At 42.7% G+C, this 115,920-nt stretch overlaps 6 protein-coding genes and 1 long non-coding RNA gene across 13 annotated transcripts; 5 read left to right on the top strand and 2 right to left on the bottom strand.

Moving 5' to 3' along the window:
• The first annotated feature begins 5,172 nt into the window (after nt 1-5,172).
• Nucleotides 5,173-9,035, top strand: LOC119028910 (dynein light chain 4, axonemal). Of its 3 annotated transcripts, none has more exons than XM_037115358.1 (4): nt 5,173-5,300; nt 5,819-5,898; nt 7,671-7,754; nt 7,942-9,035. In XM_037115358.1, the coding sequence occupies exons 2-4, from the start codon at nt 5,827-5,829 to the stop codon at nt 8,104-8,106; spliced, it is 321 nt and encodes a 106-aa protein (XP_036971253.1). In that variant the 5' UTR covers nt 5,173-5,300; nt 5,819-5,826; the 3' UTR covers nt 8,107-9,035. The 3 variants fall into 3 exon arrangements, with proteins under 3 accessions (XP_036971253.1, XP_036971268.1, XP_036971260.1); XM_037115373.1 differs by having other exon boundaries at nt 5,206-5,300; nt 5,793-5,898; XM_037115365.1 differs by having other exon boundaries at nt 5,223-5,366.
• Nucleotides 9,036-9,740: 705 nt separating this feature from the next.
• On the bottom strand, nt 9,741-26,516 carry LOC119021352. Of its 2 annotated transcripts, XR_005075662.1 has the most exons (5): nt 26,314-26,516; nt 25,111-25,197; nt 22,254-22,330; nt 13,946-13,981; nt 9,741-10,561 (listed from the first exon to the last, which is right to left on the bottom strand). It is a non-coding gene; the product is annotated as an uncharacterized LOC119021352 (long non-coding RNA). The 2 variants fall into 2 exon arrangements; XR_005075754.1 differs by lacking the exons at nt 9,741-10,561; nt 13,946-13,981; nt 22,254-22,330 and adding an exon at nt 22,342-23,593.
• LOC119018780 (extracellular serine/threonine protein kinase FAM20C-like) lies at nt 19,118-52,628 on the top strand. The gene is made up of 10 exons (XM_037097130.1): nt 19,118-19,886; nt 21,267-21,442; nt 23,434-23,512; nt 23,841-23,933; nt 24,121-24,236; nt 24,471-24,651; nt 24,904-25,013; nt 51,135-51,216; nt 51,309-51,368; nt 51,674-52,628. The coding sequence occupies exons 1-10, from the start codon at nt 19,285-19,287 to the stop codon at nt 51,927-51,929; spliced, it is 1,755 nt and encodes a 584-aa protein (XP_036953025.1). The 5' UTR covers nt 19,118-19,284; the 3' UTR covers nt 51,930-52,628.
• Nucleotides 26,558-50,686, top strand: LOC119016893 (dynein heavy chain domain-containing protein 1-like). 4 transcript variants are annotated; one of them, XM_037095931.1, is made up of 45 exons: nt 26,558-26,576; nt 27,890-28,290; nt 28,592-28,801; nt 28,886-29,089; nt 29,778-29,888; nt 29,963-30,119; nt 30,377-30,631; nt 30,840-30,983; nt 31,387-31,498; nt 31,606-31,838; nt 31,931-32,174; nt 32,395-32,552; nt 33,387-33,512; nt 33,680-33,956; nt 34,169-34,296; nt 34,662-34,860; nt 34,941-35,032; nt 35,221-35,440; nt 35,584-35,709; nt 35,824-35,918; nt 36,038-36,223; nt 37,211-39,197; nt 39,297-39,387; nt 39,603-39,759; nt 39,871-40,153; nt 40,261-41,812; nt 42,144-42,249; nt 42,464-42,578; nt 42,672-42,858; nt 43,120-43,222; nt 43,605-43,733; nt 43,858-44,049; nt 44,164-44,583; nt 44,696-45,107; nt 45,197-45,265; nt 45,413-45,589; nt 45,899-46,077; nt 46,637-47,635; nt 47,721-47,895; nt 48,011-48,085; nt 48,269-48,494; nt 48,710-48,801; nt 48,907-49,056; nt 49,335-49,960; nt 50,084-50,686. In XM_037095931.1, exons 2-45 carry the CDS (start codon nt 27,977-27,979, stop codon nt 50,474-50,476), a joined length of 12,486 nt encoding a protein of 4,161 aa, XP_036951826.1. In that variant the 5' UTR covers nt 26,558-26,576; nt 27,890-27,976; the 3' UTR covers nt 50,477-50,686. The 4 variants fall into 4 exon arrangements, with proteins under 4 accessions (XP_036951826.1, XP_036951049.1, XP_036950223.1 ...); XM_037095154.1 differs by having other exon boundaries at nt 28,604-28,801; nt 36,038-39,197; XM_037094328.1 differs by having other exon boundaries at nt 36,038-39,197; nt 39,300-39,387.
• Nucleotides 52,629-52,767: 139 nt separating the features above from the next.
• On the top strand, nt 52,768-62,445 carry baiap2l2b (BAR/IMD domain containing adaptor protein 2 like 2b). Its single transcript, XM_037098345.1, has 14 exons — nt 52,768-53,764; nt 53,878-53,953; nt 54,864-54,950; nt 55,890-55,951; nt 56,878-56,949; nt 57,310-57,399; nt 57,528-57,659; nt 58,538-58,642; nt 59,194-59,296; nt 59,434-59,641; nt 59,770-59,835; nt 60,030-60,375; nt 60,469-60,512; nt 61,044-62,445. Exons 1-14 carry the CDS (start codon nt 53,711-53,713, stop codon nt 61,117-61,119), a joined length of 1,521 nt encoding a protein of 506 aa, XP_036954240.1. The 5' UTR covers nt 52,768-53,710; the 3' UTR covers nt 61,120-62,445.
• pvalb7 (parvalbumin 7) lies at nt 62,010-98,220 on the bottom strand. The gene is made up of 5 exons (XM_037100754.1): nt 98,154-98,220; nt 64,142-64,210; nt 63,743-63,872; nt 63,491-63,600; nt 62,010-62,702 (listed from the first exon to the last, which is right to left on the bottom strand). The coding sequence occupies exons 2-5, from the start codon at nt 64,200-64,202 to the stop codon at nt 62,677-62,679; spliced, it is 327 nt and encodes a 108-aa protein (XP_036956649.1). The 5' UTR covers nt 64,203-64,210; nt 98,154-98,220; the 3' UTR covers nt 62,010-62,676.
• ncf4 (neutrophil cytosolic factor 4) lies at nt 75,454-107,567 on the top strand. Its single transcript, XM_037099544.1, has 10 exons — nt 75,454-75,752; nt 76,738-76,822; nt 76,913-77,072; nt 84,590-84,660; nt 85,422-85,549; nt 88,739-88,787; nt 98,303-98,401; nt 102,862-103,013; nt 104,180-104,245; nt 107,174-107,567. Exons 1-10 carry the CDS (start codon nt 75,721-75,723, stop codon nt 107,379-107,381), a joined length of 1,050 nt encoding a protein of 349 aa, XP_036955439.1. The 5' UTR covers nt 75,454-75,720; the 3' UTR covers nt 107,382-107,567.
• The last annotated feature ends 8,353 nt before the right edge of the window (nt 107,568-115,920 follow it).

Here is a 115,920-nt window from a genome sequence, read left to right as displayed (position 1 = left end):
AGTCCAAGTTTTTTTTTTCTAAACCCACTTGAAGAAATCCCACCAATCATGACAACCACGACAACTGCTGCTGCAAAAAAAGCAAATACTACAACCAGTGGAATTAACTTAACATTTCTGTAGTAATCACTCAGAAAAATGATAGATTTCTGCACTCATCATGCTAAAATAATAGCTACCCATTACTAAAAGGTGCAATATGTAAGAATTTGTATTTGAAACTTTCAAAAATGAACTAAAACTGACAACAGAACATGAAGAAATAAGAGTTGTGATGTTATGGCGCTGCATTAATGAGTCCTAAGACTCAGAAATCCATTTGTTTATGAACCTCTGCTTCCCTCGTCTGACACTCAAGGTTTTATGTTTATTGGTTTTCCTTTAAATGCTTGAATAAGGTGTGTGGTTTCCACAGGCTTAAGATATAAACAAGTTCTGTCTGACAACATAAAAAACTGAATTATAAAGTGTTTTGAAACGTGGCTAAATGAGACTTCAGGAGTTTTCAGGGACATTAAACATCATCATGCCGAACACAGAGACTCCTCTCCTCTCTAGTTCGCTTTTACAGGCCGGCTTCAGATGCAAACTATTCTAATTCCAACTTCACAACTTGTAGGTTGATCAGTTCTGATGTTTAAATCATGCAACCACAGCGTAGCCTGTTTATAGCCTAACTTTAGCTTTTTAACACTAGAGATTTACTCGACATTTGAAAACCCTGAAATTGGTGTTCGTCTATCTTGCTGAAAAAAACCTGTAAGTATCACAAAGTTGTGTTACTTATTTTAGGCAACAATCCGAAGTCCAGTGATGCTAACTTTTGCGTTAGCCTACAAAAATACGTCATCCGTGCAGTTCTCCATGTCAACACGGTCCATAATTATGAAGTGAGCATGCTAACTAGCCTGCTGTATGCATATTCATCAGTCTTATAGAGCTCTATTTGAACCAGGAAATATTACATTTTTTGTTATAAATGTACAGTCTGGGACTCCAGCTTTTGTGCAATTTGCATAACTAGCATTATTAGCAAAGATTTTGAACGCGGCTGCTGCTGCCATATCTCAACAACACTGGGTGGCCCATTGATCAGTTACAAGTCAAATCAATCAATGAGTGCATGAGTAAGTGAGTCATCAAACGCTGCAAGTCAGTGAGGTAATGATAATCAGTCAGGCCTACAGTCGGTGAGTCAGCCGGCGAGGGAACATTTTTGTCTGATTCTCGGCTCCATCTCCCTGCTGATCTCTGTCACAGCTTGTTAGCAGCGTCACATGGGGTCTTCTTACTCTCCCCTCCCCAACAATCTGCTTCCTCCGCTTGTTGAATTATAGATACACATTAATTACGTCTCTCTGAGGCGGGCAGAATTTATGGAAATCCTTATGTGACCCACCACCACCCTCGCCCCCGCTGCCGCCCACCACCGCTCTCTCTCTCTCTCTCTCTCTCTCGCACATACTCGAGTACAAATATTAATTTCTCCATCGAATCTTCATCCCTTTCATAATATCTCTCCACTGTTCTCATCCCCTGCAGAACAGATGCTGGCAGCGCGTGTCAGCCTTCCTCTCGACTACACAAACAGATTACCAGCGTTTGTTTCTTTGTTTTTTTTTTCATTCTCTCTGCGCAGCATCGCTTCTTTTTCCGCGAGCTCTCCAGTCAAGCACTTCTTACACGTCCCCTCATATCTGCTCTGTGATTTCGCTGCTGATCGCTCCTTCACCTTGAGCTGCTTCGCCCTCAAACCCTCCCTTCCATTATCCAAACATTCCTACCTTGAATGTCTTCCCACGTGTGCGGCAGCGTGCTCGCTCAAGACTCATCTTCTATTTACCACAAAATGTTTCTTAGAATATTTCCCCCCCCCGTCCTGATGAATTCTCTCCTCAAGGTCTTCATGCCGCCACTCTTCTCCTCTTCTGTTTTTTTTTTTTTTTTTCAACCTCTTGTCAGCAGTTGGGAACTTTTCACCGCGCCGTCTGTCAGAAACACCTCCATCTCCGTTTCTACCGGCCTTCTGCTTTGTTTTGACATTCGTTATTTCTGCTTAGCTTCCAGCCCTCTGGCACTTCTCTTCTTCTCTTTGCAAGCCTCTCACCTGGGTATCATACGCCTTCTCGCTCACTGTCTTTCAATGTATTTCAAGATGTTTCACGCTTGATTGGAGTTGGCTGCAGACACCCACATATACAAGTCGCTATAAATCACATAGAGTCAGTTCTCTTGTCGTAAGATGTAACAAACTAATAAAACCATTTTGTTGAGAATAGAGAGATATTTTCCCTCAAAAACACATTAAAGCAGTACAGATGCCGTTATGAACCCCCGTTTTACTTTTCCTACTGTGCACTCTGATTACGACTCACGTGTTAAAGGGACCCTGCGGAGCCCCCGTGTTGTTGCAGGAGGCTCGTTGTTAATTTGTGTTTGCGGAATCCAATTTCCAATCCAATTAGCTTAACGTTAGTTGCTCTCTGTCGGCGGAGCAGGGACGAGGAACTGAGACGAGGCTCCGGTGAAGATTCATGAAGTCGCGTCCAGTCGATTGTCGCAGAAAATCCGCATTAAACAACTTAAACAAAATGTCCGCGGGCTTGTATACGGGATCGAGACAGAAGGGGAGGGTCTGATCTTTCACAATCGGCTGACATGTAACGATATAAAAATGTGTTAAAAATGTGTTCACACAGAGATGAAATGAAACACGTATGTATATTCAGTGACATTCTACAATTCTCTTCTCTGTGTGTTTGACTTCTCGCTCCCCTTTTGTTACTCAGTCTCTTTCAAAAACAGCCTTTTTCTCTTCGTGGCGTTTTAGTGGCGTCCTTCACGTCACGTAGACATAATTCACTTGTCAAAACATACTCAGAACAGGACAAAGAGAAAAGCAAAACTTAGGCAGAACAAAAAAACCCCGCTGATTCATTCATGAGGCGTAGACGGGCTACACAAATTCCAGCTCAAGGTCCACGATGAAGATGATGAGGATGATGAAGGTGGTGAAGGCCATGTGATACAGTGTGAATACTAGAGTGTCAAAATACCATTGTTGACTATTTCTAAGGTTGCCCTGGTAGCCTGTTATGTTCACACCTCGAGTGTCAAGGTAATCGGCCAGCTTCCACTGATGACGACCTGCAGCCTGTTGCCTCGACACCTGCAGGCTGAACACATAAAACATGACATAACTGCAACGTCCGACCCGTCCGTCCTCCTGTGCTTCCTGTGCTTCTCTACAATATTTCAGGCCAACGTAAAGACGACCTTTTACAGGGAAACTTCACACACAGATGAATATTCCATCCTTATCTACTGAACAAGCTAATGGAGAGTTGGGTGTAGTCCACAAAACACGTCTTGTCAACAACTGAAGTAGCCTTATTTTAATACATAAAAACAAAACTGAAACGGCTTCACGCAGCTTGTCCACCGTAATCCAAGATCCCAGACTGATTGAAAAAAAAACATTATTGACACCCATTTCCAACAACCAGAAACTTGTGGTATATGAAACTTTTGAAACACCTGATTTTCCACTGTCAGTGAGGTGCTTAGATACCAAAAAACCCAACCAAAAAAATGACAAAAGTCAATTTTTTGGCAATTTCTTCCTTTAAAATTCTTTACGTCTATGTCAAAACATTGTCTAGGGAAACAGGAGCCATAGGAAGACAGACAGCTGATGAGCTGAAGAGCAAGTGGACCTTGAATCTGGACTGTTGTGTCAAACTGTATTTACTTGGCTCGCGTACCAACGTTACCAAACCAAATTGGGCCAAAACATTTCATAACATAATCTGCCCGCTGTGCAATCAGTTAATGGCTCCCTGTTCCTCTGTGCTAACACACTCCTGAGAGGAGGGAGGCAGTAGAGGTGAGGGACGCGGTTTAAATTTAGCCGCATCCTTCTCGCGGTTGCATAAAGAGAGTTTAGAGACAAGGACAGAGGAGAGAGAGGAAGAAGAAGAGAAAGATTATCATGTGATCTGTCCGACTCTCCAGTGTTAGACAATCAATTCCAATCCAGAGGAGAGTCATTGTTTCTAATTAATCCAGAGGCTTCAGACCGGCGTTATGACAGCAGGCGTGTGAGGCTAAATGCACTCGACCCAGGTGAACGGACATGAGCCTCACCTGGACTGAGCGTGGTATTGGGTGTGTTGTCTGTGACTTTGCGTGCGGAGCTGACTGACAGTTCTGGGTCAAAACGCTCCACCTGGGGATTCCACCCAGATGTTTCCAGCTGAATGTGGGTCAGATTTAGTAAGAGGGATGAAAAAGGGAAGGATAGAAAAAGAGGTTTTACTCACATGCAGAGCGAAAGACAGCGGTTTAATTTTAGAACAGATGGACAGATGCACAGTGGTGCACAGTTACTGAGTATACTCAGTCAACAATGGTGCACAGATTATGATTTCTTTACTCAAATAAACTTCAATTTTATTCTTTTTTACCTCTACTCTCACATATTTCTGGAACAAAATCTTTTAAATTTACAGACTAAGATTTTACACACAAAAAACTTTATGTTTAATAACTAACAATTAATGCTCTAATCCTGTTTTTTTGTACTTGTATTTTTATTTATTTTAGTGACAGGTGTGTGTGTGTGTGTCTGTGAAATCTATTGATTTAAGACACTGCACAGCAAACAGTGACAATAAAGGCATTCTATTCTATTCTATTCTATTCTATTCTGTGCTATTCTTGTTTGCTCTTTTTACTGATAATGGTGCCTTGTGAGGCTGTTCAGGCAGGGCACACTATTTATATATGATACAATAATAACATATCAATCAAAACAATCTATTCTGTTCTATTCTATATCAAATACACTGCATCCTTATAGAATGAAATTGCACCAGTTTAGCTCCACTTCCATCAACAAGATTTAGGTACACTTTTTGTTTATACATCAGATATAATGATCCATAGCCTAAACAATAAAACACAATATTATATAATGAAAGTACTTCAGAATCAGATAAAAGCAATTTGCCTTGGTATTAATAATAAATAAAATGCATAAATAAAAACAGTACGAGAAAGGAAAAAAGAAAAAACTATGGAAATGGAAAGATTTATATATATAAAAAATGTATATTAAAAAAAAAAATGCCAGATGGATATATAGGGGTCTTTTCTTTTGATTGACAGACTCTGAACCAATAGGATTGAAGCTGGGCTGTAGTGGGCGGGGCTTCCCTTGTACATCAGTTGTTTAAAATGTCTCCCTAACAACCGAACTGGGAGCCCAACAGCAGAAGTTTTCGCTGGACAAAGGCCTCGTAAGTAACTCCCGTCTGTGTGTCCGCCTCCGTCACTCCGTCTTTATGATCTACCGACGACACGCTGTAAGTCGTAACACTGCGACCAACGATTTAAAGAAGCCGCTTTTGTAGAATAGGAGACATCAACCGGTAGCATCAGCTGTTTGCTATCAAACAAGCTAAGCTAATTAGCCAGCTAGTAAAAACCCGGTTCGCTGGTAACGGTTGCTAACCTGGCGGAGCCTGGTCACGTCAACCAACCGACCGTCACACGCGATATCTGTCGAAGCTGACTGAAGGAGACTCGGCTTATTTTTACGGAAACTACTAACAGATACTTGTTGTAGCTAGTTAGCATTGGCTAAGTGTTTTTTTTAAGCTAGCTGGGTCATGTTACAAGAGTGTTTAGCCGCAGATGTGAAAGTCTGTCCGCGCTCCTTGATGAAATGCTTTACGTTGTCACGCTGTTTGTTGACTTTCTTACTACGTGGGCTCTTTTTTAACATGTAGAAATGGTCCTTTCCTCCCCCCCTCAGGAGTCGGAATGGCTGGGACTGGCGAGGGAAAGAAAGAGGAGGCCGACTACAAGAGACTGCACAGCTTCCCTCTCATCAGGGTAGGACAGAAACGGGACAGTCCTTCCTGATACAGGACAAGAACATCCTGACTGGTGTTGAGAGCAGCTTGTTCTGCAGTGACAACAGCCAGATCACATTGTGATTGTTGTCTTGTGCTGTGTAGGCTCCAAATTCTAGGCTGCTGGGTTTGAGTATTTATAGTAAAGATGTATTTGTTTCACAGGGACGTGAAATGTACCTACAAAAATAAGTATCAGCTCTCTAAAATTGCCTTTTGGAAATGAGTGACAACTTCCCAGTGCATGAGAGTCTGTGTTTTTTTTTTTTTTTTTTAAATATGTTTTACAGAATATGTAACCAGTGGATATTAGAAACCATGCCTTGTCGTAAAAGACAGGAAAACTTTGGGTACTTTGACAACATCCTTACACATTAAATGATGGAAGATCCTTAAAAGTTATATAGCCAGGAAACAAGACAACACATACTTAACAATGTGAGATGCAACATGGATTTTTGTCAGCCGATACTGATAATTACCTGCTTCTCATGGCTGAAATTTGATAATTATCATACAGTTTTTGTATTTTTTAAAATAAGTTCAGAACCTGCAGTTGATGCACCCCTGAGGGTAAAAAGGCGAAGCTGTGGCAGGCAAAGATGGATGATTTATGATTTATTATTCATAGCTCTAATAAAATTTATTGTGATAAACTCGCATCCTCTCCAAAAACTTGCTGAACATGTATTGCAAGGTGCAAATTATCTTCTTCTGAACTTGAAAAACAGTATGTGGGTCCTGTCTACATTACGTAGCTCTACACCGGTGCGACAACAGCATGTTGTTGTTTGTGTAATTCTGCCGTGGCCCTAATTTGTAAAATAAAGATTTCAACACAAATTACCTCCAATATGTCACCGAAGTCAAAAGTCCTTTGAGAATCGGCATGTCTGTGATTTGGCGTATTTAATTTTTTTTACTGAACAAGTATGAAAATGTTGATATTTTGAGGGAAGTACTTCATCTAAATGTGCTTCAAATACATATTTATACTTATGTCACATTGTTGATAATCACTCACAATTTTTTGACGCAAGTTTATAGTTTTTCAGACATGTTGAGCAGCAATGTCGGGATCTAAAGGTGTGTTTTTTTTTTTTTTTTTTAATTCTGAACAAGCACACTACAAGTAGAAGAGAGGAGATGTTTAAATATGGCTATAACTGCACGCAACATCAGACATTTTCTCCTGGAAGATATTTGTCGTGTTGCTCATATGTTGTTCATACGAAGAGCAACGTAAATAGTTGTGTTCGAGTTATGTCGAGAATAAAAAATGAGATGGCAAGAGAAGTTCAGACCCTGGCTCCTCTCCTGCCTCTGCACAGCTGGTCAGTCATGTCGTGAAGCGAGTGTGGATGTCAGATTGTCCGTTTCGGAAAGTTACAGAAATGTTTGCGAACACATCTGTGGGTGGACGAGGTTTATTTTACCATCAGAAGACTCAGTTGGATGTCAGACAGTTATGACCTCTCTGACTGAGTCTTGAGGGCGACACACACCTATGTTGTCTGGATGTGCATCATCACCATGGTGACACACGCCAGCTTGTATGAATACACCACTGTCCTATTTCCAAGCACCAACATGAGTCAGAAAAGCAGCAGTTTCATTATCTGCCTCCTGGATGAGAACATGCCAGCTACTGCAGTGTGCTTGTATGACATGCTCAGTGTGTGCTACGGCCTTATATTTAGATTTTTGTTTTTATTTTTGAGTCTAACATTTAACATATGTGTTTGTCTCCAGCACACGGACATGCCGGAGGAAATGAGGGTTGAGACCATGGAGCTTTGTGTCACAGCCTGTGAGAAGTTTGCCACCAACAATGAGGTGAGTGAACATATTGTGTGGTCGGAAATTGTTTTCCTGCCACGCTGTGCCTGTAGTTAATGGCTTTTGCAAGGAAATTAAATCACGCGCTGTCAGCGGTGCTGTGTCTAGACTTTTTGTCTGCACTGCAAGGCTTCATTCTCTACACATAAAGCTTTTCCCTTTTTGTCCTCGCTGTCTTTCTCAGAGTGCAGCGAAGATGATCAAGGAGTCAATGGACAAGAAATTCGGCAGTTCGTGGCACGTGGTGATCGGTGAAGGCTTCGGCTTCGAGGTCACACACGAAGTGAAGAACCTGCTGTACATGTTCTTTGGAGGGAGTCTGGCTGTGTGTGTGTGGAAGTGCTCGTAGCACCTCCTCGCGGTCCCTCCTCCCCTCTGACCTGGTCACTGGGCTGGGAATGAACACCAGCTGCCAGCCAAGATGCTGATCACACTTCTGTCGCGGCGGGTTAGTTTGTCCACACCGCCAGCCACTGTGGCAGATAATAAACCATCAGTTGGAAATCTTGTCCAGTTCGAAAGTGTAGTTGGAAGGTAAACTTTGAGTGCAGCAGTCACTTTGGCTGGTAGGCATTAAAAATAGCTTCCTGCCTTGTCCGTCACTTTTCCTTTTCCCTCTTTGTTTTCGACTCTCCGTCCGTCTCTGAAGCCGCGCCCGTGGTCCTGAACGTTTGTGAGCGTGCATGTGCAAGAACGTGAGCTCAACTTTTACAAACAATACAGCCAGCCAGGGTCTCCAAAGTCCTTTATCCTCATTCCTCTTCAGGGAGCGTGTGTGTGTGCGAGTGAGTTTATATGTTCGTGTGTGCTGGACACACACTGTTTTTTGAAAATTACATCTCATCGTCACCTCCCTCAGCAGTTTGTGCAACAGTAAACTGTCCACATCATCTGTGACTTTTCACACGTGTCTTTCTCTCTTTCTCTCTCTCTCTCTCTCTCTCCAACCGCACTAGTCTTTCAATAAAATTTTTAATATTTTTTATGTGTACATATTTTGATGCGACTTGAAAAACTTCTTTTTAAAGACCAGTGTCATCTTCTTACAACTGAAAGGCTCAAGAGTCTCCTGAGCCGAACGAACACTACACCTGATCCACCTTTTCTCCCTGTAAAGGTGTTTGTAATAATCCCTATTAATATCCCCCCTCGCTGGGTGATATTAGCAATGTGATTGTTTTCATGTTGATGCCAGTTTTTAATGATCCAGTGCAATGGATCATTTTGTGTGACTTGACCTGATTGTACAATAAACTCTGAAATGTGGTGAAATATGAACCGTAATTGGTGCCTGTGTTCTTCATAATACTTAATGTTTGCTAAAGGTGTTCACTTACATTCATTATGTTTTTGACGCAGCATTTTATGTCAAATTTATCATAAGATAATGTAATTTTTGGAGCCCCAGCAGGGAAAGAATAATTGCTACTGAGGTGTGAAAAAGATTTCTGGTAATTTCTAAGAGCAAATTTGGTTTGATGCGTTTTATTTTTATTTATTTTGAAAAACAATTATGTAGTTACATTTATTAGAGACTGCACCAACACAGCCAAAAGTGAAATGATGATATATTTCTTATTTGAATGCCTCATTTTAAAACGGTAGAATGGAGTAAAAGTCAGGGAACGAAGAATGCTCAGACTGCTGTCGGCCTCTCGGCAAACAAGATGTAATCACATCCACCGATGGGTTTTGAGTCCCACCTGCAGTATTCTTTGTAATTGTTTCATGACATCCCCGGCATCAGTTTGTAAGGCTGTCTGGAAAAGTTCTTCTCAACCAGTCGATAGTTGTGTCGCAGGCTCAGAAGCCTTTAGAGGAGGTTACCGAAACGAGGTCAGATTAAAGGTCGTTTCATCACTTCTGCAATCGAAGTTGTGTTCTGTCAAAGAAACACACCGGGCTGAACGACTTTGAAACCGTTTCCCCGGAACGTAAGGTGGAGTGAAAGAAAACGAAAACAACAACATCCATTGTTCAATATGTTATTGTAAGCATCAGTATCTGCCCAAAGTTTATTTGTATAACACAATCCAGACACAAGGCAACTCAAAGTGCTTTTAAGGGGCATAAAATTACACTGAAAGAGTAAAAACAAGTAAAAAGACTTAAAGATGAGACAATAAAGGTCAGAGTGCATTTTAAGATAGTGATCTCAGCCTTGCTTCAGTTAAAAGGCAGCTTTGTATTAAAAGAGGTGAGCGATGGAGCTGACCTGCAGTTCTCTGCGAGTTTGTTCCAGATATGTGGTGCGTAATCACTGAACCGAGCGTCCCTAATGAAAATATTTAAATTTTTTTCTGCTCAGAGGAACAACATGCCGGCAGCTGCTTTTAAACAGCTCTTTATAAATAAGAAATACACAGAGGAGAGGACTAACAAAGACGCTTCCATAAATACCTCAGAAGGGGCTTATGTTCACAAGGAACGAGATGTAAATGCTGAAGTGTTTGGATAGTTTGGGACTTGTCAGGTTGAAGATCGAACGGGGCAGGGTTTTTTTTTTCCCCGAGAAACCGGAGAAAGTTGCATTGAAAAGATGCAGCTTTAAAGTTCAAATGCAATCCTCTGAAGGCAATTTACTTTTTAAATTTTTTTTTGTGAGAAAGTTTCTCAAACTGACAGTTTTGCTTAAACAATCTTTGTGGAGTTTTCCTCGTTGAAAGGCAGCGGTAACCTCAGTCGGCTGCGCTCTGTGTGGTTCCAGGGAGAGTTGCTCCAGTTCATGAGATCCATTTTAAAAGCATCAGCAGCAGTTTGGAAGAATCCGTCAGTGAAACGTGATCCCGACACGCCCGGCAGAACTGCATGGAGAGAGAGAGAGAGAGGGAGAAGGGGAACAAGACGATGAGCAAAATAACCTGCTTCTGTTCTTTAATGCTTAAATTAAAAAAACTCCTGCAGGAATTTCAAGGTCACTACAACCAGGAAATTAAAGATTAGTATCGTGATGAGATGCAGTAATCAAGTGAGTGACTCATCAGTCTGCTCAAAAGGATGAAAAGAAGTTCAAGGATGTTGATGAAGGTTAGATGCTGTATCAGAGGCAACTGGACTTCAGTCCCTTGAAGACGTTGGTTGTTGGTCAAACCGACCTTCATGTGGGCTGCAAGGACCAGGTGAGCCCAGGTGTGACTTGTTGTTAAGTGCTGCATTGTAGGTGGGTGATAGGTGATGTATAAAGCCTGAAACACATCGTGTGGAGAGACTCGGACGAGTTCGGGAACAAATCTGTTCAGCTGCGTTGGAAGCTTTTGCGACTGCATGGACAGAGTCTGCTCCGATTCAACATGCGAAGTCTGAGAACGTTGGCTGTTGCCCGTCTGAGCCATCGGATGCTCTGATTGGTTGTGTGCTAGCTGTATGACCATTCTGATTGGCGGTGTGCTAGCGAATCAGCGCAGTGTGTGGGAGGGGCGGAATACTGTGTGGGATTTGTTTTTCTAAGCACTCTGTTCCGTCATTTCCTGTTTTCAGTTTTTTTGGTTACTGGCACGAGACTAGTGCCACCCGATGTTAAGGAGACTTATTGCATCTCGCACAAGTGCAGAAGACGTTTACATAAGGCAGCTGGGCAGCAACCTGACAATTTGGCCGTCCTTTTAGCGGCTAGTTCCACGAATTTAGACAGAAGGCGATATACTGGGGGTCTGTTCTGGTCCACCAATATGACGCCTCAGAGGGTACACTTATTTCCGCCTCCATTTCTGTGTAAATCCAAGTCGTCGATGTGCCGCCAATTGCATGAGATGGGCGGAGGTGAGTTTTAAAACCAGGAAACAGCTGATCACAGCAGTTAGTCCATCACTTTATCCGTAGATGTCAAGATGGGCAACTGGACAGCCGCTGAGATCCGGCAGATGCTAGCCATCACAGCCGAGAGAATCGTCAATAACCAGATCTCAGGGACTGTGAAAGATGGTATTTTTGTTTGAAAAGGTCGCTGAGGAGCTTAGCCAACATGTTGTTTGAAACTGACACAGGGCTGAATATTCTTCCGACGCATATGTTGTACGTCGCTGCCGATCCCAGTGGCGGCTTTTTTTTTTTAAAAAAAGAAGGAATATTACACCTCCCTTTCACATAAACAAAAGGCAATTTGCAGCCTTTAGCTGGCTAGTTTTTCAAGGATATCTGCACTCACACCTAATCCGTATCAGTTCCCCTCATCGTTAACCACGCAGCACGTCTCAAGGAGTATTGAGCAGGCTGAGTAGATGCATTCACAACCTGCCTGCTGCTCACATGAAACATGAAACTCCTTTATGTCCTTGACGACAAGGCTCCAGACTCTCTCTCTCTCAGCTGCACCGGCACATCATTTGTGTGCTCCTAATACGTCTTCATTTACTTTCTGGCTGGCAGCAATGTTGAGTCACACCTGATGGATTTTTGAGAGCGTGTGCGACCAAAACAGTGGCACCCTGCAGCCTTGTGTCATTATCACCTGACTAATTGCTGCATTTGTATGTGTTGTGTCATCATCACTTATTATTGCTACATTTATATGTGTCAACATGTTTGTGTATTTCTATCTGTACTGGGTTTGTGTGCGTTTGTATCCCTGACGTGAAATCAACCCCGATTCTAATCCTGATTTCTGTCTTAACCTCAAACAAATCTGACTTCTAGCATTAAAATCAACCATTTAAGTGATGAAAACACACAGAAGTTTGACTGTGTGATGTGATGTGTCATCTTGTCGCCTCTGAACCAGTAAAAACAGCTGACAGCAATAAGTAACCTGAAAAAATAAACTTACTTTTAAAGCACATGTGCAGGAGTAAAGTATCAACACAGTGTAGTATATAAAAGGAATAAGAGGACCTGAGGAATATATTGATACAAAAATAAATATTTGACTTAACTTTTTACAGGAGAGAACTGTAATGTGACGCAATGAAGTGCCTGCTTTGCACCGCGGCAGTGTGGAGGGCATTTTAACCCGGCGGTGGAGGGCGAGAGGCCGCCATTATTGACAAATCAACAGAATCTGGCGACGTCCGCTTCGATGTTTGTGTATCCAAAACGCCGTGACCCTGCTTCAGGTCAGCCTGCTCTCCGGCCTCAGAAGTGAGATTTCTCTCTCGTCAGCTCCCTTTCACTTCATTTCTCTTCTGTTCACACTCACGTTGCGCCAATTTGTCAGAAGGAATTTCTCTTCCTGTGCAGGAAATAGCCAGTGATGATCTGTCTGTCACAAAGCAAGCATGTGTTCTGCTCATTATTTTTTTTACTGTGTGTGAATATTACATGGACCGTTTACAGGCAAGCGTCTGTGAGTCTCTGTAGAGTCCCGAAACTGCATGAAAAAGTGAGTTTGCTCTTGTAAACTGTGGCTTTCTTTGAATAAAATTAGAAAAGGAAACCATGAAGTGAAATTGAGGTGAACATTTGGGCCCTGTTAAAGATTTTGTTGCAAAGTGCCAAAGTCTCTTTTACATCTCTGCGCTGTATTTAAGTTTAATTGTTCAGTAATTTAAAAGCAGGATTTGGTAGTGATGTCTCATAAGTGAACGTGACCCTCAGTGGGCTATTTCTGTGTAATTAGACTGGTTATTCTTAATGGCTGCCACCTGGTCGTATTCCTTCATATCCAGGCTGGTTAAGTCGACAAATTAAGATTGATTTTAGTGCTGAGGATGAATTAGGTCACTAACAACAGCTGCTCTGTAGTCTGGTGCTTCAGTACAGCACGAATACAAAGTTAACGACAGGTCTTTGTCATAGCTTTAACGAAATAACACGTGAAATTCCTGTTTTGAAAATTCTAAATTGACCCGAGCGTGTCGAGTTGTGTCCTTCCATCATCCCAAATGTTTCCTACAATGATTGAACTGAGAGAAATCTGTACGCTGCGTTTCAATTTGGCCGCCTGTTAATATAACGAGCGTCAGAGAGTGAGTAAAACTTTAAAACATCACCTCCTCTGTGACAATAACTCCCATGATCCCGCAGTACTGACGTCTTTCTTAATGTTTTGATTGAGACACCTCTAGCAACAGTAATTAGCCTTTAAGTCGTCATTGTGGGACCAGTGTTTCTTGTCAGTGTTTGAACAGTAGAAAACAATCTTCTGTCCTCATTTTTTGTCACTGCAGCCTCCTAATCCGGGGCAACAATACAAACCACTGTGAACTAACGTCTCTGGACCACGAGGATCAGAGCTGTTCTTCACTTGTTCTCACCTGATGTTGCTAAACGTCAGGGCGAAGGTGCCAAATCTGAAAACCCCCCCCAAAAAAATGTAAACAACCACAACAATTTTAATTCCCTCGAAGGAAGATTAATTCTTCGGAGCCTGGATCGTGTTTGTCAGAGACGGTAACAGGAGAGTCAACTTGTGACTGGTTGACAAACAGACACACACACACACACACACACACACGCACACACACCTGAGCACTCGTACACTCACACACACAAACTGCATAAGTCACATTCACACCAGCACATTAGCTACAGATTGCACCGTCATGATTGCCGCCTCATCCTGTATATTTATACCTCATACTGCACACTTATACAGTATAATCTGTCTTCTTTGTATATTTATATGTTTTTTTCTCCGTTGCACTGGTATTTGGGATACGGAGACATGATGTTTCACACCTCTCTGTGTTTTTAACATATTTCTGGAAGCGACACTGCAGCTGACCTTGAACCTCGATTCATGAGATTTGAGATCTTCCTCTAAATTTCTCTTGAAGGTAATTTCATCCAGTTTGTTGTGTCGCTGCCGAAGTTGATTGTTAGTTTGGCTGCAGCGCTGACGGGTGCTACAGTCCCTGCTTGTGATGTTGCCAGTTCTCGACAGGGGATTTGGCAGGAATCTCCTGTCTGAACAGCAGAAATGCATTCATAACGTTTCGGTGTTGAGAAGCAGCGCAGGCCCGAGAAACCACTGGCTTACAAATCCCTTTGACATTTCTCCGTCCTGTAAACATCTACCCACACGACTGCCATGGATTTGACCAGGATGCATCCGGATTTGTGTGGATTTAACTCACTGATTTAACTTTCACCTGGTTTCACCTGGTCGACCTGTTTCATGTGAAGCATGTTCTGCAAATTACTGTAACAGCCGCCTGATGAATCCGGTGGGTCCTGTGTCGGTAAACATGGCTCCACCCTGTGATGGGTCTCATTCATTATTCACCTCAGACACTCTTTATATATCTCCTCCCTCTCCCTGTGTCTCCTTGGTGTTGTTAAATATTCATACAAGGAGCCGCAGAGTCACACCAAAGTCTCTGTTTGCTCAGTCTCAACACAGATTCACTCTCCCCAGTGTGCAGAGAGGAGGCTTATTGTGCTGCTGGAGGCTCAACATGAACTTGAGGTGAAGTTCCAGACATCATTAACATCAGAGGAAACTATTAAACACCACGCTCACATCTCTCTTCTTATGTATTTCTTTGTTTTTACTGAACCGTTGTGTGTTGAGTTGTTATGTTTCTGCATATTGTGCTGCACGTTTCTTGTTGACATTTAGTTTTTTGTGCACTTTCTGAAAATCACGTTGTGTTATAACACTGTTTGGCGTTTTCAAATCGTGGCGCTCGCATCCAACCAGGAAACTAGTCTGCAGCCGCGGTTGATGTGAGCTGCAATAGCTCGATAATAAAGTATGGCTGAGCAGCACCTAGCACCAGCTCCTTTGTGCATAATTTAATTACCGGTTTCTCAAGTTTTATTCATTGTAAATAAATCACCATTACTGCTGTGAGCAAAGGCTTTAGCAGTGAGGACACACGTCTTTTCTGGGAATTGTGGGACCTTAACTACAGTTTACATTTTATAAGTTTAAGTTGAATTAAAGGTCGTACAAGTAATGAGTTTCCAAGAAAGGACACTGGTTTCAGACTCCTCAGAATCTTTACAGTCTAACCCGCAGGAGTGTTTTCATATAGCTGTGTTGCATCAACAGGCAGTGGAGAAAAAATATCTTTTTTTAATAAAAATGTGGAAAAAAACCACTGATTAGTGCTTCAGCTGTTGATGTTGAACTTCAAACACAGTTTCTGTGCCGTCACACTGTGTCCTCATTCGAAGCATCTCTGTTATGTTGGAAAAGCTCAGTGCCGTATCTTAGCAACCTCCTTACCACCTGCAATGATGTGTGGAGGGAAGGTTGGAGCCTCCGTGTGTGTGTGCGTGTGTGTGTGTGTGTGCGTGTGTGTGTATGTGAAAAGACACAGGAAGTAAAACGGAGAAGACATCTGTAGGGGGTTTAAGATGTGGTGACTGACAGCTCTCAGGATTCAGTATCTGGTGTTGAAATAGAGCCTTCGTGATGGAGAGAAAAGTGAGTTATTTTTTTTAGTTTTTTTTTTTTTGGAGAGTTTAGCGACTGAAAAATTCAGATTGCAACAGTCGCTGACGGAGCCAGAGAGTTAGAGAGGAGTGGAGCGAGATGAGAGCGTGACAATAGTTAAGAGACGGAGGACAGCGAGCGTCAGGGATGCATTTTTCATCCCAACACCGCTGGTGGGCTTTTTATATTGAGAGATGAGAAAAAAAAACAAAAAAAACAATCCAGTTTTAATAAAAGCGTGTGCTCGAGTGGCTTTTTTTTTCCCAGCGAGTGTGTGACCACCAGCTCCTGTGGCTCTGTGTCCCACCAGCTCATTTTGACTGGAATAAAAGGGCCGCCTTTTATTAAGTTTTGGGAAAAGTGGAGGAGGATGGTGAAACGTAGCGAGAGACGACTGGTGTGTGTGTGTGGATCAGGCCAGAAACAAGCTTGTTTATAATACATCATTGAGGGACGGAGAGAGAGACAGCGACAGACAACAACAGAGACACTTGGCAATAAAAGTAAACTGGCCACAGGGCTGGTAGGTGAGCTGAAGTGACGGAAAACAAATCACGAGATTCGAGGGAGAGAAAACGGAGGTGTCCTCGCGTTCTCTCCCTCCTGATTGATTCCTCTCATCGCCCCGCTGAAAGGCTGGAGGTATCCTTGCGAGCTTTTTGCTTCACTTGCAGTAAGAAATTGAAATAAAAACCCACAAACTGCATCCTGGTGGCGGCTGAAAGAGATGACTGCACCGGTGTTGACAACCCTGAAAGTGATTTCAATTTAAAATAAAAAAAAACAGTTCCACCATCCACCATCCAAGGCTGCCACCACGACGAGGCCGAACAAGAACGCGAACCAAAATGAAATAAGCAGGACGGCCAAAGAGTTCAAGCACACGCTGATTTCAGTTCAAACACGACACAGTTCCATGATTCAGTGAAGCACAAATTAATCATCATGTCAGAGTCTTAGTCTTTGCTTCCCCCAGTGAAAGATAAGAAAGTGGACTCTCTGCTTTCTTTCTTTTTCTGAAGCATCCTCAGGCTTCATGAAACGCACTTCGAGTCTAATTTATTATCACTGTCGTAACTCTACAGACTCCTGGTGTTCAGTCACAGCTCATCGTCGATGGGGGAAGAAAAGGAATGTGCTGAGACCGTGGAAGAGCGTAATGACTCCCAGCGTATCTGTTCACTGCAAAGTGGCCACTGAAGGGTTTGACAAGAATGGAGAGGACAGGAGACAAATTAAACCACAAAATGACACACTTGCCTTTCCGACATGAGTTAATTTGTCTGTTGAAAACACCTCCTGACACACAGCTTCATGAGACCGTAACGCCACAAATGTTCATCTAAAACCGCTTACAAATGTTTAGCTTCTTCTGAGTCACATATATTCTGATGTGCCACTGAACGTAGCTTTTTTTAGTAGACAGCTAAAACCCACTGAGATGTGTCCTAATCTTTGCATTTAAATAATTCAGACCCGCTGAGACACCCTGGCCTCCAAACTAAAGGACCCCACACGCTGCCCAGACTCAAACCAACAGCCAGCTGCCTTGGAACTTGGACAATACTGTGCGCGCCAATGTGGGACGTGGTTTGTTCCGCCCCTCCAACATACCGCGATGATTCTCTAGCACATCGCCAAACATAATGTTCATTGAACAGACAACCAATCAGAGTATCCGATGGCGTCCAATCCTCCGACTGCCGACACTCTCTCAGACTTTGCAAGTTGAATCTGACCAAAAACCGTCCGTATAGTTCCAAAAGCTTCCAACGCAGCTGAACACACCGGGCAGATTTGTTCCCGAACTCGTCCGAGTCTCCCCAAACGTTTCAGACGTCCAAAGTTTTGAGCCCGTGTTTGCCCACGAGGACAGTCGTGACCCTTCTGCATAATAAAAATTACAGACATGCAACGATGGCTTTGGTTTTACATCACGTTAATCCCGCTCGCTTTTCATTTGCATGTAGCTCCTGCTGTGATCCAGGAGATCAATGTTTTATGAGCGCTGATGAATAATAAATGAATCTGACCACCTGCGTGACTACAGGAGGAGGCTCGCGCTAAAATCTGCTCAATGCACTTTGTTAAGCTGATGGAGGTGAGTCATTTTTTTAAGGTAGGGGATCCCTTTTTTCTCTGCGCCGTCAATACACTGTATTCAGACAGTCATGAGGGCTATGAGGCGTGCAATTTGTGAAACTCTCTCAGATCTGCGTATGAGACACACATAAAGCCTTACAACATGTAGATAACACGCACACGCCCAGACTTTAAAGAGCCCGTACTTCACAGGAACGGTGCATCCTGTGGGAATCTCCATGAAGTCTGAGGTGCCTGAATCAAAGTCTCAGAGCAGATACGCTCACAGAATATAAACTATCTGCTCTCATACCGCCTGGTTATTAAAGCCCACATTGTTGGAGCCTCGAACAGACTGCAGATAACTCACTGTTTGTGTACATGCTGAAATCAAAATGGGATACAGTAGAACAACATATGTCGCTTTTTTTTTTTTTTTAATAATTTTATACTTTTCAAAGAAGCACCCACATTACCCACAATGCACCAAGAGACATCCCTGGAGGCAGTCTAGCAGCTGTAGGAGTAATACTATAAATATCTATAAATATGATCTTGATTGTCTTTGAATGTTCCTTTAAAAAATCTCAAACCATCAGTGTTAATCCAGTGTATGTTGGAGTGTGTGTGTGTGTGTGTGTGTGTGTGTGTGTGTGTGTGTGTGTGTGTGCTGAAGTAGCTCCTGATTGGACGGTCCTGGCTGTCATGAACAATCAAGGAGTTTGCCCTTCCAACACGGCCTGTTAAGCATGAAACGCACCTCTAGATTCAGAGTTTTTTAATTAAAAAAAAAGCTACACTCTTTTGTGAAGTAACTTTCGGAGACTTTGTAGAATGAGATCAATCCGCGCCGCACCTGAACTAAGTTTTTCAAAGGTCTGACTGTAAAGCTGCCTGGATACTGGACAGAGTCAGCAGCAGCAGCGAGGCGACAGCAGGGATTTTAAAAGGAAGGAAACTGTGTGTAAGTTGCCTTTTGTTTTTTTCTCTTTACGGAAACCGACTTCAGAAAGGTCAGAAAGTCAAAGTATGCTGGGAGTGACTTTCTTCGATGTATAAGCGTGTTGTTATATACAGACTGCATGATGCTCTGACTTCGTTTTTTTTTTTTTTTTAACGCTGTGCCATATGGCTTCCCTCATATCATCAGAGCGTCTTTTGCACAGATTTTTCTTCCTCCCTCCTTCCCTCCATGTGTTCACCTCTCCTCGCCCTCTCTCAGCTCCTCTCGGTGGGATGATGAGGCGTATGCGCAGTCGCTCCAGGACAATCTGTCTGTCCTTGGCCTTCGTCGCCGTTTTCCTCTACCTCCTGCTGGCGCTTGTCTCTCTTCCCATTCACCACCAGCCCTGCGACCCCCTACTGCCGCCGAGGACACATGTCCTGCGAGACCTGACGCGCGCCAGCTACACTTCTGTGGGGCTGAGTGGTCCGACCGATGCCACACATGGAGATTCTTCCAATAAGGGTGCCAACAAGGGTGCCAAAGGCCATGTGCGAGCACTCTCGGACGGGCTCTTATCAGCGACAGAGGGTAAAATGAACATGCCGGGCGGTGAGCATCGTCACGGCACCGACCGGGCAGAATCTGTGGCGTCTGGGCAGTCGAAGCTGGAAGCGTTGTTTGACCATCCTCTTTACAACATGCCCAGCCCTCCTATCCCAGAGGAAGACTGGCTGCTGAAAGTGAAACCGAAGATCAAGGCGAGCGAGAAGAGCTCCCAGATGTGGTCAGTATATACAATACTACAGTTTCATGTGCAAAAAGGACTCTTTGTGTGTGAGAGATTTCTCCTCTCACATAGTGTTACAATAAAACAAAAAAAAAACCATACCTTCCTATAATCCCTTTTACCTCAAGCAAACACTATCGTATTTGCTTCATCTAAAGTCTTTCAGCATTTCAGTTCCTCTCACTTGCTGCAGTCGAGTCAATAAAACGTTTTGCCTGCGAGGGTTATTATATTTGACACCTCGCTACCCAGACACAACACATCCACTCAATATGAATCTGAAGCAAATAAAAGCCAAAGGCGAAAAAGCTTTAATGGACGACTGTACGTAGAATTCTGCTCGTATTACACTTGTGAAGATTTTCAGCAGATGGGTCACACAGCAGGGAGCAGACGTGATCTCCTGTTTGTATTCGTCACAACGCTTGTTACTATAGGTTTCTGTTGTGTCTCTGCAAGTATGCTCGGAGCTTCTGTATGTTTGTCGGTCGATGTGTTTCTGTGCAGCATTTGCAGATGCTAGAAAATATGAGCAGCCTCGCAGGAATGCTCCGTGGCATCTTTCTCCGCTGGCCTTCCCGTCCCGAGTGCGGTTCATATACCCGACCCGACGACCAATCTGCAGCTCCGGTTGAAAGTAGAAAATGTTAGATTCCTGCATCGGTCTTGATCTTTGTACTTACATTATCTGAAAAGTTTCCAACAATGTTCAAACCCAGAGAGATCGGTGAGTTTACTCAAGGTGACGGCGCGTTTCATTTAGTCGTCTGTCGCTAAAACTTGTGGAAGAAACATCAGATGGTTTGTGAGACAGCGAGCGACTAAACACAAAGTGAATAAAACTTTAAGAAGTATCTCGTCTTTTTTTTTTTTTACATTTCTGTGTGAGTCACATAGATTTTCATCAATAGTGGTTATTTAATAATGAAGACAACAAATCCCATGAAGCTACTGGTATCTTAAGTTTTAACAGAGAGACTCCTCAAGGCAGAAATGACACACTGTGCATTTGAAGCTGAAACTAACTTTCTGAAGCTATTTCTTATTGTTTTGTCTATAAATTTTCAAAGCACAGTAAAAAATATCGCCATCAAGAAACTAAGATGGCGTTTCCAAATGACCGGCAGTCCAAAACCCAAAGAGATGCGGCGAGTTTCACACTTAGAAGCTTCAGAAAGCGAGTTTACTGGATACGTGACTCAACCAAAGTTGTTTCTGATTCTTTTTTTCTGTCTTTATATGGATGTGATGCTGCTGAACAAATCATCAGTTATTTGTTTAGCGTGTCTGGTGCCGGTGTCTGTCTCTCAATTAAATCAGAGAGAAGAACATAATGCCGACACACTCCCTCGCCTCCGTCTCTCTCTGTCTCTCCAGGGTGAGTGCTAGCAAGGAAGGCTACGAGGATGTCCAGTGGAACAGCAGCAGTACCAGCCACCCTCCCTGGCTGCGCTTCCACCTGGGCATCTCCCGCTGGCAGCTGTACCCCCGTCGTGACCCCAACATGGCGCCGCTGACCGAGCAGCTCGCCACGCAACGCATCGTCAGCGCAGGTGTGACACGAGATCTCTGAGCCGGGGGCCGCTGATGCGACGTGTGCTCCTGCAGAGTCTTCTCTCTCAGAGCACAGAGCCGGAGGCTCGCCTTACAGAAGGAGGTGTCAGACGATCAAACCAGAGATGTTTTTTCAAGGGGTGGACGGGGAGGATCTGAGTCAGCTTCGAGGGTGACTCAGTACACCTCTTGATATAATAAGTGAGAGACTCCGGTCGGCTCAAAAACAAGATGTGGTGAAAAGCAGTAGATCTGCCAGAACTGGGACTAATTTTTTGCCTCCAGGGTGAAACCTCTTAGTGGAGAAGGTGGGCCGGCTTCAGGGAGAGAGAGGGCAGATGAAGGGAAAGCTTGTTAAGATCGTGTGGCACCTGAGGTTTAGGGTTCGACTTTCAAATGTAGATTCGCTTCTTACTTCTCTTGAAATGAAAGCTACTGCGAACCTTTGAAGGGCCTCGGGGGCTCAGCGGAGGATGGAGATGAATATACTATATGAATCACTGGCCAGGGAGCAAACACCCCAGTGTCAGTCAATCAGCTACGTCTCTCCACACTAACTTTTTTTTCCACTGTTTGTGTATTTGGTCTGGTTTAATTAAAGCTGCGACGAGGAACTGATTCTGCCAGCCCTCAAGGACAAAAAGTATGGTGTTATGGTACGAACATATCACTGCGTCCTGTCATAAAAAAAGCTCTTGATCTGGCTAGCTTGTGCAATTTTAATGCTATTCTTCTTCTTCTTCTTCTTCTTCTTCTAATGCTATAGGATAAGTTCAGACACAAATGAAAGTTGGGTCAATATCTACTCACCCTCATGTTGTTGGAAAGTTCTGGAGATTTCTTTTCATTTCTGGAGCTTCACAGCAGAACGGCACTGCGGCATTCTCCTAAACAAGTGAAACATAAAACTTGTTTTAAAACTCCACACATCTCGCCCAGCGTAACCAAAGTGTCTGAAAGCTCTGAGATACTAAATCGATTTGAAAAGATTTTTTTTTTATTATTATTATTGTTTCTTTACACTGAAGCTCGTGCACCCACTTCTGACACTTTTAGCTGAGCAGTTACTGTGAAGAGTTAGCCTCAGAAAACAGAGATACAAAGCAAAATGAAAAAATTATATCAGGTCTCAGACTTGAGAATGTCTCAAGAACATCTCAGACCAGTCGAGTACACACACACAAGGTTTCCATGCAGAAGCGGCGGCATAAATATAGAAAGGACGCAGGTTTTTTTTTTTTTTTGTGTTCGAATCTTCACTCAACCTTGACAAACTGCACGTAATTTGAAAACACGAGGCCTCACATTCTAATCATCCCCCCCCCCCCCCATTTTCCTCTTCCAGTAACAAAACAGCGGAACAAACAGTTAATTTCTCACCGATGCAAATTTTGTTCCTGGCTTTGATTAATTCTTTTTGATATTAAACTTCAAAGCGAGCTCACAGAAAAGACTGAGTGTGTGTGCCTGTTACAGCCCAGCGTGACAGTGACTGTAATCAAAACAGATCAAGGACGGTAAGAATGTGCAACAACAGGGTGCTTGTTAGGCAGCCGGGGCTTTGTCTTAATAACTGAAGATGGAGATAAAGAGATACATGTACTCAGTTGAAGAAATAATGATCAATTTATATGTAGTAGAAAATATATAAATGGACTTAAAGAAACATTTAGAATACGTCGTTCTGATTTATTGTACCTAATGTCTCTGCTAATACCGTGTTAGAGGGTGAAGGCTGAGTGACACGTGAATGAATACAAGTAAGGTTGTGTGTGTGTGTGTGTGAGATGACACATGGGTGTGAGTGAACTGTGTTATATCGCGATGACTCACACATATTCTTTGTTATATTTTGAGTGTGTGCGCCCCATTAAAGGCCTTCATGTTTGGTCACAGCGCGGTGTGTGGCATGTGTGTGTTTGTGTGTGTGTGTGTGTGCAAACTGTGTGTGCTTTGTTGCTATAGAAACGTTCTTGCCATTGTTTTTCAGTGCAGAAGTCTGGGGGGACGCAACTGAAGCTGGTGATGTCATTTCCTAACTATGGACAAGCCATGTTCAAGCCCATGAAGTGAGTCGCAAGTGGCAAATCCATCACGCGGAATAAAATCCCAGAAAGAGGGAATCCATTCAGTAAATCAGGAGGGGGAAACTGTGGACACATAGAAAAAGGCATTTTTAATCCTTCAGACAACTGAGAAATGTCGCGAGTGGGTAAATATTAGAAAGCACCGTGTCAAATATTTCTTTATGCCCAGTTAGTGTTTGGTTTTAGTGGAGAACAGAAACTTCCACAGCCCGTGTGAGCTTGTTCAAAGCAAGGGAGCAAATAAAAGAGGCTTGTGTGAATTTAATTAATGCATTATACGCTACAGTTTGACTTTCTCGCTCTCTGACAGGCAGGAGAGAGACGAGGAAACCAACTATAACCTCTACTACTTCTCTGACTTTGAGAGACATAATGCAGAAATCGCAGCTTTTCACTTGGACAGGTACCAAGTCCAATTTTTTTTTTTCTACGTAGAGTTTGCCACAGTGAGTGTAATGCTGGAGGAAATGGCCACAAAATGAGAACATGTTACGTAACTCTGAATCGTATTTTCTTCTCGACTCCCTTCCCATTTCCTTTTGCTTTTGTCTTCTTGTCCTCCTTTCCCCCCCCCCCGACTCTCCCTGCAGGATTTTGGGCTACAGGAGAATCCCTCCGGTGGTGGGGAGGCTGGTGGACGTGGTCGAGGAGATCAAACGTGTCACCACCGACCGCAAGGTGGCTCGAACCTTCTTCACTTCCCCTGGTACCCGCTCACACGAGCCTGCGTGATTCTTTCAGCCTGCCTACAATGCCCCGGTTGTTTGTCAGCCGATTCTGAAATCTCTTTGATTTGTTTTCCTTTTTTTCTTATTCTCTCTGGTCACAACCACCCACAAACTCTTTTATCCAAATGTTTTCTTTGTCATTTTCATTTCCTCCCCTCCCCTCCTCTCCTCTCTCCTCTCCTGTTCTGCCCTGCTCCTCTGGCTCCTCCTAGTGGGTAACGTATGTTTCTACGGCCAGTGCTCCTACTACTGTTCCACAGAGCACGCCGTCTGCGGTCGGCCCAGAAAGCTGGAGGGCTCCCTGGCTGTCATGCTGCCCGATCTCTCCCTGGCGTCCCGCAGGTCCTGGAGATCCCCTTGGAGACGCTCCTACAGCCGCAGCAAACTGGCAAAGTCAGTGGAATTATCTGTCTTTAGCGATAGAGAAACCAGCGTGCTGGATGAGATGAAGTGATTCAGGCTCAGCACGCCCTCAAAACATCCAAAAAAACACACACATGTCTATATGTGAGACCAGAACAACAGCTACAGTGCTTCTACAATCTATCATTGATTAATCATCATTAACACCAGGGCTGCAAATTCCAATCCTCTAAATCTGGTCTACCTGTGACATCGAGAGTGAATGATGTCTGTCTGTTTCAGGTGGGAGTCAGAGCCAGACTACTGCTCGACGGTGAAAAAGACCCCGCCGTACGACAAAGGCACACGACTGGTGGACTTCATAGATCTGGTCATACTGGACTTCTTGATGAGTAGGTTTAAATGGTGTGCAGTGTTTTGCAAGAGGTCAGAATCAAAGGTCGGACTCTTTACAACGTAAGGTTCGGGAAGAGTTAACGAAGTTGTTACCTGCGGCTCGGCACAGAGCACTTGAGCTGACTTGAGTTTGGCTTCTTGCTGAACCCTCTTTGATGTTGATGACGTGCAAAATCTACCCTGTGGAGAAGGTCGACAAGGCTGAAGAGTTAGTTCAGGTGTTGTTGCATTGAGTTTAATGCCAGAGGGTGATGTGTTTGTCTAAAAAAATCCCCAACACAAAAGCCATGAAATAGTTCAACTGGTGAGGCAGCTCACACATTGAAGCCACACTCTCACCTCTCCAAGGTTGTACACGGGCAGCGGAGGAGACGTTATTAAGGAATTTAATATTGGAATTACGGGTGTTACAGTGCAGCTGGTGACCCATGGGTTTGTGTGACCTGCAGTGTTAGATGAAGATCCTTTAAAAGTATCAATACCACGTCATAAAAATACTTTAAAAATCCTGCATTTAAAATCTTACTTGGATAAAAGCAAGTACATTTACTGAAATATGAAAATAAATTACCAAAGCAAATATTGTATAATGTTAAATCGATGCAAAGCAACTATAAAATATGAACCACAGCTCGTGTTTATAACTCCATTAAGCTACTTTAAATACATTTGGTACAACGCTTTATCCTAACCATCGTTTATACATTTTAAAGTTAATAATCCTCAGTTCACTGTGAACAAACAATGAATTGCTTTTAATAACATTCATTAAGCAGCTGTTTATTGCTTAATTGTTGTAGTATAGAGCACATTGAAAATGGTTAATCGATACTGCATAATTCATCTATAAGCATCATTCAGATGGCCATTATCTTTACAACTGCTAAATAAATCTTGTATAAAGCATGTCATTGCATGTCAACAGTGAAATAACTATTAACTAAAGTTTGAAGACACTCAGTTTTGTCACCACTGATCTCATATCACTGTGTTTAATTATGTTTGCTACAGTTATTAGTTATTTTAATGTGAAGTTTTAATCATGTCCTGCCAAGGGACTGCAGATGTAGATTAGCTCTAAGCTAACTCTGATTATTGTACATGGTCCCTCTACAAATAAAGATAAATACATCTTTAATATACAGTTACTGTTATTACTGATGGTTATTATAAAGTCTTACCGGCTTCTTTACTTAAATAGTATTCTAAAAGCTGGGTTATTACTCACAGTAGTAGTTCAACACTATGCTGTTGATGTTTATAGCTAAGAATAATTAGCATTTATGTTGGCCTCACTTCTTCCTGCACGGATCTGCTGGGTCACCAAACACGGTGTAACGCCTGAATGACTTGCTGTGATTTCTTGTCGGTGTCCTCTGTTGTTTCCTGCCGTCTTGAGACGATACACACCGGTTTAATTACGAGCTTTTGAGGCTAAATGTTACTCACAGCAGCAGCAGACATACTTGACCTTCACCAGCAGACCGTCCAGCCGCACACGTCACTGCGCCAGCGTTACCGTGGCAACGAGCCGTCGCCGTGGTTACGTTGACAGACAGGTAAGAGTCACACAAGTTAGTTCCTCTACTTAACTTGTTAACTTAGCTAGCTCGTTGTTTAAAAGTACTTATTTAACTTTAGAAACATAACTACCTGCTTTCTTATCCTAATGTGGGTCAGCTGTTAATCTGCGACGAGAGTAACGTCTTCGGTTTAAAGTTAACTTTAGTTTAGCTGGTGTAACTTAACTAGCGTTAGCTAACGTTAACTAGCAAAAAGTGCGTGTTGTGTAAAGCTCTGCTAGTGAACTTTATGAATGAACTGGAGTTGAGGAAGCTGTAAAAAGTTAATTATAGGCGACATATCAATGATAGTTACACAACGGTGTGGGAAAATGTCTCTCAGTCATAAGAAGTTGTGTCATTGCTTTATGATTGTTGGTAAGATTTATTGTAAGCTAACTGTCTGCACAGGGATATCGACATTTTAGCAGCAGTATGTTAAGTCTCTGTCAACAATCCAAACATTTTTAAGGATTTGTGGTCACATACTGTATATGGCTTAGTAAAAAGGATAATGTATATATAAACAGTTATGTTGGGTACAGATATTGTTGATAACTTTTTTCAGTGGTCAGTCTTATGCCATTAATCTGATAATTCTGAATTAAAAGTTTCTGCCTATCTCTGTTTAAAATGATGTTCGACACTAACAGTGGGGGACAAAATCCATATAGAGACTGCTGATATCGTGTACATCTCTATCTAAAAATAATGATTTTGATTTGTGTATGTCGCTACTTAAAGGAGCACTATGTAGTTTTGGGGAAATACATTCAAATCATAAGAGAAAAAAAATAAACTTTTAATGCAGAGTTTACAAGGTGCTTTGACGATCAAGCAAAAGCAGGAAACTCAGGAAGACAATATTACAGAATCAACGCTCAGTAGTCAAGCCAAACACAAGGAAGCCTCGTCTGAGTTAAAAGAAAGCAGAGCAGAAAATGTAAAAGACACAAAAAGTCATTACGAGTCATAACAAGTAAAAGGACTAAAAGTGATAAAAGAGGCAAAATCACAGAAAAGGAAAAAAAAGTAACGCAAAACTGAAAGATCCTCAGTGAGTACTTTTTTTTTAATATCTCTGAACAAACTAAATAAACAAACTCTGTTGGGGTCCGGGACTGAATAAAGTGAATAAACAAACTGAGCGTGTGTTATTACCTCATCAATATTTCAATATTAAAATTCTGAGTTTGAATTTCTTCTCCAAATACTATGTAGTGCTCCTTCACCACACAGGATATGTTTAGCATGATATACTGCTGATTCCCACTATAAATTTAAATTAAGTTTTTGTTCTTTTCTTCTAGAAATTCCAGAGGAAAGTCCTAATGTAGATTAGCAAGACGTTTGTGCTACATATACCTGCTGATGGTATTTGGAGAAAGATCAGCAGCATGTCCGCTGCCCCTTCAGAGAAAAGATCCTATGATGGAGACATCACTAGGCCTGGATCCAAAGTGAAGAAAAAGGCCCACGCTCATGAAGTGACTTTACCTCCTCTATGCTGGGAGCCACCTTCTCTCTCAGCTCTGTTCAGAAATGTCCCCTCTGATAGGCTTTCATCAGTGGTGGAACTTCCTCGTCTTGCAGCCAAAGGAGGACCTGGAAAAGCCACAGATGATACAAAATGGACTGAGAAACCTCGACTGGCCTCGTCATTAGGGACCCACATTCCTATCAGAACTGCTGATGAGTCAACAGCACAGAGGTACGAGGAGTAATTTGTTAAGATACACATTTTAGTTGTGGTTGTTAATGTAATAATCCTATTGTTATCACACTGTTGTAGATACAAAGACAAATCTGATGTTGTTGATGGTTTGCATGTGTATTTATAGATCTTTGTTACAATGTCTGGATTTATGATAATTCATATTTATCAGCTTGTCAAGTGTTTTTTTTCAATTACCTTCGATAAACGGGTGACAAATTTAGACATCAATATTTGTCAATCAATATTTATTTAAGTGTATGACTACTGAATTAATGGCTCCTTTGTTTATACTCAGTTTTCACTGCAGTCTTACAGGGAAAGATGAAGCCATAAAAATAGCAACATGTAGCGATAAAAAGATAACGACTGTGAGAAACGGGCAAGTGACCAAACCAAATGAAGATCCTCTCACTGGCACAGAGGTAGTTCAGATCTTTGCCAAGAAAAGACACCTGAGAGAATTGGAGCTTTATTACCTGAAAGAAGTGGCCGGGGACTCTAACAGGTACAGTAAAATAAGGTTATGTACCAGCTGGGACACACACAATTAAACTGTGAAAACACAGTGATATGTCTGCTCTGTTTCCAGACCTTATGACCTGCGAGTGGTCCATTCCAGTGAAGCGGGTTCTGAGCACTACATCTTCTCCCCTAATACTGTCCTCCATGTGACGGAGAGGGGTTATGGTGGACTTGTGAGTCTGGCAGAGTGGCACAGAGAGTCTACATTGTGGACAGCCTTGCAGGAGATCCAGTTTTTCAGGGACTTTAGACTGCAGAAAGCTTTCACCTGGTGAGTTACATACAAACTACGTTTTCTCTCTTTAGTTCAGGGTTTTGTTATCCCCTGATCACTGATCATTTTACCAGGAAAATCTGTTGAAGTCTGACATATCTGAATCCCTCCAGGCATAATGTCTGTCTAAATGAATTCCCTTCACACACTTTGAATTTTATTAAAGGTGGAGTGATTAAGATAAAGTAATTTTTGAAAAAGATCAACAGTCTAACTGGCAGTAGGCAGGTTTTCTGCATCAGTGTATCATTCTGAAATAAATGTTGTTTGTGAAATGTAATGGATAAAGAATAATGAAATTAGGAGTGATTACAGTGGTTCACTATAAACCTTTCTATCGCAATAGAATTTGGTCTGCCATCTGGCCGCCTGGACAAAAGGGATTTACTGGCGATCCCTTTCAGCTATAGACTAAATGATTGAATAAACTACGGTTTTGTCCTATATTTTTGTTATTTGTAACTCTGGGGAACACAGAAGTGATCTAGTTGTCTTTGCAACAGTGGCAGCAACAATAATATTGCTTGGAAATGCTTGGGGGGGAAAGTTGTTATCTGCCCCTTTAAGCTCAATAAGCACAGACCATATTTGAACGGAAATTCTTCCGTTTGTCCTGGACGTCGAAATCTCAGGACATGTGTTCAAGCATATATTTCTTCCAACATAAACCCTTTTTTCTTGCCAGGTGGCATACAAATGTGCGTAAAGCAAATTTTCAGCGCCGCTGTGAGGATCTGCAGGATAAGCTGGTTGTAGCTGTACCTCAGTTCAGAAATGCTCTTTTTCTGTTCAGCAGGTGAGTCACAGTAGAATCTTTTAAGATGATACCAATGTTAAGCCTCAGTTGTTCTGATTTTGTATCTTTTACAGAATCATTGAAGAACTGAAAGGGACACACCGGCTGCTCCAGGACGCGTCTAGATCCTACACTTTGCTGGAATTTAAGGACGTGCTGATAAACATGAATCAAGAGCGTCTGAAGATACTGGAGGAATTATCACAGTGTCGCGCTGTCATCCTGAATGCGGTATAGTTTTTTCTGATAAAACAAACTCAAACCTGCGTTAAGGTGTGATGTGATTGATGGTTTCAATGATGGAGCAATCTAGAGACATTTTTTTAATAGTTTCTGCACATGGAAAAACATGTCAGTTTTATTTGAGAAAGACAGAAAATAGATTGGCATCTGGTCAGTTTGCTAGGAAGTATAATACATCTGTTATAAAACTCTTATCACTGTAGAACTTATTTTATATTTACTGCAGTGGTGTTTTTTGTCACCAGGTGAAAGAGGGCAGCCACAAGGCACACCAGGAGCTGCAGCTGCATATGGAATATACTAAAAAGCCAAATAAAATCTGCGAACCCATCCACCTCCATCTGGCTCACCAGCGGGAGCTGAATAAAGAGTTGGCTCGGTCTGAAAGCGTCTTGCAGAAATTGGGCAACTTTGCTGCTCTCGTCAACCAAATGATTGTGCAGAGTCTCGTCACGATTATCCGACAAGATGCCGTTTCTTTTCTCAGCCATGTCTTAAAGGTAACAAAAGAGCATTGTCCTCTTTGTCTTTGAAACACAGGATTTTCAGATGGAGCACTGTGGCATAGTTCTCCTCAAGGTTATAACAGGAGAGATAGGGATAAAACTTGAGTTACAATGAAGCAACACAGCTACATTACATAATGGAGAAAGAATCAAATTGTATTATTGCTTTATTGATGATGTATGATGTGTTTCTGTTTGCTAGAGGAAGACATCTCAGCAGTGCTGTCTCTTCCACACTGAGCTGTGTTTCAGTGCCAGTAGTCAGCTGACCTTGAACCCACCAGTGCATCTATTCCAAGAGGCAGTGAGTGAAGCATTCCTGACTGTTGGTGATTCAGTCATACAGGTAATTATTCCACTTGCACAAAGCAAGCTACACCGAGCACTGGATAGTATTGATGTTACTGGAACTGTGATTCATGGTTGTTACAAATGGTAAAAACAAATCACAACACAATGTTTCATTTCATAATCTCAGCCCACCAGAAACAGAAAAGTGACTAACGGAGTGACTATGATACTGAAACAAACTGAAAAATGAATTTGAATGAATACACCAGTATCTCCACAAGGTTGTACAGCCTTGAATTCACCTATGTTCTATTTAATTTGCTCTACAGCATAGATAATAATACTTGCACTTTATTTAATATTTACATTCACTGCATCTGTTCATTTTGGCAATGTGGTTGTCATTTTGATCAGCCAGAGTTTATCACCAGCCTCACAACACTTTTCTTTTCCATCAGATGTGTGACACTTGTGGATTCTTCCAGGAGAACAGCAACATTGTCTTCAACTCTGCTTTCTCTCACGAATTAACCTCAGACTGCAGTCGTATTGAACATGTGACTTTGACAGGTACAGCCATGCAGTATTCATATGAAACTTTGCCAGAGCAGATACATCTTATGTAATTTATTTTATTTTATAAACAGTGGGAAGACTACATGTGTTTTAATTCCCAGGGGAGGATAAGAACAGTGGTGAAACGGCTGGTTGCAGAAAGTTTTGCTGCTGGAAGTTTTTCAGAGAGCTGTCATCTCGCAGGCTGGTGCTGCCTCTGGAGACCTCGCTGATGGCGCAGGGCAACAGGGTGCACGGCTGTTATCATCCCCTCCCCAAGAGGCAGCTGGAATGGCAGATCAGCATTAATGATGTTAGAAAACAAACTGAGAAAGAGCAGGCCGAGATCATGCAGGCAAGATTGTCACTTTATCGCATCAATCAAACGTTAACTAATTAGCACTCCTGCTTGTGTGTTTCTAGTCATTCTCACTGTTCACTTTACAGGAAGCTGAGCTAGAAATCCAGCAGCTGTGCGAGAGCTACTCATGGCTGATGGAAATTCACATGTTCATTAGCCAATGGAGTGGAGCCTCTTTAGAATCCATGATAGGTCAGCCTGCATTAGTGTATGAGGAACATATAAAGAAGGTACGCCACTGGACAGAAGCGATCCACACAGTTCCCTCATCAGTCTCCACCTCCAACCAAGTGTTCACCATCCAGTGCAGCTGCATCAAGGACAATCTAGGTATGTCTGCTTTGAAGTAATTAAATCTTCTCGTCAGTCCTCCTTGACGACTCTAACATACAGGATCCTTTACAAAAATATTCAAAGTGGCTTTGCCCCATTCCAGGGAGAAGTGATGAAACAATGTTTTCTAAAAGAACTTACTCTTTATTGTTCCCTGGCTTTGTAAAACATCTTTATTACATTCTTTATTACTCTTTGCCTTTGCCTTTTTTCCAAGGGCAACAGCTGAAGGTGATTGAGCAGGAAGTCCTGGAGCAGCTCGTTGAGCAGATAAAGCTGCTCTCAGAAAGTGTCGTATCGGACTTGGAGAGGACTGCAGCTGAACTCAAGACTGACCCCCAAGACTTACATGACTTCTCAAAATATGCTGTTATGGTACACAAACACACATACATTACATACATGCATGATTACATGCTAAGAGAAAAAACAGCCCAAACAATAAGAAGAACATCTATAAGAAGCCAATACCCCAGATGTACCTGTTTTACCTTTGCAGGGTTTGCAAATGGAGGATTCAGATCCTCTGAGGATCTTCTTTTGGTCACATATTCATTTTAATTATTCATCTTAAGAACTTTGTCTTGTTAGAGCAAATGTGTTCTGAATTTAGACTCCATTATCCAAGAATGTTCAGGTGATTCAAAGTGCATTAAGGCTTTCAGTGCTGTTATTTGAAGGTACATGAGTGAAGAACACTTGTGTACACTTAAGTACTCCAGTAAACTCTTTTGATGGTGAGATATTACTTCAAAGTGCAGTTTCAAGTCAGACAGAGTTTATGGTTGTATTTTACCTAATCTTCACCCAGCTTACTTATTCAACCTGTATACACAAGGTCGTTCTGTCAGTCTTCTCATTCATTTGTCAGCATTTAATGAATCTTCTATTCTCCGAAGCATAATCAGATTTTATCCATCTGATACCACATATTTTGTTGATTTCTGATCCCAAAACCAACCATGTTACATATTACTGTTGTCCAACCAAAAGAGTGATATTTTTAACTTAACTTTGTCTAAGAGTCTAAGGGACAACAAACTAAACCTGTAAAATGACTGTGATTACAGAGCTTTTTCATCTTCACATTCCTTCTATGAGCTTAGGTCCAGGAGATACATTATATATCATTAATTAAACATGAGTTACTAGTCATGATAAACACCTAGAATGGATTTTCAAAAGTCCAAATCTGTCTTCTCCCTTCAGGTGAGGGTGTCTGTGAAGATGTTTGCTGATGTGCAGAAACGTCTGGAGTACATTGACTCCCTCCAGGACACTATCTGCAGTAACTACAGGAAGATGACTGAACAGGAGGTGACTTTGAAGGAGAAGGTCTGTATGGATAAAAGTGAAAATGAGGCCATTATTAACAACATTATATTGTACAACTCAGATTTCTGTATCACTATTGAACATTATTGCTGTAACGTCTAATTGATATCTTTTTTTTTTACACTGCGGTCTGTGTGCTTCTGTTTGTGTGCTTTGTCTATATTCAGATGATGGACATATGCGATTGCTTTATTCCCCACTTGAAGAGGGCAGATAGCATTGTGTGCCAGCGCCTCCCTTCGATGGCTCACGCACTGGACACCATGTTCTCATTTTTGCTGTACGACCTTAAAATTATGGTGTCTAAAACTACATCTGGACCCTTCCTTGACCCAACCCAGAATGCAAAAGAGATGGTTTCTACACTGAACCACATGAGTACACATGTGCACAATCTCAGTGCAAAGCTGGAACAACTTAGTAGGACCAGTCAAGACCTACAGGGTGAGTTGGTACAAATTATGGGTTGAAGCTTGAAAAAATGGCTTTTGATGTTGTGCTTTTAGATTTGACCCCTGGTGTATTAAACATGCATTTTAGATGAGAATTTTAAAAAAGTGTAAGAAGAAAAAGTGAAGCTTGGCAGTGGTAAAACTGTCATATTATGCAGAAACCCTAATCTCATCAGACTGTTATCTTTTATTGCCTCCCATCAGAACAACCAATGGATTTGACCACTTTAGCAGCAGATGTTCAGAAGGTCAGCGCCCGTAAAGAATTGTGGGGGTTGAAAGATGCATTCACAACATGGCTAGAAGAATGGAAACAGCTGATTTTCAGTGAGGTAAGAAGTCAAACTGACTTCTTTCTGCTTATTAACATGATGACTAAATGTGTTTTGCAAGAGGTAATAGTATTTGTGCACATTCATGGTGATGAGAAATTAAAAGCTAATTTAAAATGTAGTTAAAAATGAGTTTTGGTCTCGCCTTGATTAATTGCCTTCCTTGGAGAAAAAAGTTGTGAGTTGTGAGTATTGGCAGCACAGCTTGGTTCAAACTACATTCATGCAAATATGCAAATCACTGTTTATAAACCATTAAGAGTTATAAAAGTAAGAACATTTTGTTTTGTGATTTAAAAAGAACCCTAGAACTTTTGTCCATAAGAATGAAACCAGTAAATCTTTTTAAAATACGTTTCTGTCAGGATGTGGTGTCACAGGCTCAAGGGAAAGTTTCCAAGTGGAAGGAGCAAGCTCTGTCTCTAACAAGTATCATACCTACCGATGATGCTGTGCTGCAGGAGACTTTAGGAAACCTGGACAGCTTAAGCCATCTGCTTACATTTATGGCCAAACTGCAGAGCCCCACGCTCAGACATAAACACTGGAAAGCTATTTTAAAAGGTCAGAGACATTCCCATATTGTAACACACACATATGATCTCAGGATATCTAAACTGATTGAAATGCTTTCCATCTGGCAGGCATGGGCCTCGTGTATGTTCCAGAGAAGCAGGTGACTGTTGCTGAACTGATGTCTCGGCAACTTCAAATTGACCAGCAACTCTTCACCAAGGTGAGAGCAGGAGCGATATTACATATTGAGCATGTTTCGGCAGTGCTACTAAAATCAGAACAAATAGCAGTTTGAATATTTGCCAGTGAAAAAAAAGGCTCAACAAACAACAAATTATCTTTATATGTCATTAACACACAATACTTGATTCATTTCTTGCTTCTCATGGCTCCTTTAAAATCCGTCAGATTTGTGGGGATGCAGAAGCAGAGTGTAACTTGGAGCAGACCTTCCACAAACTTCAACAGGGTTGGGAAGCCAGAATCTTCCAGCTGGAGAAATTCACTCCCCCTGCTTGTGAGCCACAACAAGGATTAGCAGAGACAGAAAAGCCCACAGAGGGCAATGTTTCAAATATCCAAATGGCCAGTCAACATTCTTGTCGTGATGCAAGATTCACAATCACTGGTGAGACTGAATAACAACCTGACAACAACTTAGTAGTAGAGATGTTATCATTGTAAGCAGTCACTACTTTGATTTAGTTGCTTGGTGGAAAAGTGTGAACAGTTGTGCCTCGAAATATCTGAGATTTGTATTTTCTCATTCAGGTCTGGAGATGCACTTTGCTGAGATAGAGAATGATTTGATGACTCTGTCCTTCATGTTAAAGTCCCCCCACAGTGTGCCATTTAGGCTGCAGATGGAAAATATGGTGCAGTCACTAAAAGATCTTGGTAAGGCGAGATTCAGCAATAAATTATTGAAAGCAACATCATGAAAATTTGCCACCAAGTGTAGAGATAGTATGAACATTGTTTTATTTTTCTTCCCCTTTTCATGATTAATAGAGAAGCTGCTGTACTTATTTGAAAGACACCAGCAACTATGGACCTTCCTGACCAAGATGTTCGATCAAAACTTTAATTTTCAGAAAGTGGATTTGGTATGTCTCTGTTTCATGATCTCAAGTGAAATATAACTAGCTTTTCAATTGCTATAACTCTGGTAAATTGCTTTTCTTTAGGTTTCCGTTTCAAATAAATGTATTTCTTTTCCCCATAGCTGGATCAATTCCGACCAGTTGATGAGACATTCAAGGAAATTATGCTCTGTGTATCAAGTGACCCCCATATATTGAACTTTGTTCATTTCAAGAAGACAAGTGACAGTTTCCATGGCAATAACCTTTACCAAATACTAATTGATGGCTTGTCTACAATGGAAGGTATTTCCAACCAGATTGTGCATCTCCTGGACACTCTCTGTGAACAGTTTTCAAGACTCTGGCTTCTGAGTGACAGGGAAGTGATACAACTACTCTCTGTTCACCCAGCGCCTTTCACACTGCAACCCTTTGTACGCAAATGCTTTAAAGGAGTTCGATGGCTTGAAGTAGATTGTGAAATACCATCTAGTACAAGAGATGTAAAGAACTCTGAGGCTACATCTCAGAGCCACAGACAGATGAAAGTACTGGGATTATTTGGCAGTCTCCATGAGCACATTACCTTTCTGTCTGCTTTGGAGCCAAATCTCAGTGCTTTGGATTGGCTTTGTGTGTTCGAGAAACAACTGAAGTTGACCATGGTACAGCTCATGAAAGAGTGTGCTGCTACGCGAAACCAGCTTAAACCATCCAGTCAAGATTTGGAATGTGATAAGAAAGTTGGAGACATCCGGATCCACATTGCTGATAGGAGGAACATTGCAATACCTGTTCTGGATCTGTTGTCTGACTATCCTCTTCAGTGTCTTCTGGTGGCCGAGGAGGCAGTTTGGTGCAGCGTTCTTTTACAAGCTTTCCAAGAATTGAGCCCAGTGAAGCTGAAAAACATAAAGGCACACACCTCTGCAGAGCTGAAAAACCTTGGGCGGTCCATAAGGGATGGAGTCATAGGGGCTAAAACTGAATCTCTGGTTTCTAAGTATACGATGATGTGTCTGCGTGCTTTAGTGCAACTTAGAATGAAACATTTGCAGCAGCTATCTCAACTCATGGAAGTACAAGGTGCACCTCTGGAGTCTTCTTTTGAGTGGCAAAGTCTGATGAAGTATCACATAAACTCAGAAAACTGGAGTCTGAAAGGCAACAATGAACCGACATGTGATGTGGATGTTTTGGGCCATCGACTCCAATATGGTTATGAGTATTTTGGTCCAGAAGATTGGGAGATGGTGCATTCTCCGTCCACAGATCGGGCGACACTGGGGATTCTCCTTGCCATGACAAGCTATAGATGTGGGTTTGTGAGTGGACCTTGCATGTCTGGAAAGAAAAAGACTGTGGTCCAGTTAGGAAAAGCACTGGGGAGACAGGTTGTCAGCATACAGTGTTGTCCAAGCATGAGTCCAGGTGTTGTTCAGCAGATGATGTTGGGTGCCCTCCGGACTGGATCATGGCTGCTACTTGACTCTGTAGACTCTCTAACACAAGAAGTCCTGTCATTACTGGCACAGCATCTTGTAGACATTCACCAGTCGTTCTCTAGGTTGGCAGAAAAGAAGAATCAAAGAGAGAATAAAGACCTGAAGGACAGTACTGCTGAGGGGGTAACAGGCTGCAAAAATGTTGATTCACAATGCCAAATGGTAATCGCAGGGAAAAGCATTCTTGCCAGCCTAAGCTATGGGTGTGTTCTCATCTCATCGAAGGGGTATACATCTGGAGTTCCAGAGAGTCTGCGGTATGCAACCAGACCCATTGCCCTAACCCATCCAGATTACAGGATCATCGCAGAAGTAATGCTGACTTCCATTGGTTTCACAGAAGCCATGTCTTTAAGTCAACGTCTGGTGTCCCTCATCAGCCTGGCCAAGGATTCCCTCTGTCTGCCTGATTTCATCACTGACAACCAGAGCTGCTGTCTTGTTGTCTTGCAAAAGATCATCTCCGCCTCTGAATTACACTTTGAGCAAAGTGTAAAGCAACGGAAAATTTCGGATGAGGCCAAAAGATCGGCTGCAGAGCTAACTAATCTTACGTCTTCACAAAATGGGACTGCAAGATGTGTCGAGACGGACATAAAAGAAGCTGAAAAGCTTTCCAGGCTGCACTGCTCTCATTTGTCAGTTATAGAGGGATTAACGGAGGAGACAGCCATTGTTAAAGCGATTCTTTCTGTCGTATTACCTGTACTTTATGAGCACAAGAAAGCCTCACAGTTCTACATGATTTTCAGGGACACATTCCCATTAGCTTGTCAGTTTCCTCTTTTCCAACAGTATATTGAGGAAGAGGAGGAGAACCAACTTAAAGATGCAGTTACAGAAGACTTACAAAGGAAATTCTGTCATTCTGACAGCAAAACAATTAGCAGTGCTGTTACACTCTACCAGGCCATTAAAATATCTCAGGCAGTTCTGCTCTTAGGCCCCCCAGGTAGTGGAAAGACAACCTGCTACTGTGCTCTAGCTGGAGCACTAAATTGTCTGGCTGCCAGGGCAGTGGAATATGTGAGTGAAAATGACAGTGTGATTAAAGGAGATACTCCACAGGCAGAGCCACAGATCCCACCTTCAACCTGGAACTCTGTTGACACTGTGGTCTTATTTCCTAACGCCATGTCCCATGAAGAGTTATTTGGCTGCTTCTGTGAAAAGAGAGGATGGCAAGATGGAGCTGTTGCAAAGTTACTGAGAGATTTAGAACGAAGTGAACCAACAAGTTCCATGATCTGCAACAAGAAAAGTAATCGGGCACCAATAGTTAAATGGCTGGTAATGGACGGGGAGCCTGTGGGACAGCCGGGCTGGTTAGATTATCTAACCACACTTTGCGGTCCTGATAACCCATTTCTGTGCCTGTCATCAGGTGAAACACTACCATCCCAATCACATCTTAAACTACTTATAGAGACCACCGACCTACAGGGTGCAAGTCCCTCTGCAGTGACTCGTTGTAGCCTTGTTTATTTCACAGGCACTGATCTGTGGAAGGCTGTGTGGAAGAGTGAAATGGATGCCCTCTCCTCTGAACACAAACTGGATGAAGGAACTGTGAAAATGTGGACTCGTCTCGCTGGAGATATTTTTGCCAGCACTCTTAGTTTGCTCAGACAAGAGGCATTAACCTCTGCAGTCCATAATGAGGGACAACGTTCTGACAGCATCACATATGGACTGCAAGAAATCACGTCATTTGTCCGGATCCTGCGTGCCCTCCTACACCATTTCAGGAAGGACGTGGAAAAAGCTGAGGTGATACAACAAATCCACAAAGGAGGTATAACCATCACTCACATTACAAATTACCTCATAAACTTACACACTAGTTAAGGAAATGACTGTACTGTCGTTAATACTGTATCACCTCTTCTCTCACCAGATATTCACAGAACTGCCACAGATCTGCTGCCCACAAACCTTTTTCTGGTGGCTTACATTTGGGGATTTAGTGGACATCTGCATCCTCGGTAAGAGAATCTTTATAGAGTTTATGTATGTAGTCACCTATAATTACGCAGATGATTATGTATGTATGTTATTGCTGTTAACATGTACATTGGTGTACTAGTTTTCTGGTATACCAGGACTCTCAATAAATAATTAGTTGTTTGTATACAAAAAAAACCTCATAAATGAACATAAATTACTGATTTTCTTCCTTTATTTTATGTTTTTACTTTAGACACTGGCCACAGTTTGACTTACTAGCCCGTCAAGTGCTGTTTATGTGTCGGTACAAAATTGTGGTTCCCGATGAAGAGAGTGTGTTTGATCACTTTTTTAACATCGACAGCAAGATATGCCCCAACACACTGTTGACAAATTTCATCTCTCCCAAGGTTTGTCCTGAGCATTCAATTTAGTCTAGTGAAAGTACATTAAGTCTATTAAGCTTAGGCTACTGCAACTACATATTTAAACTAACAAGTGTTGCAAATCTGTTTGCATAGTTTGGGAAACATACCTATCTCCTCAACATCATGTTGGAGGCAAACCAGCCAGTGCTGCTCGCAGGAGAGCCCGGCTCTGGAAAAACCACTCTGTGCAGAACTTTGCTGAGTTTTGACCAGCCACATATCAGCCTACCAGCCAGTCCACTGCTGGCCTCCAGAGACCTGCGCACTATACTGAGTAACATCAGCTGCCAGAAGAACTGTAAAGATACTGAGGGATCTATGACAAAAAAGTCTGGGCTGCTTCTTTTTGTGGATGATTTGCATGAAGCACCGCGTGGTGAGTCAAAAGAATTTACCGTATAGAGAAATTAGAATTAAAGTTTAATCTGATCTTGCACCGCTTGAAGCTTTGTAAAGTTAATTTTTCTGTCTTCCTGTTGATAGATGGCTATGGGAAGATGTCAGCGGCACTGGAGACACTACGACAGAGTATTTCAAAGGGAGAGATTATCACATTTGATACCTACAACTTCCAGTCAACGTGTTCTGGAACCATCAGCTACATGGCTACCTGTTGTATCTTTGGATTGGGCAGTCACCAGAGCAGTGCGATATCTTCCAGGCTCTCACGTCTGTTCTCCATCTTTGTGCTGCCCAGCTTAACCAGTGACGTTATTTTGTCTGTCCATTCTCCTCGGCTGAAGATCTGGCTCAAAGACATGTCACTTACACAGAGTGGTGAGGACATGGCTTGTTGTATCATCACTGCAACGAAAAGTCTGTATCATGCAGTATGTGACCAATTCCAGCCTACTTTGCAAAGGCCCCACTTCGTGTTTTCACATCATGACCTTGAAAAGGTGTTTTCAGGACTGTGCCTGTGGCAGCCTAACATCACAAACACAATGCAGAGAAAGGAGAAGTCACTTCGAGGCTTTCCCCCTACCCGGTCAGGGTCTGCAGCATCAGTGCTAAACATAGCACATCTCTGGATGCATGAGTGCATGCGTACATTCTGTGACAGGTTATGCTCAGAGGACGAATGCAAAACTCTTGTGTCACTCATAGCCACGACAGCAGCAACGCACTATGGAATTCGATTGGTTGAGGAAACCAAGCCTGTTGGTGTAGATGACCCAGCAGCCGTGACAAGCCTTTTTGTTCCCACACTACACATGGACACAGCAAGCACCTGCACATCAATTGGTCAGAGTGTAGATACACTAACTCTGCCTCAGGAGCCAAAACCAGCTGACCAGTCAGATCTGAACACAGGCCAGACAATGACTGAACCTTCCCTTCTGTTTGAAAACTGTCACTCAGAGGAGGCAAGCCGAAAAACTCACCCTCTGCAAACTCAGAATCTTCAGCATATTGAGCGCATAATAGCTAAGCTTGTTTATGGTATTGACCTCTCAGAGGCCCTAAACTCAATAAATCAGGAGCAAAAATTTAGACGCACCTGTTCTTATCGGGACCAAGACCTTGATGCGCAAATGCAACAGCTGTGTGATTTTATTGACAGAAAAGCAGAAGACAAAGGACAGAAATATGATAATGACTACGACATTACAACCAGAGTCATTATACACAGACAGAGGGTGATGCAGCTGTTTCATATCCTCAGGACGTTGCTCATACCTGGAGGTCACGGCGTGCTGATTGGCTCAGACAGAGGCACAGGCCGTAAAACCACTGTGCGTTTAGCCGCTTCTGTAATGGGCTGCCAGATGACGGAGGTGCATCCTGGGAATGAGGATAAATTGCATGAAATCCTTAAAGAGGCTGGGAACCAAACTCGAGCAGATGGAGTTAATGTCATCATACTGGTCCATGAAGGAATTAGCCAGTCTGTCAGAGATGAACTCTTGGTCGGGATGGCTCGCAGAACTTATCCAGGGCTCTGCACAGAAGAGGAGCTGAGAAATCTCGTTTCCAGAGTGACTGCTGTGAAGAATTCAAGACGATACCTTATGGACAGCTGGATGTTTGAGAAGTAAGGGGATAATACTTAGAAAACCTGTTGGTCTTCATACCAGCTTGCAAAAGAGACAACTGGTAAACGTAACCACTGAAAGGCATCAAATTGTGTGATTGAAATACTAAGAAATGCATTCAGTGTATTTACTCAGATCCAAAAGTGATTCACTTGTAATGTGGATTTTGATCACTGTAGCTGTATGATGATGATGATGATGATGATGATGATGATATCACAGCATTTACAATAATAGACTTGTAAGAGAATGCGTGACCACGTACAGTATATATTGGAAGAAAATGTCAGTACTTCATTAACCATATTTGTTCTGTTGCTTTTCATAAAGGTACTTGAGCCAAGTCCACAGAAATGTACATGTGTTCATGTTGCTTCCGCTCACCGTGTCAGACTGCAGCGAGATACCTCCCAACAAAACAACCCATGGATGGAATGTAAATCACTGTTTTCTTTGAGTATCATCACTTGTCACTGTTTTCTATAACAACACACACAATGCACCGTTCAGACAAGGTGAAGAAGATCCAGGCACAACTATTTAGTCACATACTTTTACAGTTGGTTACTTACACGATCAACCCTTGATTCTGGTGTGGGATCATTGTACCCCAGCAGCAGCCCAACGACTTCTTATCTTTTGTGATCTAGGCACAACTGATCAAGGCCCTGAGCGTCAGTTGTTGTGTGGAGGTGTATCAGCCTTGGTCCCATCAGTCATTAGTGGAAGTTGCTGCTCAGTGCCTTAAATCCAGTACCCAAAAAAGTGAGTCGCACCACTAAAGTGAGTCTATACTTACTTGATTTGTACAACTTTTCACCAGCAAGACATATCTCCTTTCCTCTTTTTATTTTTTAGTGAATCGAGAGGGACTAGAGGCCGGCCTGTCTGTCGCTATGGCAGGAATCCATCAATCTGCGTGTCAGTATGCTGCTGTCCTTCTAAGAGCTCAGCCTTTCAGCCCTCAGACTTATATGGAGTTCATTTCACACTTTGGTCACCTCTGCAACCATCTGCACAAGCTACGGCAGAGCCAAGCTATCAGGTAGTTCTTCTGAAACCGTTGGATGATTAGCACTTTCCTCTTTTCTCACTGTGTCTTCAGTATTTAATGTGCTGCTACTGATTTACCAACACATTTGTCGTTATGCTGCTGTTAACAAACTTTATCTGATAAATAAACCTTCACAAACATGATGTGGTTTGAAGTAAACTGTAGGGTATAAGGGTGTAAGGTCTAACTGTTTTTAGACCTTTTTTTAAATGAAACAGAAATACACACTAACACTAACTTGTATTTTTTCAGAGTTGCCACTGTTCTTTCTCACTTGGATGTCATGACCAACACAGCTGTGCAGTACAAACAGCACTTAATAAGACTGCAGGCGAAGGTTGCTGAGACACAGCAGGTGATATATAGCAATTCAGCATATGCAGTTCAAGTGGGATCAATATTCTGTATGTGGTTGCAAGAGTATCGACTGCCACAGTGTCTGTACCACAAGAGGTTATTTTTCACCAAAGTCAAAAATGATTTAAACAACTCTGGAAACAATATATCAAGTGCACTTGAGATTCCTGTGAAGGCTTTAAAACATTCTGCACACCAGAGAAAATATTTTTTTGTTGAGCTAAGAAACTCTCAACAGTATGCATCTTGTTGTTGCATCTTATTTTTAAAGAGGAGATTATGTTAAAGTTATAAAGTGTTCCTCAGTTGATATTTACATTTTAATATTCAGTAACATTTGCCCTATAAAACACATTGTTTGTTAAATTGCTATCCTGCAGCGAAAGGAAGAGCTCCTCAGAGCTGCAGAGCACCAGAGAAACCTGCATGAGGAAGCACAGGAAACATGTGTAGTAGTGGCAAACAAGCTGGGTGACCTGGAGGAGCAGATTAAATACGTCCAGAAACAGGTAAACAGCTTTTATTAATATCTGCATCCTTTAAATCACAGTAAGTAATACAAAAATGTGCTTATTAACTTTGTCGTCATAGTTTCACAGAAAAGGATCTGAATATTGTATTTATTTTTTCCAGGTGAGACCTGTGTTTTTGTCAGGCCTCAAAATTCTCAGCTGTCTAAATCCATCCGACCTGGAGGAGGTCCGACACTACAGAGATCCACCTGATGGAGTGGTGAAAATTATGGATGCCATTTGTTTGCTCTTTAATCGTCCACCCGGCTGGGAGAGCGCTAAGCAGCTTCTTGGACAATCCAACTTTTTCCAGGTGTAGTAGAGTGGCTTAATACAGAAGTTTATATTGGCAGCAGTGGTTGAGTAATGGCATACAGTTGCCTAAGAGGCTGATTTGGGATTGCTTTCTCTCTAATATCTCTCCTAGGAGTTGGAATTTTTTGACCGCTACACTCTGACAAATGAACAGCTGCAGCAGCTCGGACAGATAGTTCACAGTCCCCATTTTGTGCCAGAGTCTGTGCGAGAGGTGAGCAAAGCCTGCGAGTCCCTGTGTCGATGGGTCCAGGCTATGTATGAGTGCTGCTGCATACAACATCAACTGCTGGTCAAGACGCAGTTGGAGGTGATGGCCAAAGAGGCACGAGGTCAATTGCACCTGGTCAAGCAGCACAAGGAGGACGCACGCCATCATCTAGAGGATGTCAAGCTTCAGCTTCTGTTGGTTCAAAATGAACTGGAGGAGCAAATGCTCGAGCTGCACTCAGCTGAGAGTGCAGAAAGAGAAGCTACTACTGCTGCAGGGCAGTTGGAGACACATCTCAGAGACTGGAGTGCTGCTGCTCAGGTAACACAGAGTCTGCAATTATTCTGTACAAGCTATTTAAATATGTTACTTAATTTGGTGTTATTTCTTGGTAATCTTTTTTAAATGATAATGTTTTTTTGATTTTTTTCAGGAGGCAGAGTTAAATAACGAAACTCTACCAGGAGACGCCCTTATCCTGGCAGCAATCATTTCTTATTTAGGCCCCTTTGGTCCTGATGTGCGCATGGAACTGCTGAGCAAGTGGAGGCAGCTATGTCAGACAGGAATCATAAATATAAACCGAGTGGACCCCCGAACCTCCCTGTTTACACACTCTGATCCCTCACCTTCTTTACCTGTTCTTGGTTTTCCTATCGCTGTGTCTGAGAGTCTGCAGCTGCCTCTGGGACAGGCATTAGGTATTCCCGGGGATGCTCCACCTGCCAGAGTTTTTGTAAAGCTGATGCTGTGGGGCTACAGGAGTGCCTGGGTTCAGAGCTGGCCTCTACTGGCAGGCACCCAGCAACATCTAGATATAAGCTCTCAAAGCTGCCTCATCACAGGTACAGTAGGCCCTTAGATTTTCATTTTTGCTAGGATTTGCCAGTTTGTTGCACCTTGTGCCATCTAAATCCCCCTACAATCTTTACAGAGTGTGAAATGGTGGTTTGTGCTGATGATCCAGCGCTAATGGACAAGCTCGACCAAGCTGCGGAGGAAGGTGAATTAGGAATGCCGAACCACTTAAACCACACAATATCATGAGAATTTTACATGATGTATTAGTCCATTTGTTACCAAATGCTATGCCCTTTCATCACAGGGTCCCTTCTCAGCTTTCTCAGCATTCTAACCTTTCATTTTGCAGGTTTAAGAGTTCTGGTAACAAACATGGAGCGTGCGACTCCCAGTCCACAGTTTCTGGCCAGATTGGTTCGACCTGCTGGATGTTGCCTTCCAGGGACAGAACAACACATTCAGCCGACCCACCCGGAATTCTGCCTCTTCCTCGCCACCCATCTGCCCGTCCAACTGCTTGGCAGTGGTAAGAAGGATTTGTAGAGTCTGTTAAAGTCACTTACTTGGCATTTTTCTCACAACAGAAGTGCAGAATTTCCAAATTCATTTGTCAGAACAGTCAAATAAATGTAAACAAGTTTGTCTTGGCTCGGTATGACTGGCTAGACAAGACAGCATACTGCTCTATACCGTTTGTGTTACGCTGTGCATAAGGAGTCAGATCTCTGCAAACATAACATAATGAAGTGCTGTAGACAGTCTGGACATTTTTATAAATTAGCTCCTCTAACTGAGATGAAAGCAGTAGCTAACGTTTCTTGCTTTGTTTCCTCAGAGATTCATCCATCCATTTTGGCTCAGGTCCGAGTGGTTGACCTTTGTCTGAGCTCAGAAGAGATCCGGGAGCTGATGCTGACACAGCTGCTGCAGTCTGAATGTAAAAAGCTGCTGATTCGACACTTGCAGCTTCAGAATGACAAACAGTCGCTGCAGGAGAAAATGGTCTCAGTGGAGGTGACAAGACCATCATTTACAATCATATCGAGCAAATACTGTCTCTGTTGCTTATATAGCCTCATTTGATACAAGGAAGTAGAATGATTTCTGACTGATATATTCTGACTGTATATTAATTATGTCATTAGCTTGTCCTTCATAACTCTGAACCCAAATAGCTGGTTTCAGAGTCCAACATGTATATTTAAAATAAAATTAACTTTAGAATTAAAAGTTTGCCTGGTGATCTGGTTGATATCTCTTGATATCAATGATTACTGAGTAATAATTTTCTGTATAATGAATGCTGTGCCAACTAGCTGTAGCCTGGCTTTGCATGTCCTTATCTATATTGGAATATGGACTAAGTAAACCTTATTATCTGGGCTGCAGTTCTGTATATCAGTCATGCTCTGGGCTTTTGAGTGAGGCTTCGGGTGTTTTTTAATCAAAGTTCTATTGTGGTCACTGAATGACAAAGTTACTTTTTAGCTTAAACTAAATCAGAGGTCAGTCCTTTGATGCAAATGTAATTACCTGTTGTCGTTTGAACTGACTGTATCTAATCTCATCTTAGAATGCTCTTATGGACTACATCCTGCAGACTAACACCCCACTGCTGGAGGACCCTAATTTTCTCCCCCGTGTGACTGTTTGCCAAGAAGCAAAGAACAAACTGCAGACTGAGATCCAGCAGATGAGTGAGGAGCTGGAGTACCAGGAGTCCCTGCTGGCTGTACCCCGACAGTTAATGAGGCTGGCTGCTGCCCTCTACCAGGCTCTGCAGGAGGTGTCCCGTCTGTCCCCCGCCTACTGCTTTTCCCTGCATGGCTTCATCACAGTTATGCAAGAGGCCTTCATTGTGAAGGGCAGGCCATTACTGTCATTCAGCAGTGGGAAAGTGTTAGGGAGCATCATAGCAGAGGTCACAAACTGGATGGTAGCCCTGCTGCTGGTGCAATACAGGCCTTGTCTCACCAAGAGCCATTTTGCTGTTCTGAAGATTCTGGTGTCTCTGGCTTTGCTCCAACACAACCAGCACTGCCCTGAGGCTGAGAGGGCGGCTTTCCTCAGGGGCCTTAAAGACACAGAGCATTCTGTCTCACAGTCCACAACTGCTCTGCCCAGCTGGATACCACCTCATATCCACCCAGAGCTCCTCTGCCTGGAGAAGATCCCAGTTTTCAAAGGACTGATCGCCTCTCTCTCCACCTGCCCCAGACAGTGGCAGGAGTACCTGCACTTAACTTCCTCGTCTGTGGCCGGGGCTGTTCCCTGTCGCTCTCACTCCCATTTGTCCCTGCTACAGCGGGCTCTGTTATGGAAGACCATGCTTCCAGAATGTCTTGAGGGACTAGCTGACGCCATGGCCGTCTACCCCCTGTGCCTTTATGGACAGACCGCAGAAAATGAGGCCCCTCACACTGGGAACCCAGAGGCCCTCTCACGATATCTTGTCAGACATGAGGGACCCATCATTCTTACAGTGCCCAGTCCAAGAGAAAACAAGTGGACAAGCATCCAGCCTCTTCATTTAATACACAATGTATCCCGCTGTGTAGCAGACAAAAAGGAGGTAACACACTTTTTCTGTTGTTAATGTCTGTAACCAGATTATATTAATGCAGTGCTTAATGTTTTTCATAATGGATATGTTTTAGGTTCAGGTGAAAGTAGTTTCCTTAGGGGCTCCATGTGACACAGAGTTCATTCTCTCAATGCTGGACCGAGCTGTTAATGCCGGCCACTGGTTGGTTTTTAACAACTGTCACCTGTTGGAACAATGGGATGATCAAGTAGTGACTCACCTCAGTCGGTTGATCTCCTCTTTCAGAGGTAGGTAATCCATATTAAATTGTATTTGCCATTAATACAGGCTTACAATCCGAGTTACAGCCCAGACTTTCTACTAATGTATGCACCTATCCGCCTGCCCGCCTGTCTGCTACAGAGAAGCAATGCCGGATTCACCCATGCTTCAGATTGTGGTTCGTAACTCATGAATATGCATCATGCTCTATACCAGGTAGGTAGTAGGCCTAATATATTGCCATTACTGCTCTATGCAAATCTGCCATTTCAAGGTCAGTCACTATAGCTGCATTCCAATAGATAAATAGAGTGAGCTAATTTATTGCCTCAAGCAAAAACGTAGCCTCAGGTTGTAATAATGACTTCAATGCTGATTGTTATTGTTATTATGAAACAGCGGCAGTGCGAATGTGTGCCCTGCCTCTGCTCTGTGACTCTCCCTGGAGCCTGACGGAGGAGCTGAGCTGTTCCTTGCGACAGGTGGTGTCCATCATACGGTGTCAATCTCTGTCGGCTGTCACAGCAGACTACATGGAGCTCCTCCTCCGCTGTGCCATCTTTCACTCTGTGTTACTGCAGAGACAGAGCTATGAATACTTAAGCCAAGAGGGAATTTACAATTGGTGAGTAGATGGGCTCACATACTGTAGCTGTGTTCTCTCATTGTACAAAATATTTTTATCAGTCTCTGTTAAATCCATTTACAGTAAAACCAAACACAACCTGAACTAATGATCAGTTTTTTAAAAATGAGGTGCATTCTGCAAATGGCTGCAGTTGAATGATTTAAGGATTTAGATTTTTATTCTTGAGCATTTGGATTGTTTGTCTTTCGAAGGAGTCAGGAAGACCTCCTGGTTTTAATGGATGCACACATTACCATTGCTGGTCTCTGCCATGACAAGACTCGAGCTCTGCAGTATATAGCAGGTGAGGCAGAATTAAAGTGGAAAGCTGGTATTTTGAAACAAAACTATCCTTCTTGTTCAGTTACTGTACAGTCTAATTTAACCTTGTTGTGCTTTTTATTTAAAGTCAGTCTCGTGCATGGTGCTCATGTACTGGACTCTGCAGATTTGGAGGTGGTGGAGAGCCTTGCTAAGATCTGCCTCAGCACAGTGTCACCTCTCGGGGGCAAAGGACCACAAATCCTTTTAGATTTCATCAGCGATCATTGCAACTTTGGTAACCACACAACTTTTCTGCAGTGCTGGGTTTTGCATAGTAAATATCCTACAAGCTAAATGATGACACAGTGAACTTGAGGAGCTAGATCATGCAAAGATTGTTTCTTTGCCCTTTTCAATATTTACCCAACACCTTTTATTGAGCAACTTGCATGACAGTTGCACTGATATGAGGCAGCATTTAGTTTATGTTAGAGCCATTCTGGGATTTCTGTTTGACAGATATTCTTTGTACAACTACAATGAATTGATTGTGGCTGTGTTTCATGTCGTCAGATTTGACAGGATTACTGCAGAATTTGGAGCAGGGCTTTCAAGATACAGCTACCATCAATGACCCCGTTGTGCTCGGCGTCAGTGCTGATGTGGCAGCTGAGAGAATTAAGATAAATAGCCACAATTTGAATGTACTGCTGCAGGCCTCCCAGACTCCTCTAGGACCAGTGAGGAGCTTCTGCATCCAGCTAAAGCAGCCTGCCACACTGCCAGCCTTTAGCCACGCTATAGACAGACTGCAGACTCTGAAGACTTACCTTGAACACCAGAATGACAGCCCAGATACAAATGCAGGAGCTGTTTCTCGCAGTCCCCTACGTGACTTCCTCCAGGCTGAGTGGGATGATCTCATTGATTCAGTGTCCTCGCTCCTCTCACAGCTCCAACAGCCCGTTCAATACAGCACACCGACCTCCGCTTCCCTCCTCAAGCTCGCCAACTTGTCTCACTTGGAGAGGAGGGCAGAGTTGCTCGGTGCTTATCTCTGGCACCACAACACCGCAGATCCACCCGGTGGCTACCGACTATCTTCTTTTAACAATGCCAGAGGCTTCCTGGTGGCGGTGATAAGACAGGCTGCTCAGATGAATCACAAATATACCAGTGATATAGCCCTGCATTTTGAGGTGAAGCATACAAATGATTAAATCATATTTTAATAGCCTCACATTTTGGAACTCTGTGGATGAACATAGTTCCTACTGTTGCTTCAAGGTACTGCATGTTGATAGTTGTTTTCTTCCCTCCAGGTTCTGAGTGATAGCGCATACCCAGCCTCACTTCCTGCGGATGCTGTGTATTTGTGTGGCCTGGAGCTTAGAGGAGCATCATGGGATACACAGCTAGGAGCTATAGAGGACACAGTCTCTCCACAGCCATGCTCACTGCCCCTAGTTTGTGTCAAAGCTCAAGTCAGGAGCACAAAAACAGCCCGAGATGCCTCCAACTGTGAAAGTTCACATCTAAGCTGTGACCCACAGTTGCCACTCTATCACTGCCCACTCTATCTCGATGGAGAGCGGGAGAGTGTAAACAGTGGACTGTTGGCAGATGTTAACATTATCACTATACTGCCCCTTTCCGCCAAGCTAAATCCTGTTCTGTGTAGTTTCAGAAGGGTGAGGCTAGTGAGTGTGCTCTGATGAAACCAAACTGCACCAGACTGAAGCTCAGATGCTTGTATTGATTCAAAGAAATGCCTCACTCTACATGGGAAAGTTTGTAAATATATTTGTAGGTGGGACTACTGTTCACATAAATGTATGTGACACTTCAGTTGCTGTAACATGCCTCTTCATATTTTGAGTTTTGCAGTATTTTGAATTTCTTATTAAAGATTTCACACAATTTCATTGTGGCAATTTCTGGCATTTTGTAAGATCCATCTGGCGTCACTGTTCGGTTTGTTCCTATGCACCCAGTGTCATGTTGTGTAATGTCATGTGTAATGTCCCTCCATATCAACTGGTTTTCAGTTTTAAAGGCTGTTTAAATGTTAATGTATATTCAGATATTTTGCACCTACGTGTAACACAAAATGCCCTCAATTATTTCTGCAGTTGTCCTCAGGTTTGCTGTGTTCAGCGTATCATTGTTTGAATTATGTGTGTAAGTAGCTGTTTGTCCATATTTATGTCGCAAAACTAAGTAACAAAATAAGTTGTTCTATGGTTAAGCAGGTGTTGATGATGCCAAAACTGTTATGCACCATGTCACAGGTTATTAAAACCAGAAAGCTCTACAGAGGAGGAGTGATCTCTGTTCATAATAGTAATTAAATTCCTTTTTCTCTACCTCGAGGTAACATGGACCGGCACCATTATGAAACCTTTGAGAAGTTTGGCAACAACACTTTCCTGCTACACCTGGACAACGGGAGGGCGTGAGTATTTTTGGTGTGTTGGTGCGTGTCTCTATTAATGTACTCTTCTATAGTGGTTCCTGGCGTTAACTCCGGCTCTCATCCGATTGCAGATTCGGGCGTCACTCCAAAGATGAGCCTTCTATCCTCGCTCCTCTAGAACAGTGCTGCAGGTAAAAATAAGTACAAGAAACAAGAATGTATTTGGTTCATTATTTTCTTTGTGTCCTCTGCAGTTATTGACTTTGTTGTCTTCAGTTAAATTCAGATAGTTGGAATAGTATTCGAATTAGCTCAGTTGACGTTAATCCACTTTTGTGTTGTATTTTTTGCTTCAACTATGTTGTGAGAAAACATTCAGCCTGACTCACCTGATGTAGACTGCAGGTGTGAGCCTGTGATCGGCCAACTCTTTTAGTTTTTTTAACTACAACATGTTATCTGTCTTTCTCCCCGACTCCTCTCTATCTGGCTCTAGAATCCGGCGCACCACCTGGCTACGCCTGCGTCTGCTTTCTCTACCACAGTATCGTCTCAGTGACGTCATGAGGGCCTCGCTCTCCCATGATCCCCTTCACCGTGTGGCTCCACTGCTGTCAGAGCCCCACCTCGCCGCTCTCGACCGGCGCTTGAAAACTGTGCTGGAGACTGTAAGTCGGTGCCAAGAGAGAGATGATGATGTCATCTTCGATGACATGGCCTCCTTGAAAGACACAGTCACACCTGTTGGGTAGGAAAGTCTGTTAACTTTGTTATGTTGATGACGACATGTCACACTTGCACATGCAAAATGTTTTAAGCAGTTACATTAATGTCGTTAAAGTTTGAAGGATTTTGACAGTTTCTTGGCATAGTTGCAGTTCCAGTAAAACAGGTTGTATAAAAAGAACAAAACATGAGAAGGGAACCCTAAATTGTGAACACTAAACTTCCAGAAATGTTGGACTCTACAACATACATTCTCTGTAATGTAACGTTGTCCTAGGAAAGGGGCAAATGGTCCTTCATGTGATGGGAAGCAAAAATGGAATAGATTGCTGGTTTATAGACACTTGCATCATTTCCCAGGAAGTACTATATTGTATATATTATAATTATTGTCAAGGATAGATACAATATTAGATACCGAAGATGTGTGTAGTAAGGGAGAGGATTTGTGACTACATGTGTAAGGTGCAGGTTATTTCATCTTATAACAAACAATTACATATTAGTTTTGTTGTTTTATTTTGTCGTTCTGTGACAATAATACTTCTCCCCAACACTAACACTGACTTTCTAGAGCTGAATCGAGCTGTTTCAGAAGTGACTTACAGATAATGTCAGATGTGAATGTTTTAAGTAAATTCCTCGCTGTAATGCCCGTCATGCTATAAAGTAGATTTTTTCCAATGACAATATCTCTACTGTGAACAGTAAAAAGTGAAACTCTTCATTGTTCTCTTCCGAATTATTTTCACTATATTTGAAATATATTGTGCAGTTTGTTCTTTTGATATGTTTAAATAACTTGGCTATTGTCACATGAACATAAACTGTCTGATAAAAAGCCATTTGGAAAATGTTTATTGACACTAAAATAAATTTAGCAGTTTAACTTAATTATATTTTTAGTAATTAGAACTTTATAGATATCTGATGCTGGTGATATTAGTCAGAATTGTATTACGTTGATGATGATAAGTTCTCAGGATTTCTGCTACATGACAAATAATGAAAAGTATTTTTTTAGAAGGGTGAATGTTCTGTGGTTCAGCTGCAGTATGAAGTAAAAAAATCAGAAGTATGCAATAAATTTTGAATTGCACCTTCTGATTCTTTAATGATGAAGGCCAGAGAAGGTGATCCTATATTGTATTCACGTACTTGGTGTGTTCAAGGTATACAGTAGAGAGTCGTATATCGACTTTGAGAAATGTTCTCATCACTTTTGAAGTGTTTCTCAACAGGTTCTGGCTTAATGTATTTGCATCTAACTGTATATGTGTAAATAACATTTGCATTTTCTAAGGCAGTAGTTTGTTTGACCAAAGTTGAGGTTCCCCCTGTAGGTGTGAGTCTACGTCACAGCTAGTTGGGCAGCTGCTTGTCCTACTTCTCCTTTCCCTCCAGGGTTTCAATCAATAATTTACCTGGCCCGGTCATATCGATGGCACCTACTCCCTTTTTTTCTTCCCCTCGCTCGCTTGCTCGTTCTTTCCACGAAAACTGTTGATGACAAGCGGGTGAAAGAGCTCATTAACAAATGACAGAAGAAGGGAGACAGGGAGGAAAGCACTATCATTCTATCAGACAGGTGTTGTCGGTCTGTGGGACAACAGCAGGAGCAGAAGGACTTCAGTGAAGGTGACTTTCACTGTCTGAAGACGCCGATATACAAAGGTTGAGGAAAACTTCTTCAGAAGTCTGAATGGGAATACAGCGTCTTTACAGAAGTTTGTTCTGTCTCTGACGATTGTTGTTTTGAGGCTTTTTTTGTTCTTTGAGGCTCATATTGTGTTTGAAATTGGTCACCATGTCCGGAGCCACCAGTGACCAGCTGCACAGATCAACTTTATCTGTCTATGTGGTGAGTTTACTTTGTCCTCTTGTTTTCTACATTTGGAACTGCTGTTCAACTGTGTTCAGTGGTGTGTTTGTTTGTATTTCACTTTGTTTGTGTGTGTTTGTGTTTTACTGTAGAACCTGATGGAGCACTTCAATCCTGGCCTGCAGAAGCTCGTCGCTTTAGGAAACAGCTATGTCAAAGCCTTCCAAGGTGAGTGACCATGTGACTGACTGGTGGGTAGATTTTGTCATTGTTATTTTGATTCATTTTATTTTACACTTTTCACTTTTGATTGTCATATTACACATATGGTGTCATGTAATCTCCTGTTGGTGGAGCTATGAATAAAAGCTACATGCTGTAATATATAATCAAATGTTAATTATAGGGCCTAATACTGTAGGTGCTGGAGGGATTGTGCTGTTTTAGATCACAGACCTGTCTGTCACAATAGTATGAATCTCTTTCAGTTCTTATTTGTTGCGCTGAACGTTTTTACCTGTGTTTACCGAGTTTTAACTGCACCAGCTTGTCCAGTGACTGACCTTGTATTGGGCATTAGAGTTGCACAACAATGATATGTTCAGTATTAAGCCAAAATTAACTATATTCCTATTTATGTACACATAAAATATGTTACATTAAGTTTATATTTCAGCACTAATGACAAAATGAAGAACATTTTTTGCTCCAAACATGAGGCATCAGAGCTTGAACAGAACTTTTTGTATGTGTCACCCAGTATTTGCCTCGCTAATTTTCCTTGACTACGTTTCCCCAATCTTTATCGTGTGTTACGTTGGTAATTGGGTGAACAGCATGTATCATTAATGCACCTCTCTGCCTGATAAAACAAGACCAGGCTGTCGGTCACAAGCCAACGAGGCAGCGTGGTAAAACTACACCCACTGGCATGGGGCTATTCCTCGACCAAAATCACATATCACATGTCAGCGCTGCGAGGCTTCTGTTTGTAATGAATAGAGGCAGAAATTATTCAACCCAATTAGAAGTAGTTAGATTGACTTTTATGTCACTCCAAAGCTTATCAGTTAATGATGTTTGAAAAGCTTTTAGCTCATTGTGGGTTTTTTTGTGTGTGTGTGTGGGTGCCCATCAGCCTTAGCTGTTTGCAGCGAGGCGTACTTCAGCGCTGTGGCTAAGATGGGTGACCAGGCCCTTCACACGCTCTCATCCCGCTCTCTTGGTAAGTGTGTGTGTGTGTGTGTGATTGTATGTGAGATTGATTACTGAGTTTTTCTATTACAGGTTTCGCCCCTAATTTATTACATCAATTCAACAGAATTGTCCTCTAGAGATGGCCAAGTGCTCTATCAAGTTAATGTCAAGCCTTGTCACACTGTCGCATTACAGATTGTAAAGTACCACACACTCACTCAGTAACCTTATGATTACACCTTCCCACTTCTCCTCATCCTCTCGTATAAATATCTGTGTGTGCGCTCATGGCTGTGTGTGCGTGTGTGTGCACGTGCGCAGACGCCTGAGTGCATGCATGAGTGCATATTTTCCACAAGCTTCACTTTCACTCTGACCCCGGGGGCCGTGTGATAGCATTGTTAACGGTCATTAGCATTATGCTAACACATCCCTATTGAGATTGCGTGGGCTCGTACATCAGTGCTAGCACACAAATACACATGTGGCTCTACTAGTTTGGCTCACCGAGAAGGTCAGGGAGCCACAGCGTGACCAGGGAGCCTATTGAGTGACGGCCTGTAAATTATAGATGGGGACAGTCTTTCAGCTGCACTCAATTCATTAGCTCAACCACAGTCCATGACAATAGACAAGACCAGAGGCACCAATACCATAAAGGGCTTGGCTAACTTTCCACCAGTCCGGCTCGTTTGATCGAAACATAGATGACTTGAGTGGTGTTGAAATGTGTTAAAGTCATATATCAGATTACTGCCTCTCTTTTGTAATGGACGTAAGATCACACCAAATGAGTGGTAGATTTAAACATTTAACAAAAAAACTTTTTGACATGATATAACAAACAATATGACAATATATCACTATCTAACTATTTAACAATAGTTCAAAGCATCATAGACTTTTTTGAATGTTTTAAATTGTGACTGCAGATATTTGATACGTGCGTTGATCTATCTTTCAACAGGGGATGTCCTGATCCAGATATCAGAAACACAGAGGAGACTCACCGCAGAGATGGAAGGAGTGGTCAGTGCTTGTAGTCAGTCAGTAATCATGATATTTGATCTAAAACACAGGATCAGAAGTGCTGGTTAATTCTTAAAACAGAAAAAAACATTGAATAAATATGAACCACAGTTATTTCCCATGAGACAGGTTGGTCTTGCTGTTTTATTAAACCCAGTTGACTTTTAACAAAATCTTAACCACCTCATTCCAGGCGCTGATACTTTGCGTGAATTATTTGCATGACTCCCATCTCACTCTGTTGCTTTTCCATGGTAACAGGATGCTTAGTGATTTGTACAGCGTTTCATTCATTAATGAAGATCCAGGTTAGCGTCTTCATTGTGCAAATACTACTAATACTTTTATTATTGCTTTAACTACTTAGCTAATGCTTCTGAGACTAGAAAGTTCTGCCTGTGTGTTGGTTATTATAATGACACTTTGTTACTGACGCAAGTTCAGGTGAGCACCAGGACACTTGTGGATAGCATTGACACATCAGAGACATTTTGTTCCTGAATATGCTAAACTGCACAGCCACGGAAAAAAGCAGGTGATTCAATATTTCATATTTGGAAATAGACTTTTGAGTCCTTAATTAAGAAATCTGTGAAGGATTCTGATCTTTTGACTCGGTACAAATTAAATGACTAAAGCTGAGCTCTGCAGAAAGCTTCCAGGAGACATTTGCTTGCGTTTCCCTGCTTGTTGAAAAATTCATGGTGCTGCTCAAACCCCCGGGCCTGATTGCAGTTGCTTTCAGTGATGTGAATAAGAAAAAGGTGGCCTCTGATAAAATAGTTGATCTGGGGACGGGGCACATTTACATATAGATGCAGTCAAACAAAATAACCCGATAATGAAAAATTGTGTTTGAACAAAGGGAAGGTTTCAATAATGACTTAGCTACACCACAGGGACACGTGTTTTTCTTCCTGCTACAGTTTCGATGGTTCCAGATAGAGGTGTTGCAAGCCATGGAGAAGAATGTCAAGTTGGACGAGGAGTACATTGATGTGAGTTCACAAAAGGGAAAAGTATATATATTTTTCATTTCCACCCTACTGAGAACAAGTGGAGTAGAGGAGAATTTTAAAGAGCTCATTGAGCTATTTAGGTTCAGAACCTGTTTTACTGTAATGATTCAGCAGCTGTGATGTTAAACATACTCTGTGGATGTTCTGCATTTAATGATTTTGACAATTATTTGTGTTCTCTTCATTTTCTAAATTCATAAATATATTTGGCTCAATAGAAAGTGAAGAAAAGTAAAATAGTTTAAATCTTTGTAGAAATGTCTCTGTGTGAAGAAATTCAAGAAAACGTTTAAAAATCACATTAGAGCTTCTTAAATCAAGCGGTTTCCTGTGCCGCAGGGGAGCCGCAGAGTGTACGAGCTGGAGGTGAGAAACCAGGCAGAAGCTTTGGAGAAACAGCTCAGACGAGGAGCCTACAGAGACTCTCTGGTAGTTACACAAACACAAAAACACCGCACTGGTTCACACACATCGAGACCTGAGCACTCACACAGTCCAGCAGCAACACATCTGTACCACGTGTCATTTCTCATATGTATGTATGTGTGTGTTTTCAGGAGAACAGTGAGTACATGTTGTACCTGAGGCAAAGTCAGCAGGAGATTCTGAAGGAGGAGGAGAGGAGGTATCGCTTCTTAGCAGAGAAACACTGTGGCCTCACTCAGTCACTGCTCTTCCTTATAAACAAGGTATAAACACGTACACACTTAGTGAGCTAACTTTGGGCTTGACCCCAGCTTTTTGTTTTTATGAAGTTGGCTCAGTAGTAAGTAAGCAAATAATTCCACAAAACTGCAAACTAATGAGCAAAATCTACATGACGATGCATGAAAAACGTCTACCTACTGACTGATGGAGATTCCTTGTTTACATCAGAGGAAAATTAAACTACTCTGACTTAGATGTTGCACAGTATTATTCAGTCAAGTAGAGCTGATGGACAAACACAATTCTACAAAGAAAATGTGACTTTTTATAGTTACCGTTTGCAGATAAGCAACTGTTACTTCCTTTACAGATAGTTCATACTGTAAATAACACAGCATCTTTTTTCATAACATGATTATAATATATGAAAGGGCAGTTATGACCCAAAGGTTAGAGAAGTAAGCTTGAGACCAGAGTGTCATGAAAGGCAGCACTTATCTCTCCCTCATTTCCACCTCTTTGGTGCCCTTGAGCAAGGCCCTTATCTCCAGTGCTCAGTGGACAGCAGATCAGATTGTGATTGCTGAGCAGCTTCCAGGTACGAATGCGTGTAATTGTGTGAATGTGATGACGTTAAAAAGAGAGCATTGCTCTCAGCGAAACACCGCTGCATAAATTAAAGAAACCAAAAATAAAACAGGTGAAGGTTTGTGTAGCTGATGACAGATTCACCCATGTTATCATTGTTTTCTTTCAGCCACCATGGCCAAGACATTTTTATTCCGCCGCTCTGGTAGCATGTTGGTTGTTTTATGAAATTTATGTCTCAGTGACCACCATCTTAGTCAGTGTTCATTTTGTTGCTGCCTGATCATCTTGAGATTTTAATGAGGTGCTTGTGTCTCCCTCCTGTTTTCAGACGGGTGCGTCTCTTCAGCAAAAGGCTGATGGATGGAAGGAGAAGGTGAACGACACCAGAGGGTCCAGACCTCGAACTCCCACTCATTTGGACCAAGACGCGCAGGTACAGACGCATCACATGGTTCTGTCAATTATCTTGATCCAACGTGAGGATTGCACTCAGTCGATCAGCACATCTCGTGTTGTGTTGAAAAGACCATAAATTATCAAATAGGGGCCTTGAGCCCTCGTTTTATCAGTTTTCTGCTTTTTTAAATTTTATTCAGAAGAATTCCCTTTGATGAGCTTTGGCATCCCTGTGATTTTCACTTTGTTCTTGGTGTTCAAAGGCTTTTACTCTACCGTCATGGATATTGAATGTTATCAAATGCCACAGCTCAGCTATAAATTCTTTATATACGAAGATAATAATGCTTAGTTTTCACTGAGACTGTTAGATAGGTATTAATTTACCCATATATTTATTATTGATGTTGTAGTGGTGTTGAATTGCATCATATCGGGAAATGTTAGCATGATGTTAGATATTCTTTACATACATGTTTGTGTATGGTCGCACAGTCGCACAGAACTGAAGCTTAGATAGAATGACAAATGAATAGTAATTGAGTGGGAACAGCAGCCAGTTTACCTGTGTGTGTTGTTTGTGATCAGCTGCGAGGTTCAGTGAGCTCCCTGCTGCAGACTGTAGCCAGAGATGAAGACATGTCCTGGGCCAGGAGGGAGCAGCAGGCACTGGGCAGAGTGCCCTCTAGAGGTGAGAGGATGACTGTACTCGAATGTGACTGCAGTCTGATAACCAGTGAAGCCAAACAAAATCAGCTGTATTTTCCTCAGCAACATTCCATAAAAATAGAAACATGTGCTTTGTGCTGTCTGCTCTCCCCCCTCCAGCACCGTCTCCGCTCCCAAGCCGCTCTCGCTCCAGCTCCGTGGGGGAATCTCTGGGTCTGGGTGGAGGGAGAGCCATGAGAGCCCTGGTGTCTCACCCCTCCTCATCCAACCCCAAACTTCTGCCTTTCAACAGGGGAGAGACCGTCACCGTACTGGTCCAGGAGCCACGCAACGGCTGGCTGTATGGACGCACTGACAGCAGCCTGCGGTGGGTAGCTGGGACAGGAGGAGAATGTGCTTTTAAGCATTTGTTGCTTTTTATGACTGTCAGCAGGCAGAAGGAAATGCAGGAAATGTCTGCCGTTTTCTTATATGTATCTGTCTTGTCTCTTTCAGTCAGGGCTGGTTCCCTGCTGCGTATGTGGCCCCTATCGAGGATTTCTCCAACACTTTAGCAACAAGGTAGGAATATGTTGAACCCAGCGTATAAAGAGCACGTCACCTGGAAAAGTAGACGTACTTCTGTATATGGGTCAGCATAAGCAATGCTAAATGTTATCCAAATGTATTACACTTGTGCAGCACTCTTTTATTGCACAGAATGATTGTATTAATGCCTAAAATTCCTAAAAGATCCAATATGTGACCCCTCCCAGTGGTGGTTCTCTAAGAAGCCACAGTATGAACAATCTGCTGGACCCCACCGACACTTACACCGACCAGTCAGAGAACAAAAGCTACGGAGATGTCCCACCGCCAGCCACGCCCAACCGCAGAGCCTCTGTCGACTTCCGGCCGGTCTCTCCTCTCCCCGAGAAGAAGCTGGAGCCAGTCGTGGAGTCGAAGCCCGGCCAGACGAAGAGCTACAATGATCACCTGCCTCCACCTCCTCCCCCGCCGCCTCCTCCTCCCTCAAATCAGAATCTTAGAAGGGGCTCTGTAGATTTTCGCCCAATCTCTCCCCTCCCTGAGAGGAAGGGTGAGTCAGCATCTGATGCCCAGGTAGGTTTAATTCTGAAAAACATTTTCTGGATGGCATAAAGATCCAACTTCACTTGTTTTGGTTCTTCACACTGGCACATCTTCTTTTCTCAGGCATTATCACCTCATGGGCCTCCTGAAAATCCACTGTTTCCCAGGTAATTCTCTTAGTTTGTATTAACAGAAAAATAAGTTTCTATTCCTTGATGAATTCCAGTAACTTTTTCACATATTTCTAAAGAGACATGCCCCAAATCATAAATCATGTCTTGTCTTGCTATTTATCATCATCTGTTTTGGTGTGAGTTGCCGATTTTTGGAAATATCGGCCGTAGAGATGTCTTGATGGCTTGTGGTGATCCAGAAATCATGTCCTGCTTACTCATGATAGTCCGCAGGCCTTTTGTGAGCAGTTTCATAGAAAGAAGTGTGCAACCACTCATGGCGAGACATCCCTATGGCTGATAACTACAAAAGTGTAGTTGTGAAATGTGAACTGTAAGGATCATCTAGACAAACATAGGACGAACACTAATTAAACCCATAATTCATAGTCTCACTATCCACAGTCAAAATTTACCTTCTTCTAGCTTTAGTCTGCTGTTAGTTTCCCATCCTGGAGTGTGTGCATGTGTGTATCTGTTCATGTCAGGTATTCTGTTACATTTTTCGGCATCCTCTCGTTTCAGAGGCACAAACCCATTCGCCACCGTGAAGCTTCGCCCCACGACGACCAATGACAGATCCTCTCCTCGGATCCTCTGATCCTTCTGCGCATCACGCAGGCTGGGTTTGTGACCCAGATCTGCCAGATCAGGTTGTGGAGGCAGGATATACCTTTTTGTTTAAGGAAAATGTAATCACAGCTCTGAAATGTGATGGCGTTGAGCTGGAGGGACAGGGGAAGGTTAGGTGGACTTTTTGTACAGTGTTAGATTAAGTGAAGTATTTCTCATAACAAACATAAAAGTGAGACTGTAGTTCATCTAAATGATTTAGTATCAAAACAAATTTTAGCAGCTCTTTGTACAGTTTCAGAGTTTTTATAGATAGGCCTGTTTGTTTCTTATATAGAGATATCAAAGGATTATTTACACATTTATGGAAATATGCTAATTTGCTTTCTTGCCAAAAGTTGGATTAGAAGATAAATAGCACTCTTTTACATATCTGCAGCGTGTCGGTTTAGCATAAAGACTGGAAACAGGAGTAAACAGTTAGCCTGTGTCTGCCAACAGGTAACAAAATCCACCCACCAGCACATTTGCTGTAAAAACAGCAAGATTCCTTCTTTATCAAGGCTGCTACCTGCAACAACATATTTGTTATTGATCCTCATCTAATTCTTGGCAAGCAAAATGAACAGCCATATTTTTCAAAATGTCAAACTATCCCTTTAAGCTGTTGACAGCTTGTGATTATTTTATTAGCAAATGTGTCCCAAATAGGATTTTTGGGTTCATGTGAAACATAGGATGTCTGACGTGACATTGATAGCTTTCCTTGAAAGCCACAGCTTCTCATCTAGCGTTTGTAAATTTGTAATCCTCTTCATCCTCCTGTGATTGACATGTTTTGAAATGTGTTGTGCGTTGTTGTTTCGTGAGTTTAACATTTTGTGTCCGTTGTGAGTAAAATAAGTAAAGAGACAGTTATTACTCAAGTTTTCTTTATTATCATTTCTTTTCTCTCTTCACAGCTCGTCTTATATATCATTTTATCTACTACATCATCTGATCAGAGGCAGGGAGTGAGGAGGAGGAGATAGAGGAGGTGAGGTGAGGTGAGGCGAGGTGAGGTGAGGTGAGGGAAGGTGGATGAGGAAGAGGAGCGGGAGGAAAAGTGCACTGATGTGTGAACATCTAGAAGTAAAACCAATCAGACAAAATGCACAACCTGAAATACACAAAAGAAGGAAATAAAGATTCAAGAAGTCTTCATAACATCTACACCATCTACAGCACTAGTACCACCTGTTTTGAGACCACAAACTATCTTCATGAAATCATTTATAATGATTCTGAAACCCATACAGCATGTGCGATTAAATATATATATATATATATATATATATATATATATATATATATATATATATAAAAAATGACAAAATTAAAAATGAAACTGATGCCTGGATGTTCCTCCTCACGCTGACTCCCTGTTGGCCTGCGTCTGCAGTGTTTTGTAGCGAGCAGGCCTCGTCTGACTCCATGCGTGGGGTCTCCAGGAAGGTGAGAGGAGTTTGAAGGTTGCAGTTACAAAATATGAATGCAGGGATGAAGAGGAGGAGGAAGAAGAAGAGGGGGAATGTTCAGCTGCCCCCTACTCATGCACCAAGACCTCGAACTCTGAAAGAAAGAATGAAAACATTTGCACAGGTAATTAGACTTCCACTGACATACAGCTTACAGGTGAGGCTGGCAATGATTTATATTGTGTTCTATATATGTTGTCAACACATACGATGAAAAGACCAACATTTAATTGATTCTACTACGGATTGTCTGTGTAACCAGCTTGATGTGTCTCATTCCTCTGAGCCAAAGAACTTCAATTTTTCCCCCAAAATGTTGCCTTAAATACTCACTAAAGCTCCCAAGAGACAATGTTTGGTAACTCTGTTCTCCGTATTTTTGTATCAAACTAAAAGGCTCATTTTAAGGTAATGAAAACAGATCAATTCTCAGTTTCAGGCGATTATACACCAATGAAAACACAAGTATGAATATTATATTCCTTATCTGCCAAAAGGTCCCTCTAAATCCACCACGCTGGGATTTAAACACATCAATGAGCAACACATTGTAGTTTATTTTCAGTCAATACTGCATTCACACCCTGCTGCTCTCAAAACGGACAGATATGGATTTATTCACTCCCAGCTGTTTAAAGAAATGCTTGAAAATGAAACCCGATATTTAGATATCTGTTTTTAAAGACTTATGTAAAGTACAAACAGATGGCTTGAGGCAAAAGAGTCAAACAGTGATGAAAACAGATATATGCATTGTTAAAAAAAGAATAAAAAGTTTAACTGGTTTGTATTTCTGGTGCCGACCTTCCCTAACTCCTACTTTTCTTTTTTTTTTTTTTTTTTTGTCATCCTAAACTTCATTTTATTCCTCCGTTCTCTTACCGTCAATCCCGATCTTTCCATCTCCATCTTTGTCTGCGGCTTTGAGGAATGCTCTTGTCTCGTCGTCAGTCAGATCTCTGCCCTCCTGGGAAAAGCCCTTCAGTACGTACCTGAGGAGAGAACAATGTGTAGCAGAGAAGCATCACTGTAGGACAGTGCTGATGAGTTAACAAACACATGACATGGGCTTCCTACAGTCTGTCTGTTATTCAGGCCTGGCCTCCTTTCTGTGTGTTTTTGTGTGTTCCTCACTTGAGCTCTTCCTCCTCTATGAAGCCGCTACCGTCCACATCCAGAACCTTGAAGACCCTCTTGACGTTTTCAGCTGTCATGGCCTTCATTCCCACCATCTCGAAGAACTTTTTGGGGTCGAATGTTTCTGCTGCAAATGGCACGACAGAACCAATCAATCAAAGCCAACTGTCACCTAAATGTTAACCAGAAATCTGTTGAAAATGAAAATCAGCCTCAAGGGGATAAAATGGATTCTATCACAGGCAGGAACTGTGGATTTAAATTAGTAGCACAGACAGTTTGCAACATACTGGTTTGAAAATATATATATTTTTTAACAGTATCAGTCAGTATCCAAAACTAACTTTTGGAACTTTTGTTTGTCTGTTTCACGTGGACGGGGCGAGTGTTACGGACCTGCAAAGGCATCAAGAGCTTTCTTGATCTCCTCAGCTTTCAACAGATCTGTCATCGACATTTTGTCAGCTGGAGAGAGGGAAAGAGAGGGAGAAACGGAGGACAGAAAAAGGTGCAAAGTTAGAAATGAAAGGATACTATTTTAAACAGTTGAGTGCAGAGCTGAACTACAAACAGTGGAGGGATTGGTGCAAAAGCTAAAAGCCAAATTCAATCTGTTAAGAGACTTAAGTTGTACACATACAAACACAACCACATTATCCAACCGTTCACCTTTTACACATATACTTGACCCTCACAAGCTCACAAATCATACTTTTCTTTATTAACTTGAACCCTCTATTCCCCTAAAACAATATCTATTTGTAATCACATTTTCTTTTTGCCACGTTGCATCACACAATGCAGCCTCATACATTAAACATGTTAGCAGTTGCACATCTGACTTGAGGATTGCACCACTTGTTGTTTGGGCTGTTACTGGTCTTTGCTTCCAATACACAAGCAGGAAAATACCTTTTTTTTTGTTTTTAGGCAAACATTAGACATTTGACCAGACTTATGCTGTTTAGGATATTCGAACATTAGAGAAGAATAAATATAAAACACTACAAACATTACTCATGGATGGATTCAATTTATAAATATTACCAGTATGCAAACTTTGAGGTGATTTGCCTCTTTGTGTTTCTCGTTGTCAATATTTGTATGCAGCTCTATTCTAAATCAGGGTTTAAATAAGGTTGAATGAGTAAATTAATTTATTTTTCGGTGTTTACAGAGGAAAACTGGGCATGGAGTGTAAATATAAAGCTAGGAATGTATCTGCTAAGTCATGTTTCCCCAAAGGTGGATGGGATTTATGTGCTTCAGTTGCGCTGCAGTACTTTGTTTCTGACAATAGGTGTCAGAACTGAGCTGAAGGCTTTCAGGCTCCTTGTTTGTCTGTTTTGGAGAACTGGGAACACATGCTGAGCTGTCAAGACAGATGTTTGATGAATGTGTTTGTACCTATCAGAGATGTGTGTCTTCAGCAGCATAGTGCCTTCCTCGAGATAAAAGACTTAAAGAGCCTCAGCAGAGTAGTTTAGTCATCCTCCCTGCACTCCGCTGACCCCCATAAAAATATTATCCCTCCCTGAAGAATGGAGAGAACAGAGATATGTAACCATCCTTCCTTTTTCTGTCCGGTCTACTACTTCACACCCTTTCCTCCACCTGTCTTGTGCTCAGTATTTAACCAGAGAAGCCATTAAATGAGAATCTATTTGTGGTTTTTGAGATGTACAATAAAACAGAAAGCTGATTTCATCTTTTATCCATCAACAACAAACCTTGATGGATAGCTCTGGGATGACAGGTTGCTCCGGATCTTCATATCCTGCCAGTGTCATCAGACTTGAGCCCCATGTTAGACTTGAGTTTGCCGGTTCTTTTACAACAGCCTTGACACTGAGGTGTGCAGACGATAGCCGTGGTGAAAGAATCTGTCTCGTGATCAAAAGGCCGAAGCTTCTGACACCGTTGTGCAGCGAATGAGGTGCCCTTGAGCTCATCCCTCTCTCCTCAGGGTAGCTTAGAATGTGAAAAATTGCAATGCAGACACAACGACTGCTATCAGCCCCTGCAGTGAGCAAACATGAGCGCTGTGATGGATTATTGAGCTTAGATTTCTGCACCATCTATTCATCAGATGTCAGAATCTCTCCGCAGATTGAATGTCAGTTCTCGGCTCTTGAGTTTGTCGTTTGTACGCGACAGAAATAACACGTTAAGCCATCAGTTCTAGTTCTAGAGGCAGAAAATAAAAAAATAATGAATGATCCCAGCCAGCTTTGGTTGAGAACTCCAGCAAACTACATCGGCCGACAGCACAAAAAGATCTCCGCGAGTTGAAATTCTGGTGACAACGCAGTCAGCAGCGAGTCGAGGCCCAGCAAGTTGTTTTATTTATAGTGTATAATTTATTAAAACAGGCAGACTCATCGAGCATCTGGGGCCACAGCTAAAATAGTAACAACCATGGAGAACATCTAGAAAACTCATTATTATTACCTACAGTACTCAACTAAACACCTACTTATGGTGAGACACAGGCCAAGAAAACAACCATTAGAGCAACACCTGCTCCAACATTACCTTTAACTTGATTCAGAGAGATGTTTCCTTTTATTGTTTCGTATTGTCAGAAGTGATCAACATCAGACCAGACATTAGTAAGTGTCCCTTAAACAGAACCTTGTTTTTTAAGGGACTTAAAGTTGCTTTATGATAGAGAAGTGAGTGAGGTGTTTTTACTCTCATTTAAACGTCCCCACCACTTTTTAATCGGAAGATTTTGTCCCTATGACTTTTTAAAAGCAACACGAAAATGAAAATCTAAAAACCGGCTGGTGGACATGAATTAGTGCTTAACTGTTGCATTGTTCTTCTGACGTGGTGTTGAAGTTGTGGACGTGATGCTGATGACTTCTACGTCACCTTTACTGTGAGTTTTATGCTGAGTCTTCTTGGATATTTGACTCTGTAGATTGATTCTGTATTGACGCACTGTTACGCAACTCTTTCCCTGCTGTGATCCACTCGTTCTGATTTACACACAACATTGTCTAAAATCACACATGTTCATCTGAGCGCACCTCTTTTCAACACAGAGAGAGTGACGCCCCTGTGTAGTCGTGCAACAAGCTGGTGCCAGAGAAATATTTAACTCACACTTAAAACTCTCACACTGACTTTGGAAGTTGTCACAATACTTTAGCTTTCTTTACGTGGATTATGACTGCTGGTGCTGCCTGAGATTATTTTCTCTCAGCACTCTTCTGTCCTGTTTTTGCTGATATACTGTAAGTATTTCCCATTATTCCATTTAAGTCAAATGATGCTCTTTTATAACCCTGGCTGAACTCACATCCATGGTGTTTTTTTTCAGAGTCAGCTCAGTTTTCTAGCGGAGCTCTGACTCTGTTTTATCCAAAAGCACTCCTGCTGTACTCTCCACAGCTACAAAAATAATTTATCATCATGTTGCGTGCAGCTTAATTATTCATACAACCAGCAAAAGGTATTTTATTCAATTGCTGACTGTTTGCTTGTTCTAGATAAACTCCAGCAATTAATGAGTTTGATTTTCCTGCTCATGATGTTTTCAAATGACTGCTCTCTGCTACAACATTTAATGTTTTCTTGTCTTGTCTTACCTGACTGAGGGGATGGGTGAGTGCACCTGAGCTGAGACAGAGAACGAGGCTGGAGATGGAGGTAAGATGAAGTTAAGACTTTTATAGCTGCCTCCAAACACAGACTCTCTTACCCCACATTCCCACCTCTCTGTATTCTCTCTATTTTGAGAAAGGTAGGGTGGCTGTCGAGACATGACACAAACATCGTTGGCCCAGGAGTGTGATCGCTTTCTCTGCAGCCATAACAAATCACAAATTCACCGGCCTGCCCTCAGTCCACGTCTCCTCCCTGTTGACCCTCTTCCTCTTTTGTTTTCATCCTTTTGACTCTTATCTACCATCGTCTTGACGTTACGCAGCCTGTGTCTCTGATGCAGCCGCTGTACACTATGAATAAAATGTGATGTTTCTCTGCGTCGCTGGATCTGTAAACTGGCAACTGCTGAGAGATTTTTAGCTGGTGGTGGAGTCCTGCCCCCAAGTGGTCAAATAAACTCATGCAGCTTTGACAAGACTATCTTTTAAATCACAAAAAACAAACCCAAAGTTTATCACTGATTTCTTCACTCGTAAAAATCAGATTTCTTTCTGATTCTGTGTTTCTGATTCCCTCCTGAAGGAACACCTTACTCGAGTTGTTTGTATTCATCGCTCTCTCTTTTAAGCTAAAAGAACCTCTCCTCCTCACTTCCTCTCTTGCAGTATCTCTCCTTTAATCTCTTTTGCTCGAGCTCCGTCCATTACTCCCCTTATCGCTCCTTCCTGTCTCCACGCCTTCCACTCTCCTCCCTCCATATCAAACAACAAATTTGCTCCTCTTTCTCTGCATCCGTATCATCTCATGCCTCTTCCTTTTTATCACGAATCAATCTCTATCCTGTCAGGGCCTCGACAGCTTGTGTGACTCCTCGTCTCCTCCCATCTCCTTTTCTTATCTTTTGTTTTATCCCTCGCGTTAGTCAAGGCAAAGAGAGGAATTAATTTATGGTGGGTGCAAGAAAGAGAGATAGAAAGAGACACGTTGGCTGGTAGAGAGGCTGCAGTCAGCAACAAAAAGAGCCCGAGGCAGTCGACTCACTTTGTTGTGAGTAGTATTTTCTGATGATGTTAACGGGTTTAAAGCAAAATTCATCATGTCGAGACTTCAGTTCTTAAGCTTTGTGATCGACTTTTCCACATGAAGACATAATCTCTCAGAATCACAGTGCTGCACCTAAGAATTGATTTTACTCCAGCCCACTGTTTGGAGATTATTTGCCTGTCACACAATCCTGGAATAATGTTGTTCAACATTGTTACGCATGACAGATACTGTCTCCGTCCCTTCATGTCCTGTGTTGACCCTCTGCATTCTCAGCATCTTGCTCTCTTCCAGCTTTCTCCTCTCAGTCGAATTACGCCTCATCAGCACCGTCCAGCACTGTAGGAAGGACAATGGAGGGCAGGGCGAGGCGGTGAGGAAGACACACCGGGAGGGTTGGGAAAGGAAAATAGCAATAATTGAGGTGAGGCAGGTCGGGAGTTTGTCAAGGACAGGACAAGCTGAGAAATAATGGGGAGAATGAGAGAGTAACAATGTTATTAACACTGGAGGGAAGAGGAGAGGAAACAAAGTGTAGGGCAGAGGATCAGAAGTCTTTCGTTGTCTGTGTGATGATTGTTGTAAGTAGCTGAAGCAAAGACAGACAGACAGACAGACAGGATGCCTGCAATAAATAGACGCATGAACTGTGTGGCTGTACTGTGAGGACGGGACCAGAAGTCGAATACTAAACAGAAGTTATGACGTGTCGGAGCCTCTTGAGTTGTTTAAAGGAAACTTTGCTGAGCTGCACTGAGTAATGAAAAAATGCGACCACATTTGGATCGTATATAAAGATCGGGGTGTCAGTTTTGGACATTAAGGAGTTTGAAATCCTCAGTTCGTACACATTTTGCGTCGGTGACTTAACTACAATACCCCACACACCCTCATGAGTTTACTTCAGGCCAATATGTACAGTAGAGTGGGAGAAGGAAGCCCCGCTCTTTGCCAAATGTGCATGACTGCACTGCAGGCGCTGGTTATATTGGTATATTTAGTGCTAATGTTACGGCTGGTGTGTGTGGGCGTGTGTGGGAGATGGTGAGTTTTTAAAAGGAATGCACCAAGTTGTTGGCAGTTTGGCTTGTAACGCGGCCAAACTGTTAAATAATGAGAAGCCGAATCTGCCACATCTCCTCCGGTAGATTCCAGTTTGATTGTTTGACGAAGCGTCATCTCTGCAGTGAGAACATTAAGACATCATGTGTTTAAACTGAACCCCCCAAATCCTGGAAATAAACGCTTAATGTCATTTGCAGTCACAGCCGAATTCCTCCATGACGAGTGCACCTACATTTATAGTAATCATATTTTACTACCATAACGGTTAAAAGCCCCGTGAACCCTCACAGGAGTTTTCAGTTACTCTGATTGAAAAGACTTCTGCTCGGGTCAAAGTCGGGCAGATCTTTGCAGAGAGTTATGTGAATTCACCAAACACACTTCATCACTGGTAAGAATGACTAAGATTCATGTTTTCCCACCTGGACAAGTAAAGCAAAGCTCAAAGAGCAGAGGCGAGTCTGAATGTGCCATGACGGTCTACAGACGAGGTCTCATCAGGTCAGATAAGTGATTTTAGGTTATTATTTCGATTTATGACTACTTTTCATTTTGACTTTTGACATTTGACATTCGTTGCCAACCACACGAATGTCTGTCTCAACTGAAAACGTACCTGCACGCTTCACATAATAACACGCTTTCCTCAGAGTTACCCTCTTCCTCTTCCTCTTCCTCTTCTTCTTCTTCCTCTTGCTACAGATATTTCTTGCTCAAAAGTGTCGCCAGCTGTCAAATGCGTGTGCTTCGTGTTGGGGCAAGACTCTCGAGACACCTCGCGATTCAATTTCGATTCAAATGACTCGACACAATCACTAAATCGATTATCGATTCCTCTCGGTGCGTCTAAAACGTGATGTACGTTTTCTCGCTTGTGTGACAACTTGGCACTTTTATTTTGATCCATAATTAAAATACACAGACTCGTTTACTTTCCATCCTCACCAAAACTCAAGAAGTCGCCTTGGAGCGCGAACACGACGTGGTTCAGCCGTGAGCTCGTTGATATAAGATTACTGCATTAAGACACAATCTTCCAAGTGAGAGCGCGTCTAAGAACTTTGACATCTCGTCAGTAAATCTAAAACAATTAGATTTTAGCAAAACTTAAAGCACTGGATATCGAAATTTGGACAGAAAGCTCTTGAGCTGTATCACACGGATTATAGTCTCAGTCTGTCACTCAGGGCCTCGATTAACTCTGTGCTCAGGTTCACCTCTTCCTCTTTCCACTTCCCTTATGACGTCTCTATGGTAACCAGCTGACTTTCTGTCAGTCTCACTTCTTCTGTCTCTGTGTGTATTGTGTTCACATGCGTGTGTGTGTGTTTTTTTATTACCCATTCTTTCATCGGCAGGCGTTATACAGCTGACTTGTGTTTCAGAGTTTTTATTCCGAGGCTAGCATGCAGTAAACTATCTGCAACTCTCTCACACATATACACATTCCCAATCAACACATTCTCTCTCCTAAACACACACACACACACACACACACACACACACACACACACTACAGACTGGAGCAGCTGGACTGACCTTGACGATAAATACACCCTTGAAAAGTGTTTCTGCAATTCATGGCCGGCGATGGTCTGTGATATGAGCAGCGTTTCAAAGGATCCAACTCATGCAGAATTAAAATAGATATGGAGTCAATATGTGCTGCACACACACACACACACAAAACACACATACACTCTACGCAGCCTCACACTTTGTTGCACTCTCTTTTTCCTAACTCAGACAACTCAGTGTAACAAACAGAAGCAAATATTCACACCTACACAGTTTTCCCTCATACACACTCCTACATTCTCTCCTTCTATGTCTCTTTGCTCGTACTTGACTAAGTTTTTGACTCGGTTACCAAGTAACATCCGACAAAAAACATTTTTGTCAACGCTTTTATCCCAGCGCAAACAAGAAGTCGCTCTTGATACACGTGGAGAGCGCCTTCAGCACACCTCGTCTGATTTACTTAAGCTTGTAAGTGCTGTAGTTTCTTTTTCTCTCTGATCTTTGCCAGTCTGTGTCTTTAGTCAGCGATGAAACGGTTCAGGATAGTTACAGAGCAAACATCAGGCAGCTGCGGAAGATTAAAGTAGTTGTGGATTTTCTGTCTCTTGTTGGGAATCCCACCTGCAAGCCAGTCTAGATATTGTGCACAATAATTTTAAGTGACAGCCTGAAAGTGTTCAGAGAGACTGAAGCAGAACCGACATCTCACAGAGCGATCAGACGGATTCAAGCCGAGCAGAAACTTTAACACGATCAGACACCTGCATTTGATCTTGAGCCCGCGGGAAACTGTAGACCATAAATCAGAGTTATCTCTCTCTCTCCCTCTCTCTCACCCACACACACACACACACACACACACACACACACCTCCAGCATAGCAACAACTTTGCTGACATCTAGTGTTACACGTGTTTAATCGCCTCAGATTTGATGTCAGAACTGTTCCCAGATTTTTATCCCAGACTTTTCCCCCTCTCAGAGTCACCGGCCCTCACCTGTATTCACCTTTAATAGTCAACTTCAAAAGCAGTTTGAGAGGTCGACCAAATATTTGCGTAAGGCTGTGTGTTTCTTTTTCTACTTCAGGTGAGATAAGAAGTAGAAGGATGGACGGAACACACTGCAAGAAGAGAGCTGACTGAACAGGTGGAGGAGACACAGTGTGAAGGATAATGCACATGAAGATTTTGGTTTCAGATGTATATTTATCTCATCAGAAGCTTGATAACACTGTTTTTGTGGTTGCAATGTCAACACATGTATACATTCAGTTTGTGTTATTATTCCTGCCTTTTTCTAATATGCACTTAAACCTGCACTTACTTTAAAGAACAGCTGAGACATTAAGCAGCCATGTGTTACTTAGTTTTAGTGGTTTTTAATTTTAGTAAAACAACTGAAATTGAAGTTTGGTATCAGTTTTATTTAAAGCTGCTCTAATCAGTATTTTTGGATGAATAAGTAGTCGGTGATTATGTGTTACATGATGAACCCACAGAGGATTGTTACAGACTCTCCTGTTCCCCTTGTTTTTGGTTTTATGGCTTGTGAGTTTGCTTTATTGACCGATGATGGACTGATGATGCATCAGGACGGATTTTAGATCAACAAAAGCTCTGATAAACTATTTGTACGTTTCCCGAACAGCACCGAACACAAGACAACACTAGCAGCTGGTGCATTCGGACAGATGTTTTCCTCAGGTGTTGGTGGAAGAAAATCGTTACGTTGCCTGGATCTATGTGGCTTTTTTTCTCATTTCTTTCCATTCGCACTCACACACAGTCTCACACAACTGCCAGGTGTGTTACCTTGCGAGGCGCCGGCCTCATCATCAAGGTGTTGAGGTGAGATCGAACCGCCACCCCAGCCATTAGCAGACAACCTGCTCCACCTCCAGATGTGTCAGTGATGTCTTTACTGTTTGTTCTGCTGCCGCCAAGAAGAATCTCTCTGCATTTGTTTTTGCAGTTCAGATTTGCTTCTTACTCAGTGTAACTGAGTTAAAAATACATGTCCTGCTCATCGGACCCCGCCGTCTCTCTTGTGTGCTTCAGGTCTCGGATGGTGACCGACATTTAGCAGCTCTCTTTAAAGACCGAACTCACACGTGACCCGCAGGTGCAGAACTGGAGCAGCAGAGAGTTCAGAGAGTTTCAAGGTCCTGCGGTGTCGTTCCAACAGAGAGAAGAGATATCGAGAGTGGTGCTGTGAATGATTCACACATTCCTCCAGACAGGTACATGAATCAGAGTGTTTTGAGGAGACAAAACCACAGCCGACTACAGTAGTGATGGACACCTACAGTTGAATTTTTTTATTAAAAAAATGCAGAACGAAATGTTTCTAGGCGCCAACTGAAGTGATAAAACAGGTCTGCCTGTTCCTTTACTGTTATTTCATGTAGTGTTCTGCTTTGGATTTGGATGACTGTATTTCACATGAAAAACTGGAAAATGTTCATCTTGGTAAACAGATTCCGACAAAGTCAACACCTTAACAAAGTTTCTTCTGTGTTCCCTTTTTCTGTAAATGCACCACACTCTCGCTTTAAATCTGACTGTTTCTTTCTCTCGTTAGATCAGTTCGGCTGTTTCAACGCGTCCGTCATCCCAGTTGATTCATATTTGCAGCAGATCATGATAACAGCTTGTATTAGTCTTTAGCCAGCGCGCACGGTGACGGTGCAAGCTAATACCACGCTGAAGATCGAGCGCTCAAGCTGGAGCAAGGTTGTGCTTTTTGTTTACGTGACAGAAAACTAACAATCGTCCATTGTTCGCCGCAGTGTGGGAGGCTGGGAGAGGCTGCCAGTAGTCAACAATCTTGTTCACAGTGTTTACACTAATCAGTCAAATTGAATGTGGGAGTGATTTGGGATTGATGGTGCCTGTGTGCGCAGACTCTGGAGCAGTTACTTATTTACAGTCAGTGATTTCTTTTTTTTTTTGGTACAGAAAGAGAGAAAAAATAACAGTAAACATACAAAACTGGGTGCAAAATAACCGTCAATAAGACACTAAAACACTTATTTATATCTGTGACTTCTTCAGCTAAAATCAGAGCCACTGATCAACAGTATACTAGTGTTTACTGTGTATTGATACAAGACTGTGGGTAGGTTAGGTTTATTAACATATTCTCAATTTTTGGCATATGTACAGTAAGTAAGGTATATTAGCTCAAATATATCACGCTACAGCGTTTTTGCTGCTTGATACCAACGCAAAACTAGTACTTTTCTTATTTTCAGTCACTCATCTACTGTACAGGAGGAGTTTGTCTAATTTAGTCCAGTTTAAGGGTTTTTGGATACATGGGAGTTGCTTGAGACTGACATGCATAAGCAGCAAACCAACAATCATTCTTAATTAATTTGTAAATCACAGCACGACCTACTTTGGTTGTTTGATAAAATGCACGCCCCAACAAAATCAGTCTGGCGTCCTGGAATTATTGATTCTTTTCACACAGAGCTTCTCAAGTTATCTGGTAAAAACTTTTTCAATATCTTAAAGGTTTAGTTTTTGTCATTAATCTGATTATAGAAATCAGAGATTTGATGAGTGTTTGATTATGTCACCAAATATACAAAAGCAACTTTTTTAAACACATTTTTATCCTCTTTCCTTTGATGATTCCAGGTGATTCTGCAGCACTTTCTGACGGTGCAGAAGCATTTTTTTTGGTTTGACGTCTTACTCAGAAGTACTCACACACCCAGCGGTGAGAGTGTGCACGCACAAACACACACGCACCAGGAACATTTAAAAACCTCGATAAGTGTGATCACAGGTGACAGGAGGGCGGACTTCACCTGGTATGCAGGTTGCTGTTGTGCTGTTATGTGGACACACCCAGCAGAACGGGGAGATTTCCAACTCTGGCACCTTGTTTTGCTTTAAAATTCTTTTTAAATGCCCTCAGGCGCACAAAATGACACCTGCTGCCTCTGCCAAACCATACATGTTTGACAACCACACAAAAAGACACACACACACTGCCAATTTAAACACTAGACACCTGTCAACTCATGTTTTAAAGGCTGTGAACCTTTGATTCATGGCTGAATCACAGGTTGTACTCATAATCATTAATAGGAAGAGTTTTAAAGAGCTGGAACATTTCTCATTTAACTGGAGTAATTCAAATCATGTGGAGGAAATCTAAGTTGTTTTTAAGTTTTTGTTTCTGTTTCAGTCACTCACATTGTTTTGGGGGAAGCTGCAGATACTTCAGGTGTGGATACTTCAAAAGTGAAACCACGTTTTGTTTTTTTGTGATTTCGACGAAGTGACCCTTTAGAATACAACCCTACCTGTCTCCTGTCCACCTAACTCCAACTCATCTTCAGCCAGATCACCTAACAAGATGCGCTCCTCTACCTGCTGCTGCCGCCTGAACGTCACACCTGTCCGCCCCTGTGCGCCACCTGCATCCCGTCCAGGCCACGCCCCCCGTCCGGCACGGTCACTCGAACGCACCTTCGCCCGATCTGTTGTCTTTTTTTGAGGGGGGGGGAACTTTCGCTTCCTGTTGCTGTTTCCGCACAGACAGTTTCATAGCTGGGAGTCAGTGTGTGTGTGTGTGTGTGTGTGTGTGTGTGTGTGCAGCCGGCGGTGTGTGACTGGTTTCTCCCACTGAAACACTTCTTCTGTGAGAGGCGCTTCTTCTCTCCGCACAGACAGTTCAAGTTCCTCCTGCAGCTGAACACTGTGGCCGCCATCATGTCGCTGCCGCAGCAGCTACGGGACGAGAGGTGAGTGTGTCTCAGTCATAGTGAAAACAACGAAGAAGTCCAGTAAAGAGTTAATGAGTCTGCAGGCTGGCGCTCATTTATAGCGCTTAAAACTGGAACTGTGCAGCTGTGTTTTAGTGTCTATGTGCGTAGTGGAAATGTCACAACATGATACCAGGTTGTTGCATCTCACTTCGCGTTTTCTGTCGTGCTGTTATGTTCAGTCTGTCGGTATTGCTGCCACAGATGGAGCACATGCATTAAAATACAAGCAGCAGGGTTGTGTCACTGCGCAGCTGACGACCAGTGTGTAAAAAGTGGTTTCAATACAAGCAACAAGTAGATACAAATCAATACAGGTGAGGGATTAAAGGAACAGTTCGCACAAAAATGAAAACATTCAGTCGGTATCTACTCAGAGTAACGATGGGAAAGTCAGGTGAAGTTTCGAAACATTTCTGGTGCTTCATAGAGAAACAGCGATGCAGTGTTTCCCAGAACAGGTGAAGCAGATGGGGACTTGTTTTAAAGCGTAAAACAATAACAGCAAAAAAGAATAAAATGGCTCCACACAGCTCGGCTGACGAAATCAGAGTCTTCAGGAAGCCCCGACATCCTGAATCGATTTGAAAAGACGTAATTTACACCCTGGCTCAAGCTGAACTCCTCTCTGTAGTTGCTAAGCTAAGCGCTAGCACATTTGTCTTTTCAAATCAATTCAGGATCCCAAGACTTCTTGTAGATGTTTATGTAGATTATTCCGGACGAGCTGTGTGGAGCCATTTTATATTGTTTCTGTCTTAACGTTATGAAACTAGTCCTCGTCTGCTCCACTTATTCAGGAGAAAGCTGCAACACTGTTTCGCTGTGAAGCTCCAGAAAAGTTTTCTGGAGTACGAACTTTACACGGGCATGAGTAGATGATGATAGAGTCTTCATGTTTAGGTTGAACTTTTCCCTTTTTAAATGGATAAAATCTTTTCACCACATTATTTCTTTTACCCAGCGACTTTGATCAGCTGCCTCACAACATCGCTGTCAGCGCCACCATCGCCGACATCGAGGAGAAGAAAGGCTTCATCGACTACTTTGTAAGTTTTACAAAAATCAGCTGAGCCGAAGAGCTTTGACAGCAAAGACTACAAACCCGCCTCATGTTTGTGTTTTTTTTTTCCTCCCAGAGGTTTGTGATTGAGGTGAGGACTAAAGGAGGGAGCAAGTATCTCATCTACAGGAGGTACAGAGAATTCTTCAACCTCCACCAGATCCTCGAGTCCAAGTACTCTCCTGAGAACCCGGAGAAACCCGGTCCCAACACCTGCGTCCTGCCTACTCTTCCAGGTGAGTGAGATCGCAGCGCTGATAACTGCAGACATGTTACGTCAGAGGCGACAGGTTTCACATTGTTCAAATACAAGTCATTCATATCTGATTAGCAGCTTTCTCAAGTCTGTCTGGTACAGTGTGAGGGAAACTCTGAGGAAAACTATGTGAGCAGTCGACGTCTCTGATCTCCAGTTTTTGTTAAGTTGCAACCCTGGCAGGTGAATCTTGCCTCTGGCCACCATGCTGGACAAAATAATAAAGGTTCCTGAAGCTGGTTCTGATTTCGTCGCATGTCTTACTTTTAGTTAATGAGTTAAACGTTGCTCAGATTCTGCAGCAACACGATGTGATGTTATCCATCCGTGCACACACCCTTTCTGCTCGATTGCATCACTGTGCAGTGTTTCATGTGTGTTGAGCCTTCAGACTTCACAGAGGTTACAACCAAACTGGACAACCTGTTCTTATTTCATTTATTTCCACTTGTTCTGCTATAACACAGACAGAGTTTATTTGTGTTTAATTGCACTAATTCCATCATAATAAGTCAGTTTTCCTCATTTTTCTGGGTCGTTTTTTCCGTGTGTGATGAGCCGACAGTGCAGAATATTCCCATACAACCAGTTAAATCTACTGTATATGAAGCGTTGTGGCTGATAATACAGTAGGTTTTCATATTATTAGCTCCTACAACCTTTCACTGTCATGGTGGTACATTAAAGTACTCCAATACTATTACAACATAACAGCAAATGCCTCTCATCTTAATCATAGTCTCTCATCTTGCACCCTGTGGGCTGATGGCGGCCCTCGGCAACATTTTGCGCAGCCCAAAATGCAACATGAAACCCAGACGTTGTATTATTAATCCCTGACAGTAATTTCACTGTCGGTAGCCCATGTTAACTATGAACAAGTGTCAGTCAGGTCAGAAGTGACTGAATGAGAAACTAGTGGCACATCGTGAGTCACCAGAGATAGTAATGTTATCTGCAGCAACCGATTTTGGTGGACAGCTTTACAGTTTTAATGAGGAAGTGAGATTAAAGAGCCACCGTGGAAAAAATGACGCATGGTTGAGGAGATATTAGATTTCAACTCTTACTTTGTTGGACCTCGAGGAGCAGATTAAGTGAACTGCCTCATCTGGAAACAGGCAAATTCAGCAGTCGAGATATTTAACGTTGAATCCTGGTGTGAGATAAATCGCATATCCAAACCTGAACAGAATCACAGTTTTGTTCATTGTGATCCCTCCTTAGTATTTGTTCTGTTTCAGGCTTTGCGTTGCCAAACAAATCGTCCCTTTTTAGATGCTTCACTATCACGGAAAACTTTAATATTAATGGTGAGGAAAAGTGAGCGCAGTCAGCCGGGCTCCGGTTTCACAGCGATGACAGGGATTCTGCTGTGTCCGACAGAAAACAGGGGGAACATTGTACTTTTTACAGCGTCGTTTGTGCCTCGTCACGCTGTAACCTTCACCTCCACGTGCACGCTCGTTTCTGCTCCACTTCATGCATATGGAGAGGAACAGACTGGTTTTATGGCGACAGCTGGCTGAAATCTCCCTCCCTGTGGCTGGAAGAACTGAAACCCATCTGAACGCGGTTTTTAAAAAGCGAGGATGTGCTACATGTCTCGGACGTTTAGATCTTGTGTTGTGGCGAGAGAGAGTTGTGCTTTGCCCGATGAATTTAAAAAAAAACACAGTACTTTCAGGTTAAATCACAGAAGAGCAGAGAATAATGTTGTATTATTTTTCAGTTTCATGTGAACTCACTGAGTTAGATTCTATTCGAGCCACTTGGATATACTGAACAAAAAGCTCTTCGGGGAGATATCTGATGTCCAACTCCTACTCAGAATATTTATTCAGTAGAATTTAAATACTTTGTGAGGCAGCAGAAAAGGAGTAGAGAGGTTTTAATCTGAATTATTTACTGATCCTTACTTAAATTAACCTTTACATTGACTAGAAATGTCTCAAATTACAGCTTTAGCCCTACATTTGGCTCACGATATTGTTCACAGGCTTCTTTATCCAAATACTGAAGGTTGTGATCCAAAGCAAAGTTTTTAAGCTAAACCTGCTGATCCAAACTTTTGTCTCCCACTTCTGGCAGGGAAGATCTGCCGTACTCGACTTACTACTTGCTGTAGTCGACTTGGTCGCCACGATTAATCCCCCATTTAGTTCTGGCAATCCAGTCTTTGCTGGTTAACGTACAATGAATCAATACCAGTGCGCCACTGCAGAAAAGGAAATTAGAGATTTATCCAACAGTGAAAGTGTTAACTTGCATAGTGTGAAATTGTTTGGCAGGGACTTAAATGTAACAGAGAGTTATTTAAAGTCCCGCACTGAAGCTTCAGATTATAAGTGTCATGTGAATAAAAGTTTAATTGGGACCACTAGTGTCTGTGATACCCAGATTTGACGAAACGAGAGCAAAACCATCATCAGCAAACAATCCAAGATCAAGTCTGTTAGATTTGAACAAACAAAAACGCCGGAGTGAAGCTTCTTCCCTCACACATCATCTTTGGCGGAGGACAGATGCCATCTTGTGTAGCGAGCGCAGCACAAACCAGATAATTTAACAAGTTTGATTTTGGTCTGATGTCACGTTACTCACAAAAATGTACATTAGAGATAGTGACAGCTTTTGTAACGTGCCACCGGTGATGTCTGTCATCGTGAGAGTGACAGCTGGCTGAAAATGACAAGATAATCACAGATTTCTGCAGCAGAGTTTCGCGACTCTGTGTATTATAACAGCGTCTAAACTCGGAGTCAGTCGTGCCCGTTTTCGCTTCCACGCGCTCTCACTTTTCACTTGGATATGTGGTGAAACGCTCGCACCGCACGCTGTCGAACAGGAGCGCCGTGCTGCAGCACAATCAGGCTGAGGTGACCGAACACGGTGGAGCGCGGGCTTTATTTTAGCTGACACTGATCCATTAAGATATGGGAGGATATGATCCTCAGGATCTGCCAGAGACAAATGCAGTAAGGATTAAATGTTATCGTTATCATCTCTCCAAATGTCATTTTAATGAACTCAGTGAACTGAAGGGTATTTCTTCCCCTTAAAGGTTTTGAAATCGCTTTTGGAATAAAACCTTTAGATATGCCTGTAGCGGAGTGTCATGTCGTCAGGCTTAATGTCAGAAACTCTGCAGTGCCATCAGTCATCGCCGTGCCACGAGGTGTATATCCTGCAAGGTCAATGTTAAAGCTCATATCAGAGGGCTGTAATAAATAAGTGTAATCCACAGTGACATTCAGAATAGTCAGAAAAGAGCAGATGGATCGAAGGACAGATGAGAGCCACGGGGAAAATGTGAGCAAACAGCCATGTTGAAGGAGGAAAAGGTTTGGGAGAGATGAAAGAGAGACATTCGTACGTTCATCCACTGTGTAGGATAAACGTTTTAAGATGACAAGGAGTTGAGTCGCGTCAGGAGAATTAGGAACGGGAATGAAAGAGAGGGAAAAAATACCCACCCAACAGAGACGGCGTTTAATAATCTAAGCTAATGGAAAGTGCAAAGTCACTGGCCCATGCAAGTGAGCTGTTATTAAAGAAGATTAAGTGTGTGTGTGTGTGTGGGAAGCACCTGGACTGACCACAGCCAAACAGAAACTTCAAATTACAACCAGTCAGCAGCGCAGTAACGAGCGCCAGGCTGAGAACAGAAACCAGCTCATTTAATCTGCTAAATACAGACATTTACAACAGTTTGTCCCTGTGACGTTGATGCAGAGATTTATTTACTAGGGATTTTTGTGATGCTTTACTTCTGTAATCTTTCAGTTAAAGGTGAAACAGAAGTCTGCACACACATATTTTCACTTCGCAGCACAGATCCTGGCCTCGATCAGTCGCCGTGTTGCAGCGTGTCTGTGTTTGTCCTCTCGTCCTCATCTGCCTGGTGGCTCCGCTGTTATTCTGCAGCTCATTGTTTTCCCATAAGTCCGTCTTGTCTGGGAGCCGCCGTCAGTGTCTGCATTGATTATCGGTGGCTGGAAACCAACATATGCACCAATAAAGCCTGAAGGCTTTGAATGGGAAGCTCGGACCATCGATTTAGGAGCGATGAGGACAGATGGAGGTGTTTGTGTGTTTCGCGTGTGTGCGAAAGTGTATAAATTACTTATAGACGATGAGTCAGGTTACACTGCTCTGCTCTGTGATCACACTTAAGTCACATACAGATTTATTTCTGTTGGAGCCCGAGTGGCTTTAGTGTAGCTATCGACTGACGAAACACTAGATTTGGTTTAATGTTCAGTGTCAATGAGCAGTGAGCCAGAGATGAAGTTAATAACAATAATGTGATGCCAAACGTCTCCCGACTACAGTTGTGGAACGATAACACACCCAATCAGGTTAATCACAGGCTGGAGCTTTGTGGTTAAAGTAACAAACGTGTTGGCAGCAACAACAAACCACAAACGTTCATGAAGTGGATCAGGCGATTGATCGCGGAGTGTTTTGTTTTTCCTTCATGGTTTTATTTTGCTTGCGGTGGCAAAATCTCACCAGCAGAAACACTGAAACCCGTTCACGCACCCGCAGGCTGTTTTTATAGTGATAACCGAACATCACCGACTCGGTGCCGCTGATTAGGAGCCATATTATAACATCTCTGATGTAACTTCATCCGTTTTATCTGCACCTGTGCGGCTGGAGCTCTGCCAGAACCGAATCCAGTCCAAACCATTAAAAACGAGACCTGTGCTGTTCTCTGATCTCGTTACTGTTCTTCTCAGCTCCTCTCCGTCCTCCCCCGACTGCCTCCTTCCCCTTGATATTTGCCGTATGTGCTGTGAGCCAAGCAGGGGGTAAAGTTACAAATGTGTCTTATTCTTGGCATTTTCTTCCAGCCTGCTCTGAGGAGGAGAGCAGCGAGGGGTGTGTGTGTGTGTGTGTGTGTGTGTGTGTGTGTGTGTGTGTGTGTGTGTGTGTGTCGGGGAGTCTCAGTTGCAGTTGTAGAGATTCATTTCATGGTTAAAATGAAACGTAAAATGAGTTTTTAAGATGGTGGGTCATTCGTCTTTATCGTAATGTTTCTATAATGGCTCGCTCACTTCCCCTCGTTTTCATGGTTCAGGTCAGTATTCTTGCTTCGATCTCTCTGATCGTTGTCCTCTGACAGTCTAGCCTCTAGTATTCAGATCAGAGAGGACCTGAGCCGATGTAGTCATCTGTCTCGCCTTCAGTTATTACTGTGCACTCAAAACAATCAGCGAGAGCTTCGCCTGCCCTTAAAACAAAGCGAGGGGTTGTTCGGGATGTGGGCGACTCAGGGGAAGACCTGCAGACACTACTCGGGGCTGAAAAACATACTTCAACACCTCTGCCTGTTTTTTGAATTTTGAAGTGTTTCAATTTACAGTAAATATTTGACTAAAAAATGCTGAAAAGATAATGCAGTAATGCACGGAGAAGTTTTTTCGTGCACCACAGCTTAATGTGCATCTGTTATAATGTGTTTTTATTCAGAGTAACCCACTATAGAGGTATTAATTTCAGTCATATGTTGTAATATGTATAATTTAGACACACACCCAAGGCTGTTTCTCTCATTGCCACGTTCTATATTGGGAAAGTTCTACTTTTCGACAAACTCTGATTTAGCAGCTGCCACTGAGGAGTCTGCTGGATAATATTAGATCTGATGGGTTTAATTGCAGTGCCAGATCTCATCAGGATGGAAAGGGAATAAGAAAGACAGCAGGGAGAGGGGAGGGAGACGGAGAGGGGAGGATGGGTGATGGGTGACGGGTAGGAGCAAAGAAAAAATAGAAACGGATAAAGGTCTGATTTTCAAATCGAAGCTGTTTTATTAATTCAAATTAATGAGGAATATCCGGACGACAGGCTCTGTTTTGTTCCCTCTTTCTTTCCCTCTTCTCACTTTAGCTCTTATTTTCTTCCCATCATGCTAATTGAAACAAATCAAAACACGTTGTCCTCGCTCATCCTCTTGTTTCATCACAGGTTTAGCCTTCGGTGCCTCAACCTGTGATCTTAAAATAGAATAAAGAAACGAAAGCCGCGCTGAAATAGAGTCAAGGTCGGAGGAGCATTTCGTCCACCGAGGGCCCGGCAGATGGTTCGGAGACGAGCGGATGAGCGAGTGATTCATCAGTTAGTGAGTAAAGGAGTGAATCTGTGTCTGCGGCTGATGGAGTGAGTTATCATGCTCGAGAGCGAACGAGACAGGAGGAATTGAGAGAGGACAGAGGGCTGAATATTGTGGCTGAGGGTCATTAAGACTGTGCTAAATTTGATTTAACAGGAGTGTTAGATGGCCTTGGATGGATTGTTGAGGGGCCTGAATTAGAGCATTAGGAGTCTGTGTCTGCGCTGTGCTTCATAACGTTTGACTGGACCGGACTGTGGATGTGTTCACGCTCTCAAGAAGGGCTTCAGGTCTGAAGGGGCTGCAGATCAGGATTATTAGCAGTCTATGATACGTCTGTGTCCAAATGTTTTGGGTCCAAACTCTGTGTAGGTACCGCACAGAGGTAGACATGCCCTTTATCAGCTGTTTGTGTAGGAATACCTCCTCGCACAGCTCCAACAAGTTCATATCATGATCATTTAAGCCACTTATATGCAGTGACTTAATTCAGGGTCTGCATCCTTCGAAGGACCCGGTCTTTGCGGCCTTCGAAGGCGAGTCCTTCCGAGAGACCTTGTTAACCTCGTCAGCCGTTGTTAAACGGGGCGGTTTAGCCTTTGGAGCATTTCCTGGTTGCGTCACCAGATGTTTTACCCTTACGTCACGATTTCTGCCACCCAGATCCGCGAAAGTGACAACCTACGCCACGCGATATCGCCATCTTCTCTCTTTCTTCTCAAAGAATCTTGGGATATGTGAGGCCACAGAGGATAGTAGCTGTGCATCCTCCAAAAAGAGGGAAAAGAAGGAGCATTTGAAGGAGCCTTCAAATTGGGACAGCCTTCGCGCTGCATTGTGACGTAATTGGCCTTCAAATGCTCCTCTGAAGGATGCAGACGCTGAATTGAGACACAGCAATATTGTCCAGCACCTCGATACCATGTCTCTATCCCAATTACAGCTGCACAATCTCTGCCTCCCAATGAAGTCACCGGTTTTTTGTATAGTGAGAGGAAGTGCCGGTGTGTCGTCCATCTTTATAATCTTAAAACTGTTTCAGTGTTCACGTCGCATGCTAGTAGAGTCAGTCTTCCTTGTGTGCGGACTGTAAACGATCATATTCAGTGAGTGAAATTCTATAAATAGAATAAAATTACATCTCAGATTTAGTCGATTGAAACATCTGCTCACCTGGTCTGAGGCTCAGTGTGTGTGTGTGTGTGTGTGTGTGTGAGTGGTGCACATTCCACACACTGTGCTTCTATAAATACCATTTTACAGTGTGTGTGTGTGTGTGGGGGGGAATTACAGAGGCCTTGATTACACTGTACATCTGACCCCATTGTGATTGTGTTTCCTGCACCTTTCTAATTGTGATATGTGTTTCTGTGCAGGAAAAGTCTTCATGGGCAACAAGAGGGAGATTGCAGAGAGCAGGATCCCCGACCTGAACACGTACATGAAGGTGATCACGTCTAATTTTAATGCACGCTGCCGTCTTTTCTTTTCTGCAGAGGTTGCCGAGCTGTTGGCATGCTCGGCTTTCTTCTGCAGCGTGCGATGCAGGAGCCTACAACTTGGTGGGCTGAACAATGCTGTAGGTGGATAAGCACTGACTCGGATATTTCAGCAGGAGTTTGCAGATGGAGCCCAACATGTAGGCGTTGCTGCTCTCTTCTCTTTGCTCTGCCCTGTGCCCACATCACGTCTGACTGACTGTAGTTGTGGGACTTTTGACATGTTTCAGCGTTGCTCCATCGCTAAAAACACGATCAGGTTCTCTTTCTCCCACTCGCTCACTTCTCTTTTTTTTTTTTTTGCTTTACTCTTTTTTTTTTTTGCCCGCAACCTACGTGGTTCTCACTCTGCCACACTCTCTCGCCTTCGCTTGCCTTGCACTTGTAATCTTTCTCGCTTCATCTCCTCTGTTTCATCCACTCCTTGCACCCTTCTCTCTTTCAAATCTCCCACCACCCTACTTCTCCATATCCTCTTCCATCAAACTCCCACGCTCCCTCAAAACCCCTCTTCTCCTCCTCACACCTCTCCCACCATTCACCTTGACTTCCCTCCTTTTCCCTCTCTCCTCCGTCTCCACCCGGCTTCCTCTCAAACACTGCGTCATTACCTTCCGTTTCATTTCTCTTCCCTCTCTCTCTTGTTGTCCAACCCTTCTCCCATCTCTCTTGCCTCATTCTCCCTCTCTCTCTCTCTCCTCCCTCCCAGAGGTTGCTCGGCCTGCCAACGTGGTTTCTGGTCGACGAGGCTCTCAGGATGTTTTTCTACCAGACTGACCAGGACAGCCAGCATCAACCACGAGCCCTCAGGCGCCTCCGCCCACCTACCCGCAAAGTGTAAGCCCCTCCACACACGGTGCTAAAAGCGCTGAGAGAATGACTGGTATTACTACAAAGCATCTTTGCTGAATCCCCTGAGCAGCAGGCCAGATGTGACTAAATATGAATATATGAATATATTCACAACAGGCAGATTGTTTATCACGAGAGCTTCGAATCAGAGGAGACAATACTTCAGTTATACAAAGTGTTTGAGGGTGCAAAGGTGCAAGCCGCTGAAGCACCTGCATTAGTGATGATGAAGGGCAGTATTTGTTGCCATCGAGGGCTTGTTTCGTGCCCTAATTTATTTGCATACATTATTATGTGATTAAGAAATCCTGCAGGGTCTCCTGAGACCCTCCAAATGTGACCCTAGTCTGTGAAATATCGAAGGCTTTTTAATCACGGAGATGTAAAATTGCGTCCGCTATCTTTTAAATGGTACCACAATTAGTATCAATCTAGTGCCATTAGGCCTTTTTAAAGAGCCGTTTTCACCACTTGAAATAATGAATGAATTACATAAAGTTTTGAAATTGAAGTAGTCGGAGCAGATGGGGTTCAGGTTTTTGTTTGAATATGGAGGATAAGATCGAGGGAGGGCCCTTCAACAGCATGATGGGCCCCGAAAAAGAGGAAAAGGATGGAAAGCAAAAGCATAAACCTTGAAAAGTGTCGACTATTGAAATTCTGTTATAATTATACCGGTTACTTGAATGTTTTACTGTTCGAGTGTCAGCTTTCCTCTGCTAAAAAAGAGCACGAACAAAAAAAAAACGAAGCACAAATATATTCAACCAAACAAGTAAATCAATTAAGCCTCACAAACCAGAGAGATCTATGAACTAGGTATTAAAAAACTTTTAGCTCGTCGATCAGGCTTCTATCACTGAACTTCTGTGACTGGATGCTACGACACAAAAGAGAAAACTTTTATTTTTTTGGTGGGGATTGACTCAGATTTTTATCTCCACATTTTATCTAACAGCTCACTGCTTGAAGTTGTGTCTTTACTGATTAGACGCTCGGTCAAAGCAGCAGCTCTTCCTCCTTTTACAATAGTATCAAAGAATAGCAGCTAACAAAGCTCGTCTAATTGGGTGATAAACACGTTTTATGAAAGTGAAGATGATGAAGCAGTAAAACAAAGCAGATATCGGAATGTCTGAAGAAAACAATTCAGCTAGAAGCTACAAAAGTACCGAGAGCTGAACACACAGAGAGCCTTTTAAAAACGTCTCCTTCACAGACATACGCTTGGTTTGGGGGGTCGTTATGGTTTGGCCGCGGTCACGAGACGTCAGTGAAGCTCGTTTTGAGGCAGAGCAGACCGACTTTGGCCCCGATCTGAGAGTTGCCATCTCGGGTGCAGCTCGGCTCAACTTGGCTCGCTTAAACTGGTGATGGAAACATAAATGCACGGCTCGGGTTGACTTGGCAAAGCCAGATGCAGCGATGGAAAAGCTCCCCAGGGTGATATTAAGTCTGTTTATTGATTAGTGATATGAGTGGCATCAGCATCTAGAGATAGAGCCTCAGGTTCAACAGTATCCTGCAGCGTCATGGTAAAACCAGGACCTAAAAACAGAACAGTCACACCCTCAGCCCAGTGAAAAGGTGATGCAGCTGTGTGAAAAAGTTATACATATTTTATGTTGAATTAAAACGAGGCAGTCCTGAGTTATGACGTCCCATTTGGCAAATAAGTGCCGCCTTGATTTCCTCCCATCGTATCCGCGCCCGTCTCCCTCACATCATCAATAGACGCAGTTAAGTAGCGAGGAAAAGATGGAGGCTAGGATACATAAATTCGGCATTGAGAAAACTCCACAGAGACTTATTACCCTTTTTTATGGTCCACTTCCTCATTCATAACGGCCTCTCGGGCCTCTGATTGGCCCATATCCCCTTGGGCAGGATTACACCAGCAGGAGATGTGGTGAAGGTGGACTCTCTCAACAGGAAATGATGCAAATGTAATGCAAATCATTACTTCCCCTGTTCTTGCAGCCAACCTGCCTTTTTATTCATACGGACGTATGACTGGTTTGTGTGTGTTGGAACTTTATAAGGAACTGTGATATTTCCTCTTTTGAATGTTGCCTCATGTTTGTCTCTCCTTTTCCTTGAAACCAGATTTGTTTTGTCACAGAGTTCCAGTATTTTACAGATGACACTAAACTTTTAATGATGAGCTGTATTCAACCCCGGGGAGTTTCTTTAAACCATTTTGACTATATCTAGCATTTTCTGTGTCTAGATTTTAAATTTTAGACCTGATATTGGTCCGTTTGTACTCTTTTTAGTTGATTTCATGAAATACGTGAGAAGTAACGTACTAGTATTTAGCTGTGTTTACCGTCTTAGTTTAGCATTTTAGCATGCAAACATTTGTTAATCAGCTAGAACTGCAGGCGGTAACCAAAGTATTGAATGAATTGATATTTCGAGGATTAACAAAGTTATTACAATCAGTCCTGAAGGGAACAACAATGTCTACAATGTCTAAAGAGCGTCTTTATGCATCCGACAGTTGTTGAAACATTTGACAGTGAACCAACAACATGCTGCTGGAGGAAAGGGGACCGCCACAGTCAGGATTCATCCTCTGGGATACATCTGAGTCTGGACCACACTGATGGACCCGACCAACATTACCATTTCTGTAACTTTGCCGCTAGCCTGTCTAATAATAGCTACACTGATTGGTTCTGACAGGAACTATGATTAAAAGTCAAAACTTCAAATCAGTTCCCATGAAGTCAAAATCGATGTTCACCTCACCTATAGGCCGGTATGACGCCTGACAGAGGCAAATAAGTCTTCTTGTAGGTGTTTAAGAGTTTGTAATTTCCTGGAAAACAGTAAAAACAGCTGATAACTCATCCTGCACTTGGGGGGGGGGACTGGAGTGTCGGGGCCCAAACCTGTTGAGAAAACCACCTTGGTACTTTAGTCCCTGTTGTCAAGCTGCCGAACAAATTATTGGTCCTGCTCCGTGTGTGTTCAGTCAGCGTACCGTTAGCTCCGTGGCAGGAAGTCGTAACACACATTCAGCAGTATTAGCTACTGTAAATCAGTATACACGCAAAAAGTCTCTCCTTCATACCATCAAGACTCAATCCATCCTGCTGTTCATCACTCCTGCAGCATTTATGTTCACTTATATTCATCGTCTTTTCTCTGTATCTCTGTGTCTTTTAGGAAAACAGTCAAACCAAAGATGGACCTCTTCTCCTCCCCCAGGGCAGAAGTATGTGAACATACCACATTTTCTTTTTTTTTTCTTTTTTTTTTTATTGTTGTTGCTTTGGTTACAATCTCCGTGGCCACCCACAGAGCAACAACTTTTGAGTCAAACAACCACGCAGAATGCACTTCATCACCCCGAGAAATACCATGTGATCCTGTCAGCACCTTTGGCGTGACTGCAGCTCACACACACACACACACACACACACACACACACACAGAAAACTTCATCCTGTCCACTGCCTTGTTTGTGAGACTCTCATAAAAAAAAACACATACAAAAGAGACGAAACACACAAACATATGGACTGATGTGACAAATCAATGAGGATGACTTCATTTATCAAACATCCGTCGCACTTTTTCCCCTCCCTCCTGTGACTCCGTTGACCTCATCAATAGTTCCCGCCTTGCTTCACTTCCTTCTCTTAATTTCTGCATCCATCTCTCCTCCCTCACCCTCTTCGCTTTCTCACCCCTCTCCCCACACTTCCCTTCAAACGACCCTTCAGTTCGGCCTTCTCTTCCTCTTTCCCCCTCGCTCTGTGTCTTCTCAAGGTTACGACCATCTCTCGTCCTTCTCCTCCTCCTCCTCTTCTCCTTTTCGCATCCACTCATTTTCATTCCGTTCACACCCTCCGCTCCCACACCATTAAAAAAAGAGGAAGGGAAGGCCGTGTTTTGTATTCTGTGGTCGTTTTAAGATGTGTGTTTGTGAAGTTGTGTAGCTGGTTGTGGTTTTTCAGGGAGTACAGTCACGGCAGAGGTTAAAGTGGTAACGACCTGCCAATTTAATCCTCCAAGGAGGCACAAACTGCCTTTTTTTATTCTTTGTAGAATCAGCACAATCCTAGACTGACCTCTGCACACACGTCAACAACACAAAAGTAACACTAACTTTAACCAGCACGACTACAAATACGCTAAACCACACGTCACAAACCGTAGTGCTCTCTTTGACTCGACGATATCTTCACAATAATGCCAGAATTCGACCTCTGCTGAGTTTTAACGCCTGTCAAAGTATCGGTCATGCGTTTATTTCCTCACAGTTGGATGACTGCGTTGGCCTTTTGTCAGTTATTAAGCAGAAATGAATCACCAGACTCTTGATCGTAAGACATTTGACTTCCCTCTGTGACCTGGCCTAGAATATATATTCTGGAACTGCTGTCCCAAAACCACCCAGTGCACAGTTCGCTTCAGAGGCCGAGCGTTTGCTTTTTTGTGCCTGCCTGAGGAACTAAAGCTGGCAACATCAGGTTTTGATAAGTGCTATAAAAATAAACTAACAATGACAATGTCTAATCCCCTGTTTTTGCCCTGACTGTTAATCTGACCATAATCCTGAACGAAGTCCAAACTGTCAGACAGCTTTCTGAAGAAGTGAGGAGCCGTCAAAGTGACCTCTCCTTCCAAACATGTCGTCATTCTTTACGTCGAAAACTCAAAGGCAGAGATACAAATATATGAGACAAACACACATGCACACGCTCAATTAACAAACACCATAAATGTCTATTTTTAAAACAAACCACTAGTGCATTGTAGTATCTGTTTGTAATGCTGTTTGTGTGGGAGTAATCATGTTGATAGTACTGGTGGATGAGAGCCATTACTTTACTGTGATCTTCTGTCGGTATACGTTGTGGTGTGAAGAAACATCGTGAGTTTTGTTACGCTTGTGCAAAACATCCACTCTTATGAAGTCATTTTTGTAATTCGGCCCATGCTGAGATATTTTTAGGAGGAAGGTGCCCACATATTCTATTTATTTAGTCCAGTTCTGATGATGCAACACAACATTTTTAGGAATACTCTGTTTGTGATCAAAAATGTCTTTTCATGCATGATGATTCTTTGTTAGGGTCTCTGATCGAGCCCCACCGTCTCTCCCACCGCAGTGTCCAGATGTATGTTTGTTCACTTTTGTTCACTTGCCAGTTCTCACGATTCGCACCGAAACTGCTTTATATTTTAAAAACAAGTTAGTGGCAGCGAGAGCACTTCTAACTCTGTCCGATCCAAATCTGCTCATGCAAGTGTCTCAGAAATCAAATCTCACTTGGAGACAGAAATACTCAAACTGAAGCTGCAGTAGTTAATTGCTCAGCTGACTGACAGAAGTACAGGCAACTATTTTGATAACTAATTAACTGTTTATGTCATTTTGCAAGCAAAACATGTAAAAATGTGAGAATGTATTGCTTTTGCATGGGCATTTTTCTTCACTCATAGTCGACTAAATATCTTCGGTTGGACGAAACACAGTCGTGGACTCTGAGAAACTGAGTTGGACTTTTTCTGATGCACCTAAAGTAAAACTCTCATCCTTTTTACTCTTTTAATCACTTAAACTGTGCTCTGGTTTGAGACCAGACATATAGTCCATTAAAGGCCGAACCCCCTGGTGGTCACTGAGCAAACAGCTGCAGGGAGATTGTCTATTTTCAGAGCAACTAATCACTGGGCCAAACAGTTAATTGATTCACTGAGAAAGTAGCAGATTAGCAGCTTAATTGGTAAAGAAATCAATCAATAGTTGCAGCAGTAATCCTTCCTGTAGTGGCAGATTTTGATCGAGGAATATGAAGCGTGTTAGAAAGCAGCTGTGTGTGTGTTTGTGTGTTTGATGCACCTTCTCTGTAAGTGGCTGTGTTTACGCCGCAGCTTATAATACGAGCACGTCTGCAGGTGAAGTGTGCGCACGCTTCTGCAGCTCTTGAACTCTCGTGTCCTTTACCCCCCCTCGCAAAAGCGTTTAACTTTTCCTCACCTTGCACTGCCCAGGAATAGGTACGGCTCTTTGACCACACACACACTTTTTTCTTTCTTTCTTTCTTTCTCTCTGTCTCTCTCTCTCCTGCCTCCCCTCTCTCCCACACACAAGTAAAACATTGGTGTACTCCACTCACGAAGCAGCAGCCAGCCTACTCAACATTTATTTTAGCCCTCTCTCTCTCTCTTTCTCTCGGAGAAAAAAAAAACAAAAAACGAGTGCTTCTCTGTGCGTTTGTGTGGTTTTGTGTTTGTCCTGCCGTGCAGGAAAGTGGCTGTTAAAGTCCGTCCAAACAATGATCAATGAGCTGGTCTGAGACTGATGGATAAGAGGGGAACACACACAGGCATTTGTCACAGTAGAGCCGGTGCAAGCATTAGCATTTACGCCACACAACACTTCACTCCACTCCACTTACTGTAGTATTAGCTCAGGCTTAGCCCCCGAACGGCCTGATGAGTAATTGTTGGTGGCTGTAGCACTGTGAGCTTCAAACAAGGTCAATGGGACAGGCTGCTCTCAGTTAGCAGGATTTTAACGGTTCACGAGCTGAAGGGCCGGTTTGTCTAATGTGACACGATTGGGGAGTGACAGACAAAGAAGCCGGAGTGGATCAGAGCGAGCGGCAGCGAGTGTGTTAGAGAGGCAGAAAGATGGAGCGCAAAAACACGTAAGAAAAACCCATAGAATTAGGAAATTGAAATTCAAGCAGGTGCTTATCGACCGAGGCGCGGCACGTCTTCCTTTTTGCAGTGAGAGCCATTAGAGCAGAAATTAGATCTATTTTAGATAAAAAACCTTCCTGAGCAAGAAAAGCTGATGCGCACGTACAGTTTGTACTTCACCTCACCACGAGGAAGGTATGACCATGAAACGAATGTTCACTTTTATCCGCGGTGTGAAGTGTTTTTCATGTTTTTGTTGCTGAAGGTTATGGTGCGCGTTCATGTGAACCACTGTGATGAAATAAGTTTAAATTTAGCAGGTTTGATACGAGATTTAAGAGCAGCAGTAAGTTGTTTTGTTTTGTTTTTTTTTAGTTTAAACACTGACTATAAAGATCGAGCTGATAGTTTCATGCATCAGCAGGTTAAGTGAGTCTTTGTGTGTGTTTCATCCAGTTAAACTGTGTTTAAACTGCTTAACTTCTCCATGACTATATTTTTTTTTATACAAACAAAACATCAAAAGGCTTTTCTAATGTAAAAGTTGAGTCACGCTGATGCAACTGCAGAGAATTACATATTAATCCTTCAGCTTTACTGAGGATTTATTCTCAGCGATTGATTGATAAGTCACTGGAAAGATAATTGAATAACTATTAAGATAATCCGTTAACTGTTTCAGTCTTTTTCAAAGCATCTACTGGCTCCAACTTCTCAGATGTCAAGTTCTGCAGCTTTTCATTGTCGTATCCAATAGTAAAGGAAGAGTCTTCAGGTTTTGGACCTAAATAATGTGTTATAGACGATTAGTGATTAGTCGAATATTTGCATGAATAATCAGCAGACTAATGGATGGATGAAAACAATCATTAGTTGCAGCCCTGGTTGTTGCTTACTGTTCAGTCTCCAAGCAAATGAACCGTTTGGTGCACTCTCACCACTCCCAGTAGCCTCGTGTGAAGCAGCAGCAGCAGCAGGAAGCTGCGTTCAGCAGAACAGCTCTGATGGACCTGCTGTATCCTGCCTGCTGAGCACAAAGAGACTAGCTGGACGGCCTTGTTGACCATTTAGCAGATAAACACCCAGATATTGTTTCCTCAGGAGTTGGTAAGGATCACATCAGAGCCTAAAGAAGAGTAAACGTTGGACTGACAGTCATGTTTGATGTGCTATGAATATAACAAAAGTCCTCCTGACCACAGATCAGATCTTCTAACCCCTGATGCAGCCGTGACCTGCACAGACACACACAGAGCTGATTTTTATCAGGATATTCACGCGTATGATCCTTCACTCCAGGCCCTCCAGGAAGTGGGCCATCTACTTAAAAAAAAATACACTTTCATTAAACGTCAGGGAGAGAGAGAGGAAAAAAAAAACAACCTAATTCTCATCTCCACCTCCCTATTGCCAGACTAACGAGATGAGGGTTTAACAAGCTCATTAAGGCGGGGTCGGCGCGAGTCTAATTGTACCGGATGATTGCTCCCGGGGCCGGCTGAACCCAAGGGTTGTGTGGCTACATTTAGAGGCTGGGGCCCTTTACTGGGCACAGGAGGTACACCAACATCAACCTGCTCTGGATTTATATTTAGCGCGAGGAGACGGAATGATCCGACTGTTTGCTTTGCATCACAAGCCAGATTATGAGAAGCGTTACGGTGGATGAGATTGTCTCTGCTCTGTCGATTCTGCTTTAAGTAAAGAAACTGGTGTCTTTGCGTCCTCTATGATAGATTTCATCCTGCACGATCATCGAGTAACATTGCGAAAAGGTGAATCACAGAGTCGAGCTCTTTCCTCTGTGATTCACGGGGCTTTTGTCTAAGAATCACGTTGTGTGTCGGTTCTGGTGCACAAATTGCAGCAGCAGATCTCAACATCTTGTGATAACTCTGTTTCAGTTCTCAGAATCGCTGCCCACATCTTCATGTTTTCTTGTCCAAACATAAGAGGATAATTTTTCCTTCTATACAAAGTACCTCTGCACACCAGAGAATGAAGAAATCGTTATGAATGCTCGAACAGGCATGCAGAGCCAGTAGGCGGCAAAGTGTAGAAAAAAACATTCCGAGCATATGTGGTGAACTTATTCTGTTTTAAATAAAACAACCCAGAACTGCAGAAAAAAACAATGAGTTGTGTCCACACAAAGTACCTCTTCATGCAGTCAGAACTTGGCGAGCATTGTTTCATGATGGACTCTGTGTCGGCAGTTAAACAGTTAAATCAGCTCAATTATTAAACCAAGTGAATGATTGTTATTTTTCCCCAAAGTCAGTCTTTCGGGACTTTATTTTATTTATCTCCGAGTTAAGTTATTTTTGCCAGCCAGATGCTCAGTGTTTGACTAAAAACTGTCCAACTGTCTGTCTCTGCGTGCAGCTTTTTTTTTAAAATAGCAACACAATCATCGGCGGTATTACCCACAGCGCTGAGTTGTTACTGCTAACTCATCAAGTCAACATCTTAATTAATTAGCGGAGACACGGAGGAAGAGAGGGAGGGGAAAAGAAAAGAAAAAAAACAAATTGGATGAAAGAAACAGAGGAGAGAAAACGACAAGTGGAAGTAAAAGGATGGAGAGGTGGAACAGTGACGGCGAGGAGATGGAGAGAGAGATGAAGAGACGTGCAAAGTGAGGGGGGAATTGCTTTGTCACATCATGTTTGGTGTTTGTGTTGGAGATAGTAGCTTATCGCCCGCAACACATTTTCACATCATCTATAAATTACAGCCAGCGGCGGGTCAACGCTATATTAAACCAGCGTCTGGAATAATGCATTGAAAATAGCAGCTCCGGATACAAAGTGTGTGTGTGTGTGTGTGTGTGTGTGTGTCCTCAGGGTCAGGGTAATCTCAGTGGATTGTTAATCCAGCCAGCTCCCTCACTCCCCAGCTTCATTAATCTGCCATCAGCCTCCGTCTCATTTTCTGAAGACACACACATACACACACACACACACACACACACACACACACACACACACACACACACACACACACACACACACACGAAAATTCAGTTTAAAAGTATTATCCTTAAGATTTTTGAATCGTCAGCCCCAGTTTTTCAGCGAGAGCCGCTTGATGTGTTCACTCTCGATACAGCAGTTTAAAAGTATTAAAGGCTGAGTCCGCCTTTTCTGCACAAAATGCAAATCGCGCACCTGTGACGCACAGCAGAGAGGATTCATGCAGGTACTGGATGTGATGTGAAAGACAAAAGGCTGATTCTCTGATGAGATAAATCCCCTCAGCCTGTGAGTTGAAGGATGCGCTGTGGAGTCGACCTTCCTCTGTTGAATTTCCTCTGTCAAGCTGTTCAAAGTGTGTTTGCTGCCCCCAGTGGTTGATTCATTCAAGCGGCGCACTCGCTGTTATCACTACAGAACTAAACTAGATTAGTAATCAGTAGAGCGCATACTGTATCTCCACCAAGGCCCAACAGCCATCCTTTAATTTTATCAAGCCTGATCTGATATCCAGCTGGAGGGTCTGCATCAGTTTGACTCTCTAGATAACCGCTACAACAATACACCAGATGTTTCCTTGCATCAAGATCCATACATTAGTTCCTGAGAGATGTATCTGGATCTGTACCAGCAGTTCATGGGATCTATTCTTGGCCGTGACCCGTCTTCCCTCCAAGTTTCATGGAAATCTGTTCAGTAGTTTCTGTCTAATCCTGCTGACAAACCAATGAATCAACACAAAGAGACACGGCTGAAAACATGACGAAGTTAATCAACCAGGATGAAATATTAAACCTGCTTTAAGAGGCAACAAGCTACAAACAAGCCGTGACATCATATTATCTCACCTTTTTAAAGTTGTGACAGCCAACATGTTAGCATTAGCATTTGTTTTTAGTCATATTCCCTCTCCTGTTAGCTCTGATTTGGTCTCAGCCAGCTCCAGAGTCTTCAGGTGCTACGTGCTCACTGTGGTCACCAGTCGGTCGTTAGCTTTGTCTCGTTGTTTTGTGCAGGGCAGGTGGATTTATTAGAGCTTTTGCTTCAAATAGTGGTGACAAAACAGTACAGCAGGCTGCACAAAAGACAGAAATTAGTTAAATGAGTGAAAAATCTGAACCGTAGAGTCCGTGATAATCTGTGGATTGATTACTAGGAGCCACATCGCATCACTCGAGCTGTAATTACTTTTATATTTATTGATGTTTTATCTCTTCTGCACTCACATCGTCACTCGCTCACCGTCCTGTGAGGATTATCACACAGCCGCCTGCTACGAAACATGAAAACAGCAGCGATCTACCAGCCCTCTGCAGCGCTGCACCTCTGTTTAACTTTCACTTTTCTTCTTTCCTCCTCTTCCTCCTCCTCCTCCGCCTCCTCTTCCTCTTCTTCCTCCTCCTCCTCCTCCTCCTCCTCCTCCTCTTCTTCACCTCCCTCCCACTGCTTTAACCGCTCCTCGTTCTTTTTTCGTCTCCCGATTCTCCAACTCTTGTCTAGTTTGAGCGTCTCTTGTGATTGCTCTCCAACTGTGGCGGTAATTCCCTCCGCAATTTCTCAGTCCGACATTAATAATCTTCTTTCCTGCTTTCTGTCTTTCATGTGTTAGAAGAGGTTATTGTCGGTTGTGCGTGTACTTGTGTGTGGTTGCGTATTTGCAAAAAAGCCTGTGTTTGTGTGTGTTTGTGCGAGTAATAGGCTACTTTATCCTCCGTCTGTTCGAGGAGTCTCTTTGCAGCAGGACAGAAAAAGAAGGTTTAAAGCATCAGTAATGACTCTACTGACTTCTGCTTAAAATGCAAATTCAACTCTGGCAGAAGCTTTTTATTCCAGACGCACCGATGCTAACCAGCACGGTCGAGCATCCTACCCCTCACACTCCCACACACACACTCACACACACACACACACGCACACACTCACTCCCACAAACACACACACACACCCTTGCTTTGCAGCGTGGCATCTCCTCAGGCTGTAACACTTCTTTTTTTTTTTTTTTTGCAAAACTCCTCGTCCATGCTTTTTTACTTCGCCGCCCACGGACGCGCACTCGCACAAAAAAACTCTTTTCACACTCTCGCACAGATGCAACAATACTCGGCTGTTCCTCACCAGAACACTGTGCTCAGATAAACAGACAGAAGGGCTGCTGACTGTTCTTCAGTTCATCAGTCAGTCAGGGGTGATTGACACTTTCTGATGACTTCAAGCTAAAATGCTCAACATTGGCTGGTTTCAGCTTCTTAAATGTGGAGATTGGCTCCACTTCTCTGTTTTTAAATCATTAAAAATTTAACATCTTTGGGATTTTGGACAACACAGAACGTTTGAAGACATCTATGTGTGTAATAGTGATGGGCATCTTTTTACTATTTTACTATTTACCAGAAATAATGTGCATAATTGATGATAATGAAATAATCATTAGTTGCAGTTCTGACACAGACACTTTCAGAGACTTATAATAAATTCACCAGTGCTGTCAGACACTAAACGAAACACACTGCGAGGATGTTTGGTGCACACAAACACGCAGACAGATCAGCAGCAGCACCAAACGCTTGAAACGATGCTGCTCTGTCATCCCTTTCTTTCTCACCGTCTCACTTTCCTTCTCTCTCTCTGTTTCACTCTCACACGAACACAAACCCATCTCAAGGTTTCACTCCTTTTACTGTCAGTTCCCCGTCTTCCCAACAACTTGGATCGATTGATTCGCTCTCATCGTCTCTCGCATCCCCTCACTTTCTGTTTCTCAAAAAACAAACGCATCCACACACACACACACACAGATCTGCTCACACTCGCTCTAATTTGCCCACGAGCCTTAACTTCATCAAACTGAGAGAAATAAAGCCTTTGTCGTCTCTTTCCATCTGTTTCTCTCACTTTTACATCCTCGCACGTTGTTCGCTGTCAGCAAAAAAAAGTGTGTGAAGTCTTACCTGTCCGCTCTCACCGTCTCTTCTCTCTTGGTGTTGAGTGTGTCCGTCTCTCTCCTCTCTCCTTCCTCTCTCCACTCACTGACTTGTATATGTGTGTGTGTGTGTGTGGTTTCCCTTTGTGTGTGTGTGTGTTTGCGTGTGTGTCCCAGGCGATGTTTGACTTTCGCGGCAACGGCAAGGCGGAGTTGAACCTGAAGAGGGGAGAGGTGATCTTCCTGCTGCAACGAGTCAACGCCGACTGGCTGGAGGTAAGTACAGAAAGAGAGAGGGAGAGGGAGTGAGGGGAGAGAGTGAGAGAGAGAGAGGGGGGGGGAGGGAGGGAAAGAGTGGGAGAGTGGAAGGCAGAGATAGATGGAGTGAGTGGAGGTGGAGGGGGAGAGGAGACTGGAGCCAAGAAGAAAGAAAAGAAGAGGAAAAAATGGAAAGAGAGAAGGAGGTTTCTTGATTGGGAAGGTGAAGGGGAGGACTGAGGAGGAAGACTGAGAGAGGAAAGAGAAGAGCGATGGAGGAAAGACACAGTGAGATGGCGAGAAAGGGAGAAATTGTAAGGGGAGGATGGAGAGAGAAAAAGTGAGCTGAAGAGTGAAGGGATGAATTCATAGAAACTGAATGAAAAAGGAAATGAGGAGATTTTGTTGCCACCTCATTGAGTGAACTGCACCTTTTTGACATTTCCTCCAAAAGTATATGGCCAAAGATAACTTAAGTGGAGGTTGGACAAAATACCAATACAGGAATATAATGTATCGCTTCCTCTTGAAATTATATGTGTTAGAGCCCAGACACATTAAACCAACGCCAAATAACTGGAGGCGATAAAGACTGACTGTTGTGTCGCCTATGTCATGGCCAAAAAGCTGCACTTGAACGCACCGCAAAGATTACAGCCTACCGTGGACTAGCTTGGACGTTTTGCGCCTGTGTGAGAGGAAACGCCTCTCCATACCACCAGGTGGAGGTAGTCTAGTCTGAAGTTGTCATTCCAAAAAAGGGAAACCAGAAGACCCAACATAAAGCAACATTTGACCGCACCTCTGTTGCTAATACAGCCACTCTGTGAGATTATCTGTTTATATTCTCGTGCACTGATATCCTTCGATGAACTGCCAATCAGAGTGATTCTCTAGACTCTCTAGCCGCCAGTTCTACATGTCCGAAAAGCCACAGATAAAGACTGACAAGTGCCAACGGAACGTGAGAAACCGCAACAACTTGTGTCCCTCACCAACGGCCTCGACACCGGCCGACTGCCGAGCGCCCACTTTTTGTTCATTGATTCATCTCAGCTGTAAAATGCAGGGAATGAATGCATAGATATTGCTTATTTCATGATATGTCGTTGATGATTGTCTTGAAAGGTATTAAACATCGCTAAACAATCGTGTTTCGATGCTGTTGTTATCCTGGACAACGTATAGTGATTGTAACGTATCATGAGTTACTGAGTTGCCTGCATGACATCATATTTGTTATCTGTCCATGTCTGCAACATACGGCACTGACTAAAGAAATCATTCCCCCACTTTGGTGAAAATGGACCTCACTGGTCTGCACAGAGTCACCGATAGGAAGACCTGGAACGTTGTGAGCCAGTTTTGTTCGTTCCCAGTCGTGCCTGATCTCTGCGATGTTGCTTAATGTGGACAAATCCCTGCAGCCAGGTCCCAAAATCTTGCAGGTGAAGGTTATTATAGCAGCAGATGAATCTATATGCTCTATTTAATGATCTGATTTAGTTTAATTCTATGTATTTTGTCGGGCATCTCTGCCTTGCGGAATCTTTAAAGTACACAAAACAGCCCCCTCACACGTTGCAACAGTTGGGAAGTTAATTACAGAATAAAATACAACTAAAAATAGTCTTAACACTTCTGTTATCCCCGCATGGCAGCAAGCTGAGCACAGTGACCACAGAGCATCTCGCCGGGTGCGATTGGAGTCACCCTGCTCCAGTTTCCTTCAGAGGAACAATTACTTAACGAACAAAATGTCCTGAATACGAACCGCAACTTTCACGTGTGAGTCGTCCAAAAACCAGGATGTGGGACATTTTAATTAGCTGCTGAACATTAAAAAAAAAACAAAAAAAACTCAACTCTGGAACGCTGGCGGTGGCGCGGCAGCGGCAAATAGTTGTCACCGAAAAAAAAAATTCTGCTTCATCACAGAGTACTTGAAGAAAGAAAGGTCAGGAAACATGTTGAGCACAAAAAAGAAAAAAAAAAAAAACGTGCAAGGTGTTGAGATGGAGTGTGAGAGAGAGAGAGAGAAACAGGGAGTGGGTGAGCGGCTGAGTGGGAGAGAGAGAGAGAGAGAGAGAATCAACATGGAGGAGGAGGCCGGTGCACTTATCCTGCCCCTAGCCTTCCAGAGAGATCCAAAAAATCGTAACAGAAAAGGGCTGATAATAATAACCTTACACAACACTGCAGAACACTACCCTGTTGTTCTTTTCTGGCAACCCGGCATCCATGATAGGATGAAGCTTTTTGTATTTTTTTTGGGGTGGGGGGGCGAGGTTAATGTAACACTTAAAACTTGTGAAAAGTTGACTGAGTGCCTTTATAATTTAGTCAGCGGACAGAGCGGCTGTGGGTGGAAAACGTGACAAATCCAACTGGCAGACTGGTGCATCAAGGTAAACGTTTCAAACACACCAGTGGAGAGACACCTGAACAGTTTGAGGAGAGAATGTTTTGTACAGTATGTGAGGAGCAGCTTCCATTCTCTGTGGCCAAAAAGAAAAAAAAAAAAAAACAAGAATTAATAGGATTAATTTAAGATCAGAGTTTTATTAGAATGATGAATTATGTGTAACCTCACGTAGAAATGAGAAACTCTGCTGCAGCTTCTCGCTGGGTTCAGACGGTCATAGTCATCGGATATTATCTGATAACGATTCAGCCTCCGGGGGGCAACAGCCGACGTTTCGGTGGAGCCACACGTGGACTCTGCACACCTGTCATTGTTTACAGTCCGACCAGCAATCTTTGTAGCCGTGGGATTTATCCGATGGCAGTTTAAGTTCACGTCTGTAAACAGATATCACAGATAACTAATAAAAAGCTGAACGGTTGCAGCTGGAAGACAGCTGATGGTTTCTAAGATTACATGAGCTGTTTACCTGCATTCAACCATAACCTGCTCGCACATGATTGGTCCATACAACTCGGATTACAAACGTACACCAGACACTTCTGATAGACCGAATCACTGTTGTGCTGAGAGTTATCTCCAGGTAGAAAAGTGGCTGTATTTGCATCATAGACATAATGTGAAATCCAAAAACTTGTTTATTTCTGGGGGTTTTTTCAGCCGTGACTCTAAATTGTGAAGATACATATTTAAACACGGTGGTCGAACCTATCTGACGTTTCTGTTGTGGTTCGTTCTTGTACTTTATAGCTTTCCTGCCGTCTTCTACAAAACAGCGACGTGTTATGCTAACAGCTGTAGTCTGTGAATTAAGCCTCCAAACTAACGTGCTGAATGTGTTGTTATTAATAAGATATGACAGTGTAGAATATGCATTTTACACACACTTAACATAGATGATAGATAACATCATGAAAGAATAAACTATATGTAAGCCGATATGCAATGTATGCAATAATTCAGCAGTTTTTGCATTTATATGATATCCGTTTATAGACATTCTTTCCTTTGCGCCGTAAGCAGAAAAACAAAGTGGGAGAACAAAGTTGTATTCGGATCTCCTTACACCAAACAAACACTGTAACTATTAATATTACACTTTATCATTTCCTAGGAGCGCTAATTAGCTACATGTTCTACACGCTCGCCCTGAGAGGCTGCCAAATAACAGACAGACTCCCTCTCCCATCGCTGCACTGAGCACAGAGAGCGAGCTGCAGCGAGGTGTTAATGCAGAGAACGGTTTTATAAGAAAACAAAAAAAAAAAAAACGTGTGCACAGATCGTTCATCCATTTGGCCTTAAAAGGGAAGCCCACTGATTTTTTTTTTTTACATAACGTACACCGATGGGTTATGAGCGGTAATACAGAAAAAACCAGTTGAATAATGTGTTTTATGGCTCCGGAGTGACATCATCCGAGTCATGCTGGCTTGTGCTGGATGGAGATGGAATACAGATCTGTTACAAAACTGGAGGAGCTAAAGAAAATGTACATTATTGATGGAATTATGGGAAATGTAGGAGCCAAAAAAACGGGACACGTTCTGCATTAAACACAATTCTTCGTAAACAAAAGTTTGTTATTCTGATTGTGCAACTTAAATCTTAAAACGTGTCTCCATCAACAAAATTATTTACCAGATGCTTAAAATAATTGATTATAGTGTCTTAATAGCAAGTAGGCTAAGTGTCCAGCAGCTCAGCATAGATTGGAAATGATCATTTATGTCTCCTGATCACGTGGATCTTTGCACATGAAGCTGTTGCCTGGTGCTGCACACACACACACACACACTTGTTCATCAGCAGGGGTGTAGTAAAAGGGCCGTGTGGTTGTGTTGAGTGCTTGTAACATCAGCAGGATATTATGAACAGGCTAATTAGTCTGTGAAACTTCTCTCCAGATACACGTCCATGCTGCTTCCCTGCGTTCTTTAAATCATCAGCCCATCTCATCACATCAGTCCCTCGTCGCTCCGTCATCTGGGACGCCGCTCATTTGCTATTTCTCATCATCTCCTTATCCTTCCTCCTCTTCTCTTCTCTTCAGGGCACGGTGAACAATCAGACGGGCATTTTCCCACAATCCTTTGTGAAGATCATCAAGCCCCTCCCAGACAGCGACACAGAAGGCGAGGGTGAAGGTCCCACCTACAGCTGCCTGCGCTGCTTCCTGCTCACCCCCTCTGGAGTCGACACTAGGTCGGTTTAGAAGACTGTGTGTGTGTGTGTGTGTGTGTGTGTGTGTGTGTGTGTGTGTGTGTGTGTGTGTGTGGGAATCAGTGTGTCACTGACGAGTTCACAGGATGTGTTGTGTAATTTGTAAACAAAAATAGAAACGAAGAACAACTTGTAATGACACCTTAAATCTTGAGAGGTGAGAATTGTTTGGGGTCTCAGCTTATGACAATATCTGCTCATAATTTAGTTTTGGCTTACTGCTAGAATAGATTTACAGGCTCCTAGTGATTAAAAAAAAAAGAAATGCATCAGTTTCCTCATACTGTCCAGTGGTACAGTACTGAAACGCTCTGGTTTGAATACCCAGCTTCTCTCCTCTGATTGGTCGGCTCACACACACCTGATCCAGCACCGCTGACAACAACAGAGCAGCTGTGTTAAATCAACTCTTCAGTGCCAAACTAGCTGCGAGGCATAAATTATGCAAATGCGTGACACTGTGACATAGTGTGATGTCACAAAGTCACACAGAATTAAAGGTGCGACTTCAGACGAGACATATTTAAACCACTGAAGAAAAGGATAAAAAGTTAACAGTCCTGGTGTTTACCGGTGGGAACATCACGTGTGGTTAATTACTACAGCTCACAGAACTCCAGCTGCAGCGGTCTTTGTCGTTTCAATAAAGAAGCCAGGAAATAATTGGCCGCGGTAGGAAGGAGCTTGTTACCTCGCTGAGAAGGTGGAGGTGTGCAGCCTGCAGCTCTTTATCCAACAGTTCAGTCTGGCTGCTCCTTCTCGTTCCAATACTTCCTCGGACCATAACTCCCCTGCAGTGTATTTTAAACTGAGCTGCTTTCAAAAAATGGCCACTGTGAAATGCTTTAAATGTATACAATATTATGCAATCTTCAGCTGTCAGAGGTCCGTCACTTGAAACAAAGCATAGAGAAGAGAGTCCGGTGCAGAGCCAGAGCTTCTGAAGGAGCAAACCCTCGGTGTCACATTGGACGGATGATCGAGTGCAATACTTTGAATCTTGGGCCGCGATGCGTCAGGCTCCATCACCGTCCTGTCACCTTCGGTGGGAGACAGTGACTCAACGGACAGTTATTTGAATTCTGTGATCGTCGCTTGTAAATACGAATTTTAACTCAGCTTCAAGTTTTCCTATTTCCCTCTGACAGAGACGTGTGTGTGCAGGAGGACCTCACCATCCAGCCCACATACAAAGAGCTCCTGTCTCGTATGAGGTAGGTGTGCATTCAGTTCTAGACCTTTGCCATCCCTTTTTTTTATTTTAGTCGACCTGCAGCCAATTTTCTTTTCTTTTTTTTTTTTTCAAGGGAGAAACAAAAGATGTGATGGATATCGTGTTATGTTTCAGCGCTTTGCGTTTCCTGTTTTTATTTCATTTACACTCATGTGGGAAACGGTGATTAAGAGAAATGCGAGGATCAGATTTGTGGGTGTTGAGAGCCGACTGTTGTTTCGCTGTCGAAGGAGAAGTGATTGTAGGCCACCTCACACCTGCGAGAGAATTACAACACCTTCCCAAAAAATGTGATAATTGAAGATAAAGCTGACGTATCTGACGAAGGCTTGAAGTGAAGGCGGTGAAGCGTGTTGCAATTACCCTGTTTTTGCATTAAAACCTTCAGATCTTCACATCATGATCACATTAGCGGTTTTATGTAAGCCTTTTTTTTTTTTTTTTTTTTCCCCTGTTTCCTACTTCCTCTTCTTTGTGTCGCTGAATTACATCTCTGAAAAAAGTACAAATTGACCGGTAATGTTTGACCTCGTCTTTTGTAAAGCATTTGTAAAGTGTTTTATGAAGCCGATTTTCATAAATTAGACTTTCAAAGATGGTGATTTAAATCGCAAATTAAAGCATCCTGTTCTCAAATCCGTGCACAGCAGAGCAGATTTCCATATCTAGTGTTTTTTTTTTTTTTTGTCCTGGAGATGTGCTGCTGAACTCAAGGTGATTGCTGACCTTTCGCCGCCACACTTTCAGCATTTCACTCCCTCAGTAATCTTTTTTTCGGTGTTGATTCCAGAACAAACAAGGATGAGTAAAAGTCCATTAATTCGCCAACCTGCCCTCAGGGGCAGCATATTTAGCCACCGTGCGCAGCAAACTTGCAAATTGCCACTTGCCAATCATCACCGTTCGTCAAATTAGTTCCTGCGGGACCTCTGACTCCCTCCCATCCCCTCCCCACTGCACCACCATCACCAGATGCATATGCTCATTACACTATCATATCTGTTCTTCTCCGCCTTTTACCCTTTCATTCTCCCTCTCCCTCTATCTCTCATTATCTGGTAATTTAGATAGGTGAGCGCCGTGGTGATTAGCCCTCCCCATTCATAATCAGTTCATTTCTTCCGCTTATCTGCTCATTATTGTTTTTCTGTGTTCAGGCCTATTGTGCCCTGGAGTAGGATGGATGAGACTCCTGGTCTTGAGTTTTAATATGGCTTGGCACTGATAAAGGGATGGAGGGGGGGGAGGAGAAGGATGGAGGAGAAGGAGTAGTGGAGGTATGAGGGAGAGGACTGCATCATTCAGAACAGCAGAGAGGAAGACGGTGGAGGAGTCTGAAAATAATAATCAACTGAATGAAAACATAGCTCGCCTCGAATATGAATGAGTAAAAGCAGTTGAAATTGATAAGCTGTCGTGTCACATCACATCACACTAACTTGTGATTATTACAGAAGTTTCTTCTTCTTGTGTTGTTATTATTATTATTATTATTATTATTGTGTCTCAGTATTCAGGCAGAGAGAGACGTAAACAATGCTGCCGCTGGTGATACAACTGATTTTTTTTTTTCTTTTTTAATATTCAGAAGGTGTTAATTGTGATTTCTCGACAAGATTCATGGTGGAGAAATGCATGTCCTTTAAAAAAAAACGGTCTTGTCATTGCTGCTGGCAGGAAGTGACTTTGGATACGTCTCCTTCATCAGATGTGTCACTTCATCACGCTGTGCCTCCAGCGCTCCTATAGAGAAACACATAAACTGTAACTCTGCTTCTCTCTCTGTTATTTTCTTCTCCTTCGTTCTCTCTTATTAATTCTCCACACAAACATAACTACAAGTGAATATAGAGAAGGCGGTGCAGTTGTCAAACTTCCTATCTGCACTCATTCCCCCGTTTCCTTATTGTCCAGCACATGTTTTTCTTGGTGATAACTTTCACAGCCAGAAATTTTAATTAAGCTGTAATATATCAACAAAAGGCCCCGCGGGGGCAGTCAGTTCCTGCCCCGGAAACACGGAGCAACGGTTTCTTATAATGTCGTCATTAAATATCTTTATGGCTTTTTAACATTAAAGTAAACAACCACTCCAATACAAGTAACATTTAAAAGCTTTTTTTTTTTTTACACAGAGCGGACGGAAAAGAGCCCACACACAGTCACAGTACAGTGATGATAATGAAAATACAAAAACCTAATTAAAAGCAGTGTTGAATGGGTCTTTTGAAAGCCACGTTGACTGTTTCCATGTGTTTTGGACCGTGTCGGCAGTCGTTACGTGTCACTTCCTGTCTCCGATATGTGGCGTTAGAGAACGTTTCAGGTTCAAGTTAATTTCACGTTATGTACACTCAAGTTACAAACACTTCCTCTTTCGTGGCGAATGATGACGCATACCCACAAAAACACCCTTGATCATGTTATTTCCTGTTGTCACTATGACTGTAAGTGATTATGGGCGTGTAAATGTGTTTAGTCCAGGACTCTGATCAAGTGTGAAGTTGGGGGCAGATTCAACAGAAACTTCTTGTCTCTTCAGGAAGCATCATATCCGCTGCGCTGTCACGGCCGCGCCCTTCAACAAAAACTCAGGCTTTTAATGACTTTACTTCTCTTCTTTACCGCTCTACATGTAAAGATATTGATATATTATCAATAACACATTGAAAGCTACATTTATTCTGGTCTCTCGTGCCTTTTTATATCTGTTATTAAAACATGATGTGTTTTGCTTCAGCTCTCATGTCACACAAAGGAACTTAAACCTGTTTTGATTTACTTTTGAACATATCAGCATCAATATTCAGGAAATCCTTCAGTCTTGGCGGCAGTGTTTTTTTGCTTTAAACCTGAATCTGACTGCTGTGTTGTATAGGACTATATGTATGTCCTCGTGTCTCTTCAGGAACGTCTTCAAGGTGGACGACATCGCCTTGAACTACCGCGACCCCGAGGGCGACCTCATCCGTATCCTGGACGACGAGGACATCCAGCTGATGATCGAGGAGAGCAGAGGTCAGCGGGCCAAAGTCAAGAGACCCGTCAATCAGTTTCCATGGGAACTGCACGTGACGTTGGCTTCTGACCTTTCTGTTTACAATGTGGAGGCCTGAGAGGGTGAAAATCGAGGGAGGTGGTGAAAATATTTAGTGTTATTCTGTCAGAACAATGAACTTAAACCAGGAGCGTGTTGTTGCTGATGATGTGTGGTTTGTTCTAATTACTGTCCAATTACATCCCTCCTATTTCACTTAACGGCCGACACATTAAACTTTTTAAATAAACTTATTTAATCACATTTTCTCTCATTCGCGTACTTCAGTTTCTTTCCTGTTGGGATTTGTTGGTATCTGTTCGTGTAAACGCTGGAGCACCCAGCCTGGTGCCGCTGTGTTAGCCTGATTAGCTCGGGGGGGGGAAGAAAACCTGGAGCTGCAGTGAGTCTCACACATGTAAAGATGTCAGGGATCTCTGGAGTTTAGTGAATGTCAAACATGACAAAAAATCCAGAGGTGAACTTGAAGACGTGGAGCTGAATCTGACAGATAAATACATTTGAGTATACGCACACAGTTTCACTATACAGGGCTACAACAGAAGCTTCTTAACTACGACGATTTTATGCTTTTTTTCTCTTTTATGACTGTTTGAATCTCACAAAAACAATTTGACTGCATCACCTTTGGATTCTTTGGACGATGGTGGCAACATTTCTAGCATCTTACAGACTACAAGTGAAATAATTATCAGCAACAGCAACAAAACCCCCCCAAAAAGTATTAACAATGAAAGTCTGTGGTAAATATTAGTCATTTAAAAAAGTCATTTTACTTTTCCAGGAGCTTGTGAACATTTCCAACAGTCCTCTTCAGAGTATGTTTGTATGGGCTTTTGACAAATCACTGACTAGATGGGGGTTGTATGTGATGGGATACAGTAGAAAGCTCAAATATTACAAATAATTAGCTCAATAATTTACCAGCGATGTTAGAGAATGACTTGTTTGTTGCAAACATATTATCACTTCCATGACTTTTCCACCGTTTTGTCAGTGGATCCTCATAATATCCACAAATAATCAGCATCCTTTCCAAACAAACATGCTTTAAAATACCCTGTCAACTAATTAACTACAGATATTTAGTTGATTTAGTACTTAAGAGGCAAATCACAACTTAGAATTGAACTCTTCGGTCCGTGCTCTCGCTCTCACCCTGCGTTCACATTGTATCCACGTGTCTGCTCTTCATTCACACTCGCCTCAGGAAATTCAAATACTGTAGCGCCTTTTGCTGGCAGGACAGTTTTCTCCTCATCTCTAATGCAAAGTTATTCCCCTCATATTCCTTCTTTAACAGCCGCTCCCAGGCGATGTGGAAGTTATGCATCTTTTAAACGCTGCTTATCGCACCGCAGGCGCGCTGACACTCGCCCAGACTGAAGTGTAAACACTCTTATTCCGTCGAGCGTTCAGGTGTGAGTTTCTCCTCCTCTTTATTCAGCATTATTGGAGAAATGACACAACCTGAAGGGGACATGTGTTCGTAGACTCGTCTTTTTTATTCTGACAGTTTATTGCCAGTTTCAGGGAAAGTGTCCAGAGCATCAGTTATTATGGAACAGTGAAAACGATCCCTGGACGCACGCTGGTGGTGTAAATGGTGATTTTCCAGGTGTTAATGGGTTTGTTGGTGATGATCTGCTTCCCATGACGCTCAGCACATTAACCCGCATGTCACTGACATAATGCAGACCAACATCATTTCAATTCGCTCTCGCTCAGATGTTGATGCATCCCGTCGGTAGCAGAAAGCGCCTGGAAACAGCAAGCGAGTGGACGCTGCGTACACAAACACACTCCATTTAAATTAAAGTACAGGTGGAATTAAATGGATAAAGAGGAGGAGTTTGTCTGTGTGATTTGAACACATTACTCTGTTTCCAATTACATTTATTGCCTTTTTCATCTCTAAAGAGCGCGCGTGAGATTTGCCTTGTTTCCAGTGGCTGTCGAGCGCTGTGACAATGGCGTGACCTTTGCGGCGCCGGAGTAAAATAAACGCACGCCACACGCCACCGCCATGGTCTTAACTTTGCTTTCACGTTTTCCACTTACATTTAGCGGGCACATTCAAGGGCGCAGTTTACTGATGGACGGTGTGGCGGCTCACAGTTGTTGTTGAGGGGCTTTTTGAGAATTGGTATTAATCTCCTTCTATAGGTTAAGCTTTTAAGGCTTAATTTCAGAGTGATGTTTAATAAACATTACAATCAGAACCATAAATAATAACTTTAAGAGGCGCCATGATTGGAAATGCTCCACACACTCTGCTGCTGAAAGTGTTTGTCGATGTCTAAATACAGGTTAGGTAGTGTGAAGAGCAAGAGAGTCCAAGCAGAGTGGAGGTGTTATATATTTAGTGTTACTGCTATGAAGACAAATGTCACCTGACAATGGACCACTCTCCTCAGAAGTTAATGGAAATGATTGGTTTATCACCTGCACGCAGTTTAAAAATGTGAAGTTGTCTTATTTGTACGCAGATTGATAAGATTAGGTTGTTAAAAGTTGTGAAATACGACATAAATTGGAGGACAGTTAAGGTGTGATGCTCCTAAAGTTTTGCTCCATATTGAAGTTGAAAAAGGAGCCTCATATAAGAAACAATGGAGTCCATTCATTCGCATTCGGAGATCGATACTTCTTGACTGGCAGGACGGCGGCGAGTGGAACAAGCATCTGCTAACGTGAGTTGTTCAAAAACTTTCTTTTTAGTGAACTCTGTGTACACAAACAATGTTCTCAGTGCTGGTGTTCATGTGTAGAGACCCTGGTGATGCTACCAGCAAAGTTTCATGTTGTGTCGAGTCTTCTTACTGTTTTAAACATTAAGATTTTGATGCTATCGTAAAAGTGCCCGTAGCACTCCCACTGAAAATGAGTTTGACCCGAGAACGGAAATATGGTCAATCTTAAAAGTGGCTCTTACCGCATCATTATGCTTTTAAACGAAGGTTTGACTTGGGTAAATTCACAAAGAGACCCTAGGTTGTATTTTGGCGAGAGTTTTGTTTTAACAACAAGGATTCGAAGATTCAGAGTCTTGATACAATCTTGCATCCTGTTGAAGGGATAATTAAACATTTTTCCACTTTGATGCTTCCTCCCACATTCCACAGACATGCAGGTTTGGTTAATTCATCACTCTGAAACTGGGTGAAGGCAACTTCTTTGTCTATATGTCAACCCTGTGATGAACTGGCGACCTGTCCTGGGTGCAGCCCGGCACTCAGCCCAGTGTCAGCTGGGATCGACTCTGCGCCTGCGTTTCCTCTTTCCATCTGCAGTAACTCTTGGACCAAATATCAATAAGTTTATTAACTAAAATGTTCAACTACTTCTTTAAAGTCAGGAAAGTCGCTTTCATTCCCGACATGTCAAACACCAACTCGTCAGATTTTGATGCTTTTAGGACGGCGAGTTGGAAATAAGACTCAAAAGTGTCCCTTTTTTAAAAGTTCAATTTTAATTGGTAGATAAACCTCCCGAACTGCCAAATTACAGCACATCATGTCATATCAGTATTTAAATAAGTGCCTACATCACCGGCCAAGGAGGCTTTGAACCTGAAGACGTCAGCTAGGCTAACTTGCTAATCCAGATATCCGTATGAGTGCATTTTATAAATAACCGCAGACTGTTTGTCAAACTGTTCTGAGAAACAAAACTTGGAGTGAAGCTGGAGCACGGGATCTTCTGGGATTAACAAACCCTTAAATCAAATTTTAAACTGCAAGAGCACCAGTTTTGTTTTTTTGTTTTTTTTTGTGAAACTCGAGGAATGATTAATCTTATTACTGAGAGCGACGGCATCGTCATCTGGAGAACATTTTGTCCCTGAATGCCTGTATATCTCTCTGTCAGTCCGACCCGGCCCATCTGTCTGTGACATTTTGTCACTTTCACGCCCTGGATCTCTCTCAGTTTGTCATCCTCAGTCTCTCTGTGCCTCATACCAGCCATCAGAGAGAGAGAGAGAGAGAAAAAGGGCAGACTCTATCTAAAGTCGCATGTTCTCCAGTCAACCTTTTGCCCAGAATTTAATTATCGGCATTCGTCTTTGCTGCCACGGCGGCCTGTTGTAGCTACATCTAATTAAGCTCATAATGAATGTCATTAGGGCCAAAGTCATGTCGGCCCTGCGAACTCGCCGCTGCACCATGAACCAGCGATGAAACGTGGGCCACATGCTCGAGGAGGAGGTAGTCGGAAACAAAAGGAGCCAAATTATTATTTTGTATTTTGAAATGAGTCTCTGTGTACTGTAACGTGTGAATGGCAGCCCAATCTTGGCAGTTCTGTGAGTTTGCAAAGTCAGCAGGACTCAAGTTAATTAAAGTAAATCCTTCACTAATGTAAAGTAGAGAGATGGCTGCTCTGGTAATGTGACATTTAGTTCACTAATGAGACTAATGAGAATGTCTTTAATCTCGCAGGTAGGGATAATAATGATAATGATAATTGCCACATGTTTTTGTGGCGACCAGAACTGTCTATTTTAAGCCAAACCGTCATGTTTTCCTAAACCTAACCGAGTGTTTTCTGCATGTAAACTTTAACAGAGTATAAGCACAGAATAATTCTTTTGACTGGGTTCATTGATGGTTCACACATATCACAGATCAGGCAAGATCAGTAGAAAGTGCAATGAGTTAATTTTTTATTCAGTATCAAGGCAACACAAGGAAACTAAAGCACAGTGGAACATCAGGAACGAAAAAAAACAAAAAACCCAACAGCAGGCTGGTGGGAGTACAACAGATGACTCGACGAAGAGCAAACTAAAGACTGAACTTAAATACAAACTAAAGTAACGAGGGGATGACGTGCAGGCGGAGCGAGGCGGAGAAACACAGGTGACGAGTGGCAGAACACCAGGAACAAAAATCAGACTAGAGAGGAGCACAAGGACACAGGAGGGAAACAGAAAAACACACTGCGTCTGCTGAGTTCACGCTCGGCCTCGTTGGACAGCTACGGTCTGGATGAAGCGGCTACATGCTGGACTCCGATGCAGACGAGAGGACTCTTCAGGTGAGTTCAGCAGGCAGTTAACCTTCCTCTAATGTTCTAGGCTAATAGTCGGCAGCAGGGGACGGCTGACAAACACCTCTGAGGGGAAGCTGAGGCAGGAAATGAAAAGCGGACAGCAGGTCGAGCTGCAGCTCAGGAGAAAGAAGAAAAAAAAAACGGCACTCTGAGACGCGTGTGTGCAGCAGATACTGGGTTTCACGTCAAAGTGATTGAAATGGTGCCTTGAATCTGCGGTCGTTCACCTTCCTGAGTGACTGGTGGTGAAACAGACGAACGAAACAGACTCGGCCTAAATTTACCTTCATGTGGTTGGTGGATGGTGTTAATTTCCCCTCACTCGTTCCCACGTGTGCCTCCTTTTTTTCCCTCCCTGACCTTCCTCTCACCTTCTCTTCTTCTGTCTCCCAGTTGCCGACTGTACTATAAATCTTCACTCACCGGGAAATAACACTTTCCCACAGTAGAATAGCACAAGAGGTGGTTTAACCACATCCTGATAAGTTACTGCTCCAGCTGTCTTTCACCGCAGTTGTTTTGGGAGATTGCTTTTTATATAAAATCACATTACTCTACGATCCAAATTGCTTTTGGAAAGCGACTTCGCAGTGAGGAGGGTATATCCATTTAAAGTTTGCTGATAAGGTAAATTGGGCCATAAGTTTTTTTTTTCTCATGTGACTTCTTAAAATAGTTTCCGTAGAGGGTGAGCTACACTTTCCTTTTCCGACAGCGTGCATGTGACCTCTGCCGCGGCCCTACAGTCCCCTTTTTTTTTTATCAGAATCAGTGTTTTCTCAGTAGATACCAGCCTGATACATGTGTTATCCCCTGAGAATCAGAATGAACAATTCATTGCAAAGAAAACAAGTGGATTTGTCGCTTTTTTTGGGGGGGGATCTTTACCAAAAATGTGATTACAGAAACAGTTTTAATATCAATTTGTGCTTCAACCCTTGTTTGCGTTCTTGAGTTTGACACTTTATTTGCCAACACGCTCGCTTATTAGGCACTTTTACAGTGTCGACGCAGCAGTTTTACTCGTCAGGATCACTGAGACCTCTGAAAACACTTCTGTAATGAAGCTCAGTCAGGAAAACTGTTCTTCTGCAAGCTTGGGCATCCCGTCCTGTCACTCACTCCTCTCTGATGCACGCTCACTCAGCTGTTCACGTCGGTCCACCTCCGCCTCCCCCATCACGGCCCTTTGCAGACTTCTCCAGCTTCATTATTTCATCTGCCTATCGGTCTCGGCAGAGTCATCAGCCACCGCCGGTGTCTGGACTCTGTGGGGGGATTAATCTTCCCCGCCGCTCACTACGGACGCCCCTCCATCACAAACAAGACGAGACTCAATTATCATGTATCATCCACTGTGATAAACACTGTCTTTACCTCGCTCACTCGTCTCTGCTGATTGAAAAGCCTTCTCTTGTCCTGGAGGAGCTTCCTAAAGCTCGTAGCTGGAGACAAAGCCTGCGATGCAAGCTTGAAAGTGTGCAGCTTGAAACACGTGGTTATTCCCTGGTCAGGGAGGATCTAAAAAAAAAAAAAGAGGAGATGCTACTGAGCTGCATTTTGGCAGCTGTAGGATCCAGTTCTTGATGCTGAAAACCAAACTAGGGACCTGAAGTCAGCTTATGCAACACTGATTCAAACCATTATGTGTTTAATTTGCCTCTCTCAAGCTCCCTCGCCTTTATGAACGTGCATCACTTAAAGACTGGAGTGTCACTTTAAGATCTGCTGCAAAAGAAAGTAGGTTGTTCGGCATTTTTTGTCCAAAAGGCAGTTGAAGGGAAATGTGTTGATGAACAGAGACACAAGTGTCTGTCAGAGAGAGAGAGAGAGAGAGAGAGAGAGAGACATGATGCAACCTTTGGACCTTTTCCTTCTTCCATACAAGTCATGCATGATGTTTCACTTGTTTTCACACAATGAGCAGGATGGAAGTGGTTCTATGAAAAAGAAAGAAAGAAAGAAAGTTTAAATCCTGCTTCAGTTTCGGCCTCTGCACTTCTGGTTCATTGCAGCACGACCACAGTCCTACTTTTGTTTCTCCAGTTTGGGTGTTTTTGCTCCGTACAGCCTCATTTCTGTCTTACACTCGTATGCACTGAGTTATGTGCACAGCTGCTGGCGTTGAATTTTGATCTTTTCTCTCACGTGTAGGAGTCTCAGTAAATGTGTCAGAAGATGACCCTCTCTCCTCTTCATCCATCAGCGGTAGAGCTGTGGAGTGCTGCCACTCGTTGGTCTTCAGTGGGCACTGCAGACTTTTAATTGCCGCAGTAACCATTTCACAATTCACACTTTACAGGATCGTATGTTGGGGAGAATTCGCGGGTTACAGCAGCAGCAGCACAGTGTTTTGTTGTAATGCAGCTCATAAAAGGCTGTTTTTCACCTGCCAAAGGGCGATTACAGCTCCTACTGTGTGACTGCATCATATTCACTTGATTTCACTCTTGATGGGTATATTTGACAGATGATAACCAATCCAGTCCTTTTTACCTCTTGAAATACCTTTTAAAGGGCCAATACAACCATTAAAAAGGCAGTATTTCACCTGCCAAAGGGTGATTACAGCTCCTACCTTGTGACTGAAAGGTCTTTTCTGCATCAAAATTACTTGATTTCACTCTTGTTGGTTATATTTGACAGATTATAGCCCACTCGCTCCTTTTTTACCTGTTGAAGTACCTTTAAAGGGCCAATACAACCATTAAAAAGGCTGTATTTCACCTGCCAAAATGTGATTACAGCTCCTACCATAGATTTTGAACCTTTTATTTATCCAAAGTTAAGCTTTATGTTTTGTAAATGTGTGTATTTTTGATTAGAAATGTTCTTATTTGCATATTCAAACATAACATTAAATACTAAATTGTGATATATTGTGCATGTTGTGATACACACTCCGGCTGGTAAGAGATGGATCTGTACGTCTGCTCCTGGTGTTCAGTGATGAGTTCAGTCCATCTTTATCTCATTCTGATGGTACCAGAACCCAAAGTTCTGACTTCCTGCTCAATGTGTCTCTGCTGGTACAGTGAAGATAAAAAAAACAAACAAACAAAAAAAAGTTAAAGTTCCAGTGTGTAAGATACTTGATTTTTGAGAGCCATTCCCAACTCATCAGGTATCAAAGTTCCCAGGTCGTCAGATACTGATGCTTTGGGTCGGTGGGTCGGGTCGTCCACCAACCCAAGGCATCAGTATCTGAGAAGTTGAGACTCAGCTAGCAAGTATCTGATAAATTAGCACATTAAGGAGATTTTTCCTCTCACAAGAAACAAACTTAAATATTTGTATATAGTTTGTATTAATTGTTTATGTCACGAGAAACTTCTGGATGACCAAATGGAGCCTGTTGGTGCGTTCGGCTTCACTCTGAGCAGCACTTCTTTTCTATCAGTGTCGAGGTTTTCAATGTCAAGACCCTTTTTATTAGATTTGAAATTGGTACTTATGGTCAACAATAATGAAGACTGAGACTGACCAGCAACAACAACAACAAGTCATTCAAAAAAAGTGAAGAATTACCTGATTGGAGAGAT

This window comes from Acanthopagrus latus, chromosome 1, assembly GCF_904848185.1.
Source record: "Acanthopagrus latus isolate v.2019 chromosome 1, fAcaLat1.1, whole genome shotgun sequence".
NCBI lineage: Eukaryota > Metazoa > Chordata > Actinopteri > Spariformes > Sparidae > Acanthopagrus > Acanthopagrus latus.
Note: the sequence above shows the minus strand (reverse complement) of the source record. Positions and strands in the feature narration are given on the sequence as shown.

Bases quoted from the DNA above. Each gene is read 5' to 3' on its own strand.
- ncf4 (XM_037099544.1), top strand. From the start codon at position 75,721: ATGTCGCTGCCGCAGCAGCTACGGGACGAGAG. The intron at 75,753-76,737 runs GTGAGTGTGTCT...TCTTTTACCCAG, and splicing joins CAGCAGCTACGGGACGAGAG to CGACTTTGATCAGCTGCCTC. The intron at 84,661-85,421 runs GTGATCACGTCT...CCTCCCTCCCAG, and splicing joins ACCTGAACACGTACATGAAG to AGGTTGCTCGGCCTGCCAAC.
- pvalb7 (XM_037100754.1), bottom strand. From the start codon at position 64,202: ATGTCGATGACAGATCTGTTGAAAGCTGAGGAGATCAAGAAAGCTCTT. The intron at 63,873-64,141 runs GTCCGTAACACT...TGCCATTTGCAG, and splicing joins AGCTCTTGATGCCTTTGCAG to CAGAAACATTCGACCCCAAA. The intron at 63,601-63,742 runs GTGAGGAACACA...TTCTCTCCTCAG, and splicing joins ATAGAGGAGGAAGAGCTCAA to GTACGTACTGAAGGGCTTTT.
- LOC119016893 (XM_037093597.1), top strand. From the start codon at position 27,977: ATGTCCGCTGCCCCTTCAGAGAAAAGATCCTATGATGGAGACATCACT. The intron at 29,090-29,777 runs GTGAGTTACATA...TTTTCTTGCCAG, and splicing joins CTGCAGAAAGCTTTCACCTG to GTGGCATACAAATGTGCGTA. The intron at 31,839-31,930 runs GCAAGATTGTCA...TTCACTTTACAG, and splicing joins AGCAGGCCGAGATCATGCAG to GAAGCTGAGCTAGAAATCCA.
- LOC119028910 (XM_037115358.1), top strand. From the start codon at position 5,827: ATGGCTGGGACTGGCGAGGGAAAGAAAGAGGAGGCCGACTACAAGAGA. The intron at 5,899-7,670 runs GTAGGACAGAAA...GTTTGTCTCCAG, and splicing joins ACAGCTTCCCTCTCATCAGG to CACACGGACATGCCGGAGGA. The intron at 7,755-7,941 runs GTGAGTGAACAT...TGTCTTTCTCAG, and splicing joins AGTTTGCCACCAACAATGAG to AGTGCAGCGAAGATGATCAA.
- baiap2l2b (XM_037098345.1), top strand. From the start codon at position 53,711: ATGTCCGGAGCCACCAGTGACCAGCTGCACAGATCAACTTTATCTGTC. The intron at 54,951-55,889 runs GTAAGTGTGTGT...ATCTTTCAACAG, and splicing joins GCTCTCATCCCGCTCTCTTG to GGGATGTCCTGATCCAGATA. The intron at 57,400-57,527 runs GTAGTTACACAA...GTGTGTTTTCAG, and splicing joins GAGCCTACAGAGACTCTCTG to GAGAACAGTGAGTACATGTT.
- LOC119018780 (XM_037097130.1), top strand. From the start codon at position 19,285: ATGGCTTCCCTCATATCATCAGAGCGTCTTTTGCACAGATTTTTCTTC. The intron at 19,887-21,266 runs GTCAGTATATAC...CTGTCTCTCCAG, and splicing joins GAGAAGAGCTCCCAGATGTG to GGTGAGTGCTAGCAAGGAAG. The intron at 25,014-51,134 runs GTAGGTTTAAAT...CTCTACCTCGAG, and splicing joins CATACTGGACTTCTTGATGA to GTAACATGGACCGGCACCAT.